Source organism: Coregonus clupeaformis, chromosome 14 (genome assembly GCF_020615455.1).
Source record: "Coregonus clupeaformis isolate EN_2021a chromosome 14, ASM2061545v1, whole genome shotgun sequence".
Classification (NCBI taxonomy): domain Eukaryota; kingdom Metazoa; phylum Chordata; class Actinopteri; order Salmoniformes; family Salmonidae; genus Coregonus; species Coregonus clupeaformis.
The window spans coordinates 14,528,027-14,671,964 of NC_059205.1; the positions used below are offsets into that span (position 1 = coordinate 14,528,027).

At 43.3% G+C, this 143,938-nt stretch overlaps 6 protein-coding genes across 15 annotated transcripts; 3 read left to right on the forward strand and 3 right to left on the reverse strand.

Moving 5' to 3' along the window:
- The first annotated feature begins 26,432 nt into the window (after positions 1–26,432).
- Positions 26,433–30,531, forward strand: LOC121581153 (protocadherin-8). Its single transcript, XM_041896558.2, has 3 exons — positions 26,433–29,017; positions 29,152–29,386; positions 29,679–30,531. The coding sequence occupies exons 1-3, from the start codon at positions 26,600–26,602 to the stop codon at positions 30,044–30,046; spliced, it is 3,021 nt and encodes a 1,006-aa protein (XP_041752492.1). The 5' UTR covers positions 26,433–26,599; the 3' UTR covers positions 30,047–30,531.
- A 331-nt stretch (positions 30,532–30,862) lies between these two features.
- On the forward strand, positions 30,863–36,200 carry LOC123492351. 3 transcript variants are annotated; one of them, XM_045224709.1, is made up of 5 exons: positions 30,871–31,068; positions 32,439–32,579; positions 32,659–32,744; positions 33,025–33,152; positions 33,310–36,200. In XM_045224709.1, the coding sequence occupies exon 5, from the start codon at positions 34,458–34,460 to the stop codon at positions 35,610–35,612; it is 1,155 nt and encodes a 384-aa protein (XP_045080644.1). In that variant the 5' UTR covers positions 30,871–31,068; positions 32,439–32,579; positions 32,659–32,744; positions 33,025–33,152; positions 33,310–34,457; the 3' UTR covers positions 35,613–36,200. The 3 variants fall into 3 exon arrangements, with proteins under 3 accessions (XP_045080645.1, XP_045080644.1, XP_045080643.1); XM_045224708.1 differs by lacking the exon at positions 30,871–31,068 and adding an exon at positions 32,005–32,093; XM_045224710.1 differs by lacking the exon at positions 32,439–32,579 and having other exon boundaries at positions 30,863–31,068; positions 32,637–32,744.
- Positions 36,201–37,807: 1,607 nt separating this feature from the next.
- Positions 37,808–46,377, forward strand: LOC121581156 (leukocyte cell-derived chemotaxin 1-like). The gene is made up of 7 exons (XM_041896560.2): positions 37,808–37,991; positions 38,252–38,392; positions 39,052–39,192; positions 39,308–39,421; positions 43,508–43,661; positions 44,442–44,542; positions 45,274–46,377. Exons 1-7 carry the CDS (start codon positions 37,920–37,922, stop codon positions 45,496–45,498), a joined length of 948 nt encoding a protein of 315 aa, XP_041752494.1. The 5' UTR covers positions 37,808–37,919; the 3' UTR covers positions 45,499–46,377.
- A 792-nt stretch (positions 46,378–47,169) lies between these two features.
- LOC121581155 (protein SGT1 homolog) lies at positions 47,170–71,367 on the reverse strand. Of its 3 annotated transcripts, none has more exons than XM_045224712.1 (13): positions 71,200–71,367; positions 71,062–71,107; positions 70,354–70,444; positions 70,007–70,076; positions 65,936–66,006; positions 61,575–61,628; positions 59,616–59,644; positions 57,255–57,277; positions 56,972–57,068; positions 54,351–54,458; positions 48,473–48,563; positions 48,071–48,243; positions 47,170–47,983 (listed from the first exon to the last, which is right to left on the reverse strand). In XM_045224712.1, the coding sequence occupies exons 1-13, from the start codon at positions 71,211–71,213 to the stop codon at positions 47,882–47,884; spliced, it is 969 nt and encodes a 322-aa protein (XP_045080647.1). In that variant the 5' UTR covers positions 71,214–71,367; the 3' UTR covers positions 47,170–47,881. The 3 variants fall into 3 exon arrangements, with proteins under 3 accessions (XP_045080647.1, XP_041752493.1, XP_045080646.1); XM_041896559.2 differs by having other exon boundaries at positions 71,062–71,110; positions 71,200–71,366; XM_045224711.1 differs by having other exon boundaries at positions 57,255–57,274; positions 71,062–71,110; positions 71,200–71,365.
- Positions 71,368–74,730: 3,363 nt separating this feature from the next.
- On the reverse strand, positions 74,731–82,064 carry LOC121581157 (ETS-related transcription factor Elf-1). Of its 4 annotated transcripts, XM_041896565.2 has the most exons (8): positions 81,106–81,203; positions 80,205–80,832; positions 79,552–79,672; positions 78,158–78,268; positions 77,736–77,873; positions 77,449–77,517; positions 77,187–77,379; positions 74,731–77,090 (listed from the first exon to the last, which is right to left on the reverse strand). In XM_041896565.2, the coding sequence occupies exons 2-8, from the start codon at positions 80,274–80,276 to the stop codon at positions 76,529–76,531; spliced, it is 1,266 nt and encodes a 421-aa protein (XP_041752499.1). In that variant the 5' UTR covers positions 80,277–80,832; positions 81,106–81,203; the 3' UTR covers positions 74,731–76,528. The 4 variants fall into 4 exon arrangements, with proteins under 4 accessions (XP_041752499.1, XP_041752497.1, XP_041752495.1 ...); XM_041896563.2 differs by lacking the exon at positions 81,106–81,203 and adding an exon at positions 81,971–82,064 and having other exon boundaries at positions 77,187–77,517; XM_041896561.2 differs by having other exon boundaries at positions 77,187–77,517.
- Positions 82,065–110,705: 28,641 nt separating this feature from the next.
- On the reverse strand, positions 110,706–122,321 carry LOC121581158 (endothelin receptor type B-like). Of its 3 annotated transcripts, none has more exons than XM_041896569.2 (8): positions 122,253–122,321; positions 119,883–120,361; positions 112,973–113,085; positions 112,676–112,880; positions 111,909–112,058; positions 111,634–111,767; positions 111,435–111,543; positions 110,706–111,322 (listed from the first exon to the last, which is right to left on the reverse strand). In XM_041896569.2, the coding sequence occupies exons 2-8, from the start codon at positions 120,324–120,326 to the stop codon at positions 111,188–111,190; spliced, it is 1,290 nt and encodes a 429-aa protein (XP_041752503.1). In that variant the 5' UTR covers positions 120,327–120,361; positions 122,253–122,321; the 3' UTR covers positions 110,706–111,187. The 3 variants fall into 3 exon arrangements, with proteins under 3 accessions (XP_041752503.1, XP_041752502.1, XP_041752501.1); XM_041896568.2 differs by lacking the exon at positions 122,253–122,321 and adding an exon at positions 120,522–121,048 and having other exon boundaries at positions 119,883–120,356; XM_041896567.2 differs by lacking the exon at positions 122,253–122,321 and adding an exon at positions 120,522–121,048.
- Between the last annotated feature and the right edge of the window lie 21,617 nt (positions 122,322–143,938).

The following is a 143,938-nucleotide window of genomic DNA, read 5'->3' on the forward strand; positions in this document are numbered from 1 at the left end:
CCGCAATCTGTGCCTCTCTACCCCGCCAGATTTCTAATGATTTTCCAATGGTGATTTAGGTGTGTGTGTGTGTGTGTGTGTGTGTGTGTGTGTGTGTGTGTGTGTGTGTGTGTGTGTGTGTGTGTGTGCATTCAGCCACCTCTTCTTTCTCCTGCTCCTCCATTCTTCATGCTGGCGGTTTTGTGTTCTCTTCCTGAGAATGTCTCCATCTGACCCTTACCCGAGCTTTGTGGGTGTCTGTGCGTGTGTAATTATGTGTGCAAATGTGTGTCTTTAAATTGTTTTACTGTTTGCAGGTGTGTTTTGAATTTGGTGTGCCTGTGAGTGTGAGAGAGGGATTTTGTTTCTCTGTATATGAGTGAGGAAATTGTGTGTTTGTGAATGTTTTGGATTAAGTATGTGTGTGTGTATGTGTGTGTGTGTGTGTGTGTGCATCACAGGGACTCCCACCTCTTGTGACCCAGACCCCATGATCTGTGTGTCTCACCATAAATATTTCTATTGTCATTCCATACAGGAATTTACACACTACAAATCATTTACCTACAGACACGCCTATATTTCTGCTAGCTGTATAATTAGCCCATTATATACTGCTACATTACCAACAGTACTGTTACCTGTATAATACTGCCATATTATACTGCTATATTACCAACAGTACTGTTACCTGTATAATACTGCTATATTACTGCCATATTTCTCCTACAATAGTGTCACCTGTATATTACTGCAATATTACCACCACATTATTGTCAGCATGTAAATAACATCACCTCTCAACACAGAAATACACACACACACACACATGCACCCACACGCACGCATGCACATACACACACAAACCCTCACACACACACACACGCACAAACACACGCACAAACACACAGACACAGACACAGACATCCACACACACACACACACAGGTGTTTGTGGAGGCAGAGTGATAGTCAGAGGGGGATCTCTCCTTTAGTCCTCATGAATATAGGATGATGAGGGAGAACATGATTCACTCTGCCGCTAAACAATAACGTTAATGTTTTATAACCATATGTTTATGCAGGCGTCAGGTGTATCTGTGGGCGTGTTCAAAGAAGAGAGCGAGAGAAAGTGAATACTCTCTCTCTCTCTCTCTGTGTGTGTGTGAGTGTGTTTTAATGTTTCATGACCATACGTTTATGGGAGGTTTTGGGTGGTTGTTTCTGCCTGATTGACTCTTATGGGCTTTCTGTGTTTTGGCACGAGGGGAACCCAAGAGTATGACGTGTGAGTTCAATGTGTTGTTGATGTATGTGTGTGTGTGTGTGTGTGTGTGTCTGTGTGTGTTTGTGTGGGCCCATGAAAGATTTAGGGACATGCCTGCTCTGTTGTGGTGATAACAAAAGCTTTCCGTTTAGTGTTTGTGCATGAGTAATTACTCCTAGGACTGAGAACGGATCTGGAGTGTGTGTGATTTTGTGAATCCTGGTGAGTTTGTATCCTCTTGAGTTTGGAAATATATGTAACAAGATGACTCAAGATTGACTTAGAAATTGGATTTCTGTCGATGTCCTGAGGACATCGGGAAATGCCTTCAAAACTGGCCACTAGGGGCAACAGTGAGCGCAATTACCATCAAGTGGATTTAGGTTTTGCTAGGGTGTTGTGGACGGAGGTGGTGGATAGACATAATCCCATGACTCCAGATCCGAAGGTAATCCCATAACTCCGGATCTGAAGGTCAAGTGTTCAATCCCAGTGGTAGACACTTTTGTTTTATTTATTTTTAACCCTTAATTTAACCATTCGGAATGAATGCTTAAACTTAAAGTGGCACTCCTTTTTTAGATGGCGCCGGAGGAGATGGCTGCCGTTTTACAGCCCTCTAAACAATTGTGCTATTATGTGTGTTTTTTTGCGTTATTTGTAATTTATTCTCTACATAATGTTTCTGCCACCGTCTCTTATGACCAAAAAGAGCTTCTGGATATCAGGACAGCGATTACTCACCTCGTATTGGACTAAGATTTTTTCTTCAACGTACATACAGTTGAAGTCGGAAGTTTACATACACTTAGGTTGGAGTCATTAAAACTCGTTTTTCAACCACTCCACAAATTTCTTTTTAACAAACTATAGTTTTGGCAAGTCGGTTAGGAAATCTACTTTGTGCATGACACAAGTAATCTTTCCAAGAATTGTTTACAGACAGATTATTTCACTGATAATTCACTGTATCACAATTCCAGTGGGTCAGAAGTTTACATACACTTAAGTTGACTGTGCCTTTAAACAGCTTGGAAAATTCCAGAAAATGATGTCATGGCTTTAGAAGCTTCTGATAGGCTAATTGACATCATTTGAGTCAATTGGAGGTGTACCTGTGGATGTATTTCAAGGCCTACCTTCAAACTCAGTGCCTCTTTGCTTGACATCATGGGAAAATCAAAAGAAATCAGCCAAGACCTCAGAAAAAAAATTGGTTCATCCTTGGGAGCAATTTCCAAACGCCTGAAGGTACCAAGTTCATCTGTACAAACAATAGTACGCAAGTATAAACACCATGGGACCACGCAGCCGTCATACCGCTCAGGAAGGAGATGCGTTCTGTCTCCTAGAGATTAACGTACTTTGGTGTGAAAAGTTCAAATCAATCCCAGAACAACAGCAAAGGACCTTGTGAAGATGCTGGAGGAAACAGGTACAAAAGTATCTATATCCACAGTAAAACGAGTCCTATATCGACATAACCTGAAAGGCCGCTCAGCAAGGAAGAAGCCACTGCTCCAAAACCGCCATAAAAAAGCCAGACTACGGTTTGCAACTGCACATGGGGACAAAGATCGTACTTTTTGGAGAAATGTCCTCTGGTCTGATGAAACAAAAATATAACTGTTTGGCCATAATGAACATCGTTATGTTTGGAGGAAAAAGGGGGATTGCTTGCAAGCCGAAGAACACCATCCCAACCGTGAAGCACGGGGGTGGTAGCATCATGCTGTGGGGGTGCTTTGCTGCAGGAGGGACTAGTGCACTTCACAAAATAGATGTCATCATGAGGAAGGAAAATTATGTGGATAGATTGAAGCAACATCTCAAGACATCAGTCAGGAAGTTAAAGCTTGGTCGCAAATGGGTCTTCCAAATGGACAATGACCCCAAGCATACTTCCAAAGTTGTGGCAAAATGGCTTAAGGACAACAAAGTCAAGATATTTGAGTGGCCATCACAAAACCCTGACCTCAATACTATAGAAAATGTGTGGGCAGAACTGAAAAAGTGTGTGCGAGCAAGGAGGCCTACAAACCTGACTCAGTTACACCAGCTCTGTCAGGAGGAATGGGTCGAAATTCACCCAACCTATTGTGGGAAGCTTGTGGAAGTCTACCCGAAATGTTTGACCAAAGTTAAACAATTTAAAGGCAATGCTACCAAATACTAATTGAGTGTATGTAAACTTCTGACCCACTGGGAATGTGATGAAAGAAATAAAAGCTGAAATACATCATTCTCTCTACTATTATTCTGACAATTCACATTCTTAAAATAAAGTGGTGACCCTAACTGACCCAAGACAGGGAATTTTTACGGGGATTAAATGTCAGGAATTGTGAAAAACTGAGTTTAAATGTATTTGGCTAAGGTGTATGTAAACCTCCGACTTCAAGTGTACCCCAACCAGAAGCCATGGATAACAGGCAACATCCGCACTGAGCTAAAGGGTAGAGCTGCCGCTTTCAAGGAGCGGGACTCTAACCCGGACGCTTATAAGAAATCCCGCTATGCCCTCTGACGAAACATCAAACTGGCAAAGAGTCAATACAGGACTAAGATTGAATCATACTACACTGGCTCCGACGCTCGTCGGATGTGGCAGGACTTGCAAACTATTACAGACTACAAAGGGAAGCACAGCCGCGAGTTGCCCAGTGACACAAGCCTACCAGACTAGCTAAATCACTTCTATGCTCGCTTCGAAGCAAGCAACACTGAAGCATGCATGAGAGCACCAGCTGTTCCGGATGACTATGTGATCATGCTGTCCGTAGCCGATGTGAGTAAGACTTTTAAGCAGGTCAACATTCACAAGGCCGCAGGGCCAGATGGATTACCAGGACGTGTACTCCGAGCATGCGCTGACCAACTGGCAAGTGTCTTCACTGACATTTTCAACGTCCCTGACTGAGTCTTTAATACCAACATGTTTCAAGTAGACCACCATAGTCCCTGTGCCACCCTAGTCATAGACTGTTCTCTCTGCTACCGCACGGCAAGCGGTACCGGAGCGCCGAGTCTAGGTCCAAAAGGCTTCTTAACAGCTTCTACCCCCAAACCATAAGACTCCTGAACAGCTAATCATGGCTACCCGGACTATTTGCATTGTTCCCCCCCACCCCACCCCACCCCACCCCACCCCACCCCCTCTTTTACGCTGCTGCTACTCTGTTTATTATCTATGCATAGTCACTTTAACTCTACCCACATGTACATATTACCTCAATTACCTCGACTAACCCGTGCCCCCGCACATTGACTCTGTACTGGTACACCCTGTACAGTGGGGGAAAAAAGTATTTAGTCAGCCACCAATTGTGCAAGTTCTCCCACTTAAAAAGATGAGAGAGGCCTGTAATTTTCATCATAGGTACACGTCAACTATGACAGACAAAATTAGGAAAAAATATCCAGAAAATCACATTGTAGGATTTTTAATGAATTTATTTGCAAATTATGGTGGAAAATAAGTATTTGGTCAATAACAAAAGTTTCTCAATACTTTGTTATATACCCTTTGTTGGCAATGACACAGGTCAAACGTTTTCTGTAAGTCTTCACAAGGTTTTCACACACTGTTGCTGGTATTTTGGCCCATTCCTCCATGCAGATCTCCTCTAGAGCAGTGATGTTTTGGGGCTGTCGCTGGGCAACACGGACTTTCAACTCCCTCCAAAGATTTTCTATGGGGTTGAGATCTGGAGACTGGCTAGGCCACTCCAGGACCTTGAAATGCTTCTTACGAAGCCACTCCTTCGTTGCCCGGGCGGTGTGTTTGGGATCATTGTCATGCTGAAAGACCCAGCCACGTTTCATCTTCAATGCCCTTGCTGATGGAAGGAGGTTTTCACTCAAAATCTCACGATACATGGCCCCATTCATTCTTTCCTTTACACGGATCAGTCGTCCTGGTCCCTTTGCAGAAAAACAGCCCCAAAGCATGATGTTTCCACCCCCATGCTTCACAATAGGTATGGTGTTCTTTGGATGCAACTCAGCATTCTTTGTCCTCCAAACACGACGAGTTGAGTTTTTACCAAAAAGTTCTATTTTGGTTTCATCTGACCATATGACATTCTCCCAATCCTCTTCTGGATCATCCAAATGCACTCTAGCAAACTTCAGACGGGCCTGGACATGTACTGGCTTAAGCAGGGGGACACGTCTGGCACTGCAGGATTTGAGTCCCTGGCGGCATAGTGTGTTACTGATGGTAGGCTTTGTTACTTTGGTCCCAGCTCTCTGCAGGTCATTCACTAGGTCCCCCCGTGTGGTTCTGGGATTTTTGCTCACCGTTCTTGTGATCATTTTGACCCCACAGGGTGAGATCTTGCGTGGAGCCCCAGATCGAGGGAGATTATCAGTGGTCTTGTATGTCTTCCATTTCCTAATAATTGCTCCCACAGTTGATTTCTTCAAACCAAGCTGCTTACCTATTGCAGATTCAGTCTTCCCAGCCTGGTGCAGGTCTACAATTTTGTTTCTGGTGTTCTTTGAAAGCTCTTTGGTCTTGGCCATAGTGGAGTTTGGAGTGTGACTGTTTGAGGTTGTGGACAGGTGTCTTTTATACTGATAACAAGTTCAAACAGGTGCCATTAATACAGGTAACGAGTGGAGGACAGAGGAGCCTCTTAAAGAAGAAGTTACAGGTCTGTGAGAGCCAGAAATCTTGCTTGTTTGTAGGTGACCAAATACTTATTTTCCACCATAATTTGCAAATAAATTCATTAAAAATCCTACAATGTGATTTTCTGGAATTTGTTTTCTCAATTTGTCTGTCATAGTTGACGTGTACCTATGATGAAAATTACAGGCCTCTCTCATCTTTTTAAGTGGGAGAACTTGCACAATTGGTGGCTGACTAAATACTTTTTTCCCCATAAAATAGCCTCCCTACTGTTATTTTATTTTACTGCTGCTCTTTAATTATTTTGTATTTCTATTTTTTACTTATCTATTTTTTACTTAACACTTTTTCTTAAAACTGCATTGTCGGTTGTATTCGGCGCATGTGGCAAATAAAAATTGGATTTGATTTGATTTCACCTCATTTAAGACCTGATTGACTTAACAAAAGGCACATCTCAATAGGTGGTCCAGGTAAATCATGACATAGCACAAGTGGGGGGGTGGACCTTTCATCTTTTGTTCTCTATTGCTCCTCTATTGTTCCTCAAGGGGGAGGCCGATGACGTCACGGATTCCCATCAGACCAACTCCTTGAATGCCCTACTCCTTGAAGTTTGCAATTGTGACTAAAAAGCTATATTTTACTTAAAAAAAAAAAAATTTACACTTTAGTGTGTGTACTTTACTGTATTTATACTTGGGATATCGCTTTTCAACAGTAAAAGTAAAACAAATCGCTGGAGGACGTCTTTAATGTTTTAACCCTATCCAAAACCATTCGAGCAACTTCGAAATTTGAAGAGAGAGAGAGAGAGAGAGAGAGAGAGAGAGAGAGAGAGAGAGAGAGAGAGAGAGAGAGAGAGAGAGAGAGAGAGAGAGAGAGAGAGAGAGAGAGAGAGAGAGAGAGAGAGAGAGAGAGAGAGAGACTTGACCTCTGGGGTGTCGAAGATGTTGGTGATGTGCCAGGTGTACTTGGAGAAGGAGCCATGTGATAGATCATCATTCCTCACAAACGCTGACCAAAGAAAAATAAAAAGATAAAATAACAAATCGTTTTTACCTTGTAACTTAACCTAAAAGTTGAGGTTGCATTAGGGTTAGGGTTGTGGTTTGTGTCTGGGTTGTGTTAAGGTTTACCTGTAGTTGTGTTAGGGTTAAATGGATGTGCTGGCAGTTAACGCTCACATTTGATTGGCTCTGACTGGCTCTCTCAGGAGAGGCATTTCCTTGTGAGTGTCTTTTCTCTTCGTGTGTGTGTATCCTTATGCGATTGTGCCTTCATTGCACTTGTGTACACCCGTGTTTCTGTGTTTGTCTGTCCTTTCACTGAAGTTGGAGACTTAATACCAAAATATATCATATTTCCACTAAAACGATGAGTTGACTGGGCCTTTAACTGTTCTAGAGTAGAACAGTCAAAACCTCACTGGAAGGGTTAACAGCTAGCAGTTCCCTGAGCTGCAGTCTAACCCACTGTCAGATCATAGCGCTGTACATAATGCAGGACGTATAACTCCCTCTACACACACATGCATGCACACACACACAGAGACACACTGCTCCATAATGTAGGAGCCCTAACGCTCTCCTAGTCGTGATCAAAAACATGAAACTATACGAACAGAAGGAGAACAGTTAAATATTCAACCTCACAGAGAGGAGAAAGGGCTTACTGACAAAATGCCTAAATGTGAGAAACTGTTTCTTCACTAGTTCAAAGGCCTTTGTAATAGAGAGAGAGAGAGAAAAGAGAGAGAGAGAGAGAGAGAGAGAGAGAGAGAGAGAGAGAGAGAGAGAGAGAGAGAGAGAGAGAGAGAGAGAGAGAGAGAGGAGAGAGAGGGGAGAGAGAGGGAGAGGGAGGGAGAGAGAGAGAGAGAGAGAGAGAGAGAGAGAGAGAGAGTGTGTGTGAGGGGATAAACCCCTGAATGCATAAAACCAAGAACCAAGGGCCCCTAATCAGCCCCCCACGGCCCTCCCACTCAAAATCTTTCTCAAACTTCCTCTATTTCTCTCTCCCTCTACCTCTTCCCCTCCCTCCAGCATATACCAAGGACTCCTTCTCTCCCCTTATTTTTCTCATTCTCTTTCTGCCTCCCACACAAATCCAGAACTCGAACTCTGTATTCTCCCCCCTCTCCCTTTCTGTTCCTTTCTGTCAACCTCTGCTTCTCCCTCTCCTTCCTTCCTCTCTAACCCTCCCCCTTCCTAGTTTTCTCCCTCTCTTTCTCTCTCCCTCCTTTTCTTTCGACCCCCACCCCTTTTAAATTCAGTTGCTCCCTTCACTCGCTCAGTTCCCCTTTAAAACGATGATGAACATGTGAACGTGATTTGAGTGACAGCTATTTGAAGGGGTGTGTACAAAGTGGAGGGAATTGTGAGGGAGAGTCTACAGAGAACACTATAGGTAGATGAGAGGAGAGAAGAGGGGAGGGGGATGGAGAGGAGGAGAGGAGAGAAGAGAAGAGGAGTAGAGGGGGAAGGAGAGGAGGAGAGGAGATAGACATGTTGATATTATCAGTCAGACTGGAATCCCTTAGAAGCCAATCAATATAAACACACAGCAACTTCAAGCCAACACACACACGCACACACACACACACACACACACACATAGCGGCTTCAAACCATCACACATATCGCCCGAAGCACAACACAGCTTGCTATTGCTACATGCCCAAAATGAGTCCTCTCTCTCTGAAATAACTGGCAGTATCATTATTTTAAAATGACTACACCGCACATATAACCATGACATGGTACCACAGAGAACATATAGAGAGGAGCTCATATATAACTGAACTTTATGTTTGATGAGGAAAAACATGCAATTATGTATAGAATGGAATCATTTGTGTGTGCCTGTGTGCATGTGCGTGTGTGTGCGTGCCTACGCTTGTGTATGTGTGTGATCTTTCATTAGAGTGTTAGTGTGTGTGTAATCTTTGATTAGAGAGAGTGTGAGTATGTGTGCCTGTGTGTTAGCGAAATACCCACAGCCATGCGCTGGAGATGAAAATGCGCATGTTGGAATCACTGCGCCTCCTAACTGCTTGTGGGCATTCGGTTAAATTATGAATTTCATTTATTTTTTACTTACACAGTCAACTCTCTTCCCCCCTCCTCTTTCCATCTCCCCCTCTCTCCATCTCCCCCTCTCTTTTTCCTTTTCGAACCCCTCTCTTCCTCTCTCTCTTCAGCCACCGCCCCCCCCCACCCCCACTCTCTCTCACCATTTCTCTCCCTCAATTCAGAAAGTGGGTGTATCAGTATAATTGCTGGTAGATATAGACAGAGTGGGTTTTATCACCAAGGCTGCTTGTTAATTAAAATCAGACAGGCGTTAGCACGAAATCACTTCAACTCATATATATTCTCAATAAGAGCAGAAAGTAGGCCAATCTTTGTGTTCCAGTCACTTCTCCGCCATACTTGCACTAGAACGACTTAAATCTGAATCCAAGGGACAGGAGGAGAGGAGAAGATGAGAGGAAAGCGGAAGAAAGGAAGAGAGGAAAGGGGAGGAGAGGAGAGGAGAGGAGAGGAGAGGAGAGGAGAGGAGAGGAGAGGAGAGGAGAGGAGAGGAGAGGAGAGGAGAGGAGAGGAGAGGAGAGGAGAGGAGAGGAGAGGAGAGGAGAGGAGATGACAAGTAATTGCCAATGTATCACATGTCATCAGACCATGCTAGAGAGGACATGAGCCTTACTTAACCTCACCTTATACTGAACTCTACCTGCACTCCTACATGAAGTACAAATAGCTTGTTGTGTGTCAGCTGGCGTTGGTTGAGTAAGAGAGATATAAATAATGGTCACAGGTTCTGATGGAACAGATTGCACTTATGTGGTCGCGCAAGCACGAATGTGGTACATTAAACTCTGCATGAGGTACTGTCATCTTCCTCGAGTCTGTCACACAAGCTCATTTGCATAATCTCCTGTCTCCTTTTCAAGATGGGTACACAGTACAGTACACACACACACACACACACAATGTTAACAGCACACTCCTTTGCATGCCTCAGATGCACACACTCGTTCCAATTAGAATAATGTAGCCAATTAACACACGTTAACCCCTGGGGTGCGTGACAGACCCGGAGGTGAGAGCGTGCTCTTATCCCATCTGTTCCTGTAGGGCATTTCCATTTAAAAATTCCCATGAGCACTAACATGTGAAGTTCATAGCAGCACATCACATTTGATGTCAAATGAAAGCTAAGAGTCTATTATTTTTATTGTATAGTCTATCTTTACTTCAACATTATTGTGTTTTTATGTATTACCTGCTAGATGTTTTCTAAGACCCATTTTCCATATGTTTGACCGGAAATAAAACCCTTTGCTTATTCCAAATGTTTAGGATGAAAAATGGTTGAATATAATATATATATATATTATTATTATTATTTTTTTTTTTCAACCATTTTCCATCCTAAACATTTGGAATAAGCAAAGGTTTTTTTTCCGGTCAAACAGATGGAAAATGGGTCTTAGAAAACATCTAGCAGGTAAATACATAAAAACACAATAATGTTGAAGTAAAGACCCCTGCCGCCTAATATCAACATTTATATTTAGTTTTACAGAAATGATTTCCCTTCTGTAAGTTTAAGAAATATTGCCTAATGTCTTGTCATTCTGTTACCAAAAACTAACATATCTTTAAGATATTTTCACATTTCTCTCCCTCATGAGGAGGGAGGATAATGAAAGTTCACAGAAGTAACAAGTAAAGTTAGACTTACCAATTAGGTATAGTGTTTTTACTGATAACAATTTGGTTTATGAATTATTAAGCGATTAAAACACGTAATTCTCTTACCAAATCGGTAACAGAATGCCCACAAAATCTGTAACAGAATGACTGCAACTGAATTGGCTACAATGGGAATTTATTGTAGTCACAAACCACAGTTGGGCCACCTGCTACTGTCCTCCCTTCCACTGGCATACTGTTTTGTTCAGCCTATAAATGTTTTCTTTCCCTTTCTGTCACATGGTGGTCAAAGCATGAGAGTGAAACCAGTCTGGACAACCCCTCCCTCTCTCTCTCCGTCTCCCTTCTCTCTCTCTCTCCAGTTAATTTCACCTCTTACTGATACCTACCCATGAGCCCCCTCTCTTTCCATTTACTGTAACCGGCCCTCTCATCCACTGAGCACCGGCCGACACCAGACGTCCTACTTCGAAAAGTCATTGAAATTTGGTCAGTCCAAATCTGAACCAATCATAGACGTCTGTTTCACAAGTTTGAACAGCACACTATAGTGGAGCACAGTACAGTACAGTATAATACAGTAAAGAAAAGTAGAGTAGAGTATAAATAATAATAATATGCCATTTAGCAGACGCTTTTATCCAAAGCGACTTACAGTCGTGCGTGCATACATTTTTGTGTATGGGTGGTCCCGGGGATCGAACCCACTACCTTGGCGTTACAAGCGCCGTGCTCTACCAGCTGAGCTACAGTATAGGTCAGTACAATAGAGTACAGTACTGTACTGTACAGTAGAGTTTAGTACATTACAGTACAGTACAGCACACTAGAGTAGAGTACAGTATAATTTACTGTATTGTACTGTACTGTACTTGACTCTACTTAACTCTACTCAACTCTGCAGTACTATACTTTACTGTACTGAACTCTACTCTGCTGTTACATTCATAATTATGCATTTATGTATAGTACAGATCAGGGACCCATGATGTCATTCTGTTACCATCACTCTGTTACCTTCACTCTGTTACCGGGTGTTAATACAATTCACTTACTGTAGTTCAATAACCAAAATAGATTTTTCAAACTCAAGGTATCATATCATAGCTGACACCCCATTATTTTTGCAGACATCATTGAATCTTAATTTGGAGTAGATATTTAACCAAGTTTTTGGAAAACATGGTCACAAAAAAATGGAGGGAGATTTTACCGTCATTCTGTTACCAAACTTTACATCTGCACTGTTCTTTGAGTAAATGTGTCTTTGTAAAATTTTCTGTGGAAATTGTTCAAAGTAGTCCTTCTCTCAGAGCACCATCCTTATGACAGACAGGACATAGTCACACAGTGTTACAAATGGAATGGCTCTTCTGTTTCTGCCCAGGCTAAGCTATAATTTACCCTTGTATACACAGATCATCTTTCACCACTTGGCCAATCTGAGATGATATGAGTTTCATTCAGTGGGTCCCTCTCTTATCCAGTCATTGCATGAAGCTGAGTCCCTGAACCACTTGAAATGAAAACGTGTAATGCACTGCATGTAACTCTTCAAAAAGTGCTATAGAACTGTCTATCCAATATGTATTGGCTGCTGCAGGCCTATTTGATGATATATTGTGATACTGGATTGGTATTTCGTGTGCCACTGCTTTAAAAATAAGGCCTATATAGTGGCCTATCATTCACTTTACTTACCACTGCTGGTCTATCCTGTTTGTCTCAATCCTATGGGAGTCCAGTGTCTGAAAGCACACGCCTGATAGCAGCTTCGTGGCACCCACACTCTTTGTTGTCTGTTCTACAGAATATTATTAATACAGGCTGTTCTATATAAGGGTCTTGTTTACCATATATAGATAGCCACTAGCCTCTGTTGGTTAAACAGTAGCAGTTGCTATCAACAGGGGGTTGGAGCAACAATATAACTCCCGCCGCGTGCGCCCATTCACTACCGTTTAGCGAGGAAAACACTCTCTGATGGCTTTTGTCTAGTAAGGACTAACTATACTAGGAGAATGGCGCACTGCACGGAGCGCCTTTTGATGAATTTAGACGCGCCTCATTAACAGTTTAAAAGGTACACCTGCCTCACGTATTCCGCTCCTCGCGGGGGAGAACAGGGACCCTGCAGTGTTCTAACTAGGCCTTCTGACGCGCGAGGACAATGACATCCTGTCTAAAAAGAGCCTTTTCGCTTCAAACCAAGCGAGATGCATTTATAAAGTAGCTATAAAGCCATTGATTTGTGATAGGATATTTGAATGACTATGAAGTTGGTTAGTTTAAATTCAACATGGCTATTTCTGGAGAGGCTATAGACAGTGGGGATTCCCCTAATGGCATTGCGCATGCAATAGGCCTACACTTCATTACACTGAACTGGCTAATATAGAATTGAGTTGATAGACTGTATAAATAATCTATGTGAGAAGAGACCATGAAGCAGCCTATAATGCAACCAAACGACCCTTCTCCCGTGCATAAAAAAAATAAATAGGCTTAGGCCTATGGAAAAATAACATTAGGCCTGGATATTATAGCCTACTAGATTACTCTAAGAGACAGATTTTAATTCGTAGAAGAATCTGGACAAACTTCAACTGTGTTCCTTTACTGTTTCATTAAGAAATTAAACAGAAATAGCCTAAAACATCGATTGCAGGAATATAGGCCTGCCTCTTGGTCTTACTTTGCAATCGTGTATCTTTGATGGCTCACTTAAACTGCATAATATATGTATGACCACCAGATTCCTACTCATTGAGTCTCCATCCGTCAACCAGGCCTGCACATATTTCACGCAGTAATGAGCGCTGAAGCGCAGCGAGAGTTCGCCCTCAAACGCGTTTAATTGTCCTCGTTATTGACAATTCGGTTCCGGTTTATTACCGATTTTCCGCTACTTCTTGGAGGGTTTGGTTTGGTCGGGCCATCTGCAGGGGGTCATGAGAGAGGGTAACCCCCAGAGTTCTGTCCATCTGCCCCACAAATACACGTTTCTCCATCATGCATGGGCTCTCAGGTCAAATTCATTGGTAGGCCGAACACTTTTATATTGCACTATAATGCGGTCAAATTGGTCAATGCATTGTAAGACTTGTCATACGCATGAACCACTTATGTATTTATCATCTCATAATGATCCTGAGTTATATCGGCCATTGACACCATTGGAAGCTTACCACACATACCAGACATACCATGACATTATGAGTTGATGATAAAAAGGCATCAGCCATGTTTTTAGATTTAGCTGAATATGCAGGTTTTAGGTGTTACCACATTTCGCCTTATCAATGGATAGGAAAAGAGACAGCCATGCATGGCAGGATATGAATAGATGAACAGACACCAAGACATGATGGACTAGTGATAGCTGTGTTTTCTGACTGTATGTTTTATCCTGAAAGGTACCGTATGTGTGTATAATGTTGGGTCCAATAGCCAGGCCTACTGTTCTAAACAGCTTGAGGCTATGGATCTGAGTGAGTCTATTGAGATGGGTCTTTGAATGAATGGACATAGCCTAGGGCTCTGGCCTGAAATCTATAGCCTGTAGGCTAGGCCTAACAGTAGTCACCAAACGTGGAGCGCTACAGGGTGTGTAAGCTTTCCTTCCAGCCCAGCACAACACATTAGATAAAACGAATCAAGGTGATTGTGATTATTTGATTAGCAGAAAGTGTGTTAGTGCTGGGACAGAACGAAAGCCTGCAACCTCCAGTACCAGGATTGATGACCATGCACTGCTAGAGCTCATAGCAGGGATGGGCAACCCACCCTCAGAGGACCCAGCCGGTGTGGGTGAAGGCTTTAACTCCAGCCAACACATCTGAATCAACTAATTATAATATTCAATCAAGGCTTTGATGAGAAGCCTTGAATTAGGTGTGTTAGGCCTACTGTTTGGCTAAAGCAAAAGCCTGCATCCACATGGGCCCTTACAGGGTAAGATTCCTAACCACTCCTTCAGGCTTATAGACTCATATAGAACACTGCATATCAGAGGAGGCTGGTTGGAGGAGATATAGGAGGACGGGCTCATTGTAATGGCTCATATGTTTGATACGTTTCATTTATTCCATTCCAGCCATTACCATGAGCCTATCCTCCTATAGCTCCTCCCACCAGCCTCCTCTGCTGTATAGACTACCCTGGGCCCCAAAGCACTTGTCCTGGGATAACGTACTCACTTTAGTCCAGTCACTGCCTCTCTACTAGACCCCAGAGACCTTGAATATAGAGCAGGCATTCTTTCTAATGAGGCAGAACTTCATGGTTCCTCTTGAATAAAACTTTGTCTGGCTCCACTTTTTCAGCAACAAAGCCAGAATTTTAAAATATTTCCCCTGTTTTTTTTTGTTTTTTTTGCTGTGACACACAAACGGTTCAGATGAATCGAACGCTGCCTCCTTCTCCCCCTCACGCTGATACAGTGACGCCAGCATGTGTGACTGCGTTCCAGAGATGCTCATCCAGAGAAATAGGCCGCTTTGGCGGGAAACGCGAGCATCAGAACAGAGGCTCCTCAGGGGAAAGCTTTGATGGTGCCGGTTTGTAGTTAAATAATCTATATTTCAATTTGTGTCTAGAAGTCTGTTTGGAATTGAGGTTAAGGATTTTTTCTTCCTTTTTGTATTTTGTATTATTCTTCCCAGCCCCTATCCTAATTTAGCTTATTTATTGTATGCAGGGCTGGGTGGGGTAACTGTGTGTGTGTGTGTGTGTGTGCGTGTTTGTGTTTGTGTGTGTGTGTGAGAGAGAGAGAATCGCATAGAGGCCTACAGGTTTACTGTCCCCTAGCCAAAGTAGACTAATCACAGCTACATTGTGTCAGATTATTCAAATTGTTTGTTTTCCACCCTCAACAGAGAGGGGTTAATAAAAGATGGAGAATGGGTGGTCTATCTGCATGCCTCTGGAGTGGAGGTGGCTCATTGAACCACAAGATACCTAAACTTGTGTTCGCCCCCACAAATGCCAAGGCGTTAGCTCAGTGGGCTAACACAGTATTGAGTCTAGTGCACAACCTGTGATCAGTTGTACAGTTGACCCATACCAGTCGGCCAAACCTCTCACATTTAGAGACAAACACCTTGATGAATGATGTTCATCCTCTCTGAGTCCAACCATCGAACATTCACAGGATTTCACACAGTGTGGAATCTTAAAGATCCAGTCCAATCACAATCACTCATTGTGTGTCTTTGGGGGCTCTAAAGAGTTAGAACAAGTATATTTTGTTTTTTAAAGAGTTAAACAGAGTATACTTTGGTAAGTGCCAAGAACCCAGCCTCGCCTCAGTACTGTCTCAGGGCCCTTTTGAACAAGAACAATCAAGGCTAAGTGTTGAAATATTAATTAGAGAATATTGTGCTCGGTGTTGTTTCAGAGTTCTCATGTGAGGCTTTGCTGCATATATAAGTGAATCTTTTTTTTAAACAGCGGTTGTTTTCTCCCTCAGGAAAACGGGGCCCTTTCTTCAAACTCTCCCTGGCGCATGAGGAGGGAGGACAGTGTATGTGACGCGTTGATAATGCGCTACCGTGTGTGTGTGTCTGTTAAAATTGCTTTTTAAGAAGTGTGTGTTCTAACATTTAAAGGGAATCGTATATGAAAGATGTTGCATGTGGCCCCTAAACATGGGCCTTTCCTGTGTGCTCTGCAAGTGCCAACTTCCTCTCCAATGACACCTTCTGATGATAGGCTTAGCGTGTTTGTCACATCAACAGCCCACCAGGAAACTGTACCCACAGTCAAAGGTTCCATAACCAGACTGGTACAACAGCAGCCTAATCCAAATAACCTTAACTGAACAGGGAAGGTTGTCATTTTCCAAGCCTAAATAGGCTATCCTAACACTACCAAAATGTCAATATGTGACCAAAAAACATGAGATCACGCCATCAACAGATATGACATAGGGATTTGGCACAAATTCTCCTTAGTTCATTAGTAGGCATTCTTTAACTAAAATTCCTTTCTCTTTCTCTCTCCCACCCCCCTCTCTCTCTCTCTCTCTCTCTCACTCCATCCCCCTCTTTCCCTCCACTCTCTCTTCTGTCTCTCTTTCCCTCCATTCTTCCTCTTTCTCCACTCTCTCCCTCTCTCTTCATTATCCCATCTCTCCATTCTCTCGCCTCTCCCCTTCTCTCTCTTTCTCCCCCCTCTTTCTCTCTCTCTCGCTCCCTTTACTCTTTCTCCATTCTACCTCACCATCTCTCTCTCAAGTGTGGGCAGGTATCAGCTTTACATACTGATCCACTGATCCTACTGTGGGCTGATGAGACCACCATAGTTATTGGCTGATTAATTACAAATGCATGCAGACAGAGAAGGGGGGATAGAGAAGGGGATAGGGATGGTGGGGCGGGGGTAGCGATGCGACAGAGAAATGGGGAGAGGGGGAGTGAGAGGGATGGGTGGGGGGGGGGGGCGAGATGTGAGCGGGAGAGAGAGCGGGAGTGTGGGAGAAAGATGAGAGAGAGGAATTGTAAAGTGAGTGGTGGGAGGAAAAGAGAAGATTTCTGTATCGTTGTTTACTTTAAAGACCCGTTTCCACCTCGGCCGTTAATGCAGTCAGTAATTATTGTGTGTGACTCATCGGCTCTTTTTAAAGTAGGTCAGTAGGTTTTTTTGCTCAAAGTTCTAATAAGACTTGCAGAGTTCTAAAAGCCCCCAAGTTTTGATGTTCTGGTGGGAATCACACAGAGATTCAAGGCTCCCACGCTCACCTCTACAGTATCATGCCAAAAATTGTGAAATAGATCATTCTACCCAAAACATGTCTTACAAAATGTCAATGGTTATCCTTTTCATTCTGTTGTAGTAACTAGTCCTACATGGTATATATGCCTAAGATGATCCAATGTCTGTCTCAAGGCAGGTAGCCTAGTGGTTAAGAGAGTTGGGCCAGTAACTGAACAGTTGCTGGTTCGAATTCCCGAGCCGACAAGGTGAAAATTCTGCCGATGTGCCCTTGACCAAGGCACTTAACCCTAAATGCTCCTGTAAGTTGCTCTGGATAAGAGCATCTGCTAAATGACTAAAATGTTTTTTTTTATTAGCACGAGTCAGGATCAGCTTTGGCCTACCCCTTCCCTAAATATTTATGGGGTGAATTTCAATTCTGACTTATGATCAGTGTTGGCAACAGCATGTTTGTGGGGACAACAGCAGACATCTTCACATGAGTGATACCCGGCGTCTGCCGCTCCCCCTTTTAACAGCTTTCTTAACTCATCCTCCCCATCTGTCCATCTGCAACTCACCCAATCTGGCTGGCCCCTGCCAGCAAGTATGTGTGCTCGCAAGTGTGTGTGTGTGCTCAAGCACATTCATAGCTTTTCCTTTGATTATTCTCCCAATTAAACTCCTAAACTCTCTTATTTTCTTTTGAAGAATCCTGAAAAAACTCAAATATTTGTCCTTCCACAGACCTCCTGAATTCTTTAGCTACAGCCTCAACTTATGTTCTTCCCTCCAACTGAAACACTCACTAGTGTATTTTTTTATTTAACCAGGCAAGTCAGTTAAGAACAAATTCTTATTTACAATGAACGCCTACCCCGGCCAAACCCTAACCTGGACGACAACACAGGGTCTGTAGTAACGCCTCTAGCACTGAGATGCAGTGCCTTAGACCGCTGCGCCACTCGGGAGCCCAGATGTATGGACCAAGGTTGTTCTTCCTCAGACAATAACTTACTGCCATTCCTTTTATCCGACTCTAATGTGAGAATCTTTATGTGCGTGTTCCTTTGACCTCCTGCTTCTCTTTCACTGAAACAGCGCAGTGATGGAGGACAGGGGCAACAAGGCGAGAAACAGCCACACAAAAGCTGATGAGATTCAAAAGCTCCAAAAGGAGTGAAAGAGACAAGGAACGGAGGAGGAGGGAGAATGAGGGAGGAGAGGGAGGAACCCTTTAAATCATCATTTTAAAGTAATTAGAAACCTGGCAGGGCCGGGCCGGGATGGCCGCACAGATTGCCTGCTCCCGAACACAAAACCAGTAATGAAGTGGAAAGCAGAAGGGAGTGGCGGGAGACAGATTTCTTTGGGTTAGCTATACTGGCCCTAAAGTTCCCCTCAGTCTGTGCTTGTGTAAAGAAAGCTGTATTCATGAGGTGTTAACCATTTTGTTTATCTGATGGCGGAATTTATTCAAAGTGTTGCAACTATCAGTGACAGATGGCTGCGATGTGGCCGATCTGAGCAGAAGTTAACTAACACATCGGTAAAAACAGGATAATAGGAGAGAAAAGAGAACCCAGTTTAATGTGTTGCCCTGCCTCAGTATCTGTGCGTTAGAGATGTTGATGATGAGTAGGCCTATTACATGTCTCCTCTCTAACGCCCAGGAAGCTCAGATTTAAACTCCCATTAGACAGCTCTGATAGCGTTATAATGTCAAAATATGTTTATTACTCACCAAATATGCAGTTTCGCTGAACAACTATCTTCATTTACTCCCGTTATAGCCGGTTCCAAAAAAAGGTCTAAATAAACATGTCAAAACAACCAAAAAAAGGCCTATTCGGCACCTCCACTCATTAGCCTACTGCCATGCACAGGTCAGAAGTCTACAACAGCTCAATACATTGGAGGTGTTGAAGAGACATTTTTTTGGGTTGCTAGTAAATTTGTATTTAGACATTTTTTGGAAGTACATACTGGCGGTAATGGGAGTAAGTGAAGATAGCTGATCAGCTAAACTCCATATTTGGTGAGTAACTCATGTATTTTGACATGATAACGCTTGCAGAGCTGTCTAATGGGAGTTTGAATCGGCGCTTACTGGGCGTTAAAGAGACGTCATCGTTGACATCTCTAACGCACAGACACTGGGGCAGTGTTGACAATTCTATTTCGATGTTACCAATCTGGTGGTAATTAGAGGCTATCTGAGTTCACCTCTCTCCAACTGTCTCCCGGATCATATGCCTATAGGAAATTGATTGGAAAATAGCTGTGGTAAACAATGATAATACCGTTTTCATTCGAACACGTTGCGATTTTATCATTGTTTCGACCTACATAAAGGATGGCCTGGAATAGCCTGTAAACGGTACATGATGTTGCCTAGGCCTAAAACTATTCCATGCTAATGTTGTTCGTGATGACATTAGAACTCACAACCTTTGGGTTGCTAGACATTTGCATTATACGCCCACACACCCTACTTTCGTTTTTGCCCAAAGTAACCATCTGTCTAATGTAAGTGTACCAAACATATCATACTAATTCGAGTGTCCCGGATTTACATTTACTATGCTAAGTCTAGTCTATGAGACCAGGCTGGCCACCCATGGAGGATAATGTTCAAAATGTCCCTTTTGATTAATAAAATCTAACACTTTAAAAGCCTTCAACAAGGTGCCTGAAACAGTCTCATTTCCATGTTTTATTCTCTCATTCTGTGTCCTGATTCCTCAATTCATAGGACATCTGGAGCCTAAATACTGTCAATTAGAAGACATGACTCAATACTCTCTAAAGTGCCCCTCAATTTATCCTGATTAAGTCGACTGCTAACTGTTGAGCTTGATGGTGCATTCACACATTTATATCTATCAATGGTGGGGAGGTATTATTCCAAAATGGGCCCTTTGAGTCTCCTCTCTCCATTGGAGAGGTGATAATTGGATAATTAGTGGTGAATCGCATTATGAACTAATTAGGATATGTGCGTGTGATGGCACGTGAGTTAAGCAAAGGTTAGCCGGGTTGAAGGGGCGCGAGAGAGGGGCTCGCCTGCCTGCCTCAACAGCTCGAGGTTCGATTATCTTGGACAGCCCTCTTGTACCCCTCCATCTCTAACCCTCTCACCCCTCCTTTCCTCCTCTGCCTCGATTATCTCGGACAGCCCTCTTTACCCCACCATCCATAACCCTCTCACCCATCCTTTCCTCCTCTGCCTCCATTCCCTACCGCTTATCTGACGGACAATAGATCCTAAATCGCCTCGTTTCCATCTCAATGAGTTAAACCCAACAAGAGGCGAGGATCAGGCGACCAACTCCACACCACAAATGTCGGGCGATCACTAGAGCAAATGGGACGTCAATGATAGGAAAAGAGGGAGGAGAGAGAGAGGGAGGGTGCGGGTCTGCTAAAATATTTTTAAAGAAAATGCTAATACGTCTCGTGAAGAATAGAAGGGATTTGCGAGGCTCGCTCTAATTCTGCTATTGTTGAACTCGCGTGCAGACGGGCGAGATTGACACACCAATCACGTGAGGGAATGAGTTGTGTGTGTGAGTGTGTGTCAGAGCTAGAGTAGTGAAAGCAAGCTCACACAATAGCCAGCTTCGGGTTTGCCTAAAGTCTGGCCAGCAGTTTAAAGAGAATCTAAAGAGGTTTTAAGAGCAAACCTCTCTCTCTTATCCCCCCCTCTCTTACACACACACACACGCACACAGCCAGATCTCTCTCACACACAATCCGTAAAGTGAGACTCGACACAGTGTAATTTGCCTTTGATTGCTGACTCTCTCTCTGTGAGAACACTGAGCTGTATTAGAATATACAGGCCTGTGTATTCGCAGCCTATTACAGAATAAACAGAGCAATTCTCACCACATAGAATAGCCTGCAGTGAACAGGATATATAGGCCTAATACAGCTATATAATCAGTCTATAAAATGTATTGAATTACATTAGAATTGATTTCAAGAGGTATTAAACCGTTTTATTAAAGAATGTTTGGATTAAGGCTGTTTCCACAATAGCAGCCTATTTGATGTTGATTGTTGCAAACACTTTGCCCAAGTGTATTTTCTCACAGGCTGTTCCTTCTCTGGTAGGCCCCTACTATAGCCAACAGATCGTGTTCACAGGTATAACCTAGTTCATAGGTCTCAGAATATTTGACATTCTGCGGCAGATGGGTCTTTAGAAGGTGCCAACTAATATTAGTTCCTTCTGGAAAGGCAAGTGTTGCCTACGAGTTGTGTGTGTGTGTGTGTGTTACTTTCGGAAAGAAAGAGAAAATCTCTTAAAGAGCCGTGACGGGGCCCAGGAAGGGCTGTGTGAGAGCAATGGGGGTTAGGGTCCCTACAGGCCGGCTCACAGGCACAATACACCAGGCACTGCCTCCAAAGGGAGGCCCTGCCATGCCATTATACTGCCTTTGCTAACGAGCGCTTCATATGCCTTTGATATAATATCACCATTGAAATCCGGATAAATCTCCTCGCGCTAACAGCCAAATCCCATTTGATACGGGTGTGTGTATGTGACTGTGTGTGACTGTGGGGGTGAGTGTGTTGTCTCTGTTCTGGTAGACGAGGTTATGGAGGAGCACGAGGCGATGACACGCATGTTAAAACGGCTCCGGTACACCGGATTTCATTAACGAATCCCCACTCCCTCTCACATGACATCTCGTGAGCCGATCTGAGCTGAGTCGGAATTAGAATAAAATCAATGTTTAAGTAGATAAAGTGGATATAGCCATTTCTATTTAGTCAAATCTGATCTGATAGCAGTTATTGGATTAGGCTACAAGAGACATTAATCAAAATATCTACACGGGTCTTGATGAATAGAGTTATGGAATTATGAATGACAATGAAATAGCCACATTGGAGGAGCATCATAGGAAACTGGTGCACTTTTTTGGTTTCTATTCCAATATCTCATACATTTGTGAAGCGTGACTATAGGCCTACACAAGATTTGGATAGACGTTTCAAGTTTCATGTTTTTATTGTCACATGCTCAAGTTTGGGCGACAGGAAGCCTATTGGTAAAGAGCGTTGGGCCAGTAACCAAAAGGCCGGTGATTCGAATCTCCGAGCCGGCAAGGTAGAAAAAATCTGACGTTCTGCCCTTACCCCCAACAACTACTCCCCTGGCGCGGATGAAGTGTATGTCGATTCAGAGTGGTTGGGTTGAATGCGAAGACACATTTCGGTTGGAAGCATTCAGTTGTGCAGCTGCCTTTCTTTCCCAACAGTGCTGTAATCATTATCAGTAATACTATATATATATATATTTTTTTAAAGTAAAGGAGAACAAAAACACACAAGAAATAGAAATAAGAAGAACATGAGATAGTAAAGATTTAAACTACAGTTGCGCTGGGGTTGCTGTTGAGTAAGTTTGAGGGGTGAATGTAGCACATGGGGATGTGTGAAACTTACTCCTCAGACTGAAATATCCCCACTTGCGCCGACTGCTAAGATGCTTCAGGAGGGCGGTCACGTGTGCCAGCATAGGTCCCGAGTTCGCGCCAGGTATGGGCGTCCTCAGAGCATGCGCAGACCAGCTGGCTGGTGTGTTTACGGACATATTCAATCTCTCCCTATCCCAGTCTGCTACAAGATGGCCACCATTGTTCCTGTACCCAATAATGCAAAGGTAACTGAGCTAAATGACTATCACCCTGTAGCACTCACTTATGTCATCATGAAGTGCTTTGAGAGACTAGTCAAGGATCATATCACCTCCACCTTACCTGTCACCCTAGACCCACTTCATTTGCTTACCGCCCCAATAGGTCCACAGACGATGCAATCGCCATCACACTGCACACTGCCCTATCCCATCTGGACAAGATAAATACCTATTTAAGAATGCAGTTCATTGACTATAGCTCAGCATTCAACACCATAGTACCCTCCAAGCTCATCATTAAGCTTGAGGCCTTGGGTCTGAACCCCGCCCTGTGCAATTGGGTCCTGGACCCCAGGTGGTGAAGGTAGGAAACAACATCTCCACTTCGCTAATGCTCAACACTGGGGCCCCACAAGGGTGTGTGCTCAGCCCCCTCCTGTACTCCCTGTTCACCCATGACTGCGTAACAATGCACGCCTCCAACGCAATCATAAAGTTTGCAGACGACACAACAGTAATAGGCTTGATTACCAACAACGATTAGACAGCCTACATGGAGGAGGTGAGGGCTCTCGGAGTGTGGTGTCAGGGAAATAACGTCTCACTCAACGTCAACAAAACAAAGGAGATGATTGTGGACTTCAGGAAACAGCAGAGGGAGTACCCCCATATCCACATCGACAGGACAGCAGTGGAGAAGGTGGAACGTTTTAAGTTCCTCTGCGTACATATCACTGACAAACTGAAATGGTCCACCCACACAGACAGTGTGGTGAAGAAGGCTCAACAGCGTCTCTTCAACCTCAGGAGGCTGAAGAAGTTTGGCCTGCCACCTAAAACCCTCACAAACTTTTACAGATGCACAATTGAGAGCATCCTGTCGGGCTATATCACCGCCTGGTACGGCAACTGCACCGCCCACAACTGCAGGGCTCTCCAGAGGGTGGTGCGGTCTGCACAACGCATCACCAGGGCCAAACTATCTGCCCTCCAGGACACCTACAGCACCCGATGTCACAGGAAGGCCAAAAAGATAATCAAGGACAACTACCACCCGAGCCACTGCCTGTTCATCCGCTATCATCCATGACGTCCTTTACACATAGAGACAGTGCAACAAAAAAAAATAGAAGGGTCAATGCAGATAGTCTGTGTAGTCTTATGGCTTGGTGATAGAAATTGTTCAGGAGCCTGTTGGTGTCAGACTTGATGCTCCGGTACCGCTTGCTGTGCACAAGCAGCGAGAACAGTCTATGGCTTGGGTGGCTGGAGTCTTAAAAACATTTCAAGCCCTTCCTTTCACACTGCCTGATATGATATAGAGGTCCTGGATGGCAGGGAGCTCGGCCCCAGTAATGTACTGGGCTGTCCACACCACCCTCTGTAGCGCCATGCGATCGAGGGCGTTGCAGTTGCCATACCAAGCAGGGCTGCGGCCAGTCAAGGTGCTCTCAATGGTGCAGCTGTAGAACTTGTTGAGGATTTGAGGGCCCATGCCAAAATGTTAAACAACCTGAGGGGGAAGAGGCGCTGTCGCTCCTTCTTCACAACTGTTTTTTGCGTGTGTGTGGATCATTTTAAGTCCTTAGTGATTTGTACACTAAGGAACTTGAAGCTCTAGAGCCGCTCCACTGCAGCCCCATCAATGTGGTTGGGGGCTTCCTTGCCCCCCGTTTCCTGTAGTCCTCGATCAGCTCCTTGACGTTGAGGGAGAGGTTGTTGTCCTGGCACCACACTGCAAGGTCACTGATATCCTCTCTGTAGGCTGTCTCATCGTCACCAGTGATCAGGCCTACGAACTTTGTGTCTTCAGCAAACTTGATGTTGGTGTTGGAGTTGTGCATGGCCATGCAGTCGTGGGTGAACAGGGAGTACAGGAGGGGACTAAGCACACACCCCTGTGGGGCCCCCTTGTTGAGGGTCAGCGTGGCGGCAGTAATGTTGCATACCCTCACGACATGGGGTCGGCCCGTCAGGTAGTCCAGGATCTATTTTCAGAGGGAGGTGTTCAGTCCCAGGGTCCAAAGCATTTTCACTTTTGTTAGCAAAATTTGAATGTATATTACACATTTTCATTTACAGGATAGCTAGGATAGGCCCACAGTGGTAGGCCTACCCGTTCTTCAGGGGTTGGGTTATTGGGGGAGAGAGATGCTGCTCTGTCAAGGACAAACAAATGTGCCCTCTAAAAGGGTTGAGGGGCTCTTTGGGTTGGGACAGGGCTACGGAATACAATTTCCCCTCATAATTGGTCCTTTATAAAAAGGGATGGATAGGTGTCTGTTCAAAGCTTCCCAACCAAACATATCAGCCTGGTCTCATAGACTAGACGTAACATGGTCAATGTAAATCTGCGAAATTCAATTTAGTATGACATATTACGTTTGGTATAGTTGGTATTACATGAGACAGAAGGCTACTTAAGGCAAAAATGAAAGGAGGGTGGTTGGTCGAGGTGGATGGGTATGCATATAACGCAAATGTCTAGCAGCCCAAAGGTTGCATGTTTGAATCTCTTCACGGACAACTTTAACATTTTAGCTAATTAGCAACTTTTCAACTACTTACTACTTTTGAGTTACTTAGCATGTTAGCTAAACCTTTCCCTAACCCTAACCCTAACCTTAACCCTTTAACCTAACTCCTAACCTTAACCCTAAACTTAACCCTAAACCCTAGCCTAGCTAATGTTCGCCAGATAGCAAAAGTTAGACACCTAGCTAAGGTTAGCCACAATAAATTGGAATTCGTAACATATAATACGTTTTGCAAATTCGTAACATATTGCACATTTGCAAATTCGAAACATGTTCTACGGTTGGCAAATTCATTACATATCATACGAATTGTAATTTGTAACATATCATACGCAATGGATGGTGGACATCCACAAATTAACATATACCATACGAAACTTAACATATCATACTAATTGGAAGGATTTTTTTTATGTACAGAATAATACAAAATACTCTGAGACCAGGTTGAACATATCAATATTCTGGTGAAGACACTGATATGACCCAGGGGATAATGCATCAATAACCTAACGATCCAGTAAATTGTAGGCTGCCTGGCATACAGTAGAGAACAATAGAAGTCCCATAGCCTGTGCATTGTCCATAATTACCTATATTTGTCTTTATAGGCGACTGTAGCTATACTATCTGTTACCGGAGCGCTTTGTCCTCTAGCTCAGGGGCACTGCGCATCTCTGTGCCCCTTGTGTGTTTGTGCGCAGACTCATTTAACAGACCGACGCACATAAATAAGCAACGGAAACTAAACATATTAAATCAAGCCTTGCCTTTAGACCACATATCTGTGCCAAGTTTTTCCGCACAGTCTAGGAATCTCTAAACAGGCTTAGAGGTCTTTTAGAAGTCCCCTTTTCGTTTTCAAAGCGCGGATTGGTCACAGTGTAGCTCATTTGCATGCGCCGCGGTATAAACCCTCCCGCCACTGCAGCCCTCTCGCGCTGGGAGAGCACACCTCGGAGCGAGCACTAAAACCAAGGGCTTATTACCTCAGCATTCTAAAAAGAACACTGTCGTAACCAACGAGAGAGAGAGAAAATTTGCTTTTGTTTTAATAAATAGTTGAGCTAAGTGCAGCCAGTTTAGTGGATTTTTGTTTTGTTCAATTGGCAGGATGGGTATGAGAGGGTGGAATTGGTGGGTGCTGGTGTGCATCTCACTGGCTGTCCTGCCCGCTCTCATGCAGGGAAAGACAGTGAAGTATGAGACATTTGAGGAGGACGCCCCTGCGACTGTCATCGGAAACTTGGCCAAGGACATTTCATCCAGCCCCTCCTCGGGCTCCAAGACAAATTTCAGGATGATGAAGCAGTTCAACTCGTCTTTCATCCGTTTGAGGGAGAGCGACGGACAGCTGACTATCGGAGAGAGAATTGATAGAGAGAGAATCTGCAAACACACCCTTCACTGCCTCATCGCATTTGATGTGGTCAGCTTCTCCAAAGAGCAGTTCAAACTCATCCACGTCGAGGTGGAGGTCAAGGACATAAACGACAATTCCCCCGAGTTCCCCCGGAAAGAGTCGAGTCTGGAGATCTCCGAAAACACAGCTGTGGGCACGCGGATCCCGTTAGACTTCGCTGTGGATGAGGATGTGGGTTTGAATTACATCCAGAGCTATCAGATATCCGTTAACAGTCACTTCACCATAGACGTGCTCAGCAGAGCCGACGGGGTTAAATATGCGGAGCTTGTGCTCATGAAGGAGCTGGACCGTGAGACGCAGGCTTCCTATGCGCTCGAGCTGCTTGCTATGGACGGTGGCAACCCGTCCCGCTCGGGAATGACTCGCATCAACGTCAAGGTGAAAGACTACAATGACAACAGCCCCGTGTTCGACAGGAACAATTTCTCAGTGGACCTCTCTGAGGACGCACCGGTAGGGTTTCTCTTACTGGACCTGAACGCAGAAGACCCGGATGAGGGGCTGAATGGGGAGGTGGTGTATGGGTTCGGTAACCAGGTGCCATCAGAGATTCGACAACTTTTCAGAGTGGACCGCAAAACGGGAAGCCTCACCCTCGAGAGCCCCATTGACTTTGAGAGCAAGAAAACGTACGAATTCGACGTCCAGGCAACGGACCTCGGTCCAAACCCAAGCCCGGCTATCTGTAAGATAGTGGTGCAGGTGCAGGACGTTAACGACAACGCGCCAGAGATCTCCATCACGCCTATGACCTCCATCACGGCGGGAATCGCCTATATCACGGAGTCTGCGGCACGCGAGAGTTTTGTTGCATTGGTTAGCACCTCGGACAGGGACTCTGGTGCTAACGGACAGGTGCACTGCACGCTCTACGGCCATGACCACTTCAGGTTGCAGCAGGCGTACGAGGACAGCTTCATGATCGTGAGCACGAGCCCGTTGGACCGGGAGAAAATCCCTGAGTATAATCTAACAGTGGTGGCAGAGGATTTGGGTTCCCCACCATTCAGAACCATCACCCAGTACACCATCCGGTTAACGGACGAGAATGACAATGCCCCTGTGTTCAGTAAGCCGGTGTATGAAGTGGCTGTGGTGGAGAATAACGCACCGGGTGCTTACATCACCACGGTGGTCGCCAGGGACATGGACTTGGGCCACAACGGTAAGGTGAGCTACAAGCTCGCTGACACCTACGTCATGGGCTCTCCGGTGTCCACGTTTGTCTCACTGGACCCCGCGAGTGGCTCCCTTTACGCACTCAGGAGCTTCAACTATGAAGTCATGAAACAGCTCGAGCTCCACATCACAGCCTGCGACGGTGTGTCCCCGCCCCTCACCGGAACCGCGACCGTTAACATTAGGATAGTGGACCAGAACGACAATTCACCTGTCATCAACCAGCCCGCGCTCAATAATGGGTCCGCGGAGGTTCTGCTGCCCCGGGACGCGCCCTCAGGCTACGTCATCACCCAGGTGGAGGCGCAAGATGCTGATGAGGGCTTGAATGCAGAGCTGTCCTACAGACTGGCCTCTGGAGAGGCATCCGTGTTCTCTGTTAACAAAGCCACCGGAGAGGTCTACCTCAACCGCATGCTCAGCCACGACGTGGACGAGACCCTGCGCGTGACCGTCACGGTGAGTGACAACGGGAGACCTGCGCTCACCGCCACCGCCACGCTTCACTTCCTCATCATTGCGGGCGCCCCTCCGAGCGACAGGACCGTGTATCGGGCAGGCAGTGGGGAGGCGGGGGAGCACGCACAGTGGGACCTGTCGGTGGTGATTATTGTCGTCCTGGCGGGGAGCTGCACTCTCCTGCTGTTAGCCATTATCCTCATCGCCACCACCTGCAACCGGCGGAAACGGGACAAGACTGGAGATGACACCGACTCGTATGGGGAGAAGGAGACTCTGGAAAGAGGCAAAAACAACAGCGACAACCCGCTGCTGCCGCTCCATGGAACCGTGGGAGGGTTTGAAGCCCACACCTTCTCTAGCCAGCCCGGTTTTACCGGGGAACACACTGGTAGCAGTGACCTGTGCTCCGCCTCAGAAGATGGGAGCGAGGCTCCGTGCGTCTATGAACCGGACAGCAAACCCAAGGTGAGATGCTGTTTTTAATCCCCCTCTCCCTCACTCTCTTTCTCTGTATGTGCCCTCAGCCTCATACAGTGCTATTGTAATGTGTCGCTGTTCATGGTGCTGAACTCTGCGCTGTTTCTCTTTCCGCTCCGCAGGGCTACTCCACTCTGCCTGGCTACTGTAACGGCTACAATAACGGTAAAGAGGCGGTCAGACCAATCACCATCTGGAAGGGCAACTCCTACACCACCATCTCCGCAAGAGACCCTGCGTTCAGCGGGAAGGACAGTGGGAAAGGTGACAGTGACTTTAACGACAGCGATAGTGACATCAGTGGCACCGACCTGAAGAAGGAGGGAGTACCGGTACCCCCCATGGGCGGCCAGAGTGGTAAGAGATACTTCTATTTCTTTATCATAACCATTACAGTCATTTGTATGGGGTTTTGCTTTTGTGTTTGGTCGCACAAGAAGCCTAACCCCCCCCCTCCTCTCTCTCTCTCTCTCTCTCTCTCTCTCTCTCTCTCTCTCTCTCTCTCTCTCTCTCTCTCTCTCTCTCTCTCTCTCTCTCTCTCTCTCTCTCTCTCTCTCTCTCTCTCTCTCTCTCTCTCTCTCTCTCTCTCTCTCTCTCTCTCTCTCTCTCTCTCTCTCTCTCTCTCTCTCTCTCTCTCTCTCTCTCTCAGGTCTATGGGCATGTACCAGTGAGTGTAAGATTCTGGGTCACTCTGACCGCTGCTGGAGCCCTTCCACTGTCCACGCCAACAACAGTCGCTCGCCCGTCCCCACCCCTACTGGCCAGACCCTCTCCTCCTTCAACAGTCTCTCCAAGACTGCCTCGCTGCCCCGAGACTCGCTCCGTAGGGACAACTATTACCAGGCGCACATCCCCAAAACAACCGGCCTGCAGAGTGTGTATGAGAAGGTTCTGCATAGAGAATATGACTATGTCCTGGTCACTCCTCCCAGACCCATGACAGTTCAGGAGATTAGTGAAATCACTATCCCAGTCTACGGTCCGACCACGACACGGTGTCCCAGCAATGAAGTCTAAAGAAGAACTTAATTAACAGTGTTCAAAAAATGTGTTTAATTTATAAAACCATGACAATGAGAATGACATGTTGCTTACAAATGTATGAGATTATTTGTCATGTAAATGAGTTTATATATCTTAAAAGAATATTTGTGTATTTTGCATTTTTAAGTGTTTCAATGTAAAAGTCACATTTGGAGTCTATATCCAATCACTTTTAAGACTTTGTTGGACATATACTGTGTAATTTATGCAAGGATTTGTACATAAAGAGAGTTTATTTTTTATAAAAAGCATAATTAAACACCGAAGATGTGTGCATATGAATTGTAATTGTACTGATTCTAAGGCATGCCTACTATTTAAATGGCCCAGAAACCACGGTTTGAGGCCGGAGACCCAATGTATCAAGTTGATAACTATGTATGAATTTATTTAAATGCAATAATGTAATAATTGTTTAGATTTTTTATCACCATATTCTAAAGAAAATAAATGTTGAAATACCGTTTTGAAATCTTAATCTTGTCCCTGACTTATTTATGTTCACTCACTCCTACATTCACCTATTTAAGACATGCTACTCTTAGTCCTGGAGGAATAAGGGAGCAATAAAAAGTGCTTCTATGTTATTAAACAGTGGCATAATCCTTAATCAAGGCACTTTGCCCCTTTGACAATGAAATAATAGCCGTTTAGGAGTGAAGGATGACATCGCATCTACAAATGAACATAAAAAATGAACCTCCTTGTCTCGTCTACATTTGATTGATGATTTAGTTTGACTATTGGCAACAAAATAATCTTGCCCTCTACACAGTAAATTCCATAGTGTTAAATATGCAGTGTCAAAGTACATTGACTCTTACAGAGTTATTACTACAACAGTTGGAGTAAGATACCGCCCAGTGTTGGTGAAAAAGTACGTTGTTAAAAGACGCAGTGTCAGACGTACTCTGGAAAGCTCCGCCCACCTACGACTCGTCTCAAACGGACCACACATTTTCACGGCGCCATTTTCTTCATGTGGAATGACTGCGGTAAGTTTCTCCCTAAGCGACTATACACACATTATTTGTCATTTTAACAGAAGCAGCATTTAAGAATTACTTTATATCGTTGCTAACAGTGCACTCTAGTTGGTTTTAGGTCTTAAAATGTCGAATTTTAAAAAGGCTAACGTTAACATGTTGTGACTGACTTCTGTCCAGTCCATGTGCCAGCAGTATTAAGCTAACGTTAATTAACATTAACTGACGAACATAACGTTCAAACTAGACAATGTCAGCCCGATTTATTGTAAGTTATGTTAATACAACGTGGAGGGGGGATTGTGTACTTCTTGTTAACGTTCAGATATTACAGGAACATAGCAAAGGGGAGTTGGCTAAACTAGCTACAGTTAGCTACGTTAGCTTGACTGGCTAACTATGTGCGGGTGGCATGGATTTATTATGTTAACGGCGGGTAGACATTAACCTTGGACACTGCTTAAGCGGTGTGCCTTTATTTTTTTCCTGGATATTATACAAAATGACTTTCGGGTTTCAAAGCAGCAGCAGTACTGTTAAAATACTTAAGCACTATCTTAGCACACACTTATGGTGTAACGTTTAGCTAACATTATTCAATTCAATGTTATTTATATTGTCAAATCATAACAAGAGTTATCTCAAGACACTTTACAGACAGAGTAGGTCTAGACCACACTCTATAATATACCAAGACCCAACAATTGCAGTAATTGTGCGGGCAAGGCGGTAACATTAATGTTACAAGGATGAAAATCAGACGTTATCCTTTTTAATGTGTTTGACAGTAACTTCAATTTAACTGGCCATTTCTGCAAAAGTGCTGATCATTTCTCAGCACTTTGGTGGCTTGAAACAATATTTTTTCTTATATTTGAGGAAATACTGCTAAAATAAGACCATCAACTTTTTTAACTGTGAGAAATTGTACTGATACTATTTGCAGGGGAGCATGCTGCTTAAAGCTAAACTTGGAGATGTCCAAAAATTTGTCAGAATAACTGAGCCAAATCTGAAAGACTTTTTGATTGCAGGTAAGAATTTGACAATGTTAGTAATAACTGTCTGAATTTAGCTGTTTAAAATTGATATACTGGAATATTCCTAAAATGATGGGACATGTTAAGTTCTCAGGTTTTTTGGAACTGGTCCATTTTTGTACGTCTAAATTTCTTCTGTTTTGCCCTTGGTAACTACACTTTAATTGTGGATGCATTGCTTAAGGTATAGTTATGATGCTACAAAAAAAACATTTTAATCACTTAATAGTGTTTGTTTAAAACCTATTTTATAGGGTAAGGTAGGTGTACACAGTGAAATTATTATATAAATAATGATTTACTTTTGTTTACACAAGCTTTTATCCCTGTTTTTTCTAGCATTTGCAAAGTTTGGTGTCCCAGCTGTAACAGAAGGTGTGAAAATTGTTGACAGTTCAGGGACTGAATTGGATGATGATGTTTTTGAGGATATTATAAAGGATCCCTCAACTGGGGTGCTAACCATCAAATATGACTCAGGTTTGTTTCAGTTAATTAGACTAATTAATGAATACGTTATTTCTTTGTTTTATGAAGTTCATGGTGTCTATTATTGCAGAAAGCTTCCATCCACAAGTGAGCTTGAAGAACTCTTGCTGGCAGCTGATCCTCCTGAGGATGGCACTGAATTGGATGTTGACTTTGGTAAGATGCTTGTAAGCCTACCTTTTGTGTTGTATTGCAATATCAACATTATGTGTAAACATTTAAATATCAACATAATACTAAGAAGCTGGATCTGTGAAAGATTTACGAGTACGTTCTGTAGCAGTATATTGAACAAAACTTTTGAGATTTGACTCAGCCCTGTGGATGTTTTAGTTAGAGAACTTCTTGTGATGTAGAACTGCTGTCTGTCTGGGGGTCTTTTGTAAAGAAAACAACGTAACTGAAGTGTGTTAACATTGAACTTGTGTTGTTACAGGTTGGGACAGTGATCTGTCATCGGTTTTACTGCTTATACACCTGATTCCACCCTCCGCTCAGGGTCGGAAGAGACCAGGAAAGGTTTCCGCATCCCAAGCAGAGAAACATCTTGTGGTATTCAAGAAGGTTTGTATTTTTTCTAATTTGTGGTATGAACACCTAATATTAGGCTACAAGTATTCATTCAATATTCATATTCAATAAGAGTAGTGTATTGGCTCTTTCTGCATATTCTACAACTACTTGGCCATTAACTACAGTTTTCCCTCATTTGTCTTCGCAGACCGGAACAAACATTCAAGAGCATCTCGATGCCATCACTACTAGCGCTCAGCCCTATCTCCTAGCTGTTGGAGTTAAGAAGAATGCAATCCACCAGTTCTTCATCATTATCGACAAGAATGCCATACCTTGCAGGTCAACCTCTTCTCTTGTTGCTTTTGACGAACTATTTAAGTTACATTTTGTGTTTGGCACATCCTACAACACCATGCTCCACAACATGTACACTTTCATCCAAACTACAGTGTACAGCATCGATGCTGGCAAGGTCAAAGAGAGCCCTCGTGTTGCTGAAATCAGGGCGAGGTTACTTCATTAGTGCTTGAAGTTTCTCCTCGAACATGAAGTGTTTTGTTTGTCAGGCTGAGTTATCGAGTTCAAATATGCTTGTTAGGCATTTACGATTAGTTCACGGTTACTTGCCTGGAAAAAATCTCCGGCTTAAATGTGCTCAGACTGGATGTGGCTGTGCGTTTGGTACGTTTTCTGGTTTTAGGAAACATTTAAACACAAAACACACTGAGTATATTGACCAACAGGTTGACCCTGATGTTTATTTAAGCAGCATTGGAGAGGCAGTGACCACTAATGTAGAGGAGACAGCTACAACGTCACGGACAGTTAATGAACACGAGGTAGCCACATCTACTCTGTTGAAAAAGTCCAACAGGAGCACTCTAGATATGTGTGCCTCTGCTGTTACACAACTAAAAGCAGCTGGATTAAGTCAATCTACTGTAAATAGTTTTGTTTCCTCCATGGAAGAAGTGTTTTTTGAGATTCAAAGTCAAGCTACAGATGCAGCTTTGCAGTGCTTATCTCCACAGGAAACTGAAAATAAGAACAGAATAGAACAATCTTTGCAAAAGTTGGAAAACCCTTTCACACCCTTAAATTCAGAAGCTAAACGAAATAAACACTTCAAAGAGAAATGGGGAATCGTAGAACCTGTTGAAAAGGTGCTTGGCACAAGATTTGACAGCAGAAGAAACAAAACAACTGGGACATACGATCAGGTCGTTGTAACTGACAAGTTTGCATATATTCCTATTTTAGAAACACTAAAGGCCATTTTTCAAAACCCAGAACTTGCAGACATGTTCAAGCCCAGGCACATGCCCAAGGAAGGTGTGTATGCAGACTTGAGAGATGCCGCCTATTTTAAAAAAAAGTCCCTTATTCTCTATAGAAAAAGATGCCATACAGATCCAGCTATTTTATGACGACTTTGAAACAGCAAACCCCTTGGGGTCTAAAAAGGGTATACACAAATTAGGTGCTATATACTTTACATTAAGGAATTTTCCCCCAATCTTTAATTCATCATTGATAAATATTCATTTGGGTGCTCTTTTCCATGCGCAGGACATCAAGCGTTATGGTTTTAATTTGATACTTGAGCCACTTGTCAGTGATCTTAAAGTACTCGAGACAGAGGGACTTAAAGTTCCCAGATTGAAAGATGTGATTCACGGTACCATAGTTCAGGTCACTGGTGATAATCTTGGGTTGCATGGTTTATTTGGCTTTGTGGAGTCATTTGGGGCAAGGTATTGTTGTCGTTTCTGTCTCCTTGAGAAAGATTGTTTTCAAACTGTGTTCTGTGAAGATGATCCAAAAGTTGTACTACGAACTATCGAGATGCACAAACTGCACTGTCAAACTTTACAAACAGATCCTACACTACCTCATATCTATGGTGTCAAACGCATTTGTCTGCTGAATTCACTACAGTATTTTAATACAGCCAACAATTTTTCTGTAGATATAATGCACGATATTTTAGAAGGAGTTGCTCAGTTTGAAGTCAAACTTGTCCTGCAGTACATTAAGGAAAACTTCCTAAATGCTGAACAACTGGCTGGTAGAATACATGCTTTTGACTATGGATACAATCAGCAGCGAAACCGTCCACCTAGAGTAAAGTTGTTTGATGGAAGTAATGATTTGGGGTTGAATGCTATACAGTCTTGGTGCTTATTACGTAATATGCCTTTGCTATTTGGTGATTTAATACAGTCAGATGACCAGCACTGGCATCTTCTACTTTTGCTTCTACACATTGTTAACATTGTATTTTCCCCAGTCCTTACAGAAGGCATGACCATTTACCTCAAACATTTAATCATTGATCATCATCAGCTCTTCAAGCAGTTGTTTCCTGCAATCAATCTCTTACCAAAGCATCACTTCATGATTCATTACCCTCGTAATATAAAAAACATCGGCCCAGTTCTGCACATGTGGTGCATGCGTTATGAAGCTAAACATAATTTTTTTAAGAAGCAATTAAAAAAGCTTTAAAAATGTAACAAAAACATTAGCCAAAAAGCACCAAAGTTGTATGGCAATGTATCGAGAGTCCTTTAGCAAGGAAAGATTAACTTTAGGTTCGGGGAAGATGGTAACACTTAGTGAGCTCAAAGAAGGTCCCGAGATTGCTTTAAAATGTGGGTCTGTATTGTCTACCAGTGTGTTTTCTGCCAAGTGGATCAAACATCATGGTACAGAGTACCGCCGTGACTTCATTATCTGTACTGAGGTAGCATTTGAGATGCCTGTATTTTGTAAAATCAAAATTATTGCTGTGAAAGATGACTGTGTATTGCTCTGTGGAAAACTGATGGAAACAGTGTGTTTTGATTACCATTACTATGCCTTTAAGGTCAGGATGCATCCAGACAGGGTTCAAAAGGTGATCAACATTACTGAACTGTGTTACTTTAAACCTTTTGATGTTCAAATGAAGTATGGAACGACAGATTCCTCCTTGTATGTTGTTCCCTATTGCCATTTTATGGAAACCTAAGGTCAATGTTTTAAAAAGGGATTTGTATTCTTAATATATTTTAGCCTGACATAGTTGAGCTGTTAATAAAAATTTGAAATGCATTATTTTGTGGTAAGTTGTGATTTTTACTCACTTAATGGAGTATTTGGTGTAATTTGACACTAAAAAAGTGTAAAATGAATAATGCTGAGATTTATTTCCGTGACACTATACGGTGTTAGAATTTGACTCTATTTGAGCTTGTTTTTCACTGCAAGATAGTCAATTATCAACACAATAGTGTGTAACATCAACACTTATCAGAGTTATTTTAACCTTGAGTGTCAACTCCATGCAGTGTTAAACTGGACTGGAATCAAACTCAATCAGAGTTGATTTGTTATTTTAGAAGAGTAAATGATTAACTCTTCCAAGGGTAATATTTACACTCTCCAGTGTTATTTAACCTTTAGTGTAAAATTAAAATAACACTATTCAGTGTAAGCGAGTGTTAAATTTTTACTCTATTTAGAGTTAATTTAACTCTAAAATGTTAACACTATGAAAAGAGTCAAATTAACACTATTTCAGGGTGGGACCATATACACTCAGAAATAGTGTTAAATTTAACTCTTTAAGTGTTACTTTAACACTTCAAAATTTACTGTGTAGCCATGCTCGCTAGAGGCAGCAGTCGGAGCCAATCAAACTCATCAATAAGATTAACATACTCATCCGTGTATATTCTAATCTGCAGGGATTTCTGTCTGCCTAAAGGGTATAATACAGTCTGTAGACCGACCTCCTCAAGGGATAGAATCATAATCAGTTGCGCACACCACTCAATTAAAACGCATGGTGCCAAATGCGCGCCTATGCGTAAAAGCACGCCTGGTACATTTGGATAGAGAACTGTTTACGCAGCGATTGACTATCGCCTTTAACCACACGATGTAATTAATGTGTTTGGTAATAAAACATGTAATAATGACTCAATCAGCACACATACAGCTGGGTACTCGATACCCCGCGTCTCCATTGAGATAAGCATTTTGGATGGGGATTTGTTCCCATGGGTCTTCACTGAGTGGCCCATACTGTATCGTCAGCTCGAGATAGGATGCCACATTCCACAGGATCCACCTCTGACCTTAGGCCCGTTAGAACTGAGAGAGAGAGAGAGAGACTATAGTAAGAGCAGCTCAATCTCCTCTGACTGAGAACATTGTATGTTCAAGGGGGATTTAAGGAAAGGCTTCCCTTCTGCCTCTGCATCAGCTGTGCGCGTTCACATTTGTGTTCCACCTACTGAACAATGCGCGTTCCCGTTCGAATAGGACTCCCAAAGAAATGTTGGAGAAATACATTAATATAAACAAGACTTTCCCATTGCGCATCATATATGCCTGTCAAATGTAAACACACACATTTCGACAAAGGCTTTCTTAGGTTGTGTAGGCCTACGCTGTCTGGACGTGTTTCGCACAGAAGGTAGCGCACTTGCCCTGTTGTTGGTTCAAGATCCGAACAGCCTGTTCTCTCTCAGTCTTCCAAAGCCATAACATCGTCCTACTCTGCATTCCTTGATGAACTCCTGAGGCAGGGCGCCAAGCCAGCAGGTAATATAACAATCATCGCGCATGAATAGGCAGTTTGGTTAGTCCTGCCCTGTCCGAGAGAGAGAGAGAGAGAGAAGAGAGAGAGAGAGAGAGAGAGAGAGAGAGAGAGAGAGAGAGAGAGAGAGAGAGAGAGAGAGAGAGAAGATTTAGAGGGAGAGAAGATTTAGAGAGAGAGAAGATTAGTGGACACCTTTGCTCAGGCTCTCAGACCCATTCGCAGCCATGGCCGGGAGTTCAGAAAAAGTTCCCATCGCCTTAGCGGGACCCGAGGACCTGCAACAGTTTATGCCACCGGTAAGTAGCCTAACATATATCGATGCTTTAGTTTCTAAATTATATACGTGTGCCAGATATCCTAGTCTAGGGTCAGGAACTTTGTGTGGACATTCCACGAAGACACCTGCTAATTCTTATGGAGGTGTTGATGTTGAGTTGGACTTTATGAAGGCAACGCATTATAAATGCTTTATAAACACTTTTTACAAACAAACAAACAAACAAAATTGAACCCGTATAGGTGGCATTCATGTAAATGATTGATGTGTTCATCTCAGGCATACACTGCCGTGGCGGTTAAACCGGCGGCCACCGGCCGCCTGCTGAAGACCGGGATTGTGGTCTTGATCGCCGGGGCAATTCTGCTGCTGTTCGGGGCAATCGGAGCTTTTTACTTCTGGAATAATAACGACAAACATGTAAGAGTTTTAACATACGTTTAAACATCAGTCCTTCTGTATCAATGGACTATAGCGAATTCAAGAGTCATTGGGCCTTCAACCAGCGACTCTTGTCGCTCAAGGGTAGGCCTAATAAACTATGTTAAAAGCTGATAAATCATATCATTATGTTAAGCTATGCCGTTAGGCGCTGGAGTGCTTGGTAGAAGTCAAGAGAGTATAGTGAATGGAAGCCTTGTGTTTCTGAGACTGAGGGGTGGGCTCATAGGGTCCTGCTGATGTCCCAGGAACGAGAGGTGTAATCGAGGTAAGCCTAGGCTACTGTCGAATAATACAAAAATTATGTATATGATTTTAATAAATTTGGTAGCTATAGGCCTGCATGAGTTTAAATGCATTGCCTGAGCGAGAATAGGATAATATATATATATTATTTTTTTCGCTGATTCTATGATGGAGATGGGGGAGGGGGGTGTAAACAAAGCCCACCCATTATGAAGAAAAAAAAACACTCCTGCCCCTGAGCCATATAGAGAATCTACCCCCCCACCCTCTCTCGCTCACACGCACGCACACACACGCACGCACGCACGCACACACCACACTCCTTCTTACAGGTGTGACAACATTGTCTGCGTGTTTTACCGTGTGTGTGTGTGTGTGTGTGTGTGTGGCAGGTCTACAACGTCCACTACAGCATGAGTATTAACGGTAAGGTGGAGGAGGGCTCTATGGAGATTGATGCTACAAACAACATGGAGAGGTTCCGCACCGGGAGCGGAAATGACGAGGCAGTAGAGGTCCACGACTTCCAGATTGTAAGTTTGAAACAACAACAAAAATAATTAAAATTCCAATGGTACCTTGAAGACAAAAGTAATTTTGTAACATGTTAGATGCACATTATTCATTAAAATTCTCTCTTCACTCCAGGGTATAACTGGTATCCGTTTTGCTGGAGGAGAGAAGTGTTATATTAAGACTCAGGTCAAAGCTCTTCTGCCTGACGTGGAAACACTCAACAAAGACTCACTTCTGTTCGACCTGGTAGGGATTATATATATATATATATATATATATATATATATATATATATATATATATATATATATATATATATATATATATCTCAAAGTATTTCTGGGTTACCTATGACCATGACACACACCTATCTACTGTCAGACACGGTTAACATTGGTTGTGTGTTGTGGGGGGTTGGGGTAGATATAGGGACTGAGCTAATTTAAGCGATTTCAGGAGAGATGTAAGATGAACTGAGTGGTTTATTGGCTGGGTTGGCTGTGTGTTTGTGTGTGTCTGTGATTAGTTGACCTGGATGTACCATTTAGCCTGAGGGTAAGGTAAAGGAAGAGATTGTAGCAGATTGGCATCCAGACCCAAACATGAGCTCTCTCTCGCTCTGATCTGGAGGATCTCTTCTGCCACAAACTATCCCCAAACAAGACCTGTGATCTGGGCTCACCTGACACATAACTCCTCCAGCCCCCAAGTAATGTGTGATAACCCTGACTGTCATGTTGTCCATTTCTCTCAAAGTGAAGTCAGTTTAGAAGTATTTCATGTGAACTATCTATTCATTTACCTCTATACTGGCATTTTTTTTCTTAATGTAGCAACTGAAGGGGAACAACTAGTGTCAGGATGGGGTGCCACTAGTCTCCCCCCCCCCGGTGGACTGTGAGCCGAGGGGACACCCTCTTCTCTTGGTGTGAACACACACACACACACACACACACACACATATACACTGGCACGTGCTGCTCAGAGAGAGGGATTGCTTTCACTCGTGAATCATGTTTTCACACTCGCTGTCTGGCCAAACTGGAATGAGGCGGGTTGGATCGACACACTGATCTTAACAACATCTGAACAAGCCTGTCAAGCTGTCACAGTGCTGCAAGATGTGTGTGTTTATGTGCATGTGTTTGTGAGTGTGTGTAAGCTGTCCCAGTGCCGAAATGAGGCTGTCTGATTATTTAAATCAATTAGCGTTGTGTATGCTCCATGCACACATCATTAAACATCACGCAGGCCATCGTATGCCATCGCAGGCCATCACGCGCATGCACACACACACACGCCTCTCTGCATCGTCAACGGCCGTTTATTTATTCCACTGTGTGTGCTAGACAGTGTGTGTTTATGTGTATGTTGGGCTCAGATAGTGAGATGTGGTTATAATAGTAGCTGAAAGCTGGTCATCCAACAAGATCTCACAGTCTCACTTCAGTATTCAACTTTTGTCCAGGGGGGCCATAAACGTCTATGGGTGAAGTGAAAGTACACTACATGACCAAAAGTATGTGGACACCTGCTTGTCGAACATCTCATTCCAAAATCATGGTCATTAATGTGGAGTTGGTCCCCCCTTTGCTGCTATAACAGCCTCCAATCTTCTGGGAAGGCTTTCCACTAGATGTTGGAACATTGCTGCGGGGACTTGCTTCCATTCAGCCACAAGATAATTAGTGGGGTCGAGCACTGATGTTGGGTGATTAGGCCTGGTTCACAGTCGGCATTCCCATTCATCCAAAAAAGTGTTAGATGGGGTTGAGGTCAGAGCTCTGTGCAGGCCAGTCAAGTTCTTCCACACCGATCTCGACAAACCATTTCTGTATGGACCTCGTTTTGTGCACGGGGGCATTGTCATGCTGAAACAGGAAAGGGCCTTCCCCAAACTGTTGCCACAAAGTTGGAAGTTCAGAATCGTCTAGAATGTCATTGTATGCTGTAGCATTAAGGTTTCCCTTCACAGGAACTAAGGGGCCTGGCCCGAACCATGAAAAACAGCCCCAGACCATTATTCCTCCTCCACCTAACTTTACAGTTGGCACTATGCAGTCGGGCGTTCTCCTGGCATCCGCCAAACCCAGATGAAGCGTGATTCATCACTTCAGAGAACGCGTTTCCACTGCTCCAGAGTCCAATGACGGCGAGCTTTACACCTCTACAGCCGACGCTTGGCATTGCGCATGGTGATCTTAGGCTTGTGTGCGGCTGCTCGGCCATGGAAACCCATTTCATGAAGCTCCCGATGAACAGTTCTTGTGCTGACGTTGCTTCCAGAGGCAGTTTGGAACTCGGTAGTGAGTGTTGCAACCAAGGTCAGACAATTTTTACGTGCTACGCGCTTCAGCACTCTGCGGTCCCTTTCTGTGAGCTCGTGTGGCCTACCACTTTGCGGTCCTAGACGTTTCCACTTCACAATAACAACACTTACAGTTGACCGGGGCAGCTCTAGCAGGGCAGAAATTTGGTGAACTGACTTGTTGGAATGGTGGCATCCTATGACGGTGCCACGTTGAAAGTCACTGAGCTCTTCAGTAAGGCCATTCTACTGCCAATGTTTGTCTATGGAGATTGCATGGTTGTGTGATCGATATTATACACCTGTTAGTAACGGGTGTGGCTGAAATAGCTAAATCCACAAATTTGAAGGGGTGTCCACATACTTTTGTATTTATAGTGTAAATAAAGGTTAAGGTTGGTAAAATAGAAAAAACTTGACAGTTAAGCATAAAAAACTTGACAATAATTCCAACTGGTTAAGGTAAGGGTTAAGGTTTGTAATAGGGTGAAAACAGAAACAACTAAAATGATTGCCTAGCACTAGTATTGAACCCGCGATCCTCAGAGCCAAAGTGTGCAGTTTAAGCCCTTCCTCTATCGCCATCCACAACACCCTAGCAAGCCGCTAGATGGTAATATGTGCTCACGTTGCCCCTAGTGGACGGTATTGAAGACATCACCCAACGTCCTCGGGATTTTTTTACAGATATTTAGCAGATGCTTTTATCCAGAGCGACTTACAGTTAGTGAGTGCATACATTTTCATACTGGTCCCCCGTGGGAATCGAACCCACAACCCTGGCGTTGCAAGCGCCATGCTCTACCAACTGAGCTACACGGGACATGGACAAACATTGAATACTGAAGTCTATCTAGTGTGATCTCACTGGGTCATCTGCTGTAATTTAGTGATGGAAAATATGGGTAAGGTAAACTCTTATCAGTCTCGCAGTGGCAACACACACACACACACACACACACACACACACACACACACACACACACACACACACACACACACACACACACACACACACACACACACAGAGAATGGGTCTGATAAACTCTTATCAGTCCTGCACTGGAGAACGCTTGCTGTTGCTAATAATTTAAAATGAAAAATAAAAGTGTGTCTGGTAGGTTAGACAGTAACATTCCCCAAACTGTTTAGTAACTAGTAACACAGGTATATTACTCTAGTAATACAATGCCATTATTAGTGCTAGCAGTGTGTGTGCATGCGTGTCTGTTTGATCCACACATCGGAAGAGAGACTTTATAAAATGTAGGCAATCATGCTTTTCCGTCAGCTTGTTGACTTGATGTGAATGATTCCTGACGTTGTTTAAGCGCCTAAACGCTGGAGAGAATTTGAGGGCTTCTCATTGAAAGGAGAGCTACTGTCTTCTACTGAATTTACCCTTGGGGATTAATAAAGTATGTCTCTAACCCAGATCCAGTCTATCTGTTTAACATCTAACGAACACTAGGTCAGGAACTGTATATTTACAGAAGGCTTGAGGGATATCACAATGTGCTATGTTCTTTGTTTGGTTTCATTAAGAAAACATGCAAAGGATTAAAACATAAGGATGAACGAGACAGGAAACCACATCAAAACAGACAAGGGGTCAAAAGAGTCTGAAGAATATTGCCTTTATACAGGAAAATAATTACAATGTCAGTCAGACACAGTGTAAGCCCAGGGGCATTCCTTAAGAGCTTGTCTGTCTGTCTGCCAACTTTGTATAGTCGAGAGCTACTTTTTTGTTTATATTGTCGCATACACCGGTGCAGTGAAATGTGTTGTTTTAATTAGGCTAGATTCAATCCGTAGTGCTGAAGATCTGCGCGGTTGAAATCTAAACGCAATGTTCCTGCGTTTAGACTGCATTCACGCCACAGTAAACTGCATATGTCGGTTCAATCGCGCTACAGCGCAGATCTTCAGCGCTATGGATTGAATATAGGCCTTATAGGATACACATTTTAATCTTCATCCTGTAATTATCAACCCACCCCCCTCCCTATCTCTCTCTCCAGGAGGATGAGGTGATGCCTGCTAAATTTGAGGAGGACTCTCTGATCTGGGTGGCGGCTGACATGCCCCTCTCTGACCCCACCTTCCTCAGCTCCAAGATCCGCGATTTGTGTGGAGACCTGCCAATCTTCTGGCTCCGCCCTACCTACCCCAACGGTACCCAATCAGCACCTTTATATTTTCACACACAACTCCTTATATGGGAGTAGTAAAGTGTGTATTTGAAGGACAACAATAAGTTGTGAAAGTGACTGGTCATTTCCAAACAATGCACATAGCAACATGATGCACTGGAGATAAGCAAAACAGTAACATTAGTATTAGTATTTTCTTTTTACAACTAGTGTATAAAACATTAAGAACACCTTCCTAATATTGAGTTGCACCCCCCTTTGCCCTCAGAACAGCCTCAATTCGTCGGGGCATGGACTCTACAAGGTGTCGAAAGCGTTCCACAGGGATGCTGGCCCATGTTGACTCCAATGATTCCTACAGTTGTGTCAAGTTGGCTGGATGTCCTTTGGGTGGTGGACCATTCTTGATACACACGGGAAACTGTTGAGTGTGAAAAACACAGCAGCATTGCAGTTCTTGACACAAACCGGTGCGCCTGGCACCTACAACCATACTCTGTTCAAATGCACTTAAATATTTTGTCTTGCCCATTCACCCTCTGAATGGCACACATACACAATCCCTGTCTCAAAAATCCTTCTTTAACCTGTCTCCTCCCCTTCATCTACACTGATTGAAGTGGATTTAACAAGTGACATCAATAAGGGATCATTGCTTTCACCTGGATTCACCTGGTCAGTCTATGTCATGGAAAGAGCAGGTGTTCTTAATGTTTTGTACACACAGTGTAGGTGTGGTGCTTCCAAGGGTGGCTCCAATAATGCCTAGTTAGCATATTGACTGTCTCTGTACTCTCCCCAGGCGGGCAGAGGAAGGCGGCCCCTCGGCAGCGCCGCCAGGCACCCGGGACAGAGGAGGAAGTAGACCCGGAAGCAGAATTTAACCCTGAGAACCCCTATCATGTGAGTGCCGTCGCCCACTCAATCAACGTGCTGTGTAACTTCAAATTCCAGCAACACAGCTCTAATGTTTGGCCTTCATAGACAGTGTTTGTTGTGTCACCACAGGCCTATTCTAACAACCAGACTACATATCCTCTTAGAGATACAGTATAATGTTATGCTCTCACGCCCATGTCAACAGTTGAGCGTCTGACAACAGGTCAAATGGTTCCTGTCCAGTCTCTCTCCCAGCAAGCACAGCTGTGTGAGCAGGAGCAGATGTTGGGGTCACGGTATCACCCTGAGCGGCCATGCTTGTCACACCAACTGTGTGTGGGTGTGTGTGTGTGCGCCTGTCACTCAGAGCATGTGTGTGTGTGTGTGTGTGTGAGATCGCTGTCACCCTGAGTCTGTCTGCGCCTCAGAGACTCCTTTAGAATACCAAACTAAAGTTCCATTGAGCCTCTCAGACAGTGTGAATAGCTCCACTATGAATCTCCCCACGCCCTGTTCCCCCTCCATGTATAGGCCTTTAGACTCTCCCTAATCCCAACTGCTCCTCCTCCAGACATCCCCAGACATAGAACCAGACTCAGTGTTTGCGTTTGAGATAAATCATTGAATAAGAAATATATGTCTTAGTTCTTCAGAGATGCATTTCTACATAGGCATTTCTACTTTAAGCTTGTTTTACAAATGATGCTATTACCAGTATTTAACCTGACCTCTCCCCCTTCTCACTCAACATGTAGCGTGGTCTGGAGGGCGATGAGGGCACCATGACCTTTGACCCCATGCTGGACCACCAGGGCGTGTGCTGTACGGAGTGCCGGAGGAGCCACACCCAGTGCCAGAGGATCTGTGAGCCCTTGGGCGGGTTCCACCCCTGGCCCTACCACTACCGCGGGTGCAGGGTGGCCTGCAGAGTCATCATGCCCTGCCGCTGGTGGGTGGGACGCATCCTGGGCATCCTCTAAACACACCCTGTCCAGACCTGGAGTGGTAGTCCAGAGAAAAACAGGGGGTGGAGAGAGAGAGAGGGAAGAAAAAGAGAGAAGGGGAGAGGGGGTGAGAAGGGGGTAGGGAGGGGAGGGGAGGGGGGAAGAAAAAGGGGGAGAAGGAGAGATACGTCAACACCAAATTGAGTAAGTAGCTTGGCTAGGTATAGTGCAGTTCATTTTGGATTTGGGCAAGGGAGAAAGAGAGACAAAGATAAGGGGGAGAGAGTGTTAACAATCAAACCATCAATCAAGGATATTCAGTTTTCAACCATAACAGAGATATATATATGCTGTAACACATATGTAAGCTACAATACCATATGACACAAGTTGTATATCATTATTCATACCATACTCTTAAGAGTACTCTTGCATACTACATACCCTGTAATGACATCAACTTGTCTGATCTTGTCACCTGCAACCAAACATACCAAAGTAACATTAAAGATTATATATCAATAGTTATGATCTTTTTAGTGACAGTGACTGATATGGCAGATAGTGATTTGTGTAAACTTATTTCAGTTTTTCTTTTGCCTTTTGATGTAAATAAATGTAAGAAATAACAAGTATTCTGTAGGCAGAAGCTAAAGAAGTATATGAGTTAGACTAGACTGTCAGCTGTGTGTGTCTGTAGGTATTCATCATGCTAGTGAGAAATGTTTCTGTCCTCCAGACCGTTGTTAGTCTTTCCCAACTGTTTCTCCAGAAGTAGGACCTGCTAACAACATCTACTGTACGCTTTGTCTGGTATTCTCCTTAAAACACAGTTATTTAATGCTAATAGGAAATACACTATTTCAAAGTGCAATTTCAATGAATAAACATTTTAAGTAAACATATAATACATCATTTTTGCCATTCTTATTGCGTCACTACACCATATTAACACATTAGTTCAGTAATGTACTGTCCTCAATAGATAAGATAATTCATACTGTACATTGCAAATTAGTCTGTACTGTATAATATGGGTCAACTGCAGAGATCAATGCTACTATACATACAGTACAGTATGTATGCAGGCAGACTTACAAACAGACGTACGTACATGCAAACACACTGTGATTTATATGTCAAATACAGTAGTTGATCCATAAGGTAAAAAACTTTGAGCGTAGCAGAGTTTGAGAGGTCTGGAAGGCTTTAATGAGACTAAAGACTCTGCAGCCTTCATGCTCTGAGATCTTACCCACGATGCAAAGTGCTTAGCTCCTTTTGATGTCAGGAGAGCAGCTTCAGGCAGGGGTATGGGAGGGGCCGGCATGTGTGTGTGATGCAGTTAGAGTTCTAACCGAAGCCACAAACTGAGTGTTTGATTGTCACGAGAGATGAAATGATGTGCCATGAATTTAACGCTTAACTCCGTGAGGAAGGGGTGTGTGAGTGAGCATGAATTTAAAACTTAACTAGGTGTGAGGGCTGATGATGCGGATAACAGGCAGGCAGATCCATATTAATGCTCCCGTGCTTCTTTACGCAACGCCCACTCATAGCAGAGAGCAGCGGAGCGTGTGTGTGAGGATGAGGTCTACTCCTTCTCTAATACAGTAGATCAAAACAGTACAGTAAGCGTGTTGGGGATTGGAGATGCTAGCTTTCTTCAGGTCTCTTTACACTAAAAACACAGTAAAACCCAAAAAATGGTGATCCAGAAAATAAATCATTTATTTACATTGAAGTTTGAATCACATTGAGGAAAACAAAATTAAGATTCCAGACTTCCATTTCATGACTGTATTGCTGCTGATGTGGAAAATGATTTTTTTCTAATACCAGTGTACAGGAAAAAAATAGTTTAGAATTTTTCATAAAAGGGAGGTCCCATAAAAGACAGGCTTTGAAAACAAGAACCGGCCATTACTGACACAGGAAGAGGTGGAAAGGGTTTCTCGACCCCTTCAGTCCAGGGATCTGTTTCAACCCATCACTCCCTTTAACCAGGTTAACCATCAAATAGACAGAAACTGACCATTCAGATGATTCCTACTGTTTCTATGATATCTAGGAAAGACAGATACATATCTATGACACTCTTCATAGAGTGTGAGAATGGTTTAATGAGAGATGGTAAATAGTGGTTCCTGGACTGCTGCTGAGAATCACCAAAGCTCTAAAAAACTATATTGACAGACGGACTGGAAGGGGGAGGCGTTGGAGGAGGAAGAGGTTGGTTTTGGCTAATAGGTTGGACATGTCCATCGGAGGCAAAGAGAACGAGAGACTTGGCCGGGAGAAAGCAAAATATTGACAGGAGGGGAAGTTGGAGGAGAGGAGATATGGGGCGGTCCAATTGAGGCAGAGAGGGGGAGTGTAGGACAGTGTAGTACAGAGAGAGAGACACCCCTCTGGTTCTTCAGTATTTCTTAAACTCCACGTCGTCTGGGGGGCTCATCTCCACCGTTCTCTTCCCCACGTCCGTCCAGTTGGTGCTCAGGACTGTACCACCTGACTCCATCTACAGGGGGAGGAGAGTAAGTCAGTGATACTGCCCAAAAAATTATGTTTTCTCAGTTTCTCTCTGTGTGTGAATATATACACTCACAAAGGACTTGTTCATGGCCCGTTTGACCTCGTCGGTGCCGTCACAGTAGATCTGTTGGAAGAGGTTGTTGAGCGCTGCGTCTCCCTCCAGCTTCTCCTTCTTCTCCTCCTCACTAATGTCGCCCACCACCTTGTCCCAGTTACGGCTGGAGTGGGACGATGATGGGTACTGGTCTGAACAGGAACACACGTTTAGAGGGAGAGAGGGTTACCATGGGTACTGGTCAACACAGGAGAGAGGGCTTTCAGTAGTAAAAACCAATGCTGTAAAAAATATTGTTAAATGTATTTAGTGGTATGAAATGTATCAGTACTGACTGGTATATGTGTAAAGGAGAGAGAGCAGAGGAAACTGTGTGTGTGTGTGTGTGTGTGTGTGTGTGAGAGATAGAGAAGTACTCACTGGGGGTGAAGTGTTTGACGTTGGGCTCCTGACCTTCACCCTCCAGTTTCTCCCACCTGATCCCCTCAGTCTTCTTCATTTTGATCTCCACCTGAGAAAAAGAGGGGGAACAGAGCGAGGAGAGAGAAAGAGAGGGGGATGAGGAAGTGTGGTTGAGAAAGAGAGAAAGAGGGGGGAAGAGAGAGAGGGGGGAGAGAGTGAGGAAGAGCGAGAGAGAGGAGGAAGAGAGGGCGTGGAGAGCAAGGAGAGAGAGAGCGAAGCCAATATGTCTTTAGTTATCGTTACTTCTATATAGGGCTCAACACATAAGATCAGAAGACGGTAGCTCAGAACTCTCTTTTAGTGGTGTGATCAGCTCACAGCAGAGAGAGACAGTGATATGCGGGGGCACAGCTCACTCCCACATCTTCCTGACAGACAGAGTGCTAACGAGACATCTGTCAGCTTGAGGGGCCGGATAGTGTGTGATCAGATCAGCGTACGCGTGTATGTGTGGGTGAGAGCTGTCTGTCTGTCGACCAGTGGCAGGAACACACATTTCTGGACAGATCATTACATCGGAGGAGAGGAGACGAGCAGAGCGAAGACAGCCGCCACCACACGCACGTGAGCTGCAGTGACAGGCCCCATACCAGTGGGACACGCAAGCTGCCCAGTGCTCCAGTACCCCCGTCATCTTGGGTGTGTGTGTGTAAGTTTGTATGTATTTAAGTGTGTGAGTGCGCATGTGAGCAGAGTGTGTATGTATTTTTTATTTTATTTAACTAGGCAAGTCAGTTAAGAACAAATTCTTATGTACAATGACGGCCTTACCGGCCAAACCCGGACGACGCTGGGCCAATTGCGCGCCGCCCTATGGGACTCCCAATCACGGCCGGTTGTGATACAGCCTGGAATCAAACCAGGGGGTCTGTAGTGATGCCTCAAGCACTGAGATGCAGTGCCTTAGACCACTGCACCACTCGGGAGCCCACGTATGTGTTTAGAGACAAAGTTTGATAGAGTTATAGCGTGGGGGATGCGCAGGCATGTCGACACAATTAAAGAAAAATTCTGCTCCGCTGAGCGAAGGAATGTTTCATTCATGAAGGTGTCAGGAGCAGACGCCAGAGCATCAAGAGACGCTTGCACACACTCACACACAAGCACAGATTACAGGGGCTAATAGATGAGCTCTAAACTAACCCAAGACTAAACAGCTCAAATCTTAGGACTGAATGCTCAACCATGGGCCCCTGCTCAACTGATGTTCACATGGAACCCCTCTTCACATTGACCTTCAATATTCTTCATTGTATATTTACAACCATCACCAACATCTGTCTGCAGACACCGACCTAGTCAACCTTAGAGTACAGTGTAGGGGAATGGGCTGGGTGAAAAGGCAGAGACACAGACCCCTTGCAGTGGCGGGGAGGGTTTTAAGCTCTTATGTGCACTGTGAGTGTGTGTGTGGTGATAACTGGTGCAGTCTGTGCCCATGCAGTGTGTGCGCTGGGGGGGCTATACAACATTAATCTGCTGCCACATCTGTGTCTCTGCGTGTTAAAGGGATGTGGCAGGCGAGGTGCTGAGTCTTAAAGGGATGTGACAGCACAGTCACATACAGGACCACCACCCACAGCTCCCAGGGGCCATACTGAGCAACACACACACGCCTGTCAGTCTCTCAAGAGGGGGAGTTGAGTCCCATGTCACCAGTCCCACGTGCTCTTACCCCTACCGAAGTCCCCCCTGCCCTACACACACACCCGTCCCGGTCTTACACAAGTACACGTACGCACACACACACACACACACAAATCCACATACAAAGAGTCTCCCATCTCAGCCCTTCACAAAATAGCCCCTACTTTAGATTACAGCGGAGAAGATTTTAAAAAGCAACTTAACAGACAAATAAATAAATAAAAATAGGAACAGTCTGGCGAGGGAGGCTGACAGGCATGGAAATTACAGAGGGAGGCTGTATGTTATCTATTCACAGAGACGAGATGAGTTTGGAGCTGAGCATGTGCATGTGTACGTGTGTTTACCCTTCCGTTCTGATCAAACACTCTGGTGTGTAATTGGCTCCCTGTTGTCATGACGACCCCACGGGTTAGAATCTCTCATAGCCGACGACGGGAGGTGGTCAGCGAGGGTTGCACTGATGAGTGTGTGTGCGCGAGACACACATACACACACTAATAACCCGTACACTTATAATGCACACACATACAGGACCAAGCTTTACCAAGATGATGTGAAGACAGCAACTGTGCATAGTGTAGCCTAGTATCCCTTCCTAAGCCTCCTCTAAAGAAAGCAGTGAAAGTAAACCATTGGGAAAGGAAAAACACAGTGAGTACTGCAGTTGGTGTCATTAATTTGACTACAGCAAAGCCCTTGGACTCACACAGAGAGCACTTAGTTAGGGACAGGTTTACGCTGGGTCTCTTCTGTGTACACACACAGACACAGTTCACCTGTTCAGAGATCAGCCAAAGTTTCTCAGTGTGCCTAGCAGAAAGGAATGCAACCATCGCATGTTGTGTGTTTGCGCGCGAATGCATTTGTCCTTTCTTATACTGTGTATAAGAAACAGTGTATATACAGTACCAGTCAAAAGTTTGGACACCTACTAATTCAAGGGTTTTTCTTTATATTTACTATTTTCTACATTGTAGAATAATAGTGAAGACATCAAAACTATGAAATAACACATATGGAATCATGTAGTAACCAAAAAAAAAAAAGTGTTAAACAAATCAAAATATTATATATTTGAGATTGTTCAAATAGCCACCCTTTGCCTTGATGACAGCTTTGCACACTCTTGGCATTCTCTCAACCAGCTTCATGAGGTAGTGACCTGGATTGCATTTCAATTAAACAGGTGTGCCTTGTTAAAAGTTAATTTGTGGAATTAACTTTTAGGGGGGATATACAGAAGATAGCCCTATTTGGTAAAATACCAAGTCCATATTATGGCAAGAACAGCTAAAAAACATAAAAATAAATAATGACCAGCTCAAATAAGCAAAGAGAAATGACAGTCCATCATTACTTTAAGAAATGAAGGTCAGTCAATCCGGAAAGTTTCTTCAAGTGCAGTCACAAAAACCATCAAGCGCTATGATGGAACTGGCTCTCATGAGGACCGCGACAGGAATAAAGACAGAGTTACCTCTGCTGCAGAGGATAAGTTCATTAGAGTTATCAGCCTCAGAAATTGCAGCCCAAATAAATGCTTCAGAGTTCAAGTAGTGAACACATCAACATCAACTGTTCAGAGGGGACTGTGTGAATCAGGCCTTCACGGACAAATTGTTGCAAAGCAACCACTACTAAAGGACACCAATAAGAAGAGACGTGCTTGGGCCAAGAAACACGAGCAATGGACATGAGACCGGTGGAAATTTGGAGTCCAAATTGGAGATCTTTGGTTCCAACCGCTGTGTTTTTGTGAGACGCGTGTGGGTGAATGGATTATCTCTGCATGTGTATTTCACGCCGTAAAGCATGGAGGTGGTGGTGTTATGGTGCTTTGCTGGTGACACGGTCTGTGATTTATTTAGAATTCAAGGTACACTTAACCAGCATGGCTACCTCAGCATTCTACAGCGATACGCCATCCCATCTGGTTTGGGCTTAGTGGGACTATCATTTGTTTTTCAACAGGACAATGACCCAACACACCTCCAGGCTGTGTAAGGGCTATTTGACCAAGAAGGAGTGTGATGGAATGCTGCATCAGATGACCTGGCCTCCACAATCCCCCGACCACAACCCAATTGAGATGGTTTGGGATGAGTCGGACGGCAGAGTGAAGGAAAAGCAGCCAACAAGTGCTCAGCATATGTGGGAACTCCTTCAAGACTGTTGGAAAATCATTCCAGGTGAAGCTGGTTGAGAGAATGCCAAGAGTGTGCAAAGCTGTCATCAAGGCAAAGGGTGGCTATTCGAATAATCTCAAATATAACATTGATTTGTTTAACACGTTTTCATATGTGTTATTTCATAGTTTTGATGTCTTCACTATTATTCTACAATGTAGAAAACTGTAAAAATAAATAAAAACCCTTGAATGAGTAGGTGTCCAAACTTTTGACTGGTACTGTACATATACAGTAAGTGACAGTGTGTTTTACATGTGTTCGTTTCCCACGGGGGGCCAGTATGAAAATGTATGCACTCACTAACTGTAAGTCGCTCTGGATAAGAGCGTCTGCTAAATGACTAAAATGTAAAATGTAAATGTAAATTCCCCATCTTTGTGTGTTGGTTTGTGTTTTGTATGTATGTGTGTGTAGGGCCATGAGAGCCTTTGGAGCCCTGTGGACCAGGGAACAAACAGGGCTTTGTGTGAGTGGAGGGGGCCTAAACTCTCCTCTCTCCATCCCCCTCTTAACCCCCTCCTCTCTCCCCCCCCCCCCCCCTTCTCTTCCTTTAAGACTGACTCCTTGTGTGAGTGTGTGGATTATGCTACATTACGTTTGTGTGCATGTACGCAGTGCGTATGACAAACTTTTGAAAAGACAAGTAGTTGAATATTGGAATGTATTTGCAAAGAATTTTAAAATGCTCAAATACACTCCCATGCATATAACCCAGGCATTTGAAAAAAGTATTTGAAAATACTTTCAAACAGTAGGCTATGTATAGGAAATTATTTTAAAATACTTCCAATAGAAGTAGTTGAGTCGGGCCACATTATCTGAATATACTCAAATACACAAGTATTTAAATAACAAATAAACATGTATTTGAACCCAGGTCTGATGACAACATGTGTGTGCGTGTGTGTATCCAAGACAGTAATCTCCCCCTCTTTGCCCCTCCTCTTCCTATTCTAAGACTGGGTCCTTGTTTGAGCTTCAACACACGTACACCTCTGGTATGCAGTGCCTGATGTTGCCATGGGGAACTGTGAGTGAGAGTGTATGCGAGTATGGAGAGGGGCTACGTTCTCCCTCTAGGGTGGAAACTTGTTTTGGCATTGGCTGGCAGGAACTCTCCGGAATAAGCTCTCTTCTCAACCTTACTTTCTATATTATATCCCTCTTCTCCCTCTCGGTGTCCCTCCATCTCTTTTCCTCTCTGCTACCAAATCATCCCCTCTTCACTCGGTCTCTGTCAACCTCCCCCTGTTGTGCCGTGAGTGTGGCGTGTCCCGCTGTCTCGTTAGACTGAGCACCATCTAATGCCCTAAACAAGCCCCATCAGCCTGCACCCATCCCCAGATTCCCCACACACACTAGACGGATTAGCGGAGCTTGGTGCCTCTCTCACATGTACACGCACAGGATGACTCACACACACACACACACACACACACACACACACACACACACTTAATTTCAAGCTTGTCATTTGTCATCAATAAACTAACTATATTCCATTTTCACATTCAGAAGGATTGACCACAGGCTTCTCTGTCAGTTCCAACATTATAAAGTGGAAGTGAGTAAGAATGCGCATGGAAATGCCTACACACCAATTACTATACACTACATACTCACTAACTTGTGAACAATAAGAAGTGCCCTTCCCACTCATTATCAGCCATAATTACTTACAACTCCAGAGCTTGTTAATTCTCACAGGGCAGAGCTCTATTGTGTGTGTTGACCCAGTCAGCTCTGAATTAAAGAGGATTCTCCTCCTCCCAGTCTTTCTGCTCCACTAATGGTTAATTATCACATTCCAGTCTGGTCATTCTCTGGTTAACCTGCTGTGTTTAATCACGTTTCTAAGGGTTCCTGGGCCCAGGCTGCATAATGCCTTGAGGACTGTGGTTTTATACACGTTTCACCTGTGGGAACATTTTCTCAGTTCTTGAGGCAAATGATATGAGAGTTCTGATAGGCTGAGGAGTATGGAGTGTGTGTGTCACCTTGGTGGAGAGGACCTTGAAGGTGCTGTGTTGGGGGACAATGGGATGCAGCAGGTTCATGTTCAGGCTGAAGTCCTCCCCCGATGGAAATTTCAGCACCGCCGACATCTACAGATAGAACACACATTATACACACACACACCCTCCACTGCAGACCATCTCATAGAGCGGTGGGGAGAGGGGGCTGTTTCTTCAAATTCACGCTGAGGGGTTTAGTGCTGGTCTTAGATCAGTTGGGCTTTCTTCGATTGGGGATTTAGACTTGGGGAGGGTAAACTGTTCCTAGATCTGAGCTTACAGGCACCCCTGGGGGCATAGCTGTGCCCAAAGGGAGTGTGTGTGTGTGTGTGTGTGAGAGAGATACCCCTGACAGCATCCCTGCCATAGCTCCTCTGGAGGAAAAGCCCCCTAGCTATCTCATTACCCCTAATAACACCCTTACTATTCTCAGAACAACAGAAAGAGTGGGCGAGGGCAGAGGAAGGGAACGAGATGTGGAATTGGAATCAGGCATCTCTCTGTGTGTATCAGAGAGAGCTGCTTTCCTGTAGGGGGGCCTCAGCGGAGAGAACAACTAAAGCCACAGGATGGTTTTTCAATACCGTCAAAACTATTTATTATGTTTCTCAATACATTTTCATATTTGGAGCTACTTTTTAAGTTAATACCTGCAGTCAACTTGTGCAATACGTTAGGAGATAAAGCAGATTGCGTTCATTTCACCGGTCACATTATGGAGCTTAACGTAGTTCCCCAGAACAGTTGAACCAGTCACGTGTTTGTTTGTAAATAGCATAACGGGAGAAAGCGTCCATAGCGTTCTATATCTATCATCAAGTCTCTGTTGTGCATTGCACATGAGGTGATGTAGTTACACTTGTATTTAATTCACTACTAAAATGTTTGCCATCGTATCTTATAAATGGCTTTCTGCCAGAAGTCAACGAGCTCTGGACGAGATATCTGTACAGTTGCAATTTTTTCCCTGTGCTTCCTACTAGCGTTTTTTCCCCCTCCTCCATTCTTCTCTGTGTACACATGCTGCACTTCCTTCAGAAAAGCACGCATCACAACTTCGTTCATTTGCACAATTTCTCTCGATCACTTTCGCTTGTAAATGTCCACTCATCGAAAATGACATTCACTAGCTTCGCTTGTATAACTTATGAGCCGATTTGCCTGTCTTTGCAATTAGTTTACGTTAGTTTTCGCTTGTTAGCATTTAGCGTCTACGTGATTTCGCTTTTAGTTTGTGCTAATATTGTTAGCATTCTGGTAATATAGGGTTTTCTTGCGTTTTTAGCGTGTACACTGTCGTACACGTCAAACCAGAGCATCCAAAACATGCCCAATGGGAGACATGTCTGGTGAGTGTGCAGGCCATGGAACTGGGACATTAAGCTTTCAGGAATTGTGTACAGTTCCGTGCGACATGGGGCTGCGCATTATCGCTGCTGAAACATTTACATTTTAGTCATTTAGCAGACGCTCTTATCCAGAGCGACTTACAGTTAGTGCATACATTATATATTTTTTCATACCCCCTGTGGGAATCGAACCCACAACCCTGGCGTTGCAAACGCCATGCTCTATCAACTGAGCTACATCCCTGCCGGCCATTCCCTCCCCTACCCTGGACGACGCTGGGCCAATTGCACGCCGCCCCATGGGTCTCCCGGTCGCGGCCGGCTACGACAGAGCCTGGATTCGAACCAGGATCTCTAGTGGCACAGCTAGCACTGCGATGCAGTGCCTTAGACCACTGCGCCACTCGGGAAACATGAGGTGATGGCAGCGGCTGAATGGCATGACAATGGGCCTCAGGATCTCATCACGGTATCTCTGTGCATTCAAATTGCCATCGATAAAATGCAATTGTGTTTGTTGTCCGTAGCTTATGCCTGCCCATACTTAACCCCACCGCCACCATGGGGCACTCTGTTGTTGTGAGTCCGGCTGGACGTACTGCCAAATTCTCTAAAACGACGTTGGAGGCGGTTTAGGGTAGAGATATTAACATAAAATTATCTGGCAACAGCTCTGGTGGACATTCCAGCAGTCAGCATGCTAATTGCACGCTCCCTCAAAACTTGAGACATCTGTAGCATTGTGTTGTGATAAAACTGCACATTTTAGAGTGGCCTTTTATTGTCGCCAGCACAAGGTGCACCTGTGTGTAATGATCATGCTGTTTAATCAGCTTCTTGATATGCCACACCTGTCAGTCAGATGGATTATCTTGGCAAAGGAGAAATGCTCACTAACAGGGATGTAAACTCATATTTGCACACAATATGAGCGAAATAAGCTTTTTGTGCGTATGAAACATTTCTGGGACCTTTTAATTCAGCTCATGAAACATGGGACCAACACTTTACATGTTGCGTTTATATTTTTGTTCAGTGTAAATAAGATGAGAAATACAGACATGTCTAGAGATAGCTTCCTCAGTGACTACAGTACTGGGCAGCTGATACTCTGGCAGCACTTCTGACAGTTTAGAGAGAACTGTAATTCTCTCTCCTCAAGAGCTTCTTACACTGACCTGTGTGTGTGTGTGTGTGTGTGTGTGTGTGTGTGTGTGTGGTGAGAGAGAAAGAGAGAGGTGTGCGTGCGTGTACCTGTCTCTCGTCGAAGTTGATGTTGACCCCATCCTTAGGCGCATTTTTCACCATGATGGTAACGATGACCTGAGACTCTGTCTGGTACCAGTCATGCCTGAGGACATACACAATTAGTACAGGTTGCCCCTGAAGTGTAGGAACAAGTTATCCACCTTCCTGCACACATAGTATGCATCCCAAATGACCCCCTATTCCCAATATAGTACACTACTTTTGACCAGGGCCATAGGTATTCCAAAAGTAGTGAACTATGTAGGGCCACAGCATGAACTGTACTTACTTAATGCGTGGCGTTGGTTTCTGCTGGGGCATCCAGTCATCCCAGGAAGAGAGAGAAAGTTTAAAAACAAAACAAGAGAAAAAAAAGAGAGGGTTTATGATTAGCTCTAGCCTTTAGACCAGACATAATAAATAAGGTCTGAAATACTGAGAGCAACACTGCCCCCATGAGGCAGAGGGTGGAACTGAAAGCCAGAAAAACCTGTATACAGTCTAAGGCAGGAGTGTCAAACTCTTTCCATGGAGGGCCTAGTGTCTGCGGGTCTTTCCTTTCAATTAAGACAGACAACCAGGTGAGGAGTTCCTTACTAATTAGTGACCATATTTCAATCAATCAAGTACAAGGGAGGAGCAAAAACCCGCAGATGCTCAGCCCCCAATGGAATGAGTTTGGCACATGTGGTCTAAGGTATGTGGACATCAGAGAATGATAGAGGCCTCTAGTGACCAAACGGCTGTTTTGGCATTGGGCAGCGCCTTTGAGGGCTTCCACCATTTTAATGTAGTGAATTAGGTGGGACTTCAACTTAATTGGCCGATCCCTCCTGGTGACCCTGTTGGAGTCATGTGCAACGGGTCATCAGGAGGGATCAGCCAATCGTGAAGAAAATGTACTACCTCAAAATGGGGATAGCTTGGGCAGCGCCATCGAGGCCGTCACAGATGCCATAATGGCCCGGATATAAAGATGAGGCCTCTTTCCATCTTCTCTACGGTGGACATACAGTGGGGAGAACAAGTATTTGATACACTGCCGATTTTGCAGGTTTTCCTACTTACAGAGCATGTAGAGGTCTGTAATTTTTACCACTTCAACTGTGAGAGACGGAATCTAAAACAAAAATCCAGAAAATTTCATTGTATGATTTTTAAGTAATTCATTTGTATTTTATTGCATGACATAAGTATTTGATCACCTACCAACCAGTAAGAATTCCGGCTCTCACAGACCTGTTAGTTTTTCTTTAAGAAGCCCTCCTGTTCTCCACTCATTACCTGTATTAACTGCACCTGTTTGAACTCGTTACCTGTATAAAAGACACCTGTCCACACACTCAATCAAACAGACTCCAACCTCTCCACAATGGCCAAGACCAGAGAGCTGTGTAAGGACATCATGGATAAAATTGTAGACCTGCCCAAGGCTGGGATGGGCAACAGGACAATAGGCAAGCAGCTTGGTGAGAAGGCAACAACTGTTGGTGCAATTATTAGAAAATGGAAGAAGTTCAAGATGACGGTCAATCACCCTTGGTCTGGGGCTCCATGCAAGATCTCACCTCGTGGGGCATCAATGATCATGAGGAAGGTGAGGGATCAGCCCAGAACTACACGGCAGGACCTGGTCAATGACCTGAAGAGAGCTGGGACCACAGTCTCAAAGAAAACCATTAATAACACACTACGCCGTCATGGATTAAAATCCTGCAGCTCACGCAAGGTCCCCCTGCTCAAGCCAGCGCATGTCCAGGCCCGTCTGAAGTTTGCCAATGACCATCTGGATGATCCAGAGGAGGAATGGGAGAAGGTCATGTGGTCTGATGGGACAAAAATATAGCTTTTTGGTCTAAACTCCACTCGCCGTGTTTGGAGGAAGAAGAAGGATGAGTACAACCCCAAGAACACCATCCCAACCGTGAAGCATGGAGATGGAAACATCATTCTTTGGGGATGCTTTTCTGCAAAGGGGACAGGACGACTGCACCGTATTGAGGGGGAGGATGGATGGGGCCATGTATCGCGAGATCTTGGCCAACAACCTCCTTCCCTCAGTAAGAGCATTGAAGATGGGTCGTGGCTGGGTCTTCCAGCATGACAACGACCCGAAACACACAGCCAGGGCAACTAAGGAGTGGCTCCGTAAGAAGCATCTAAAGGTCCTGGAGTGGCCTAGCCAGTCTCCAGACCTGAACCCAATAGAAAGAGAGCTGAAAGTCCGTATTGCCCAGCGACAGCCCCAAAACCTGAAGGATCTGGAGAAAGTCTGTATGGAGGAGTGGGCCAAAATCCCTGCTGCAGTGTGTGCAAACCTGGTCAAGACCTACAGGAAACGTATGATCTCTGTAATTGCAAACAAAGGTTTCTGTACCAAATATTAAGTTCTGCTTTTCTGATGTATCAAATACTTATGTCATGCAATAAAATGCAAATTAATTACTTAAAAATCATACAATGCGATTTTCTGGATTTTTGTTTTAGATTCCGTCTCTCACAGTTGAAGTGTACCTATGATAAAAATTACAGAACTCTACATGCTTTGTAAGTAGGAAAACCTGCAAAATCAGCAGTGTATCAAATAATTGTTCTCCCCACTGTAGATAGAATAACGATAGGAACATCCAAAGTGGTCATCAGCACTCACCTTGTTCTCCTTTCCATTCTGATTGGCCACTGCAAGGGAGAGGAAACGGTATACTACAGTCAGCCAGTTTCCACTTACTCATACATTAACAGGCCAGAAAAACACAAAAACACACCTCCCTGTGAGATCTCAGAGGCAGTTTGTTTACCCACTGAGGCTAAACAGGCCTGATCTGTATTTACCAGTTCTGTCTGTTACATTATTCACTGCTTTCATTAGAGGGAGGTGGCGGCAGAGGGAGGGCAGGAGAGGGAGAAAATAAATAGCGAGAGAGAGGGAGAAGGAGGGAAAAGGAGAGAGGAGATAAAAGGGGAAGAGGCCAGGGATGAGACGGAAGATTAACGTTGTCTAAATGAGGTCGCGTTTGAAAAGGGAAACGGGGGGGCTGGCGTGAAGAGAAGGATGTGTGAGATCACCATATGCACACCCTGTTTTGATGTGTGGGGGCGTCAGGCAGAAGCGCCTAGCGGTAAACACTGTCACTTCACATATGAAAGAGACGGGAGGGAACTCACAGGGTAAGGCCAGGGCATGGCAAAGGACGACTGAGGTGTGTGTTGGTGTGCTTGTGCAACAGTGTGTGTGCATTTAATGTGGTTTTGAAGCTGTTTGAAGATGTACTATACATCTGTGTGTGTCTGCATTTTGGTATGCATGAGAGGGGGGTGTCACATGGGCTGTTTAGAATGCGAGCCCAACACGCAATGGATGTGTATCTGTGTGGATGTTTACTGGGGTTGATCCGAGGCCTACCCCCCACCCCAGAGAGACATACATTATTAATGTGATCAATTTAAACCCCTCAGACGATGACAACCACACACACAAACATATTCTCTAATTAAGAATTTAGCTAGTATAGGGTTAGAGTTTAGATCGAGGTTGGAGATGCACTCCACTCCGTATTTATTTGGACAATAACAGGGGAGGTTAGCATTTTTGGAGGGGTATGATCTCTAACTTTCTCACTCATCATTATTCACAATTAATTCATGATTATCCATAATCATGGTAGCATCCACATGAATGAAGAAGTGTTCAGAAACTTCTATTCTTATTTACAATAAAAGTGACTCCAAAATGACAATACATTATTCAGTTCCAATTGGGCAAAACATAATCTAAAACACAACAAAAACAACCTGCAAATGCATCCAACAAGTTTAGAGTCACAAGCTTGATGTAGACATTGCGTGCTACGAATATGGGCCCAAATACTAAACTTTTGACTACTTTAAAGCTGCAATATGTAACTTTTTGGGCGACCAGACCAAATTCATATAGAAATGTGAGTTATAGATTGTCATTCTCATTGAAAGCACGTCTAAGAGGCAGTAGATCTGTTCTATGTGCACTATTTCTATACATCACGTCCTTAAGTTTCGTTTTTGATTTGTACTTTTGGTATACTAACTTCAAACAGCTGAAAACAATATTTTTGGTTATGGAAAATATATTTCACAGCGGTTTAGATGGTACAATGATTCTCTACACTATACTTGTTTGTTTTGTCAAACTGAAATCAGGCATACTATTAGAATTTTACCAACTGGGAAATGGCTGAGCAATTTCTGCATAGTGCACCTTTACGACACCAAGTGAATTTGTCAAAATTTAATAAAAAAGACAGTATTCAAAACAGGGGGGACTAGATACATAAAGTCCTTTCATTTCTAAACGCTATAACATACGTTTGACAATACCCTCAAATAAAAGGTGACATTCTGTACTGTCGCCTCATGAAACATCTGATCTCAAATCCAAAATGCTGGAGTATAGAGCCAAATTCACAAAATGTTTGCTTCACTGTCCGATTAATTGATTGACTATATCTGTCAGTTCAGAAAAAATACATATCTACACAGTACATAGACTTTTTTTAAACGTGACCGGGATTGCACAAAATCAGGGACTTATTTTCATTATGGCGATTGAGGTACGAAAACAGCTCCTACTTACTCCCCATCATCTCCTCACAACGTTTGATCCATGTTTGGAAAGTGTTATCTGAGCCTGTGGAGCACGGGGAGAACACACTGTTAGCGTTCAGACAGAATCTCAACCAGTTTCAACACAACTCTACTGAGGAATTACAAACATACCCGTAGCCACAGACTTCAGTAGATTTCAGACAGGAAAGTATAAACAATATGGCTAATATTCCACCTAACCCAGTGGTATTAAAAGTCGGGGTCAATCTAATAAATATTTAAAGAGTACAAATTAAAAGTACAGATTATTGTATGGGACAAGATGTTTGAGAAAGATCATTTGAAAAAATATATATAATTGAGTACCGCCTCGATCACCCCGACAGCGTCATTGCGTTTTGGTACACCAGAAGTACATACATTTCCAATGGAACGCTGCGTTTGCCTTGCAGCATTGCGTTGCAGTACGTTCTGTGTGGTGCATACATTGGATAAATCGAACTTATGCATCAAATTGTATGCATACAGTGAGGGAAAAAAGTATTTGATCCCCTGCTGATTTTGTACGTTTGCCCACTGACAAAGAAATGATCAGTCTATAATTTTAATGGTAGGTTTATTTGAACAGTGAGAGACAGAATAACAACAAAGAAATCCAGAAAAACGCATGTCAAAAATTTTATAAATTGATTTGCATCTTAATGAGGGAAATAAGTATTTGACCCCCTCTCAATCAAAAAGATTTCTGGCTCCCAGGTGTCTTTTATACAGGTAACGAGCTGAGATTAGGAGCACACTCTTAAAGGGAGTGCTCCTAATCTCAGCTTGTTACCTGTATAAAAGACACCTGTCCACAGAAGCAATCAATCAGATTCCAAACTCTCCACCATGGCCAAGACCAAAGAGCTCTCCAAGGATGTCAGGGACAAGATTGTAGACCTACACTAGGCTGGAATGGGCTACAAGACCATCGCCAAGCAGGTTGGTGAGAAGGTGACAACAGTTGGTGCGATTATTCGCAAATGGAAGAAACACAAAAGAACTGTCAATCTCCCTCGGCCTGGGGCTCCATGCAAGATCTCACCTCGTGGAGTTGCAATGATCATGAGTACGGTGAGGAATCAGCCCAGAACTACGCGGGAGGATCTTGTCAATGATCTCAAGGCAGCTGGGACCATAGTCACCAAGAAAACAATTGGTAACACACCACGCCGTGAAGGACTGAAATCCTGCAGCGCCCGCAAGGTCCCCCTGCTCAAGAAAGCACATATACATGCATGTCTGAAGTTTGCCAATTAACATCTGAATGATTCAGAGGAGAACTGGGTGAAAGTGTTGTGGTCAGATGAGACCAAAATGGAGCTCTTTGGCATCAACTCAACTCGCCGTGTTTGGAGGAGGAGGAATGCTGCCTATGACCCCAAGAACACCATCCCCACCGTCAAACATGGAGGTGGAAACATTATGCTTTGGGGGTGTTTTTCTGATAAGGGGACAGGACAACTTCACCGCATCAAAGGGACGATGGACGGGGCCATGTACCGTCAAATCTTGGGTGAGAACCTCCTTCCCTCAGCCAGGGCATTGAAAATGGGTCGTGGATGGGTATTCCAGCATGACAGTGACCCAAAACACACGGCCAAAGCAACAAAGGAGTGGCTCAAGAAGAAGCACATTAAGGTCCTGGAGTGGCCTAGCCAGTATCCAGACCTTAATCCCATAGAAAATCTGTGGACGGAGCTGAAGGTTTGAGTTGCCAAACGTCAGCCTCGAAACCTTAATGACTTGGAGAAGATCTGCAAAGAGGAGTGGGACAAAATCCCTCCTGAGATGTGTGCAAACCTGGTGGCCAACTACAAGAAACGTCTGACCTCTGTGATTGCCAACAAGGGTTTTGCCACCAAGTACTAAGTCATGTTTTGCAGAGGGGTCAAATACTTATTTCCCTAATTAAAATGCAAATCAATTTATAACATTTTTGACATGTGTTTTTCTGGATTTGTTTGTTGTTATTCTGTCTCCCACTGTTCAAATAAACCTACCATTACAATTATAGACTGATAATTTCTTTGTCAGTGGGCAAACGTACAAAATCAGCAGGGGATCAAATACTTTTTTCCCTCATTGTAGATGGCTTGACAGAAATGGTAGCAGAAGGTGAATGTTGAACTTTTGTTGCACACATTTTTTACATTTACGTCATTTAGCAGACGCTTTTATCCAGAGCGACTTACAAATTGGTGCATTCACCTTATAGCCAGTGGGATAACCACTTTATTTATTTATTTATTTTTTTTTGGGAGGGGGGGTAAGGGGGGTAGAAGGATTACTTATCCTATCCCAGGTGTTCCTTAAAGAGGTGGGGTTTCAAATACATTTACAAAAAACATATCCAAAAAAACCTGTAGGTGTGTTTGAGGCGTAAATGTATGTTCTTCATTTTGATAAGATATGAAATGTAATGAATTTAAGGTTGATAAAAAAACAAATGTATCAATTTTTAAGGTTGTGTAATTAGATTTGGGGTGGGGTCGTGAGAAATTGTTGTCGAAAACAAATAGGGTCCCCAAAAATGTTAGTTGAAAAGAAAATTGGGTCCACTCTGAAAAGAAAAGAATACCACTGACTTAACTTAGAGGGCAAGAACTGTTACTATATTTCTAATACAAAATAATACACTGCTCAAAAAAATAAAGGGAACACTTAAACAACACAATGTAACTCCAAGTCAATCACACTTCTGTGAAATCAAACTGTCCACTTAGGAAGCAACACTGATTGACAATAAATTTCACATGCTGTTGTGCAAATGGAATAGACAACAGGTGGAAATTATAGGCATTTAGCAAGACACCCCCCAATAAAGGACTGGTTTTGCAGGTGGTGACCACAGACCACTTCTCAGTTCCTATGCTTCCTGGCTGATGTTTTGGTCACTTTTGAATGCTGGCGGTGCTTTCACTCTCGTGGTAGCATGAGACGGAGTCTACAACCCACACAAGTGGCTCAGGTAGTGCAGCTCATCCAGGATGGCACATCAATGCGAGCTGTGGCAAGAAGGTTTGCTGTGTCTGTCAGCGTAGTGTCCAGAGCATGGAGGCGCTACCAGGAGACAGGCCAGTACATCAGGAGACGTGGAGGAGGCTGTAGGAGGGCAACAACCCAGCAGCAGGACCGCTACCTCCTCATTTGTGCAAGGAGGAGCAGGAGGAGCACTGCCAGAGCCCTGCTAAATGACCTCCAGCAGGCCACAAATGTGCATGTGTCTGCTCAAACGGTCAGAAACAGACTCCATGAGGGTGGTATGAGGGCCCGACGTCCACAGGTGGGGGTTGTGCTTACAGCCCAACACCGTGCAGGACGTTTGGCATTTGCCAGAGAACACCAAGATTGGCAAATTCGCCACTGGCGCCCTGTGCTCTTCACAGATGAAAGCAGGTTCACACTGAGCACATGTGACAGACGTGACAGAGTCTGGAGACGCCGTGGAGAATGTTCTGCTGCCTGCAACATCCTCCAGCATGACCGGTTTGGCAGTGGGTCAGTCATGGTGTGGGGTGGCATTTCTTTGGGGGGCCGCACAGCCCTCCATTTGCTAGCCAGAGGTAGCCTGACTGCCATTAGGTACCGAGATGAGATCCTCAGACCCCTTGTGAGACCATATGCTGGTGCGGTTGGCCCTGGGTTCCTCCTAATGCAAGACAATGCTAGACCTCATGTGGCTGGAGTGTGTCAGCAGTTCCTTCAAGAGGAAGGCATTGATGCTATGGACTGGCCCGCCCGTTCCCCAGACCTGAATCCAATTGAGCACATCTGGGACATCATGTCTCGCTCCATCCACCAACGCCACGTTGCACCACAGACTGTCCAGGAGTTGGCGGATGCTTTAGTCCAGGTCTGGGAGGAGATCCCTCAGGAGACCATCCGCCACCTCATCAGGAGCATGCCCAGGCGTTGTAGGGAGGTCATACAGGCACGTGGAGGCCACACACACTACTGAGCCTCATTTTGACTTGTTTTAAGGACATTACATCAAAGTTGGATCAGCCTGTAGTGTGGTTTTCCACTTTAATTTTGAGGGTGACTCCAAATCCAGACCTCCATGGGTTGATAAATTTGATTTCCATTGATAATTTGTGTGTGATTTTGTTGTCAGCACATTCAACTATGTAAAGAAAAACGTATTTAATAAGATTATTTCATTCATTCAGATCTAGGATGTGTTGTTTAAGTGTTCCCTTTATTTTTTTGAGCAGTGTATATTTTCCTTTTAGATATACATGAAGTGTCTAGGGATATGGGCTAGCAGTCGATTTGGGATTAAGTGGGTAAGGTTAGAGGAGGTGTCGAGGTGGTATGTGCTTCACAGGTCCCCTCAGCAGACCTCACCGTCCAGGCTGTGTCCCTGAGTGAAGGCAGCATGTGCCGACTCGAAGTGGTTCAGGTGGTACTCTGCCATTCTGCAGGGAGGGAGACAGGGGCAGGGATGTTATCAGTAGCAGACAAAAAAATAAAAATAACTCTGGGGAAACTGACAACCAATTTAGGTTTGACATACAGTACCAGTCAAAAGTTTGGACACATCTACTCATTCAAGGGTTTTTCTTTATTTTTACTATTTTCTACATTGTAGCATAATAGTGAAGATATCAAAACTATGAAATAACACATATGGAATCATGTAGTAACCAAAATAAAAGTGTTAAACAAATCAATATTTTATATTTGAGATTCTTCAAATAGCCACCCTTCGCCTTTATGACAGCTTTGCACACTATTGGCATTCTCTCAACCAGCTTCATGAGGTAGTCACCTGGAATGCATTTCGATTAACAGGTGTGCCTTGTTAAAATGTTAATTTGTGGAATTTCTTTCCTTCTTAATGCGTTTGAGCTAGTCAGTTGTGTCGTGACAAGGTAGGGTTGGTATACAGAAGATAGTCCTATTTGATAAAATACCAAGTCCATATTATGGCAAGAACAGCTCAAATAAGCAAAGAGAGACACTCCATCATTACTTTAAGACATGAAGGTCAGTAAATCCGGAAAATTTCAAGAACTTTGAAAGTTTCTTCAAATGCAGTCGCAAAAACCATCAAGCGCTATGATGAAACTAGCTGTCATGAGGACCGCCACAGGAAAGGAAGACCCAGAGTTACCTCTGCTGCAGAGGATAAGTTCATTAGAGTTACCAGCCTCAGATTGCAGCCCAAATAAAATGCTTCACAGAGTTCAAGTAACAGACACATCTCAACATCAACTGTTCAGAGGAGACTGAGTCAGGCGTCATGGTGAAATTGCTGCAAAGAAACCACTACTAAAGGACACCAATAAGAAGAGGAGACTTGCTTGGGCCAAGCAACACGAGCAATGGACATTAGACTGGTGGAAATCTGTCCTTTGGTCTGATGAGTGCAACTTTTAGATTTTTGGTTCTTTGTGAGACGCAGAGTAGGTGAACGGATGATCTCTGCATGTGTGGTTACCACCGTGAAGCATGGAGGTGGTGTGACAGTGCTTTGCTGGTGACACTGTCTGTGATTTATTTAGAATTCAAGGCACAGTTAACCAGCATGGCTACCACAGCATTCTGCAGCGATACACCATCCCATCTGGTTTGGGCTTAGTGGGCCTATTGTTTGTTTTTCAACAGGACAATGACCCAAAACACACCTCCAGGCTGTGTAAGGGCTATCTGACCAAGGAGAGTGATGGAGTGCTGCATCAGATGACCTGGCCTCCAAAATCACCCGACCTCAACCCAATTGAGATGGTTTGGGATGTGTTGGGCAGCAGAGTGAAGGAAAAGCAGACAACAAGTGCTTAGCATATGTGGGAACTCCTTCAAGACTGTTGGAAAAGCATTCCTCATGAAGCTGGTTGAGAGAATGCCAAGAGTGTGCAAAGCTGTCATCAAGGCAAAGGGTGGCTACTTTGAAGAATCTCAAATATATTTTGATTTGTTTAACACTTGTTTAACAACCATGTCTCGGAACTCTACGGACAATTCCTTCGACCTCTGGTTTTTGCTCTGACATCCCCTGTCGACTATGGGACCTTATATAGACAGATGTGTCCCTTTCCAAATCATGTCCAATCAATTGAAATTACCACAGGTGGACTGGTTGTAGAAACATCAAGGATAATCAATGTTAACAGGATGCACCTGAACTCAATTTCAAGTCTCATAGTAAAGGGTATGAATACCTATGTAAATAAGGTTTAAGTTTTTTTTTTTTTTTGAAATACATTTGCAAAAACTTTCTAAAAAACTGTTTTCGCTTTGTCATTATGGGGTATTGTGTGTAGATTGGTGAGGATTAATACATTTTAGAATAAGGCTGTAACGTAACAAAATGTGGAAAGTCAAGGGATCTGAATACTTTCCGAACGCACTGTATAAAGTTACTTTTTTATTTTAATGTTTTTATTAATATCCCTAGCAACAGAAAAAAACATTTGTATAACATACCTAGAGTAAAAAAGAGAATATCGTTCGAATGGGGTGAAATTCATTTCTCAACTATTAATATTGAGCAAATTACATTCATTGTAGCCAACTACACTCACTGGAGTATCTGACACTGGCTTTGAAAAAGCACACACGAATAAGCTACCACTGCGGCAAGTGCCGATGGCTGCTGGTAAGCTTTCTTGACTTTGACACAAATTTTTGCCAACACATGGCTAAACTTTAACAAGGTAAACAGCTGCACTTAGCGAAAATGTGTTTGGAGTTACCTTTCTAGCTAATAGGCTATATTGGGCGGCAGGTAACTTAGTGGTTAAGAGAGTTGTGCCAGTAACCGAAAGGTCGCTGGTTCTAATCCCCGAGCCAACTAGGTGAAAAATCTGTCGATGTGCCCTTGAGCAAGGCACTTAACCCTACTTGCTCCTGGATAAGAGCGTCTGCTAAATGACTAAAATGTAAATGTAATGTATTAGAGTTTACACTTTTTCTTTCAATTATAATGTGGGGATGTCAAAATAACTATCTACCGAATCTATTCATTTTAAAATGTTGATTACTTCTCCTTGTCATTATCATTCATCTGATAAGAAAATACATGAAAAAAGTTTTTCGCTAAAGTATGATGGGGGTCCCTGGGTCGCTGATTTGCCTTGAAGGAGGGGGGGGTCCCTGGTCAAGACAAGTTTGAAGTGCCCTGATATAACGGAGACGTGGAGTTGAGTTTAGCTAAATGGATTTTCTGATTTATTAGTAAAAACACATCACATCTCTGTAAAAGGTTCAACAACAGTGCTTAGTGTTCTGATAACATCTTTAAGCAGTCATCCTCGTAGTCATTTAAAATCAACAGTGACAGAAATAAAGTCAGAGACATTCCCCCCAGAAAACACACAAGCTGCCAAAATAAATACATGTCAATTCAGATCAATTGACATTGACCGATGTCATGGGCTAGACTTTGGGTTGGGTGATATATCAAATTAATTAGATTAATTTGAATTCATGTTTTAGCGCGATGTTCCAAATGCCTGTATCGCAAGAATCAAGGTTTTAATATTTTTTGGTTTCTATGAGCGTTTGTCTTTTTGGTCTCATCTACTTTGCTCCTTCTGTGCTGTGTGCACTGTGCACCTCCCCCTGCCACTCACAATAATAATGTCTGCTACCAGAAGTAAGTCGTTATTAGTGGATGTGCATTATGCATGGTTCTGGTTAAATTTGTAACCAAAAAGGGCATTTTCATAGACTTGAAAGACAGGTCAGTGATTATTGCAAAAAAGCAGGTTAAACCATTTTGAGATATATACATATATGCTTTATTGTCACATACACTGAATAGGTGCAGCGATTATTATTTTTTACTGGGTCAGCCATAGTAGTACGGCTCCCCTGGAGCAAATGAGGGTTAAATGCCTTGCTCGAGGACACAGATTTTTCACCTTGCCGGCTCGGGTATTCGAACCAGCAACCTTTCGGTTATGGCCCAACACTAACCGTTAGGCTACCTAGCAGCCTGGTAGAGGGTCTTATGGTTAGCCTAGGTATAGTTTTACAAGCCCCGAATTCATTAGATTATTCCTGACTGTTTGAAATGCAGCATATTGACATTTAATTGTGCAACAAGGCTTATTTAGAAAAAAAGAAAAAAACAATTTTGGAAATATATATTGTGAATCGCCCATAAGTTTTAAAAAAAAAGTAGACATTTTTAGGCAATATCACCATGTCCTAGGTAGACTCAATCTGTACACATACCCTGCTCTCATGAAGGCAAGGGGAATGGCTACATGGACAGTAGAGGCTGCTGAGGGGAGGACGGCTCATTATAATGTCTGGAACGGCGCAAATGGAATGGCATCAAATACATAGAAACCATACCACCTATTCCGCTCCAGCCATTACCACGAGCCTGTCCTCCCCAATTAAGGTGCCACCAACCTCCTGTGATGGACACACACACACACAGAGAGAGAGAGTAGGTGAGTCTACCCTGTTCTCATGAAGGCAAGAGGAAGACTGGGGTTGAGCTGCTGGGCTCTCTTGGCATCATCGACAGCACCTGTAGAGACAGAAACAGACATACTCAGATGAGAAACATAGCTCAAGTTTCTGTAGCAAAGACAAAAAAAGGGAACTAACATGAGTCACTTCAATTAAAATAATTATACAAATCACCCATTCTGAACATCAGTAAAGCTAGGTAGGAGGTTAGTCAAGGGTTAGAGCTGTAGTTTGTCAATGGAGGATCAAGGTTAGGGTCTGGCTGATAGCAGTTTTTCAGGTAGAGGGTTAGGATTGTTTGGGTAAGATGTTGGGGGTTAGGATAAGAGACTTACAGCTGTAGTTTTTCAGTTGGAGGTGGGCATAGGCTCGTTGGCAGAACCATTCTGAATTGTCAGAGTTTACTTCCAATGCTTCATTAAGTTCCTGGGGGGAAATGACGGTGACATCAAATGGGCAAACTTGGGGTCAATTGAATTGACAAGACATTGAAAAAATATGTTTATGACCACTAGCTAAGGTTAACTATTGTTTCGATACATTTTCATGTTCCCAACTATTTAACTTGGCTTTCTGCACAAAATCTTATCTTACATTAGTAAGGTGGTTAGTTAGGTATCTACAATCAAGACATGTTTGATGTATGGCAGGTGGTTAGCCAGTTAGCTTAACTAGCTAGCTAGTACAACAACAAGATACAACCAAGAAGCTAACTAATTACTGTGACGGTACACATATAGCTAGCTATCACTACTGCTGGAGTTGAGCAACAACTGAGAGTAAGTCCTTTCAGACCAAAATAGTTTGGTAGTAGTGTGGCTAACTTAACTAGCTATCTCGTTAGGTTAGTTTCTAAAGTTAGCCCAACACTAGCTAGTTAGCCAGCTCCGAAAAGTTTATAGTTAGCTATCTAGCTAGTTAGCGTTATTGAAAACATTTCAACCCCCCTGACAATTTTAGCTAGCGAGAATAATGTAATTGACTTTCAATAAAACGAGTTCATATTTTCTTTCTAATTTGACAGCCAGCTAGCCGTTGTTTACCTCGATAGCTTTCTGTGGGTTCTCGTCTATGACGCTATCCGGGAAACTGCTAAAACGACAAAAACAAAGCTAACGTTAGCCTCTTGAACAAGGAAATATTTCCGACAAAATACTCGAAAATGTAGTTTATATACTTGCCGTTCGGTTGCCATGGGGCTAGAAGTGTTGTCAGTGAGAGAAAGAGCAGAGGCTAGCTAGCTAGCTGGAAAGTTCTAGATGGGAATCAGAAAACGAAAGTATGCTGGAGAATGGAGCCTAAACTCTTGTGCTATAGTTCAGTCAAAGATGTTTATAACTAAGCCAAGATAGACCACAGTCTGTCGTTTCCAATTGGAACAAATGAGCCATAGTGGGCAGAACAAGCAAGGAGGTGGGCAGAGCCAAGCACGAGCTAGCGATCCTATTGGCACTTTCTAGCATCATCTGCATATTTCCGTTAGGGAACGCCTACTCTGACGTGCGCAATAACTAAATTCCCCATTGCACGCCTTCTAAACAACGCAATTTTTAAAACTTTTGCAAAGAGTAAAGTTTGCAAAGTCCACTCTCTTCATAACATATTCTAGTTTTGGGAACAGATACCTGTATTGAGATCAAATGTTTAATCCATGAGAATATTTGCAGAATATCGGCCAAAATCCATCTCGTTCCATCTTCTCCCACTGCCCGCCAGTGGGCTTCCTGTCACTACCATATTTGGTAGTGAGTGGAAACGCTAAGCGGATGCTTCACATTTAAACATGCAGTGAAATATCTGTCTCATTGTTCCGTCGTTCAGTGAGTGGATTGGAGCACAGTGCGGAGGCGTGCGCTGTACGGGCCTGTCAACGGTCAGCTGGGTAGGCGCATCTTCTTCTTTGGTATCATGGCATTCGCACATTTTGTTTGTGCATGCCGCCACCTATTGTACGGTAAATCAAATTACATTTTGTGATAACATAAAAAAGGAAAGGGGAAAAGAAACAAAAATGCACCACCAACTACACCTATATACGCCACTATTTCATAAAAATACAAATCACCACCCCATTCCACTACTTGACCCTAACTGATCCTACACCAGGTTGATGGCTGGTAAGGACCCCACTTCAACACACCGTGTAACTCTGCAGTAAAACCTGGTACACCCAAGTGCTTCTCTGCAGCTGCCACCACATCTATTTTCTGTCCCGGGACCCCAATGGTGGAACAAGCTTCCCCCTGAAGCTAGGACAGCAGAGTCCCTGCCCATCTTCCAAAAGCACTTGAAACCCTACCTCTTCAAAGAGTATCTTAAATAATCCCTCTCCTCGACCCCTCTCTGACTTTGCTGATAGCTACTTTATTGAGGAAAAGTGTACTTACTATGCATGTGATGTGGTTGTCCCACCTAGCTATCTTAAGATTAATGCACTAACTAAGTCGCTCGGGATGAGAGTGTCTGCTAAATGACTAAAATATACAGTGCCTTCGGAAAGTATTCAGACCCATTAACTTTTTCCACATTTTGTTACAGCCTTATTCTAAAATTGATGAAATACTTCCCCCCTCATCAATCTACACACAATACCCCATAATGACAGAACAAAAACAGGTTTTTATACATTTTTGTAAATTTATAAAAAATAAAACACTGAAATATAACATTTACATATTTAGACCCTTTACTCAGTACTTTGTTGAAGCACCTTTGGCAGCAAATACAGCCTCAAGTTCTCTTGGGTGTGACACACACCTGTATTTGGGGAGTTTCTTCTCTGCAGATCCTCTTGCGCTCTGTCAGGTTGGATGGGGAGCGTCACTGCACAGCAATTTTCAGGTCTCTCCAGAGATATTAGATCAGGTTCAAGTCCGGGCTCTGGCTGGGCGACTCAAGGACATTCAGAGACTTGTCCCGAAGCCACTCCTGTGTTGTCTTGGCTGTGTGCTTAAGGTCGTTGTCCTGTTGGAAGGTGAACGTTGGCCCCAGTCTGAGGTCCTGAGCGCTCTGGAGCAGGTTTTCATCAAGGATCGCTCTGTACTTTGCTCCGTTCATCTTTGCCTTGATCCTGACAAGTCTTCCAGTCCCTGCCGCTGAAAACCACCCCCACAGCATGATGCTGCCACCATCACGCTTCACCGTAGGGATGGTGTCAGGTTTTTCCCCCAGACGTGACGCTTGGTATTCAGGCCAAAGAGTTGAATCTTGGTTTCATCAGACCAGAGAATCGTGTTTCTCATGGTCTGAGAGTCTTTAGGTGCCTTTTGGCAAACTCTAAGCTGGCTGTCTTGTGCCTTTTACTGAGGAGTGGCTTCCGTCTAGCCACTCTACCATAAAGGCCTGATTGGTGGAGTGCTGCAGAGATGGTTGTGCTTCTGGAAGGTTCTCCCATCTCCACAGAGGAACTCTAGAGCTCTGTCAGAGTGACCATCGTGTTCTTGGTCACCTCCCTGACCAAGGCCCTTCTCCCCCGATTGCTCAGATTGGCCAGGCGGCCAGCTCTAGCAGGAGTCTTGGTGGCTCCAAACGTCTTCCATTTAAGAATGATGGATGCCACTGTGTTCTTGGGGACCTTTAATGCTGCAGAAGTTTGTTGGTACCCTTCCCAAGATCTGTGCCTCTACACAATCCTGTCTCAGCGCTCTACAGACAATTCATTGCTTGGTTTTTGCTCTGACATGCACTGTCAACTGTGGGACCTTATATAGACTGGTGTGTGCCTTTCTAAATCATGTCCAATCAATTGAATTTACAATCAAGTTGTAGAAACACCTCAAGGATGATCAATGGAAACAGGATGCACCTGAGCTCAATTTTGAGTCTCATAGCAAAGGGTCTGAATACCTATGTAAATAAATTAGAAAAAAAATCTGTTTTCGCTTTGTCATTATGCGGTATTGTGTGCAGATTGCTGAGGATCTGTATTTATTTAATCCATTTTAGAATAAGGCTGTAATGTAACAAAATGTGGAAAAAGTCTTGGGGTCTGAATACTTTCCAAAGGCATTGTAAATTGACGTTCTATTTCTGCAGTGGTTTATAACCATGGCAATGAATGCTAAGAAGTCAACCTCACTGAAGCACAAATACGTAATACTCTGTATTGGCATAGGCCTACTACTCACACTTGACCCATCATCCTCTACTCTCTTCACTGCCTCAGCATACGACACCTTCTGTTCTACATTACATTTTAGTCATTTAGCAGACGCTCTTATCCAGAGCGATTTACAGGAGCAATTAGGGTTAAGTGCCTTGCTTAAGGGCACAGACAGATTTTTCACCTAGTCGGCTCGGGGATTAGAACCAGCGACCTGCCGCCCCATTCTACTCTGACCCTGGCAACCTCAACCTGTCTCTCTCGCACTGGGCACTTCTGATCCCCAGCAACATGGGCACCCCCACAATTGACACACACATTTCTTTGTCCCATGCCATCCTGCACACTTCTCGGAATCGCCCTCCTACACACTGTTGCAACATGACCATAAGCTTGGCATCTGAAACGCCTTAGTGGGTTCGGCACAAACGCTCTCACTGGATAACATGACTATCAGGTAAAGACTCTGCTTCAAAACTCAAAAGGACAGAATGTCTTCTCAGTTTCACCACGCTCGCATCGCACCAAACGGCAGGCGTCACAGACACAGGGAATTTTGTGCGGGTGAGGAACATTTTCTCAAGGTTTGCCAAAACACTGTCAGGATTCATTCAAAATGAAAACTTTTATTTCATGAAAACAATAATTCCTCTTTCATCAACTACTCCTGTATAATACATTTCATGAAAACGTCAGCATGAACATCAATAAATTGAATAATAGTATAAAAGCATGGTACAGTATCTCCACAATTACATTATAACTAATTTCCTCACACAATATAACAATAACAAATATATCAGAGCCTTCCAGCTAAAGCAAAGAAGCATAAGGCAATATTATGAAAGGAAAAGATTGCATGTGAAAAACATGCTTTTTATTAGGAGCCTAGGTCTTATGGCTTTGCAAGGCATTAGGTAGAGGATCCTCATAGGATCAGCAAAACTAACCATAGATCAGAGTCTAGGCCAAATGGGCAACATCATCTTACTTCTTTGCATAGATGAGTTAGAACATTTTGGAACTGGGACCATATATATATATATACACTGTGTGTGTGTGCAGAAATAAAAAGGCATACAAACCTGAGCGACAACTGACAGAAAAGCATAAATATATACATATACACACACATAAAAAAAATCAAGGCATATATGGTCCATGAAAGCACAGTCATAGCTACTACAGCTTATCAGGAATGCTAACAGGACCATCTGGCAGAAGGGCACTGGGTAGAAGGGCATAGGGGCACATTTAGGATCAGTTTACCATCCCCAAATCATTACCAGGGAACACCACAAAACTGACTTTAGATCAGTGTCAATAGAAAATGACTGACTCCGGCAGAAGTACTTTCACGCTCTCCAAAAAGCCTGAGAGAAGTTATCATCAGCCACCCTGTCAACATTGAGATTAAGCAGTAAAGCCAACAGTACTGCTGTAAAATTTAAACAGAAAATCCTTTTTGATTTAGATTTGCATTATTTTCTTAATCATGAACTTAACCGAAAGCCTGTAACCGTTATTGTAAAGTCATAATAATCTCTATGGAATGTATTTCCTGAACATATCAGCTACGACATGTTTACCTCAAGCACTTATGGTGTGTCTTCTACTGTTGTGGGTGACAGTGTGAGAGTGTGTGTTTGCGTTGAAGATCAACAAGTGACACACACATAAAACAATGTTTAGGAGCAATATGCAGTAGCTAGCGTGCTACAGATTAAGACTGTCTTTGTTGAAAGCTGGAACAGAATTGTTTGAATATTTGAGGCACTTTGGTAGGTGAGAGTAAGAGTGGGGACAAAGAAATGGTACATGAAAAGTTAACAATAGTACAAAGCTTTGATCATGGCAGAGGAAAAAACATAGAAAGAGAACAGTGTGCAAGCTCCCATGCATACAGTGGAGCTGAAGTGCAAACAGAGAGAGCAGTGCAGGATGTTCTGCAGAGTGGCTGTGGATTCCAGTGCATGTCTTTGGTAGAGAATTCGAATGGCCACCACGTTGGTACCAAGAGTTGTAAGACAATGACATTCTACTTAGAATGCCTATTAGAATGTTATCGACATTGAGTGTTTGGTGCCAACACGGAGGACAGTTTGGTTAACTCTCTGTAAAAATGGCTCTGGTGCATAAGGGAATGTAAGAGTGAGAGACAAAGACCATCCAGATCTGTCACATCTGTAAAATATATCACATTTACATCACAACTGTCCATCATCGTTCTCTGAGGTCTCCCTTTTCAATCACTGTCCTCTATAGTTGTCTTGACTATGAGGAGATGACAGCGACCAGATGTCTTGGGGCATTCTAGTCCGCGGTCAGTCCTGAGTCTGGGTCCTCCTCCGTCTTAACCTCTAGCTTCCCCTGCTTGACAGGGTAGGTCAGGGGCTGTAACTGCAAAGTTACTGACTGGTGGTCTGTCCTCCACTAGCAGCCTGTCTCTCACACAGACTCCCCAACAGCTGAGCGGTTCTGAAGACCGACCCGTGGTGACCAGGCTGCAGAGACTGCACGTTCTGCAGGGTCCGCAGCATCTCAGCTGAGACTATAGGCAGGTGCTGCTGCTGGATCAGACTGCCTCCTGGTGGTCGAATGACTGTTTTGCACTGGGCCGGGGAAGGGGCTGGGGATCGGGAATTGGATTTTGGGCTGGGTTGGCGCCGCTGGGCTGTTGCTGGACTACTGCTGGTCTGTCTGGACCTCTGGTAGCCTGGTCTAGAGGAGGGGGGAGGGGGAGGGAAAGAATGCTCGTAGGACCCTAAATCGTCCAGGGATTGGTCGCTGGAGGGCGGGCTTTCCTCTGGGTCATCTGGGACGCCTTCCTCATCATTGTCCTCATGATTGGCTTGGTCCTCCTGGTCTTCATCATCACTGATGAAGACTATGTCCTTGGGCAGGGAAGCAAACTGGTACACCAGCCTCTGGCCCTCCACCTTGTTCAGGATCCCACGCTGGTAGTAGTACCTGTCAGGGTCAGAGAGAGGTCAGCTTTGATACACACACACCTGCAGGGCCACAGATATGTTATTATTATTGTTATGTAAGGTAACTACAGCGTACCTGAGAGCTCGGCCCATGGTCTCATAGTTCATGTCTGGTTTGTTTTTGTGTTTGCCCCAGAGTCGGGCTACGGCCTTAGAGTTGACCAGCTTAAAGATCCCTGCATGCCGATTGGTCCATTTGATGTAGCGGGGGCAGGCCTGTCGGTCTTGAAGAAGCTCAATCAGGAACTGCCACAGATACATTGTATTACCTGAAACACAGGCGAAGGAGAGGTGAGATTGAGTGTTCTGTTGTGTGTGTATGCTGTGTGTGTGTGTACCTTTGCTGTATTTTCCCCTCTTGAATATGATGTCCGGCGTGGGGGATTCAGGCCTTTTGGATTTCTTAACTGAAACACAAAACAGAGTCATTGTTATTTTACTGTTACAATGACATGCTTGACATTGTAAATTACAGTAGTCCAGAAATTGCAATGTGAGAAAGCACAAAATAAGTAATATTGTCTGAACTGATGAGCAGGCATATGAGCTAAGGTTGTGGTTATGACTACAATTTATAGTTTGAAAACATGGCCAGATAATGACATCAGTAAAATTACGGTCTGACCTCTCTTCTTCGGTTGCTCGGCAACAGTCTCCCTCTGCAGCGTGACCCACTGGGGCTGGCCCAGAGCTCCCACAATGCCCTCTACTGACACCGTCAACTGGTGGGTAACAGGCGAAGTGATGACATCACCCAGCTGAGCTAGAGGGGAGGAGACAAACAAACGCTGTTAGGGCTTACAGTGTAACGAATGGGTCTACAAGGAGACCATTAGATTAGGTCAATTAGATTACAGGATGTATACATCTGCTCCAAGTCAGGGCAGAAATATGGATGTTTGTTTGCCCTAGACAAGAAACATGGTGATGGTAGACAACAAGCTCAACGTTCAGTGAGATTTGAGAACTTTATGCAAAGACAGAGTCAAGACAAGTTACTCACTGAGCTACTAGCTAAGACTAGCTGTGTGTGTGTGTGTGTCTCACTGTAGTGCTGTTGGTCCAGAGAGAGGGAGTCGGGGGAGTCCATGTTGAGGAGAGTCTCAGCTGCCACCAGTGTTTCCATGGTTTCCTCATCTCCACTCTCACTGCCCTCCACTGGAGAGAGAGAGGGGGGGGGGAGAAGGATAGGTGAGGATAAAGGGAAGAGATGGAGAGACAAGGGGATGGGTGATCAATATCGAGAGAAACGGGGTGATGCGTCAGCATGACATCATGGCTCTGTTTGTGGGCCAAAATGATCAAAGCTTGATGATTAGTTGATTATATGAATCAGCTGTGTAGTGTTATGGCAAAAACGTGCACAGAGTTTGGGAAACCCTGTACTACACTGTTAGTAAGCCTATCTTTCTTTCTACCACAAAAGTCTAACTGTATATTCACGAGCTTGCAAATCGAGCTTAAACAGAGATGGTCAGAATGTTGAAACAGGCCACGGTAAACGATTGACAGTGAGCTATCTAAAAGTATAAAATAAAAAAGAAGCTAGCCTTGTTAGTTGCTAAATTAGGTTGTTCAACGCTAGGTTAGCTAACTAGCTAGAAAGTTACAGGAGTGGACATGTTACAAAACCAATTTGCCACAAACTTACTTGCATAGACTAAGATCCTCGCTACTAAATAATTACTTCCACGAACTGTTTTACTCCAGAGAGCTACAGAAACTTTACCAAAGCTGCAGCGGCCACAAGAAGACGTGTTTTGTTTCACTTCCTGGATTTCAGAACTTCTCTGATTGGCCCAAATGCGAAGGCCATAGTACGCATGTGCACAGCCAGTTTACGATCCCCTCACCAAAATGAGTAGAGATAGCTAGCTAGGGTATTTTTTATTTATGCTTTGTTAGAAACAAGTTAAGTTAGCCACTGTACTAAGCTATTTTGGTTTGAAACTGCTCTGTTGTTAAATTCCAGTAGTGATACATGTGCTATAAACACAGCAGCTAGCTTCATAGCTATCTGTTTGTAGCGTGCTAGCTAAACCATCTACCATAGATCTACCACCTTCCATACATCACACTGAATGTACTGACTGTACAAAGTCTTCATCAGCTATTATTTTTTTTGCCCAGCACCAGTACTTATGTGCATACCCTGCTGTTTTACACTGACAGTTTCTCTCAGGAGCTGAATGAAGCCGTGGAGCCTAAACCCACCTCCTAAAAAACGATATCTGTACGCCAGACCCATTACCCTAAAACTAACCACCAACATCTTACCTGAACATAGACCCCCTAAAGTACTACAAAACTATGTCTAAGTCCTCTGTGCCTGTTTCTGTCACTGCAGGTGCTGTTGATGATGCCAAGAAAGCCCAGCAGCTCGACCCCAGCCCTTCCCTTGCCTTCATGAGAACAGGGTAAGTGTGTGCATGTGTTGTTACCTGTTGTTAGTAGGTGGTTGTCTGTGTGTGTCTGCTCACAGGCCAGGCCTGAGTAGGAGAGCAGGTGGGAGTGTGGGACCTGCTCCACTATCACTGCAGGAGAGGCCAAGTGCTCATCCAGCTGCAACACAGAGGGACAAATGATCTGTCATTCACTTCAATTCCGTTCTAATCCATTCCAATATCTTCAAAGTGTTTGATATTGTAAATCAATTCAGGAGTATTGGGTAGGGCTTGAACCAGCAAGTCTGCAGTTAAATGGAAAGTGTACTAACATCTGTGCCGTAAGGTTCCAACCTCTAGGCAGAGGTTGTAGTACACAGACATACAGTGAAACGAGACTAAATGTTATGGTGATAGAGAAGTGTAAGACTACTTTTGCTATTCCTTTTTTTAAATAGGTCAGTATATTCCTAATGTACATTAGTGCGGATGCTTCAATAACTATGGCTGACGTCATCATCATGTCATCCTTGGCTACTGTATGTCTTGACTCTATCTCTGCATTCAATACAGCTCGTCTGCACTTTGATATTTGATTTCCCAAGTGGTTCTACATTGACGTGTGATTCCAGAGGAGTCTTTGATGCTTTATCTGTTGGCGTGCACACACACTCATGCACGCACGCACACACACACACGGTCGTTCCCACCTGTAGTCCATTGTTCACGCGGTCGCTGGCAAACTCAAAGATGAGTTCCGTCTGTTGCAGCATGGCAGACATCCCAGAAGACTCTGATAGCAGCTCTACGATGTCATCATCCTAGCATTCCACGTTAGATGTCCAACAGTTTCACACCACACGTTCTAAGTTTTAGGTTCCAGAGCACCAGATATAAGTTATAGGTGTCAAATCACAGGTCCTGTGTTTCATAAGTTCCAGAGCAGAGTGAGTTGTATCCAAACCTTTCCCCCCCCTCTGTCCTTTTCTGTGTCCGTGGTCTTTCACAGGTCCTTCTGAGGATGACTGACTTTTAACCGCATGGCTGAATGACAGCACAGTGACTAAACTGGCTAAATTAAATAGCTGGCTAGCTAACTAGTTGCTCACTCCAGCGCAGTGGCTAGACCTCTCAGAAGAGTGTTGGCTTGGCTTGGCTAGTTGGTAAAATTGCTGAGATAAAATCCTGCAGGCCTCCTCAGTAGACGGTCCGTAGATGAAATACTGAACAGGAGCATATGTAGACCGATACGATGCAGGAGACAGTTACTTGTTTTCTCTTGTTCACGGTTTTTACTCTCGATGAGGAAGTGTAGGCCAACGGTCCTGTGGTCTCAACCTGTGAAAAGGGAACAGAGAGACGGTGGGGGGGGAAATAGAAAAATACATAAATAACATAGAGAAGGTTCTTCTGGTCATGATAACGCTACATGTAGCACACTCTTTCTGATCAAACGCACACCTTGAGCAAAGTGCAGACAATGAACAGAATCACATGATCAGGGCTCTCTAAACTCCGCTGGTCTAACAACAGTCTGTTAGGAAGACCCAGGGTAAAAACAATGTCTGCCAAGCTGAGCCAAGGCCTCTTACAACTATTTATATTCCTTACTCTTATCACGTTCTTTATTCTGTTCTTTCTTGTGTTCTCTCTCTCTCACGCGCTGCTTTCTTATCTCCCCTTCTAAAGAAGCCAAACCAGCAACAGGAAAGAAGCTTCCGGAGTGAGTCATGAGTGTGTGTTGCATGAGTGTACTGTATGTGTGGGAGGGAGGTAGGGGAGGCAAAAATGAGCAGCTGTGTCTGCTCAGAGGTCCTAATGCTCAGGTCACACAATGGACATCTGCATTAGGGTGTGTCTGTGTCGTGTGTCTGTGAAAGGAAACTCCTAATTTGAAGATATAGTGCTTTTCCTCTGGTTTGGTATGCCAGGAATGTGTTTGGAATAGTTCATATGAGAGATAAGCACAGAACTAACAGACAGACACACAGGGTTACATTACTACAGAGAGAAGGGTGGGGGAATCACAAAAGGTGCTAGGTAATGATTGACTGTGTATTTCACGTCTGTTTAATCTCATTAGGATTTCTTCCACATCTTCACATCCCCCCACATACGGGATTAGTTGTGTTAAACAACAAACAAGTTTGACAAACCTACATCTGACAAATTTGCATCTTCGTCCTACATCATTAGGTTACATTAGATTAGATATGCTTTGTCTGTTGTTCACAGAAATGTGCTTGTACAACCATCATCACTGTGTCTGAAAGACACAACCCCCAACCATAACCCAGCCCTGGCCTGTCCTCTCTGCATTCAAGCCAGGCATTGTCCATGATGTCAGTCAGATAGGATAACACACACACACACTCCTGTATGCCTCTGGTTTCTTTCTCGCTCTCCTCCACTCATTCACCTCCCTATTTGTTCACTCACTCAGTCACTCACTAATTTTCTCCACTAATTTACTCACCTGTCCTCTTCTCTTCAGGCAGTTACTGACTGCTGTTAGCACCAGAAAATCCTGTTTCTGCTGTAGCTGGTCAACCACAACCCCTCTCTCTCCTCCTCTCTCTCCCTCCCTCTGTCCCTCTTTCCCTGTCTCTCTCCCTCTATCCTTCTCTCTCGCTCTTTCGCTCTCTCTCTCTCTCTCAGGTGTCAGGTTGCAGTAGGTAAGCAAGCACGGTGACAGGCACCATGACGACAGTTGTTATGCTACACACCTGTGTTGACCTGATCTTCTCCCATTCTACCCTTAACCCCTTAGAGAAAGAACGAGAGAGGAGACTTCCCTTGAGAGACAGAGACCTGCTCACAGGTCAGACATGCATGCAATATTCATGCCTATGCATTTTGAATGGCAATAGTTTCACAGGAGACTTCTGGGAATGCCAGACAAAACATTTCTGTTCATTTGCTGTTCTGTTTTGCTTGTGTTCAGCAGATATTATTATTATTTTTTTTAAAATCTTTTTTTTATTTATTTATTTTTTAGGGGGTAGATCAGCTTTAATATTTCAGATAGATTGTAACTTCCTTCAATGTAATTGTCTGTATCACTTCCAATCCCCCTTATGTTTTTTCTCTCGCAAATATATATATATACATACATACATACAGTGAGGGAAAAAAGTATTTGATCCCCTGCTGATTTTGTACGTTTGCCCACTGACAAAGATATGATCAGTCTATAATTTTAATGGTAGGTTTATTTGAACAGTGAGAGACAGAATAACAACAAAAAAATCCAGAAAAACGCATGTCAAAAATGTTATAAATTGATTTGCATTTTAATGAGTGAAATAAGTATTTGACCCCCTCTCAATCAGAAAGATTTCTGGCTCCCAGGTGTCTTTTATACAGGTAACGAGCTGAGATTAGGAGCACACTCTTAAAGGGAGTGCTCCTAATCTCAGTTTGTTACCTGTACAGTGGGGGAAAAAAATATTTAGTCAGCCACCAATTGTGCAAGTTCTCCCACTTAAAAAGAGGAGAGAGGCCTGTAATTTTCATCATAGGTACACGTCAACTATGACAGACAAAATGAGATTTTTTTTTTCAGAAAATCACATTGTAGGATTTTTTTTGAATTTATTTGCAAATTATGGTGGAAAATAAGTATTTGGTCAATAACAAAAGTTTCTCAATACTTTGTTATATACCCTTTGTTGGCAATGACACAGGTCAAACGTTTTCTGTAAGTCTTCACAAGGTTTTCACACACTGTTGCTGGTATTTTGGCCCATTCCTCCATGCAGATCTCCTCTAGAGCAGTGATGTTTTGGGGCTGTCGCTGGGCAACACAGACTTTCAACTCCCTCCAAAGATGTTCTATGGGGTTGAGATCTGGAGACTGGCTAGGCCACTCCAGGACCTTGAAATGCTTCTTACGAAGCCACTCCTTCGTTGCCCAGGCGGTGTGTTTGGGATCATTGTCATGCTGAAAGACCCAGCCACGTTTCATCTTCAATGCCCTTGCTGATGGAAGGAGGTTTTCACTCAAAATCTCACGATACATGGCCCCATTCATTCTTTCCTTTACACGGATCAGTCGTCCTGGTTTCTTTGCAGAAAAACAGCCCCAAAGCATGATGTTTCCACCCCCATGCTTCACAGTAGGTATGGTGTTCTTTGGATGCAACTCAGCATTCTTTGTCCTCCAAACACGACGAGTTGAGTTTTTACCAAAAAGTTATATTTTGGTTTCATCTGACCATATGACATTCTCCCAATCCTCTTCTGGATCATCCAAATTCACTCTAGCAAACTTCAGACGGGCCTGGACATGTACTGGCTTAAGCAGGGGGACACGTCTGGCACTGCAGGATTTGAGTCCCTGGCGGCGTAGTGTGTTACTGATGGTAGGCTTTGTTACTTTGGTCCCAGCTCTCTGCAGGTCATTCACTAGGTCCCCCCGTGTGGTTCTGGGATTTTTGCTCACCGTTCTTGTGATCATTTTGACCCCACGGGGTGAGATCTTCGCGTGGAGCCCCAGATTGAGGGAGATTATCAGTGGTCTTGTATGTCTTCCATTTCCTAATAATTGCTCCCACAGTTGATTTCTTCAAACCAAGCTGCTTACCTATTGCAGATGCAGTCTTCCCAGCCTGGTGCAGGTATACAATTTTGTTTCTGTTGTCCTTTGACAGCTCTTTGGTCTTGGCCATAGTGGAGTTTGGAGTGTGACTGTTTGAGGTTGTGGACAGGTGTCTTTTATACTGATAACAAGTTCAAACAGGTGCCATTAATACAGGTAACGAGTGGAGGACAGAGGAGCCTCTTAAAGAAGAATTTACAGGTCTGTGAGAGCCAGAAATCTTGCTTGTTTGTAGGTGACCAAATACTTATTTTCCACCATAATTTGCAAATAAATTCATAAAAAATCCTACAATGTGATTTTCTGGATATTTCTTTCTCAATTTGTCTGTCATAGTTGACGTTTACCTATGATGAAAATTACAGGCCTCTCTCATCTTTTTAAGTGGGAGAACATGCACAATTGGTGGCTGACTAAATACTTTTTTCCCCCACTGTATAAAAGACTCCTTTCCACAGAAGCAATCAATCAATCAGATTCCAAACTCTCCACCATGGCCAAGACCAAAGAGCTCTCCAAGGATGTCAGGGACAAGATTGTAGACCTACACAAGGCTGGAATGGGCTACAAGACCATTGCCAAGCAGCTTGGTGAGAAGGTGACAACAGTTGGTGTGATTATTCGCAAATGGAAGAAACACAAAATAACTGTCAATCTCCCTCGGCCTGGGGCTCCATGCAAGATCTCACCTCGTTTATAAAAAATAAAAAATCATGAGAACGGTGAGGAATCAGCCCAGATCTTGTCAATGATCTCAAGGCAGCTGGGACCATAGTCATCAAGAAAACAATTGGTAACACACTATGCCGTGAAGGACTGAAATCCTGCAGCGCCCGCAAGGTCCCCCTGCTCAAGAAAGCACATATACAGGCCCGTCTGAAGATTGCCAATGAACATCTGAATGATTCAGAGGAGAACTGGGTAAAAGTGTTGTGGTCAGATGAGACCAAAATGGAGCTCTTTGGCATCAACTCAACTCGCCGTGTTTGGAGGAGGAGGATTGCTGCCTATGACCCCAAGAACACCATCCCCACCGTCAAACATGGAAGTGGAAACATTATGCTTTGGGGGTGTTTTTCTGCTAAGGGGACAGGACAACTTCACCGCATCAAAGGGACGATGGACGGGGCCATGTACCGTCAAATCTTGGGTGAGAACCTCCTTCCCTCAGCCAGGGCATTGAAAATGGGTCGTGGATGGGTATTCCAGCATGACAGTGACCCAAAACACACGGCCAAGGCAACAAAGGAGTGGCTCAAGAAGAAGCCATTAAGGTCCTGGAGTGGCCTAGCCAGTCTCCAGACCTTAATCCCATAGAAAATCTGTGGAGGGGAGCTGAAGGTTTGAGTTGCCAAACGTCAGCCTCGAAACCTTAATGACTTGGAGAAGATCTGCAAAGAGGAGTGGGACAAAATCCCTCCTGAGATGTGTGCAAACCTGGTGGCCAACTACAAGAAACGTCTGACCTCTGTGATTGCCAACAAGGGTTTTGCCACCAAGTACTAAGTCATGTTTTGTCAAATACTTATTTCCCTCATTAAAATGCAAATCAATTTATAAAAATTTTTACATGCGTTTTTCTGGATTTTGTTGTTGTTATTCTGTCTCTCACTGTTCAAATAAACCTACCATTACAATTATAGACTGATCATGTATTTGTCAGTGGGCAAACGTACAAAATCAGCAGGGGATCAAATACTTTTTTCCCTCACTGTATATAGCTATTTAAAAATATATATCCATTCAAATATCTTGCATATCTTATTTTCCATCATTATCGATTAATATGCGTAATAATGTCGGCAGTTCATGCGTAGGATTTTAACCTATAACCCGGATTGCCATTGTATTTCATTACATTTTTGACAAGCAATTATTATTTTAGCAAACAATTATTGTGGTTCATCCTATATTCTCCCTAACATCCTTACCCCCTTGCAACAGATGCGGGATAAACATACACGCACATACTCTAACACACTCAACCCCTTTCCTCCACAATCAACCATAAGATCAGATGCTCAACGGTTGTTACATCCCAGAGCCCAACTCAAGAAAGGACCTGATTTACGAATGCATATACAGTTACAGCTGTTTGAGAAAGCATGCAAGATTGAGCAAAAATGGACAACAATGTGAGATTTGATTAATCTATTTAATCTATGTCAAGTCCTAGGTGATGGAGATCAGATCCACCCTCTTCACCTGAGACACCAACACTCTGGTACCCCGTTGTAACCATTTCTCCCAAGCATCTCCGTGCCGTCAGACCTTTGATTATTTTGTGCCACTTGGGCCACAATAATAAGCCCCCTCTCTGATTGTCAGAGTGTGACCCCCTCCCCATGGGTTACTGCAGCCAGTGTTTCCAGCACTGCCACTACCTGGGTGGGGGTACCCCACCGGAATCCCCACTGGTTAGGTACAAGGTCGTCAAGGTTCGCATTAGCAGCTTTGAGAATTTCCTTGTATATTATGCTCTCCCATCAGGGGGCTCTGGCTTTGTAGGACCAACCCTGCCAGGCAGGCTCAGAATCTTGAGGGGGCGGTGCTGCTCAAGTAGGTCCCCTGACCGCATTTACTTTTCTGTTTAGGCTGCTCTTTGGTGTATGGGTCACTCAGGTGGGTGTCTAGGATATAGGGTTGGGGATCGTTCCATCATGATAGGACAATAAAAAAATAGATTAGATGTATACTATATTTTAAAATGTATATCCCTCATCTGCACAAAATTGAAAGCCCTCTCTCACAACCCCTGCTCACAGACACACGTTGGTTCTGGGATATGCAACCATTTCCTTTCTCACTCACTTAACGCCACACTTATTCAAACACAAAAATGGACTCCACCTTCCATCACAATACATCCACACATACCCACATACTGTGCCTTCTATGTCTTCTGTTCGCTATGTTTTTATCTCCACTATGTTGATTGAGTACATGTGTTCTAATTAGTTGTATTTGAATATGTATTATTTTGCTTGTTATCTTTTCTTGTAATACCGTTTTATCCTTTTATAAAATACTATTCATACTATAAATGTTCTTTATTATTACAATCCCTACCATGGCTAGTATTGGGTGCTCCATTATTCGACTCCTCTATTAGAACTTTCAGAATAGCCATGGAGTAGTCTTTGTGTCGCGGTACATTTGGTTGTCAATATACAGTTTATTGACAACGAGAGCAACACGCTTCCCTTTTAATCTATTTTCCTTGAAGATTGGGTACAGAACTTTGCGCCGTTCTGCAATCTCCCTCGGGAACTGATCATTCCTATTTTGGTGCCAGCAAGTCTTTCACCTAGGCTTTTAACCATAACTTTATCCTTAAAAAAAGCAAATTTGGCAACGATTGGACGCTCATATCTCTGTCCTCTTTGTCCGAAACAGTGTACACGTTCGAGTTGGATTTTATCGACAGCCTTGAGTGGGATTTTAAGCGCTGTTAGAAAGAAGTCTTTCACAATAGTCTCAGTTACCTCTCCCTCTTTTTCCTGGATACCCGTAAGTACTAGACTTTCTCTCATCGATCTAGTTTGCATGTCTAGTAAGGCTTCTCTCAGAAAGTTGTTCTCCTTTTTAAGTTCCTTAACGTCCGTTTCTATCTTAGTGAATGTCTCTTTTAGTTTTTTTGTATCTTTCTCAATTATCGCAGCTTTTCCGTCACTCATTTCAAGACTCGCCTTCAACTCTTTTACATCATTACTGACCAACTCTATTATGCCCAGTTTGTCATTTATCGACTTCAACAGGTCGCTTTCCACACTTACCAGTGCCAGTGGTGAAAAGCATAAATGATCTGTATCAGTCGACGAGTCGCGTTTTCTCTTGGAGATTGATTCTCCTCGTTTATCTTCCGTCATGTTTGGGTGTTGCGTGTTGTTGTAATATTTTTTTTTGTTTTTTTTTGTTTGGGGGTAGATCAGCTTAATATTGCAGATAGATTGTAACTTCCATCAATGTAATTGTCTGCATCACTTCCAATCCCCCATGTTTATATATATATATACACACACACACACAGTGGGGAGAACAAGTATTTGATACACTGCCGATTTTGCAGGTTTTCCTACTTACAAAGCATGTAGAGGCCTGTACATTTTATCATAGGTACACTTCAACTGTGAGAGACGGAATCTAAAACAAAAATCCAGAAAATCACATTGTATGATTTTTAAGTAATTCATTTGCATTTTATTGCATGACATAAGTATTTGATACATCAGAAAAGCAGAACTTAATATTTGGTACAGAAACCTTTGTTTGCAATTACAGAGATCATACGTTTCCTGTAGGTCTTGACCAGGTTTGCATACACTGCAGCAGGGATTTTGGCCCACTCCTCCATACAGACCTTCTCCAGATCCTTCAGGTTTCGGGGCTGTCGCTGGGCAATACAGACTTTCAGCTCCCTCCAAAGATTTTCTATTGGGTTCAGGTCTGGAGACTGGCTAGGCCACTCCAGGACCTTGAGATGCTTCTTACGGAGCCACTCCTTAGTTGCCCTGGCTGTGTGTTTCGGGTCATTGTCATGCTGAAAGACCCAGCCACGACCCATCTTCAATGCTCTTACTGAGGGAAGGAGGTTGTTGGCCAAGATCTCGCGATACATGGCCCCATCCATCCTCCCCTCAATACGGTGCAGTCGTCCTGTCCCCTTTGCAGAAAAGCATCCCCAAAGAATGATGTTTCCACCTCCATGCTTCACGGTTGGGATGGTGTTCTTGGGGTTGTACTCATCCTTCTTCTTCCTCCAAACACGGCGAGTGGAGTTTAGACCAAAAAGCTCTATTTTTGTCTCATCAGACCACATGACCTTCTCCCATTCCTCCTCTGGATCATCCAGATGGTCATTGGCAAACTTCAGATGGGCCTGGACATGCGCTGGCTTTAGCAGGGGGACCTTGCGTGCGCTGCAGGATTTTAATCCATGACGGCGTAGTGTGTTACTAATGGTTTTCTTTGAGACTGTGGTTCCAGCTCTCTTCAGGTCATTGACCAGGTCCTGCCATGTAGTTCTGGGCTGATCCCTCACCTTCCTCATGATCATTGATGCCCCACGAGGTGAGATCTTGCATGGAGCCCCAGACCGAAAGTGATTGACCATCATTTTGAACTTCTTCCATTTTCTAATAATTGCGCCAACAGTTGTTGCCTTCTCACCAAGCTGCTTGCCTATTGTCCTGTAGCCCATCCCAGCCTTGTGCAGGTCTACAATTTTATCCCTGATGTCCTTACACAGCTCTCTGGTCTTGGCCATTGTGGAGAGGTTGGAGTCTGTTTGATTGAGTGTGTGGACAGGTGTCTTTTATACAGGTAATGAGTTCAAACAGGTGCAGTTAATACAGGTAATGAGTGGAGAACAGGAGAGCTTCTTAAAGAAAAACTAACAGGTCTGTGAGAGCCAGAATTCTTACTGGTTGGTAGGTGATCAAATACTTATGTCATGCAATAAAATGCAAATTAATTACTTAAAAATCATACAATGTGATTTTCTGGATTTTTGTTTTAGATTCCGTCTCTCACAGTTGAAGTGTACCTATGATAAAAATTACAGACCTCTACATGCTTTGTAAGTAGGAAAACCTGCAAAATCATCAGTGTATCAAATACTTGTTCTCCCCACTGTATATACATATACATACACATATACACATATACATATATATACATACATACATACATACATACACACATATACAGTGGGGGAAAAAAGTATTTAGTCAGCCACCAATTGTGCAAGTTCTCTCACTTAAAAAGATGAGAGAGGCCTGTAATTTTCATCATAGGTACACGTCAACTATGACAGACAAATTGAGAAAAAAATATCCAGAAAATCACATTGTAGGATTTTTAATGAATTTATTTGCAAATTATGGTGGAAAATAAGTATTTGGTCACCTATAAACAAGCAAGATTTCTGGCTCTCACAGACCTGTAACTTCTTCTTTAAGAGGCTCCTCTGTCCTCCACTCGTTACCTGTATTAATGGCACCTGTTTGAACTTGTTATCAGTATAAAAGACACCTGTCCACAACCTCAAACAGTCACACTCCAAACTCCACTATGGCCAAGACCAAAGAGCTGTCAAAGGACACCAGAAACAAAATTGTAGACCTGCACCAGGTTGGGAAGACTGCATCTGCAATAGGTAAGCAGCTTGGTTTGAAGAAATCAACTGTGGGAGCAATTATTAGGAAATGGAAGACATACAAGACCTCTGATAATCTCCCTCGATCTGGGGCTCCACGCAAGATCTCACCCCGTGGGGTCAAAATGATCACAAGAACGGTGAGCAAAAATCCCAGAACCACACAGGGGGACCTAGTGAATGATCTGCAGAGAGCTGGGACCAAAGTAACAAAGCCTACCATCAGTAACACACTACGCCGCCAGGGACTCAAATCCTGCAGTGCCAGACGTGTCCCCCTGCTTAAGCCAGTACATGTCCAAGCCCATCTGAAGTTTGCTAGAGTGCATTTGGATGATCCAGAAGAGGATTGGGAGAATGTCATATGGTCAGATGAAACCAAAATATAACTTTTTGGTAAAAACTCAACTCGTCGTGTTTGGAGGACAAAAGAATGCTGAGTTGCATCCAAAGAACACCATACCTACTGTGAAGCATGGGGGGTGGAAACATCATGCTTTGGGGCTGTTTTTCTGCAAAGGGACCAGGACGACTGATCTGTGTAAAGGAAAGAATGAATGGGGCCATGTATCATGAGATTTTGAGTGAAAACCTCCTTCCATCAGCAAGGGCATTGAAGATGAAACGTGGCTGGGTCTTTCAGCATGACAATGATCCCAAACACACCGCCCGGGCAACGAAGGAGTGGCTTCGTAAGAAGAATGTCAAGGTCCTGGAGTGGCCTAGCCAGTCTCCAGATCTCAACCCCATAGAAAATCTTTGGAGGGAGTTGAAAGTCTGTGTTGCCCAGCGACAGCCCCAAAACATCACTGCTCTAGAGGAGATCTGCATGGAGGAATGGGCCAAAATACCAGCAACAGTGTGTGAAAACCTTGTGAAGACTTACAGAAAACGTTTGACCTGTGTCATTGCCAACAAAGTATTGAGAAACTTTTGTTATTGACCAAATACTTATTTTCCACCTTAATTTGCAAATAAATTCATAAAAAATCCTACAATGTGATTTTCTGGATTTCTTTTCCTCATTTTGTCTGTCATAGTTGACTTGTACCTATGATGAAAATTATAGGCCTCTCTCATCTTTTTAAGTGGGAGAACTTTCACAATTGGTGGCTGACTAAACACTTTTTTCCCCCACTGTATATATACATACACATACATACACACATACACACACACATACATACATACATACATACATACACATACATATCCTTAAAAAAATATATATATATTCCCCTTTATTACTTTCCAACCCCGCCACCCTTTCCCCACTTGGAGTAAACTAGTGAACAACAACGCCTAGGCCTCTACTTCCAGCCCATACCCACTATCTACATTTTATGAACACAGTAATTACATTTTGTTTGTTCTTTCTCCTGAACTTCTTCTACTCTCAACCTCGCCGATCATTTTCATGATGTCCATCCTTTTTGCTTCTATATGCCATATCTTTCTAACTGTGCTCCTTCACAAAAGCTCCCAACCTACAACCCATACACTTATTATGGACACAGCGTGCCTACATTATTAGTTATCTTGTTATTGTTTGTTGTTATTAGTTCCATCTTTCAATTCCCTTCAACACCTCCCATCTATCTTTTAACACCATCCATATAGGATTTCTATTTGCCATATATATTTCAACTGTACTGTGATGTCTTACAAAAGTTCTGAACCTTTCTATTCTCATTGTTTCTACAGATTGTGAATTGAAAATAAAAAAATTTGCGAATAGTATTATTATGTTATTGATCGATTGACTATGACTTTTCAGATCACCCAGTAGTGCTATCTGCAGGGTTAGCTCCAGGTAAATATTGCAATCCTTTAGCCATTCCTGGACCTGTGTCCAAAAACAAGCTACAAATGGACAGTACCAAAACAAATGATCTAATGATTCTGTCTCTTTGCAGCAAAATCTGCAGAGCTGGGAAGATTGTATCCCCCATATAAATAACATTCTATTGGTAGCAAGAATTGTATATAATAATTTAAATTGAAAGATTCTAAGTTTTGAATCCGGTGTCGTTTTGCGTATCAGTTCATAAACACTATGCCATGGGATCGGTACGTCAAAAATCTCTTCCCAACTATTTTGCAATCTATATGGGACGGCTGTCGATCCTTTGGTCCTTAAATGAAACTGATATACCTTTTTATTTATCACAGTTTTCCTTAACCAATTATGTTCTTTAATGCAAGGCCGACAGACAAGTTCCTTACTTTCTCCTCCTTCCACTTTCCTCTTCCATTTTTGCAGTAAGGCTGCAATTATTTGGTTGTAATTTTAGGTAGAGCAGACATTTCCATATGATTTTGTTAGCTGTATGTGCGACATAACTCCACCAGTCCTACCGAATATATAATTTACAAAGATTATACCTTTTTTAAAACATTTTGTCAAAAAAAAAGTTTTTTTGTCAATTAGTATATTTGAGTTTAACCAGAATATTTGTTGCATTATTTGTTCTGTCGTTTCTGGAGGATTAAATTGAATTTGCAGCCAACTTTCTATGGCTTGTTTTAGAAATTGTGATATATGGGAGATGATTTCCTTTTCAAATAACTGAAAGTGAGTGGTTGTAATCTGAATAAAGGGAAAAAGGCCATTCTTGAACATTGGGTGAGACAATCTTACTAATTTGCTAGAGAACCAGTTCGGATTTAAGTATAACTTTTGTATGACTGAAGCTTTTAGTGATAGGTCTAATGCTTTAATATTTAATAATTTCTGTCCTCCGAATTCATATTCATTATATAAATAGGCCCGTTTAATTTTGTCTGGCTTGCCGTTCCAAATAAAATGGAATCTTTTTTTCTCATATAATTTCAAAAACTGTTTGCTAGGCGTAGGCAAGACCATAAGCAAATAGGTAAACTGGGATAATACTAAAGAGTTAATCAGGGTGATTTTTCCACAAATTGACAGGCACCCACCTTTCCATGGTAGCAAGATCTTATCTATTTTTGCTAACTTTCTATTATAATTTATTGAAGTGAGATCATTTATTTCCTGTGGGATATGTATTCCGAGTATATCCACATCACCATCAGACCATTTTATTGGTAAACTACATGGCAATGTAAAAATTGTATTTTTTATTGATCCAATACGTAATATAGTACATTTGTCATAATTTGGTTGTAATCCAGAGAGGTTAGAAAATGTATCTAGATCCTCTTTGAGACTGTGGAGTGATTCTAGTTGTGGATTTAAAAGAAAACATGAATCATCAGCGTACAATGACACCTTTGTTTTTAAGCCCTGGATTTCTAATCCCCTGATATTATTGTTGGATCTGATTTTAATAGCTAACATCTCGATGGCCACAATAAATAGATATGCCGATAGTGGACAACCTTGTTTCACTCCTCTTGACAGTTTAAAACTTTCTGAGAAATAGCTATTATTTACTATTTTACACCTAGGGTTACTATACATGATTTTGACCCATTTTATAGGAGATTCACCAAAATTGAAATGCTCCAGGCATTTATATATAAACCCCAATCGTACTTTATCAAATGCCTTTTCGAAGTCTGCTATGAATAGCAGGCCTGGTTTCTCAGATTTTCCATAATGTTCTATTGTTTCCAATACTTGCCTTATATTATCTCCAATGTATCTTCCTTGTAAAAAACCTGTCTGATTAGAATGAAGAATGTCCGACAATACCTTTTTAATTCTATGCGCTATACATTTTGCTAGAATTTTAGCATCACAACACTGAAGTGTAAGGGGCCTCCAATTTTTAAAATGTTGTTGTAATATTTGTCGATAAACTTCTCTAGCCTTATAATTTGTTTTGTGTTATTATCCAGATTGAATGTTATTACCCTCGAATATATGAAGTGCTAATATTTAGTCTAATTTACTGAAATTGAATATTATGTTTTTATCGTGAGGTGATTTTTACCGCTGTGTATTCAATACGCCATCTTGTCTACCAGAAGCCTGCAGATATTGTTGCTACAGTGGGGAGAATAAGTATTTGATACACTACTGATTTTGCAGGTTTTCCTACTTACAAAGCATGTAGACGTCTGTAATTTTTATCATAGGTTCACTTCAACTGTGAGAGACGGAATCTAAAACAAAAATCCAGAAAATCACATTGTATGATTTCTAAGTAATTAATTTGCATTTTATTGCATGACATAAGTATTTGATCACCTACCAACCAGTAAGAATTCCGGCTATCACAGACCTGTTAGTTTTTCTTTAAGAAGCCCTCCTGTTCTCCACTCATTACCTGTATTAACTGCACCTGTTTGAACTCGTTACCTGTATAAAAGATACCTGTCCACACACTCAATCAAACAGACTCTAACCTTTCCACAATGACCAAGACCAGAGAGCTGTGTAAGGACATCAGGGATACAATTGTAGACCTGCACAAGGCTGGGATGGGCTACAGGACAATAGGCAAGCAGCTTGGTGAGAAGGCAACAACTGTTGGCGCAATTATTAGAAAATGGAAGAAGTTCAAGATGACGGTCAATCACCCTCGGTCTGGGGCTCTATGCAAGATCTCACCTCGTGGTGCATCAATGATCATGAGGAAGGTGAGAGATCAGCCCAGAACTACACGGCAGGACCTGGTCAATGACCTGAAGAGAGCTGGGACCACAGTCTCAAAGAAAACCATTAGTAACACACTACGCCGTCATGGATTAAAATCCTGCAGCGCACGCAAGGTCCCCCTCATCAAGCCAGCGCATGTTCAGGCCCGTCTGAAGTTTGCCAATGACCATCTGGATGATCCAGAGGAGGAATGAGAGAAGGTCATGTGGTCTGATGAGACAAAAATAGAGCTTTTTGGTCTAAACTCCACTCGCCGTGTTTGGAGGAAGAAGAAGGATGAGTACAACCCCAAGAACACCATCCCAACCGTGAAGCATGGAGGTGGAAACATCATTCTTTGGGGATGCTTTTCTGCAAAGGGGACAGGACGACTGCACCGTATTGAGGGGAGGATGGATGGGGCCATGTATCGTGAGATCTTGGCCAACAACCTCCTTCCCTCAGTAAGAGCATTGAAGATGGGTCGTGGCTGGGTCTTCCAGCATGACAACGACCCGAAACACACAGCCAGGGCAACTAAGGAGTGGCTCTGTAAGAAGCATCTCAAGGTCCTGGAGTGGCCTAGCCAGTCTCCAGACCTGAACCCAATAGAACATCTTTGGAGGGAGCTGAAAGTCCGTATTGCCCAGCGACAGCCCTGAAACCTGAAGGATCTGGAGAAGGTCTGTATGGAGGAGTGGGCCAAAATCCCTGCTGCAGTGTATGCAAACCTGGTCAAGACCTACAGGAAATGTATGATCTCTGTAATTGCAAACAAAGGTTTCTGTACAAAATATTAAGTTCTGCTTTTCTGATGTATCAAATACTTATGTCATGCAATAAAATGCAAATGAATTACTTAAAAATCATACAATGTGATTTTCTAGATTTTTGTTTTAGATTCCGTCTCTCACAGTTGAAGTGTACCTATGATAAAAATTACAGACCTCTACATGCTTTGTAAGTAGGAAAACCTGCAAAATCGGCAGTATATCAAATACTTGTTCTCTCCACTGTATATGTGACCGTACATACATACCCCAACCAGAAGCCATGGATAACAGGCAACATCCGCACTGAGCTAAAGGGTAGCGCTGCTGCTTTCAAGGAGCGGGACTCTAACCCGGACGCTTATAAGAAATCCCGCTATGCCCTCCGACGAACCATCAAACAGGCAAAGAGTCAATACAGGATTAAGATTGAATCGTACTACACCGGCTCTGACACTCGTCGGATGTGGCAGGGCTTGAAAACTATTACAGACTACAAAGGGAAGCACAGCCGCGAGTTGCCCAGTGACACAAGCCTACCAGACGAGCTAAACCACTTCTATGCTCGCTTCGAGGCAAGCAACACTGAAGCATGCATGAGAGCACCAGCTGTTCCGGATGACTATGTGATCACGCTCTCCGTAGCCGATGTGAGTAAGACTTTTAAGCAGGTCAACGTTCACAAGGCCGCAGGGTCAGACGGATTACCAGGACGTGTACTCCGAGCATGTGCTGACCAACTGGCAAGTGTCTTCACTGACATTTTCAACATGTCCCTGACTGAGTCTGTAATACCAACATGTTTCAAGCAGACCACCATAGTCCCCGTGCCCAAGGACACTAAGATAACCTGCCTAAATGACTACCGACCCGTAGCACTGACGTCTGTAGCCATGAAGTGCTTTGAAAGGCTGGTCATGGCTCACATCAACACCATTATCCCAGAAACCCTAGACCCACTCCAATTTGCATACTGCCCCAACAGATCCACAAATGATGCAATCTCTATTGCACTCCACACCACCCTATCCCACCTGGACAAGAGGAACACCTACGTGAGAATGCTATTCATTGACTACAGCTCAGCGTTCAACACCATAGTGCCCTCAAAGCTCATCACTAAGCTAAGGATCCTGGGACTAAACACCTCCCTCTGCAACTGGATCCTGGACTTCCTGACGGGCCGCCCCCAGGTGGTAAGGGTAGGTAACAACACATCTGCCACGCTGATCCTCAACACGGGGGCCCCTCAGGGGTACGTGCTGTCCCCTCCTGTACTCCCTGTTCACCCATGACTGCATGGCCAGGCACGACTCCAACACCATCATTAAGTTTGCCGACGACACAACAGTGGTAGGCCTGATCACCGACAACGATGAGACAGCCTATAGGGAGGAGGTCAGAGACCTGGCAGTGTGGTGCCAGGATAACAACCTCTCCCTCAACGTGACCAAGACAAAGGAGATGATTGTGGACTACAGGAAAAAAAAGAGGACTGAGCACGCCCCCATTCTCATCGACGGGGCTGTAGTGGAACAGGTTGAGAGCTTCAAGTTCCTTGGTGTCCACATCACAAACAAACTATCATGGTCTAACCACACCAAGACAGTCGTGAAGAGGGCACGACAAAGCCTTTTCCCCCTCAGGAGACTGAAAAGATTTGGCATGGGTCCTCAGATCCTCAAAAAGTTCTACAGCTGCACCATCGAGAGCATCCTGACTGGTTGCATCACCGCCTGGTATGGCAACTGCTCGGCCTCCGACCGCAAGGCACTACAGAGGGTAGTGCGTACGGCCCAGTACATCACTGGGGCCAAGCTTCCTGCCATCCAGGACCTCTATACCAGGCGGTGTCAGAGGAAGGCCCTAAAAATTGTCAAAGACTCCAGCCACCCTAGTCATAGACTGTTCTCTCTGCTACCGCACGGCAAGCGGTACCGGAGCGCCAAGTCTAGGTCCAAAAGGCTTCTCAACAGCTTCTACCCCCAAGCCATAAGACTCCTGAACAGCTAATCATGGCTACCTGGACTATATGCACTGCCCCCCCACCCCCAATTTGCACTGCCCCCCCGCCCCCACCCCACCTTTTTACGCTGCTTCTACTCTGTTAATTATTTATGCATAGTCACTTTAACCCACATGTACATATTACCTCAACTACCTCAACTAGTCGGTGCCCCCGCACATTGACTCTGCACCGGTACCCCCTGTATATAGCCTCCCTACTGTTATTTTATTTTACTTCTGCTCTTTTTTTCTCAACACTTTTTTGTTGTTGTTTTATTTTACTTTTTTATAAAAAAATAAATGCATTGTTGGTTAAGGGCTGTAAGTAAGCATTTCACGGTAATGTCTACACCTGTTGTATTCGGCAAATGTAGCAAATAAAATTTGATTTGATTTGATTATGTGTTGTTGCTTCCATAGCAGAGGGTAGATTGTGATATTTGACACTTATGGCAGCACTGGTCACAGTGGAATGGAGTCAAGGAGAGGACATTTTGAATTTTAATGGGCCAAGGAAAGGACAGGAGGTTAGTTAAGACTGTTGGTACTCAACCTGGTTTCAACCTCCTCCTCCATACTTCCCAATGTGGGTTTCCTGTTCTAAGCTGACTGCGTGTATGCATGTATGCGCATGTGTGTGCGTTGCATTCATTTTTGTGACGGCTAAGAGAGCAAGATGCAACTGAGGCTGTTATCGCACAGGAAGCACAGCCCTTTCTGTGGGCTCCACTTCCTCCTGAGAGAAAGGGAGGGTGCAGAGGAGGCCTATTATAACGCTGGAACAGCTGTCACCACGGAGACCAATGTTCCATTGTATGTCTGCCAGGCTGCCGTCTTGTATTATGGTTGTTTAGAATGTTGCGTTACCGGTAACGCTTCTCCATGTTATCTGTGTCTCTCTCTATGTCCCAATATTGTTAAATGGCTCCTTCACTTGTCTCCTCCCCTACACAATGGTGACGAGGAGGTTTTTAAGACTATTTGGGACATGACACAGTCCATCCCGAGGTTCCTCGATTACACACACGTCTGTGTCTGTGGCTTCAGTCATATCTGTGCCTGTGAAGTCGCTGCCAGGCCCTTAGGGACAGTGATAAGCTGATAGCAGATACTGATAGACTTCCAGTCATTGCGCTAACGCTAGTAAGCATTGGCTTGCGAAACCACCTCTAACCTCCTTCATACTGGACACAGAGACATAAAAAGGGTATCCACAAGTTAATTTGACTCTAGGGAAGTAGATTAAGGGCCTCATTGCCAAAATCCTGAAGTATCCCTTTAACCCCCTTGTTTTGTGTGTGTGTGTGTGCATGTTGGAATATTTATCTTTATCATCTGCCTGGATACTTTATGTAAATACTCTAAAGCCCTAAACGAACAGACATGCACACAGATACAACACTAAGAGATAAGACCTCTAACATACAACACATATAGAACCCTAAGCCTCCTTGAATTGGGTTTTCTCACACGGATGCCAAACTCACAACCTCAGTTCTAGGGTTGCTGCGATGTTCAACTGCAAAGCACAAAACACATTCACTTTCAATTCAACCTGGAGCTCCTACACAGACCCACCCACCTCCTTATGATCAAAATACCATTCCCTTTGTAAAGTAAATCATCAACAGTCACACTGCTGTTTGGAGGGCTTTTGAATTTATGCCCAATGTAAGTCTTATGATACAAAAAGTGTTTTAAAACAGAATAGAAGTACTCTGAAACACCCAAAGTGGTTCTTCAATCTGAATATTGGTGTTTTTAAGAGAGTGTTGTGAAAACACTGTTTGGGGTTTCAGTTCATGTAAAAGCCAAGATCAAAACACACACAAAAATATGTTTTTGCAGACTGTCTCTCTCATACAATCAAGTGGTTAAGAAATGCAAATAGATTTCATGATAAGGGCCTGTGGAGAATATATTTTTTGTGGAATTCCACCTTCATTTTTTCAATGCTTTATTTAGACAGATTAAAAACAGGAGGAGACAGAGAAGGAGTGAAAGTGGGACAGGTGGAAGTGGGAATTGAATCCCTGACTTCTGAGGCAGTAAGATGGTACATTTCATTAACATTTTATTGGAATTGTACACACATTCACACTGTAAAACATTATTATTGAATTCAAATTGACTCACAAAAAACCCAACATACTTAATAAAAATGAATGTAAGTCATTTCAATGATTTGTTCATTTAATTTGACCATTAAAAAAAAATAAAAAATCCAACTTAATATGTTGCTCAAAATGTAAGTATACTATGAGGATAACCAAAGATAGAGAGAACTGGGTGATTGAACCCATTGGAAGTCTGGTTTTAATCTCCTTGCACTTCCTAGCTTGCCACTTGGCTCTGTTTTTAGAGGATTGTGAGTAATTTTACACAATGTTGTATGCACCTTTGAAAAAAGAAAAGTATACTTCTATATTAGTATTAATGAACCCTTTACACTCGTGGGAATTGGCCTATATGGATAGGGCTAAATTGAAATGTTTCTTACAAAATAAATATGAAATACATAAGCATTACCTCTGTAGCTCAGCTGGTAGAGCACGGCGCTGGTAACGCCAGGGTAGTGGGTTCGATCCCCGGGACCACCCATACACAAAAATTTATGCACGCATGACTGTAAGTCGCTTTGGATAAAAGCGTCTGCTAAATGGCATATTATTATTATTATTATGGTAGCAGTTGAAAGGGAACAGTTTGGAGATAATGGGAAAATGATTAGCCCAAAGTTGAGGACACACCTGACCGACACAAGACTGAATCCAAACATTACACTGTTTATTTTATGTGCGTTTTCCATTTACTGTACTCTTTGCCACATTTGTCGATAATGAAATCTGAAAATACTCTGGATACATTCAGTAATATAATACGAATATTCCTGGAAAATGTGGGGTAGGTGCAACATAAGGCAAAAAAAGGCAAGAGTTTGAGTGAGAGGACTAACTGGTGTCTCAAAGTGGCCACACCTCTCCAAAATGTGCTCAGTTCCTCAGTAATTTCATTGCACTTTTATGAGTCAAAGAAGATTCTTCAACAATAAGGTGCTTTGAGCTCTCCTAGCTGTGCCGTTGAGGAACTAGAGCAAGCACACTTGGAGTTGTTTTGTTTGGAACACAAGCCTGCATCCCCGCCTTCACACAATTACTGTTGTAGTTTACGCAATCCAAAAACGGCCCATTAGACATCGCAATCTGTGTCAGGTGGGCATCATTTGAAAGCTTGTTCTATTGCCAACATGACTAGCTAAGTTATAAAATATGATCTTACCAGTGGAGGCTGCTGAGGGGAGGACGGCTCATAATAATGGCTGGAATGGAGCAAATGGAATGCATTTGATACCCTTCCACCTATTCCGCTCCAGCCATTACCATGAGCCCGTCCTCCCAAATTAAGGTGCCACCAACCTCCTGTGGATCTTAGTGTTAGGCTTTGACAAGGCAATTCAGAGAAACAGATTGTAATTTTGGTGCGTATAGAAAGGAGTCATGAGTGCATTCAGGTGCTTGTTCTGCGGTCAATTTTCTTCACAATAGACAAACATAAGCTATGTTCTGTTCAGAACAACACATGGTATGAGGCCATGTAATCTTGTAACTGTACATTAAACATAGTGATACAAAACTTTAACACTGTATATGACATTCATTTTATGATATGGAAATGTGGAGTGCAAATTTGGACTCACGGGTGTTTGGCTTGCTTGTATGACATCGAAGCAGTCCCACTGGGCACAGACGTCAATTCAGCATCTATATCACGTTGGTTCAAGGTAATGTCATTGAAATTATGTGGAAACAACATTGATTCAATCAGTGTGTGCCCAGTGGGGTATTTATTATAATCCTCAACGTCTCATCTTTCAAAATACATTTAGTCCTCTTAATTTACAGCATTTCCCTCACTCCGACAACAAAACATTTGCAAAAGTTACCCAATTAGCAGGAGGGATGATGTCAAATTCTTGTCACCTGCGGTGCTAAAGTTCAGAAAGGCTGTGAGTCAAAACCTATAGCGTAGAGCCTGAGCTCTGATGTAATTTATATCATGTTACTGTACAGCCAAAATAAATGTTCAACCCGTATATGGGTATGAGTGTAAAGGGCTAAGCAGCTTGCCATGAGTTGTAATGGATCATGATGAACGGATATCAATACCGTCAGGCAAAATGACGTTCGATGATGAGACGACCCATTCCCACATTCTCAACGTAAAACTTTAGAGGCAGATACAGTGTCCTGCAATGCCTGCCAAAATGGGTTAAACTGGCAAATGATCAGATACATAAGTCAATGTTAAATATTAAAATACTCCAGAAGAAGTGATCTAATTCTGCACTAGATAGGATTTGAAACACCAAAATACTGGATGCAGAGACATAAAAATAGTATCCATGAGTTCATCGGACTCTGGGGAAGTAGATAAAGGTCTTCATTGCCAAAATCCTGAAGAATCCCTATAAAGGTTAGGGTTTAGGGTAGGGATGTCCCAAGGATCCCAAAAAGCGCTGACCCTACGGGCCATTCCCACCGTGAATTCTGTCCTGTGGTAGGTAACTCCTGGCGAAGACCATTGTCAGCAAGGAGCAAAGGTAAACACAGGTATATTTGCAATGCAAAGCTACAGAGGGTAGAGCAAGCAATACTGTACATGCAAAGTACACACACACAAACACCACTCAGGGGCAAGTATGTGAGATGAACACGGTTTCTCAATTACATAGTCACTAGCACTCGCTAGTGGCCAGCGTGTGCAGGACACATGTTTATTCCAGGGAGTGTAGAACTGTAGGCCCTCTGCTAATACATTAATGCATAATTCAATATAGGCCTATCCTTCCTTCCTCCTGTTTTTAAAGACATTACTAATCTGACATGACTGGAACTAGGTTAACTGCAATGTACAGAAACAGAGTTTGCACTTATCCAATATGCTCATGTCAGGCTTCAAGCAGGTCCCTAATCTCTCAAAAGGGAACACCACCACATGCTAAAACATCTATTCCCTCTGGCCTGTATGGGGCATTCTTCTCTCCTAAGTCGTATGTCTGCTGTTGTGTGTGTGTGTGTGTGTGTGTGTGTGTGTGTGTGTGGTAGCATAGTGCCACCATGCCACATAGAAAAGAGAATGTGATGCCAGTTTGTTTAAATTGAACTCTTATCGAGAAATATGAAAATAATACTGTGTGTGGTAGCTGTTTTCGATGCCAGTAAAGGCAATATTCTGCTTTTATCACTCTTTCTTTTTACCCCCATATTTCTCTCTCTCCCCCTCTGCCTTTATCTGTTGAGCACAGGGGTTGATGGCACCTTAATTGGGGAGGACGTGCTCGTGTTAATGGCTGGAGCGGTATGAGTGGAACGGTATCAATAATATATTTTCCATGTGTTTGATGCCATTCCATTTACTTCTTTCCAGCCATTATAATGAGCCGTCCTCCCCGCAGCAGCCTCCACTGCTGCTGAGTATAAACTGGGGTCCAATAATTAGTTGGTTTGGCCCATTGAGATAGGTACACTCCCCTACTGTAAATATATAGTAGCAGAGGACATACTGTAGTCTGATTGTGTGTGTGCGCGCTTACCTTCTGTAGATATTCTCCCTTTCCATGGAGCCACTCCTGTTCCACCCTCTGAAATTACACACTTCAGAACTTTGTCAGGTCCTTTTTTCCAGACTTAGGAAACACATGCAGGTATAGATATACACAGATATAGATCATCTGAGGAGCTCATTCAAAGAGACAGATCCTAGTGAAGATATCTTTATTTCAGTCATTACATAGATATGTCAAATTTGGGTTATTTGCATATTGTGTTGTATTTTATGGCAACATTTTATATCACATCCTATGACAATTACATTTGAGTCATTTTATCCAGAGCGACTTACAGGAACAATTAGGGTTAAGTGCCTTGCTCAAGGGCACAGTGACAGATTTGTCACCTGGGATTCAAACTAGCAACCTTTCGGTTACTGCCCCAACGCTTTTAACCACCAGGCTACCTCCCACCTCCAATAAAATGGTGTAAATGGAAATCACAGGTTTCTGGACATAGAAAGACGGAAACTGTCAGAGGTGTCTGACCATTACTCGTATAATGGAGAATAGAGTGAGAAAACCAAGAAGGAATTTTCAATAAAGCATCAAACCAAACTGATCAATCCCCTCTGTTGGCATGAACACTCGACTTGACCCTCTACTAGTTCTTTAGAATTCAGCCAGGGTCTGTTTTCCTGGATTTACCGTATGTATCCACATAAGGCTTGGTGTGCCCAGCTTGTTGTCCATATGTCCATGAGTTAGTTATAACGCATTGGATCAAAGTTGTGGCAATGTTGTTCTACTTCTCTGTTCTACTCTTCTCTGTTTCTCCTCGCTATGTATTTGAAACTTCATACACACGTGTGCACGAGACACACACACACACACACGCACACACACACACACACTCCGGCCCCACAACTTTATTTGGCATTCTCTTGGGTGAGTAAGGATCTTGGCTTTGGGTAATTTCAAAATGTTTGCCTTGAAGTGATTTTACTGCGGAGCCAGGAGAGTGAGAGTATGTTTTCTCTGTTACTTCAAAACACACACACTCTGCATGCCTATTTTCTTTGTTCTGTGTAAATATTAATGTATACTCGGCCAGATGGACAAACTCTCCCCTTCACACTGTTAGCACAGTGTGTGTGTGTGCACGCGCATACGTGTGTCCTGATCTTACTATAGATTAATATAAACCTGACTTTTCTTAATCTAAAAAAGCCTCCGTGTTACATGATAAACCAGCTTTAGGCTGGATCAGTGACATGGGCTCAATAGTCTGACAGTGTGAGACATTACAGTGTGGATGTCTTGTGGGAAGACAGAGAGAACGACAGAGACAGAGAGAACGACAGAGACAGAGAGAACGACAGAGACAGAGAGAACGACAGAGACAGAGAGAACGACAGAGACAGAGAGAACGACAGAGACAGAGAGAACGACAGAGAGAACGACAGAGACAGAGAGAACGACAGAGACAGAGAGAACGACAGAGACAGAGGGAACGACAGAGACAGAGAGAACGACAGACAGAGAGAACAACAGAGACAGAGAGAACGACAGAGACAGAGAGAGGGACAGATCAGAATGTGGCGATTGAGGCTAAGGGAGAGACACATAAAATCTCTCTTTTCTTTATCAACAGGACAGTAAACTGAAGGGCAGCACAGGGGCAGAATGCAGCCAGGGCCTGCTGTGTGTGTAATGAGAAACAGAAGGGCTGAGATGGGCTTGACTGATACTAGGGACGTTTGGTTCAAACTCTCTCTACTGTGATCTACAGAGTCAAGATTAACATGTATTCATCTAACAGAGCCAAGTATGTGTGTTCTTTGCCCACCCATTATCCTATCCCACAACGTGACCCTACACAGACACCCACATACACACAAACACGGCTAGTCTGTTGATCTCCTAATGCTGCCATTAATGCAGGGTTCATGGCTGGGCACTGATTCGGCAAGGAGCTGTGATAGCACACTGTTTTCCAAACATCAGAACTCATCACTGGCACCGTTGTTAATAATTACAGCAGAGAGGGGAGAGGGAGGAATAGAGGGAGAGAAAGAGAGAGAGAGACGGGGAGATAGGGGTGAAGGGACAGTGGGTATCTTTCATGGGTAATGTGACATGCGTTACACTGCATTAGCCCGAAGGGATATTCCCAGGTCAAAGCAGCGCTCAGGTCTCACATGATGGTCACACTCGGTACTGAGAGAGGGAAACAGCTCTGGAGAAAAGGGTTGTAGAGTAAACAATCATTGAAAATTCTTCCCCCGAAGGGTTTGGGGTGGTGAGATTCAAGTTTACGTTACAGTAGTTTGTCTTTAGGGAGATTTGACTCATTGACTTCAATGAAGTACAATCAACTCCTGATGAGTGCACGCTGTCGTACACCAGTCCTAATTCAAGTACTGTACATTATTTGTACTGGCTCAGGATTTGGTTTAGTGCAGTTTTGTATCAGGAGTCAATTGTAGTGATAGGTTGATGTCCAGGATGTCTAAAAAAAAGAACATTTAAACTGATATCTTTCTCTTTCGTAATTTATACAGTGAGGGAAAAAAGTATTTGATCCCCTGCTGATTTTGTACGTTTGCCCACTGACAAAGAAATGATCAGTCTATAATTTTAATGGTAGGTTTATTTGAACAGTGAGAGACAGAATAACAAAAAAAATACCCAGAGAAAACGCATGTGAAAAATGTTATAAATTGATTTGCATTTTAATGAGGGAAATAAGTATTTCACCCCCTCTCAATCAGAAAGATTTCTGGCTCCCAGGTGTCTTTTATACAGGTAACGAGCTGAGATTAGGAGCCCACTCTTAAAGGGAGTGCTCCTAATCTCAGCTTGTTACCTGTATAAAAGACACCTGTCCACAGAAGCAATCAATCAATCAGATTCCAAACTCTCCACCATGGCCAAAGCCAAAGAGCTCTCCAAAGATGTCAGGGACAAGATTGTAGACCTACACAAGGCTGGAATGGGCTACAAGACCATCGCCAAGCAGCTTGGTGAGAAGGTGACAACAGTTGGTGTGATTATTCGCAAACGGAAGAAACACAAAAGAACTGTCAACATCCCTCGGCCTGGGGCTCCATGCAAGATCTCACCTCGTGGAGTTGCAATGATCATGAGAACGGTGAGGAATCAGCCCAGAACTACACGGGAGGATCTTGTCAATGATCTCAAGGCAGCTGGGACCATAGTCACCAAGAAAACTATTGGTAACACACCACGCCGTGAAGGACTGAAATCCTGCAGCGCCCGCAAGGTCCCCCTGCTCAAGAAAGCACATATACATGCCCGTCTGAAGTTTGCCAATGAACATCTGAATGATTCAGAGGAGAACTGGGTGAAAGTGTTGTGGTCAGATGAGACCAAAATCGAGCTCTTTGGCATCAACTCAACTCGCCGTGTTTGGAGGAGGAGGAATGCTGCCTATGACCCCAAGAACACCATCCCCACCGTCAAACATGGAGGTGGAAACATTATGCTTTGGGGGTGTTTTTCTGCTAAGGGGACAGGACAACTTCACCGCATCAAAGGGACGATGGACGGGGCCATGTACCGTCAAATCTTGGGTGAGAACCTCCTTCCCTCAGCCAGGGCATTGAAAATGGGTCGTGGATGGGTATTCCAGCATGACAATGACCCAAAACACATGGCCAAGGCAACAAAGGAGTGGCTCAAGAAGAAGCACATTAGGGTCCTGGAGTGGCCTAGCCAGTCTCCAGACCTTAATCCCATAGAAAATCTGTGGAGGGAGCTGAAGGTTTGAGTTGCCAAACGTCAGCCTCGAAACCTTAATGACTTGGAGAAGATCTGCAAAGAGGAGTGGGACAAAATCCCTCCTGAGATGTGTGCAAACCTGGTGGCCAACTACAAGAAACGTCTGACCTCTGTGATTGCCAACAAGGGTTTTGCCACCAAGTACTAAGTCATGTTTTGCAGAGGGGTCAAATACTTATTTCCCTCATTAAAAATGCAAATCAATTCATAACATTTTTGACATGCGTTTTTCTGGATTTTGTTGTTGTTATTCTGTATCTCACTGTTCAAATAAACCTACCATTAAAATTATAGACTGATAATTTCTTTGTCAGTGGGCAAATGTACAAAATTAGCAGGGGATCAAATACTGTTTTCCCTCACTGTACACTGTGTAAAAACATTAGGAACACCTTCCTAATATTGAGTTGCCCCTCAGAACAGCCTTAATTCGTCGGGGCATGGACTCTACAAGTTGTCGAAAGCATTCCACAGGGATGCTGGCCCATGTTGACTCCAATGCTTCCCACAGTGTCAAGTTGGCTGGACGTCCTTAGGGTGGTGGACAATTCTTGATACATACTCAAAACTGTTGAGCGTGAAAAACCCTGCAGCGTTGCAGTCTTTGACACACTCAAACCGGTGCGCCTGGCACCTACTACCATACCCCGTTCAAAGGCACTTCAATCTTTTGTCTTGCCCATTCACCCTCTGAATGGCACACATACACTATCCATGTCTCAATTGTCTCAAGGCTAAAAAATCCTTCTTTAACCTGTCTCCTCCCCTTCATCTACACTGATTGAAGTGGATTTAACAAGTGACATCAATAAGGGATCATAGCTTTCACCTGGATTAACTTGGTCAGTCTGTGTCATGGAAAGAGCAGGTGTTCTTAATGTTTTGTACACTCAGTGTACAACAGCATCAATAGAGCGCTCCATGTTCAATAACACAGCAACAGATCCCTTACTATTTAAGGAAGAAAAACACAAAACTACAAGGCATATGAAGACAAAAACAACTTCAAATGTATCCTTTCCCCTCCCTCTCACCCAACTCCCCAATAACCGTCTCTTGGCTTGTCATGCTCGCCATTAAAGCATAAGAAATCAATCTGTTTTTACAATTGGGTGGCAGTCCACAAAGCTACAGAATACTAAAAGAATCCTACGTGAGAGAATCTCTGAACTGTTTTTGCCATAAACCTATTGTGATAATGTTTGGAATGTGTTGCCATTTATGATTGCCTCACATGAAGTCAGACCCAATTAGATCAGTAGTTTAAGGAGAAACAGCTACATTTTACATTTACATTTTAGTCATTTAGCAGACGCTCTTATCCAGAGCGACTTACAGTTAGTGAGTGCATAAATGTTTCATACTGGCCCCCCGTGGGAAACGAACCCACAACCCTGGCGTTGCAAGCGCCATGCTCTACCAACTGAGCTACAGGAGGCCCTACAGTTGAAGTCGGAAGTTTACATACACCTTAGCCAAATACATTTAAACTCAGTTTTTCACAATTCCTGACATTTAATCCTAGTAAAAATTCCCTGTTTTAGGTCAGTTAGGATCACCACTTTATTTGAAGAATGTGAAATGTCAGAATAATAGTAAAGAGAATGATTTATTTAAGCTTGTATTTCTTTCATCACATTCCCAGTGGGTCAGAAGTTTACATACACTCAATTAGTATTTGGTAGCATTGCCTTTCAATTGTTAAACTTGGGTCAAATGTTTTGGGTAGCCTTCCACAAGCTTCCCACAATAAGTTGGGTGAATGTTGGCCCATTCCTCTTGACAGAGCTGGTGTAACTGAGTCAGGTTTGTAGGCCTCCTTGCTCGCACACGCTTTTTCAGTTCTGCCCACAAATGTTCTATAGGATTGAGGTCAGGGCTTTGTGATGGCCACTCCAATACCTTGACTTTGTTGTCCTTAAGCCATTTTGCCACAACTTTGGAAGTATGCTTGGGTCATTGTCCATTTGGAAGACCCATTTGCGACCAAGCTTTAACTTCCTGACTGATGTCTTGAGATGTTGCTTCCATATATCCACATAATTTTCCTTCCATGATGCCATCTATTTTGTGAAGTGCACTAGTCCCTCCTGCAGCAAAGCACCCCCACAGCATGATGCTGCCACCTCCGTGCTTCACGGTTGGGATGGTGTTCTTCGGCTTGCAAGGTCCCCCTTTTTCCTCCAAACATACGATGGTCATTATGGCCATACAGTTCTATTTTTGTTTCATCAGACCAGAGGACATTTCTCCAAAAAGTACGATCTTTGTCCTCATGTGCAGTTGCAAACCGTAGTCTGGCTTTTTTATGGCCGTTTTGGAGCAGTGGCTTCTTCCTTGCTGAGCGGCCTTTCAGGTAATGTCGATATAGGACTCATTTTACTGTGGATATAGATACTTTTGTACCTGTTTCCTCCAGCATCTTCACAACGTCATTTGCTGTTGTTCTGGGGTTTATTTTGAACTTTTCGCACCAAAGTACGTTCATCTCGAGGAGAGAGAACGTGTCTCCTTCCTGAGCTGTATGACGGCTGCGTGGTCCCATGGTGTTTATACTTGCGTACTATTGTTTGTACAGATGAACGTGGTACCTTCAGGCGTTTGGAAATTGCTCCCAATGATGAACCAGACTTGTGGAGGTCTACAATTTTATTTCTGAGGTCTTGGCTGATTTCTTTTAATTTTCCCATGATGTCAAGCAAAGAGGCACTGAGTTTGAAGGTCTTGAAATACATCCACAGGTACACCTCCAATTGACTCAAATGATGTCAATTAGCCTATCAGAAGCTTCTAAAGCCATGGCATCATTTTCTGGAAATTTCCAAGCTGTTTAAAGGCACAGTCAACGTTGTGTATGTAAACTTCTGACCCACTGGAATTGTGATACAGTGAATTATAAGTTAAATAATTTGTCTGTAAACAATTGTTGGAAAAATTACTTGTGTCATGCACAAAGTAGATGTCCTAACCGACTTACCAAAACTATCGTTTGTTAACAGGAAATTTGTGGAGTGGTTGAAAAACTAGTTTTAATGACTCCAACCTAAGTGTATGTAAACTTCCGACTTCAACTGTAAATCCTAGTAGCAATACAGAACATGAAATCAAACATTCAAAGATGCTATAGCAAACTATCCAAGTAAAATCCTATCAAGATAAATATCAGTATCAAACAGTGTAAAAGCAATTCAGCAAATCTATGAAAAATGAATTCATTCTTAAGTCCTTGAATTCAGAGTGGTATATGGGATATGTTAAAAAAGCAGCCCATATATTATACAGTACAATTAACAACCTTCTTGCAATGTTCATATAATGTTCCCTATGGCTCAACTCAGTCATTTTCACTATGACGCCTCTGCTACAGCCCCTTTGGATTTGCCTTATGTCATGTATCTTATGAACATTCATATAGATGTTATAACCAGGAGCAGCCACACCCGGCAGTGTCATTTCTGAACAATATAACCACCCTATGTTGTGTCATTCATCATCAATAATACTAATATCCGATTGTATGCGTTGAACCTCTATCTCCCCACTCATCTTTCCCCAAATGATCCTCTTCTCCATCAACACTCTTCCAGCTACACATCCTAGACCAGGTGTAGGCAATTAGATTCAGCCACGGGACGATTTTTGTCGGAGCGGATGGTTGGGGGGCAGGAACATAATTATAATAATTTGTACACTGCAAACTGACCACAACTAAGCCCAAAAAGAGATTTGGAAAAAAAAACAATCATTTCATACCTTGATTACATTGAGACACGATCACGTCTCTTTTTTTATTTGTGGGAATACTTGGGAACAGATTTCCTAAATTAACAGATTTTCATAAATTCAACTCATTTCTAGCTGAAGTTCTGGCGATTTAACAGTTTATTCTGACCAAAAACTTTGAGGGGCCCAATTTATATTATTTGCGGGCCGGTTTTTGGCCAACTGGCCGCCTGTTGCCGACCCCTGTCCTAGACCATTAACTTTCATAAGCAACACTCAAAGTGCACTTGTGGGTTTAAGAACACTTGAGTACTCCAGTCAGAGGAGGCTTCGCTGGATCAGTCCTTTAGGGCACTGATTTTCTCCTAGTGGTTTAAAACTACATCAACTTAATAAGGGTACATCTTAGGACACATCTTATGGCCGTCTCATAATGGTTTAAGTCAGGATCAGGTTATATAACTGATCTTCAGTTAGTCCTTTAGAGCTCATCATACGGTACTTCATTGAGTACTTCTCATGCTGAAGTGTACTTGTTAGTAGCACGTGAGTTGCTCTGGTCGGAGGCCCGGTCTGTGACTTTGAGCTTCATACAGGACTGCTTCTCATCCATCAACATCTCCGCTGGCAGACACCAGCAACACAGGCATGACTAGAGAGAGAGGGAGAGAGAGAGAGAATTAATTAGTTATTGTACATACATATAAGCCCATTAGGGTTAACCCTATTTAGCACGCTGTAAAGATGCTGTGTGTGTGTCCTACCCTGAAGCAGCTCTTGAAACGCTTGCTGACCATGTAGAGAGCGATGGGGTTGATGCAGGAGTTAACAGATGCCATGTTGATCCCTATGTAGTCTAGAACCAGGAAGAAACTGGAGAAGCACACACAACATCCTTTTTAACCTCCTATTTACAATATTAAGGTCAGTGTAGCGGGGGTGAGGCACAAAGATATTCCTCACCTGAGCAGTTCACAGCGGTTGGGGTCCTTCTCGTCATAGATAGTGAGCTTGAGGATGCGGCTGAGATGGAGAGGCAGCCAGCATAGAGCAAACACCAGCACCAGGCAGAACACTGTCTTAGCCACCTCACGCCTCTACACACACAGACAGAGAGAGGGATCAATCAATCAGCCAACTAATCAATTAATCACACTCTCTGGCTACAGTGCCCTTCATAAGTAAAGATACATTCTAAATGATTTAGGCTGAAAATAAAGGGTGAAGAGGGAGGTTACCTGTTTGAGATGGTCACTCAGGGTGATCTGAACTCCGTTCTTCTTCCTCAGCATCTCACAAGTCATCAGGGTGTAGAAGACGGCGGTTACGACCAGAGGGAGGCAGAAATACACACTGAACAGCCACCAGTCCTTAGCTGACTTATAGAACTGGAAGAACACAATGAAAACACCAATAAATACAGGGCACACCGGATAAATGGATACTCTGTTTAAGTCTATTGCGGTTCACAATGCAAAATACCCATTAGAAAGAGACATGGACTGTAGAGGAAATCTGACTCTGACTCGTTCTATAGCCTTGGAAGTTAGTTGGGAGCCAAACCCTAATGCTGAAGTATGATGGAAGTGAAGAAGCGTGAGGAGTAACCTCAAGCAGACCAAAAGGGTCTATGAGTTCACTTCTGGGAACACATCAACTATCACTTCATCTAAAACTTATTTGGGACGACAACTACACAAGTTCAACCTATCATCTATTGGTCTCTCTGAGATGCACATGCACTTGTGACAACACACATAAACACACTCAAACCACCTTATCCAGACAAACAGGGGCCTCAAAAGTCATATGATTTATTTTGATCAGAGTGAGCACAAGGTGCGAGTCAACACACAACTGCAGCTTTCCCACACCAGACCCCAGCCAGGGACACTCCCTATAGCCTACTGTTGTTTGTGTGCATGTGTGCGTTCAATGTGCATGTGTGCAGTTCTTTCTTGTGTGCGTACTGTATGTGTGTGTATTCATGTGTGTGTCTATGTACACTCATGAAGTCTGATTTCTGCATCGGGTGTAGCAGACAGATGCGGAGGTGTTCTCCCTTGTAGTCCATGGCAATCATGTCGAAGGCTATAGCCTCGGGCACAGCCAGCAGGATGGACAGCAGCCAGATGAGTGCGATCTCTATAGCCGTCCACTTCGGAACACCGATCCCCTTTATACGGTTCCACGACGCTACTGCCCGGTACCTGGGGTAGGAGTGGAGGGGGAGGAACATTAGGGCAACTTTCTCTGTGTAGTCAATAAATACAATTGTGTGTGTGTGTGTGCGTTAGCATACCTGTCAATGCTCAGAGCACACAGGCTCAGCACAGTAATACCCACTGAAGCTTTCTGGACAAACGGCACTAGTTTACACAGACCTACACCAAACGGCCAATCCTCGGCTAGGAGCTAGGGGAGAGACGGGGATAGAGAGATCAGGGTTATTCCTAATGATCTGTAATGTAATTATATTAACCAAATGGTATTTAATGATTACCATGTCATTTCTATGTAAATATTTAGTAAATAGTCTAGCGGACCATAAAATAAAGCACAACATTGAATTTCGCACTATGCATTTCACGCTATGAATTTACTTCATGATATATAGTTGAAGTTGGAAGTTTACATACACCTTAGCCAAATACATTTAAACTCAGTTTTTCACAATTCCTGACATTTAATCCTAGTAAAAATGTGCACTTTTCGCACCTAAGTACGTTCATCTCTAGGAGACAGAACGCGTTTCCTTCCTGAGTGGTATGACGGCTGTGTGATCCCATGGTGTTTATAGTTGTGTACTATTGTTTGTACAGATGAACGTGGAACCTTCAGGCATTTGGAAATTGCTCCCAAGGATGAACCAGACTTGTGGAGGTCTACCATTTTTTTCTGAGGTCTTGGCTGATTTCTTTTGATTTCCCCATGATGTCAAGCAAAGAGGCACTGAGTTTGAAGGTAGGCCTTGAAATGCATCCACAGGTACAACTCCAATTGACTCAAATGATGTCAATTAGCCTATCAGAATTTTCCAAGCTGTTTAAAGGCACCGTCAACTTAGTGTATGTAAACTTCTGACCCACTGGAATTGTGATACAGTGAATTATAAGTGAAATAATCTGTCTGTAAAACAATTGTTGGAAAAATTACTTGTGTCATGCACAAAGTAGATGTCCTAACCGACTTGCCAAAACTATGGTTTGTTAACAAGAAATTTGTGGAGTGGTTGAAAAACGAGTTTCAATGACTCCAACCTAAGTGTATGTAAACTTCCGACTTCAACTGTAACTAATGAAAGTTTAGTTGCTTTCACCAGTCAGAACCCTGTCGAACCAGTTTGGGGTTTTGGGTTATTTATAATGCCTGCTTATGAGGCCTATTGGAATCACATGTGGAGGTTAATACCAAACTGACCCTAGATCAGCATTGAGGGGCAATCTCACCCTACTGTATTGGAATCATATCTGGTGGCCGTATCTCCACAGCACACAGATAGATTATTCTGGTATGCATTTAATAATTTAAAGTTTGGCCTCCCATTACCCAAATATCTGTAACACTCGCTCTCGGATCGTTCCACCTCAAAAAGCACAAGAAAGAGGATTTCGACACCCACCATCTCAGATTGTTCTGAAATTGTTTATGTTGTTAGAAACATATAAGATTAGCATTCCTGCAACATTAATTTGTTGAAATATAATTTGATCTCTGAGCAATTAAGCTAATTGATTGCACCCAAATTGGCCATTTTATTTTTGATTAATATAATATTCAATAAATATAATACTTAACATCCGATTTGAACCATTATTATTTTTATTTTTTACAATGAGTAAGACATGAGAAATCCAAAGTCACCCACGGATCCCCACATCCCACACCAACAACGAGTATACAAAACATTAAGAAAACCTGCTCTTTCCATGACATACAGTCGTGGTCAAAAGTTTTGAGAATGACACAAGTATTGGTCTTCACAAAGTTCGCTGCTTCAGTGTTATGAGATATTTTTGTCAGATGTTACTATGGTATACTGACGTATAATTACAAGCATTCCATAAGTGTCAAAGGCTTTTATTGACAATTACATTAAGTTTATGCAATGAGTCAATATTTGCAGTGTTGACCCTTCTTTTTCAAGACCTCTGCAATCCGCCCTGCATGCTGTCAATTAACTTCTGGGCCACATCCTGACTGATGGCAGCCCATTCTTGCATAATCAATGCTTGGAGTTTGTCAGAATGTGTGGGTTTTTGTTTGTCCACCCGCCTCTTGAGGATCGACCACAAGTTCTCAATGGGATTAAGGTCTGGGGAGTTTCCTGGCCATGGACTCAAAATATCGATGTTTTGTTCCCCGAGCCACTTAGTTATCACTTTTGCCTTATGGCAAGGTGCTCCATCATGCTGGAAAAGGCATTAGTCGTCACCAAACTGTTATTGGATGGTTGGGAGAAGTTGCTCTCGGAGGATGTGTTGGTACCATTCTTTATTCATGGCTGTGTTCTTAGGCAAAAATGTGAGTGAGCCCACTCCCTTGGCTGAGAAGCAACCCCACACATGAATGGTCTCAGGATGCTTTACTGTTGGCATGACACAGGACTGATGGTAGCGCTCACCTTGTCTTCTCCGGACAAGGTGTTTTCCGAATGCCCCAGAAAATGACTTTACCCCAGTCCTCAGCAGTCCAATCCCTGTACCTTTTGCAGAATATCAGTCTATCCCTGATGTTTTTCCTGGAGAGAAGTGGCTTCTTTGCTGCCCTTCTTGACACCAGGCCATCCTCCAAAAGTCTTCACCTCACTGTGCGTGCAGATGCACTCACACCTGCCTGCTGCCATTCCTGAGCAAGCTCTGCACTGGTGGTACCCCGATCCCGCAGCTGAATCAACTTTAGGAGACGGTCCTGGTGCTTGCTGGACTTTCTTGGGCGCCCTGACACCTTCTTCACAACAATTGAACCTCTCTCCTTGAAGTTCTTGATGATCCGATAAATGGTTGATTTAGGTGCAATCTTACTAGCAGCAATATCCTTGCCTGTGAAGCCCTTTTTGTGCAAAGCAATGATGACGGCACGTGTTTCCTTGCAGGTAACCATGGTTAACAGAGGAAGAACAATGATTTCAAGCACCACCCTCCTTTTAAAGCTTCCATTATGTTATTCTAACTTAATCAGCATGACAGAGTGATCTCCAGCCTTGTCCTCGTCAACACTCTCACCTGTGTTAACGAGAGAATCACTGACATGATGGCAGCTGGTCCTTTTGTGGCAGGGCTGAAATGCAGTGGAAATGTTTTTTTGGGATTAACTTCATTTTCATGGCAAAGAGGGACTTTGCAATTAATTGCAATTCATCTGATCACTCTTCATGACAATCTGGAGTATATGCAAATTGCCATCATCAAAACTGAGGCAGCAGACTTTGTGAAAATGTGTATTTGTGTCATTCTCAAAACGTATTGATGTCACTTGTTAAATCCACTTCAATCAGTGTAGATGAAAGGAAGGAAGGAGACAGGTTGAAGAATGATTTTCAAGCGATTTTCAATGATTTTCAATGATGTTGTGTGCCATTCAGAGGGTGAATGGGCAAGACAAAATATTTAAGTGCCTTTGAACGGGGTATGGTAGTAGGTGCCAGGCGCACCGGTTTGTGCTTTTCACGCTCAACAGTTTCCCGTGTGTACTAAGAATGGTCTACCACTTGAAAGTCATCCAGGGGTGATGTTTTTTTCCCCCCTGTTCAGAGAAATTAGTCAGTAGCAAGGTTTCTATCCAATTAGCGACAGATTTTCATGCGAATATTCCAAAATCCACCAGTGGTGTGTTTCCACCAAACGGACTTGTTGTGGATAAAAAAATCAGTGCGTGATCTGCACCATTATGTTTCTCTCCGTCGGTGCAGTTTGAGTGCAGTTTCTTTCTAAATGTTGCAGTTTGAGGCCAGGTGGCAGAGAGTAGTGCGGGGTCTGGAGATGGGGGGGAGCAGGTGGGTCTGGGCAAGTGTGATGTCGTTGTTTGTTTGTGTGTTTCTTTTAAATCCCCCCTCCCCCTCAATGTTTAAGGGATAGTTCACCCGATTTACAAAATGACATATTGGTTTCCTACCCTTTAAGCAGTCTATGGACAAGGTATGACAGTAATCCATGCTTTGGTTTTGTTGTCCACTGTTTCAAATGTGAACTTTTTATCATTTGTGGCACAAATCCAATGCAAGTCAATGGTACCTATATAAGCATTTTCACGCTTCATACGTTGGGTGTTGGGGGTCCGTGGGTGGCTTTTGACAATTTCTTTGCATTCCTCATGTCTTACTCATTGTTAGTTGTGTCCGAATCGGATGTTAGATACTATATTTATTGAATATTATATGAATCCCATAAATTAAATTGGCCAATTTGGGTGCAATCAGTTAGCTTAATATCTCAGAGATCAAATTATATTTCAACAAAATAATGTTTCAGGAATGCTCATCTTATCTGTTTCTAACTACAGAAACGATTTCAGAACAATCTGAGATGGTGGGTGTAATGGCTTGCTGAAATGACATGGAATGCGTCTCTCGCTCACTCGCTCACACACACACACACACACACACACACACACACACACACACACACACCTACCAACCATAGCCAAATATACTTATACTGAACAAAAATGTAAACGCAACAATTTCAAAGGTTTTGCTGAGTTACAGTTGATATAAGGAAATCAGTTCATTTAAATAAATTCATTAAGCCCTAATCTATGGATTTCACATGACTGGGCAGGGGTGCAGCCATGGGTGGGCCTGGGAGGGCCACCCACCAGGGAGCCAGGCCCAGCCAATCAGAATGAGTTTTTCCCCACGAAAGGGGCTTTATTACAGACAAACATTATCCTAGAACACACAGCCATGCAATCTCTATAGGAAACATTGGAAGTAGAATGGCCCGTACTGAAGAGCTCAGTGACTTTCAACGTGCCACGGTCATAGGATGCCACCTTTCCAACAAGTCAGTTCATCAAATTTCTGCCCTGCTAGAGCTGCCCCGGTCAACTGTAAGTGCTGTTATTGTGAAGTGGAAACGTCTAGGAGCAACAACAGCTCAGCCGCGAAGTGGTAGGCCACACAAGCTCACAGAACAGGGCCGCCGAGTGCTGAAGCGTGTAGCACGTAAAATTAGGCTGTCCTCGGTTGCAACACTCACTACCGAGTTCCAAACTGCCTCTGGAAGCAGCGTCGTCAGGAGTTTCATGAAATGGGTTTCCATGGCCGAGCAGCCATCGATCACAAGCCTAAGATCACCATGCACAATGTCAAGCGTCGGCTGGAGTGGTGTAAAGCTCGCCGCCATTGGACTCTGGAGCAGTATAAACGTGTTCTCTGGAGTGATGAATCACGCTTCACTATCTGGCAGTCCGACGGACGAATCTGGGTTTGGCAGATGCCATGAGAACGCTACCTGCCCCAATGCATAGTGCCAACTGTAAAGTTTGGTGGAGGAGGAATAATGGTCTGGGGCTGTTTTTCATGGTTCTGGCTCATTAGTTCCAGTGAAGGGAAATCTTAACGCTACAGCATGCAATGACATTCTAGATGATTCTGTGCTTCCAACTTTGTGGCAACAGTTTGGGGAAGGCCCTTCCCTGTTTCAGCATGACAATGCACCGGTGCACAAAGCGAGGTCCATACAGAAATGGTTTGTCGAGATCGGTGTGGAAGAACTTGACTGGCCTGCAGAGAGCCCTGACCTCAACCCCAAGAAACACCTTTGGGATGAATTGGAACGCCGACTGCGAGCCAGGCCTAATCCCCCAACATCAGTGTCCGACCTCACTAATGCTCTTGTGACTGAATGGAAGCAAGTCCCCGTAGCAATGTTCCAACATCTAGTGGAAAGCCTTCCCAGAAGGATGGAGGCTATTACAGCAGCAAAGGGGGGACCAACTCCATATTAATGCCCATGATTTTGGAATTAGATGTTCAACGAACAGGTGTCCACACACCTTTGGCCATGTAGTGTAGGTACTGAGATACAGATACCTAGCTACTGTGATACAGCGACCTAGCTACTGTGATACAGCGACCTAGCTACTGTGATACAGCGTCCTAGCTACTGTGATACAGCGACCTAGCTACTGTGATACAGCGACCTAGCTACTGTGATACAGCGACCTAGCTACTGTGATACAGTGTCCTAGCTACTGTGATACAGCGACCTAGCTACTGTGATACAGCGACCTAGCTACTGTGATACAGCGACCTAGCTACTGTGATACAGCGACCTAGCTACTGTGATACAGCGACCTAGCTACTGTGATACAGCGACCTAGCTACTGTGATACAGCGACATAGCCACCTTTGGGTGGTGGACCATTCTTGATACACACGGGACACTGTTGAGTGTGAAAACCCAGCAGCGTTGCAGTTCTTGACACAAACCGTTGTGCCTGGCACCTACTACCATACCTCTTTCAAAGGCACTTAAATCTTTTGTCTTGCCCATTCACCTTCTGAATGGCACACATACACAATCCATCTCTCAATTGTCTCAAGGCTTAAAAATCCTTTAACCTGTCTCCTCCCCTTCATCTACACTGATTGAAGTGCATTTAACAAGTGACATCAATAAAGGATCATAGCTTTCACCTGGATTGACCTGGTCAGTCTATGTCATGGAAAGAGCAGGTGTCCTTAATGTTTTGTATACTCAGTGTATGATACAGAAACGAAAGTAGGGAGGATGGGTGAGCGTAATCCGCGACAGTCTAGCAATCCAAAGGTTGCATGTTCGAGTCGCATCGGGGACAACTGTAGCATTTTAGCTAACTCTTCCCCTAACCCTTATTCTAAACTAAACCCAATTCACCTAACCTGCTACGTAAATTCACCTAACCTTTGTCGTTTAGTTCCCCTAACCACCAACGTCAATTCTCCCTGTCATAATTCTCCTTTGTTGTTATAGCGCAACAAGCAACCCGGTCTCAGATAAAGACGTGGAATACTATACGTCCTCAAAGTAGTTGGATAAGTTACATCATTCAATTTGTATTGCTATTGTACGACCGGGTAAGATGTATGTGGACAGAGAAAATATCTTTGGCCCAATATTACACTACAGCCTATTTCTCACTTGACCAGACTGTGTGTGCGTGTGGATGTGTGCGCATGGTGCATGCGTGTGTGTATCTTATGTTGGTGTGTGCTTGATTGTTCTCACCTTGTACACATTGATGGGAATATCGATCACAATGTGCAGCAGGTCTCCCAGCGCCAGGCTGGCGATGAGAATATTGGGGCCATTGCGCATGCACTTGTTATTGTAGATGATTCTGAGGAGCGTGAAGTTCCCGATAATACCGACGATGAACACGAGACACGATACTACAGTGTTGATGTACTTAAATGTGTCTCTGATCTCGGTAGGTCCCGAGCACATTGGAGGTAAAGGGCGCATGTGCCGAGGAGCGGAGACATTGCCGTTGAACCTCACCAGACTCTCTCTACCAGAGACTACTGGTTTCTGTGTGGCGGACAGCAGGACTTCTGGCAGCACGTCATGGGAAACCGACGGTTGGTTGGGCTCATTGGCTTGTCCGATAACCACGAGGAGGTGTCCCGCCAGGAGAACCAGCGGGAAACAGATGAATAAGGTCTTTGTCATAATCAATCCCGATGTCTCAGGAGTCCTTGGCTGCTCTGAAACATGAAAACTTTAGGCTATCATTTTAAAACTAAACATTTTCCAATAGCCCTGAATTTGAAGAATCAGGTAGCCTAAAATATCCCCCCAATTGCAGCTAAGAGTTCAATGTAACGAGACATGAGCAGGTGAATGTCAGTAAAACGCTTTTCTTACCTGCAAGATGGAAAAATGCTTCTCTAAAGATACCTTGAGTAACAGTTTGCTTTGGTAGGCCTACTCTCCTAGTTAAGAATAAAATGTTTGAAAATGACTTCTCCAACTTATATAGAGGGGCAGTAGTGGTTACAGAAAACAACTGAAGATAATTATTCCAATTTATGTCATGGTCATCTTGTCCAAACTCTCCTCATTAATTCTCTTCCCACTTTCACATGATGTTTTGATGTTGATCCTTGTCTGGTAATTGTTGGCATGTGTGCTCTGCTAGGTTTAAAGTTGAAATAGATTTTATATCTCAGTGAGACAAAAACAGGTAAAATAGCCCAAAAAGTTATAGAAAATGAATCAAAATGTCCTTGGTCATTGCTCCAATTTGATGGTACAGACTTCTATCCTTTTCTGGTCCTGTTACCCTACTGGCTCCGTGCGCAGACCACAGTCTAACAACTCTAAATCCTTGAGCACGGTCATTCGTTACAGTGATTACTGCCTCCGCTTGAGCCCTCCCTTCTTCCGAGAGAGAGAATGAACAATGCAGTGGATAGAATTTAGTGTATGCCAGCGGGATAGCTGCTTAAAACGTATTTATTGTTCAATAAAGTGAACAAGAACATATTTTATGACCGTGGAACAATATGCCCTGTTACGACTGTGGCTGGGGTGTATCTTGTCACCATGGGACAGGAGTCAGGGCAAGACCTCCCAGATTATAGCTTTCAGCCATTTTACAGTAATTCCTCTATCCAACTAAAAACCGGCTGAAAGGTTAGGTTTACCTGGATTTTTCCTGAATAGAGTTATGGAGTTCAAAATCCTGTATTTTTCATCTTAACCATGGTTTGGGAGATAATAATATATTAGATTCTGTAGGAGCTATATTCTCTCCACACCTGTGGCTATTTTACAAGAACTGTACTGTTGGTTGCCATAATACCGTCAGTACCAGATGGGTTTACGCCTGTGATTGATCACCGTCCCAGAGGTAGAGAGAGAGAGCGAGAGATAGGGAGGGATGGAGGTAGAGAGAGGGAGAGCATTGCATTCGTCCTAATCGTCGAAATTAGTTAGAATAAGTGGTCCCCTGCTCATATCCGCTCTCTCACCTCTCTGCAAGAGATGCACAAACCTTCTAGTAACTCACAGGAGTCCCACCACAGGGACATGGTATGAGTGTGTTTGTGTGTTTTTCTAGAGAGAATAGAGCGCATTCCAGTCTTCAGACTGAGTCCATAAACCCTAGACCATGTTTATACAGTTATGCTTCACTTATCCAGTCTCTTTCACCAAGATGAGTGAGTGTAACATTGTGGTTTTGTGTGCGTGCATGCGTTCAGTAATGTCGCCTGCGCTGTAAACAAAGTGTCCTTTCTTACCAAACTGTATGGAGAGGAGAGGAGATAATGCTCTGGTGTTTGTCTGTCTGTCTGGGCAGAGACATACAGGCTGTTATCAACCAAAGGAGCTAATAACATTACTGCCATCCTATGAAGGAGTGACTGTTTCCCAATCACTCTCTCACACCCTAAATCTTCTTCCTCAGTCCTCCTCCTCCCCAGCTCCATAACTCATGTTCTCCCTTCTACTTCCTCCTTTCTATCACCCCTTATTAGAAAATATTAGCAGTTGTAAAACATAAGAATACATAGGCAATATACTGCGGGCATGTAAGTATATCGTTGGTTTATTTGTAAGAAAAATAATAAAGGAAAATAAAGCAAAAAATACCTTTAGTTGACAAAGTTTTTCTTCCCGCCAACTGCAGCCCTCCTGACGTTTGCCTTTAAAGAAATGTCCCCATTGGCAAAAAGACTTTGATACCCATGCTTTAGGACAATGGTGTTGTAAGTATGTTGTCTGAAACAAGTGATGATTCTTCATCCTAGTGAATACAGTCTCAACTAGGACCCCTCCTTGGGCATCCAACAGAGAGTCTGATCTTTCACCCCAATAGCCCTAAGCCATGTTCCCAGTCCTACCGAATCATGTCGTGTGACCTAGGCCACACACACATAGCTTAGTAATGTCTAGTGTGCCCCTGCCACCTAGCCCTGGGTCCTAACTCCAGCCCAAGGCTGCCCAAGGGACTAACCTTTGACCCCTGGCCTTTGAACAGAAAAATAGACTATTAGAATCAAATTAAAAGAGGTTTAAGCTCCTGACAGAGACACAGAATGACACACCACCCCTACAGAGTGGCAATGGGAAGTCCTGGGGCTCTGTCTTCACACAGACACAAGCACACATACCCAAGCACACACAAGCACACACTCAGGGCTCGCTACAGGGAAGCTGGATGCCCCTTGTTGAAAACGGAGCAACAGAAGCATCACTTGTTTCACACAACACCCTTCTTTGTCTTCAGAGAGTGTTTTTGTATATTGTTTGGCGCTTGGACCAAATAACATTTGGAGGGTAAACATGAGTTACTGTAGGTTACATTGGGAGAATAGGAACTTAAGACCCAAAATGAAAATCCTTCTCAGATATTGTACACCACAAAAGCACCAATAGGCAGAGGTGTGGGAATGTACCTTTTTTATACTCTTTTGAACAACTTCTTATAAGTATACTTTTTTTTGCAAACTGCATTTCAACAGTCTCAAATCAAACTTCAAGAGTGAGATGGAGAGAGATGCACATGCAGATCGAGAGCGAGAGAAGGGCGAATTGGGACAATGGAGAATATATATATATATATATATATATATATATATATATATATATATATATATATATGCCAAGAGTGTGCAAAGCTGTCATCAAAGCAAAGGGTGGCTATTTGAAGAATCTCAAATATAAAATATATTTTGATTTGTTTAACACTTTTTTTGGTTACTACATGATTCCATATGTGTTATTTTATAGTTTTGATGTCTTCACTATTATTCTACAATGTAGCAAATAGTAAAAATAAAGAAAGACCCTTGAATGAGTAGGTGTATATATATATATAGAGAGAGAAAGCGATGGATAGATCGATACAATAGATTAAGAGGTGGACTGAGGATGTGTTGACATACAGTACACAGAGTAGGGTTTAGAGATATGGCCAGAGGGTGGATCATTATACAAGAGTTTCATGTGGATACGATGAATGCGTGGAGTGAACAACCTCCCTTTGTCCCCGAGAAAAACATTCACCCCTGAAGAAAAGAGAGAGCGAGAAAAAGAGAGAGTCTGGAGGGAACTTTTGCCCCAGGCGCTAGTGTTTTTAGTCGTGGATACAAATGTACATTGAGGGAAAAAAGTATTTGATCCCCTGCTGATTTTGTACGTTTGCCCACTGACAAAGACATGATCAGTCTATAATTTTAATGGTAGGTTTATTTGAACAGTGAGAGACAGAAATACAACAAAAAAATCCAGAAATACGCATGTCAAAAATTTTATAAATTGATTTGCATTTTAATGAGGGAAATAAGTATTTGACCCCTCTGCAAAACATGACTTAGTACTTGGTGGCAAAACCCTTGTTGGCAATCACAGAGGTCAGACATTTCTTGTAGTTGGCCACCAGGTTTGTACACATCTCAGGAGGGATTTTGTCCCACTCCTCTTTGCAGATCTTCTCCAAGTCATTAAGATTTCGAGGCCGACGTTTGGCAACTCGAACCTTCAGCTCCCTCCACAGATTTTCTATGGGATTAAGGTCTGGAGACCGGCTAGGCCACTCCAGGACCTTAATGTGCTTCTTCTTGAGCCACTCCTTTGTTGCCTTGGCCGTGTGTTTTGGGTCATTGTCATGCTGGAATACCCATACACGACCCATTTTCAACGCCCTGGCTGAGGGAAGGAGGTTCTCACCCAAGATTTGACGGTACATGGCCCCGTCCATCGTCCCTTTGATGCGGTGAAGTTGTCCTGTCCCCTTAGCAGAAAAACACCCCCAAAGCATAATGTTTCCACCTCCATGTTTGACGGTGGGGATGGTGTTCTTGGGGTCATAGGCAGCATTCCTCCTCCTCCAAACACGGGGAGTTGAGTTGATGCCAAAGAGCTTGATTTTGGTCTCATCTGACCACAACACTTTCAACCAGTTCTCCTCTGAATCATTCAGATGTTCATTGGTAAACTTCAGACAGGCCTGTATATGTGCTTTCTTGAGCAGGGGGACCTTGCGGGCGCTGCAGGATTTCAGTCCTTCACGGCGTAGTGTGTTACCAATAGTTTTCTTGGTGACTATGGTCCCAGCTGCCTTGAGATCATTGACAAGATCCTCCCGTGTAGTTCTGGGCTGATTCCTCACCGTTCTCATGATCATTGCAACTCCACGAGGTCTTGCATGGAGCCCCAGGCCGAGGGAGATTGACAGGTATTTTGTGTTTCTTCCATTTGCGAATAATCGCACCAACTGTTGTCACCTTCTCACCAAGCTGCTTGGCGATGGTCTTGTAGCCCATTCCAGCCTTGTGTAGGTCTACAATCTTGTCCCTGACATGCTTGGAGAGCTCTTTGGTCTTGGCCATGGTGGAGAGTTTGGAATCTGATTGATTGATTGCTTCTGTGGACAGGTGTCTTTTATACAGGTAACAAACTGAGATTAGGAGCACTCCCTTTAAGAGTGTGCTCCTAATCTCAGCTCGTTACCTGTATAAAAGACACCTAGGAGCCAGAAATCTTTCTGATCGAGAGGGGGTCAAATACTTATTTCCCTAATTAAAATGCAAATCAATTCATAACATTTTTGACATGCGTTTTTTGTTGTTTTTCTGTTTCTCACTGTTCAAATAAACCTACCTTTAACATTATTAACTGATCATGTCTTTGTCAGTGGGCAAACGTACAAAATCAGCAGCGGATCAAATACTTTTTTCCCTCACTGTAACTCAGACAGACAGACCGCTCACCTGCCTGTTGTTGTTGTGTCCATACAGTTGTGTGTGTGTGAGGATACACACCTTAACCAGAAGATATGGGACGATACATTTCCCTGTATTGAACATTTCCCAAATTGGCAGAGCTCATTAAAATAATAGCCAGTGTGTAGAATAATACCCAAATGTGTCATGGAAAGAGCAGTGTTCCAAATGTTTTGTACACTCAGTGTAGATCCCCTTCATACTGGTATTGACGAGCAGAAAAAAAACTGTCTGGGGAGGTTCTCTTCTGCACTGTTAAACCAATCCAGTAAATTTGGGGGAGGAGTTAAAGATGGAGTGTCACCTTGTTAACGTCCAAAAGCAGAAGTCGCATCACAGGCTCTCTTTCCATTTCCCATGAAAACCGGAACATCCGGTTGTTGGGGACTCGGTAGAGGCTATGTCATAGCCGACACCCCATTCTCTCTGCAGACATCTTTGAATATTAATTAGGAGCAGATAGTTCAGAGTTTTTGGAAACGGCCACAAAACACTGAGGGAGGTTTTACAGAAATTACCAAACTTTGCATCTGCACAGTTCTTCCAGTAAATGTGTTTTAGTAAAGTGTTCATTGTAAATTGTTAAAAGTAGTCCTTGTGCATACAGTAGAGTTGTATGGTTTGTTAAACTTTGAAATAAATGTTTTTTGTTTAGCATACATTTAAATGAAACGTTTGAGTGTCAGCGCAATTCTGTTCCCATGGAATTGCCCATTACTGAACCAGGCTTGCTTTATACATGCATTTATGTGAACACTGTCATTAGAAAGGCCAGAACACTTCTATGGTGGGAAGGCTAACTCAACTTTTCCCATGAAATTTGAAGAGGAACTGACGTGATGTTGTATGTCAATCGATTACTGAACTTTAACCCTCATTAGAAAACCAATCAATCTCCAATCAGATAAGGGTAACACAGCCCTGACTCCTCAAACTAACCATCATCACGCTATGGCAATATGATGGATGCCTATCAGGGAGCTTTGCTTTTTTTTTATTTACTTGTCCTGCTCTTTCACATCAGAGCAGATTGAACCAGAGGGAATTGTCATGGAGTGTGACAGTCCCACTGTACTACTGTAACAGAAATGGGCTACATTTTTGCCTAACACATCTGAAATGTGCAAAGATTACTTTGTTAGTCATATTGTTTAACTGGGTTTATCATACAGAAGGGAGTGATAATTTATGTAGATTTGAAGTGATCATCACACGCGACCCATGCACATAGCATAAAGACAAACTTACCAGCTGCAACACCACAGAAAAACAGCTACCACACACACACACATGCATGTACCTACACTCACACAGTGTGTCGCAGATGGGTCCAGATGTATGAAGGTCAGTAATGACATTAGGAAGCAGTGGTTGGACTTATTACGTTTTCCACCCGTTCACTCTCTCTCTCTTCCACTATCTTGTCTTGGACCCCATATCTCCACACACACACACACACACACACACACACACACACACACACACACACACACACACACACACACACACACACACACACACACACACACACACACACACACACACACACACACACACACACACACACGAGCGACAGAGGCCCCTCTTGTCTTGTCCCCACAGAGGCCCTTGATGGTTCGCATGTATCATCAATCTCTGTGCATTAAGTCTTCATTCCTGCCCTGACCTACTTACACTAATCTACAGAGTTATGCCTCTTCCCTCCTCTTTGCTCTCTTTGATGTTGGCAGTAGAGGCAGATATGAATGTGTTGTTTTGACAGTACTGCATACCAGTGGAGGCTGCTGAGGGGAGGACGACTCATAATAATGGCTGGAATGGAGCAAATGGAATGGCATCAAACACATGGAAACCATGTGTTCAATGTATTTGATACCATTCCACTATTCCGCTCCAGCAATTACCACGAGCCCATCCTCCCCAATTAAAGTGCCACCAACCTCCTGTGCTGCATACAGTCTGTGTCTGGGCGGCAGGTGGCCTTGTTGGAAAGGTCATGGGATGCTGGAGAGGTTATGGAACCTAAGATGGAGGACAGTGAAAAAGCCACAGTGTCAAAATCAAATCAAATTGTATTTGTCACATGCGCTGAATACAGCAGGTGTAGACCTTACCGTGAAATGCTTACTTACAAGCCCTTAACCAACAAAGCAGTTCAAGAAATAGAGTTAAGAAATTATTCACTAAATAAAAATAAAAAGTAACAAAATAAAATTACATAACAATAACGAGGCTATATACAGGGGGTACCGGTACCGAGTCAATGTGCGGGGGTACAGGTTAGTCGAGGTAGTTTGTACATGTAGGTAGGGGTAAAGTGACTGAGGGACACTGATGCCCACTCTCGACCTCTGTCTCACCGTGGCCCAGTCTTAATCTCTTTCTTACTCACTGATACACAGAGGGGCAGTGGGATAGGGAGGGAGATGATAAAAAGGAGAGGGAAGTGAGAGAGAGATGGACACACTGCATTTGGTTATTGAATTTAATACACTTTCTATGACAGAGGGCAAATAGTTAGCAGTCTGTCCACTAATGATGAATATGCGCCCCAGGCTGTCTGTCTGTTCTAACTCAATAAAACCATGCATCCCTGTTCTCCAAGCTTTTCTTTTCCTTTTCACTGTAGTCATTTCACAGAATTGACCCCCGTTCCCCTGGGGTCATGTGTAGTGTCCCTTTGTCCTGTCACACACTGACCCATGCTATTACTGGTAAGCTCTAAATATAGACATACACATTTTGAATACTTTATTAGGGTTCAATGTTGAGCAATATAATACGAAGGACCCAAATTGTCAAAGGTCATACAGATGCCTGGACTTATGAGCCCGCACGTACACACACACACACACACACACACACACACACCCACACAGTAGTTACTGTACAATAATTGCCTGAGGCAGGGGTTTCTGGGGTAATTAAGGTCTTAATCGAAGTTGTATGGCGGCCTTCCAAATATGGGCGTGTTACGTACATACAACACATACATGCTGTGTTTAGTATGTTGTCTGCAGAATGTCCGCGTTTGGCACCATGAAAGAACACACACACAGTGCATACCGCCTGTTGTAATGGACTTTTTCCTACTTGTTATTGGCTGTATAATAATATAATATGCCATTTAGCAGACGCTTTTATCCAAAGCGACTTACAGTCATGCGTGCATACATTTTTTTGTGTATGGGTGGTCCCGGGGATCGAACCCACTACCTTGGCGTTACAAGCGCCGTGCTCTACCAGCTGAGCTACAGAGGACCACGTATGGTCGTAGGGTCAGCTTGTTCAATTCTCTGAGGCCACATTGAATGAGATGGGGTCCCCATAACACAGTTAACACTATTATTTACAGTAATAGGCTATTAGTCATCTGATGCGTGGGTGGATACAGTGGGGGAAAAAAGTATTTAGTCAGCCACCAATTGTGCAAGTTCTCCCACTTAAAAAGATGAGAGAGGCCTGTAATTTTCATCATAGGTACACGTCAACTATGACAGACAAATTGAGAGAAAAAAATGCAGAAAATCACATTGTAGGATTTTTTATGAATTTATTTGCAAATTATGGTGGAAAATAAGTATTTGGTCACCTACAAACAAGCAAGATTTCTGGCTCTCACAGACCTGTAACTTCTTCATTAAGAGGCTCCTCTGTCCTCCACTCGTTACCTGTATTAATGGCACCTGTTTGAACTTGTTATCAGTATAAAAGACACCTGTCCACAACCTTAAACAGTCACACTCCAAACTCCACTATGGCCAAGACCAAAGAGCTGTCAAAGGACACCAGAAACAAAATTGTAGACTGCACCAGGCTGGGAAGACTGAATCTGCAATAGGTAAGCAGCTTGGTTTGAAGAAATCAACGGTGGGAGCAATTATTAGGAAATGGAAGACATACAACATTTTACATTTTAGTCATTTAGCAGACACTCTTATCCAGAGCGACTTACAGGAGCAATTAGGGTTAAGTGCCTTGTTCAAGGGCACAGATAATCTCCCTCGATCTGGGGCTCCACGCAAGATCTCACCCCGTGGGGTCAAAATGATCACAAGAACGGTGAGCAAAAATCCCAGAACCACACGGGGGGACCTAGTGAATGACCTGCAGAGAGCTGGGACCAAAGTAACAACGCTTACCATCAGTAACACACTACGCCGCCAGGGACTCAAATCCTGCAGTGCCAGACGTGTCCCCCTGCTTAAGCCAGTACATGTCCAGGCCCGTCTGAAGTTTGCTAGAGTGCATTTGGATGATCCAGAAGAGGATTGGGAGAATGTCATATGGTCAGATGAAACCAAAATATAACTTTTTGGTAAAAACTCAACTCGTTGTGTTTGGAGGACGAAGAATGCTGAGTTGCATCCAAAGAACACCATACCTACTGTGAAGCATTGGGGTGGAAACATCATGCTTTGGGGCTGTTTTTCTGCAAAGGGACCAGGACGACTGATCCGTGTAAAGGAAAGAATGAATGGGGCCATGTATCGTGAGATTTTGAGTGAAAACCTCCTTCCATCAGCAAGGGCATTGAAGATGAAACGTGGCTGGGTCTTTCAGCATGACAATGATCCCAAACACACCGCCCGGGCAACGAAGGAGTGGCTTCGTAAGAAGCATTTCAAGGTCCTGGAGTGGCCTAGCCAGTCTCCAGATCTCAACCCCATAGAACATCTTTGGAGGGAGTTGAAAGTCTGTGTTGCCCAGCGACAGCCCCAAAACAACACTGCTCTAGAGGAGATCTGGAGGAATGGTCCAAAATACCAGCAACAGTGTGTGAAAACCTTGTGAAGACTTACAGAAAACATTTGACCTGTGTCATTGCCAACAAAGGGTATATAACAAAGTATTGAGAAACAGTAACAGCATTGTGTAGCTGTAGAGAAGATGATGAAGTGATACGAAGTCTTATGCCTTCACGCATGTGACATTCATCTTGTGGATTACTTACACTCATCCTTTTTGTCAATTTTTCTCTTTCCATTTGTGATGGCTCAGTTTAGCGTTCCACATACTGTACTTGTGGGAGACAGTGAGTCAACTAACCCAGGTCCTCTCTGTGTGTGTCTGTGTCTATTTTCGCTGCATGGAGACCAGTTGTCCGCTTAGGAGAAAATAAGGAAAGTGAGGGTATTGCAGGGGTTTTCACCCCTATGAGGTCCGAAGCCTGCTGGTTTTCTGTTCTACCTGATAATTAATTGCACCCACCTGGTGTCTCAGGTCTAAATCAGTCCCTGATTAGAGGGTAACAATGGAAAAAACGCAGTGGAACTGGCTTCGTGGTCCAGAGTTTAGTTTGAGGGATGTATTGAATTGAGTAAATGTAATACAGTATATACTGAGTGTACAAAACATTAGGAACACCTTTCTAATATTGTTGCACACCCCTTTGCCCTCAGAACAGCCTCAATTCGTCGGGGGATGGACTCTACAAGCTGTCAAGTGTACCACAGGGATGCTGGCCAATGTTGACTCCAATGCTTCCCACATTTGTGTCAAGTTGGCTGGATGTCCTTTGGGTTGTGGACCATTCTTGATACACACAGGACACTGTTGAGCATGAAAAACCCAGCAGCGTTGCAGTTCGACACAAACCAGTGCGCCTGGCACCTACTACCATACCCCGTTCAAAGGCACTTAAATATTTTGTTTTGCGCATTCACCCTCTGAATGGCACACATACACAATCCATGTCTCAATTGTCTCAAGGCTTAGAAATCCTTCTTTAATCATGTCTCCTCCCCTTCATCTACACTGATTTGAAGTGGATTTAACAAGTGATATCAATAAAGGATCATAGCTTTCACCTGGATTCACCTGGTCAGTGTATGTCATGGAAAGAGCAGGAGTTCCTATTGTTTTGTACACTCAGTGTATGTGAGCTGAGTTGAGGCTGTAGCTTCCATCAGATTCAGGCCCAGACAGTCCCAGTAACCAGAAGCTGAGCTATCCCGAGGGCCCTGTTCCTGCAGATGATTACAAAAACATTTTTTTAATCTACCAAAAACCCCAAAAGAAACATTTAAAAAAGCATGGCAAAATTGATATATAAGGTGATACATAATATGATTTCATTAAATCCTGGAATTGATCTGAGCTGGTGTTGCTTATTTTATAAAGCAATGTACAGCTGTGTCTGTCACTATATCCCGTTGAGGGATCCCCTGGCCTGGGACTGTCGGTTGTGCTGCTGTTTGGCTGCTGGTGATTATGGCCTTGATCGTTAATTTAGCAGAACATTTACTGAACAAAAATATAAGAGCAACATGTAAAGTGTTGGTCCCATGTTTCATGAGCTGAAATAAAAGATGCACAAAAAGCTCTCAAATGTTGTGCATTTGTTTACATCCTTGTTAGTCAGCATTTCTCCTTTGCCAAGATAATCCATCCACCTGACAGGTGTGGAATATCAAGAAGCTGATTAAACAGCATGATCATTACACAGGTGCACCTTGTGCTGGGGACAATAAAAGGCCACTCTAAAATGTGCAGTTTTGTCACACAACACAATGCCACAGATGTCTCAAGTTTTGAGGGAGCGTGCAATTGGAATGCTTCCTGCATGAATGTCCACCAGAGCTGTTGCCAGAGAATGTAATGTTAATTTCCGTACCATAAGCTGCCAACGTCATTTTAGAGAATTTGGCATTACATCCAACCGGCCTCACAACCGTAGACCACGTGTAACCACGCCAGCCCAGGACCTCTACATCTGGCTTCTTCACCTGCGGGATCGTCTGAGACCAGCCACCCGGACAACTGATGAAACTAGGTTTGCACAACTGAAAATTCTCTGCCGTCTCAGGGAAGCTCCTCTGCATTCTCGTCGTCCTCACAAGGGTCTTGATCTGACAGCAGTTCGGCGTCGTAACCGACTTCAGTGGGTAAATGCTCACCTTTGATGGCCACTGGCACGCTGGAGAAGTGTGCTCTTCACGGATGAATCCCGGTTTCAACTGTACCGGGCAGATTGTGTTGTGTGGGCGAGCAGTTTGCTGACGTTAACGTTGTGAACAGAGTGCCCCATGGTGGCAGTGTGGTTATGATATGGCCAGGCATAAGCTACAGACAACGAACACAATTGCATTTTATCGATGGCAATTTGAATGCACAGAGATACCGTGACGAGATCCTGAGGCCCTTTGTCGTGCAATTCATCCGCTGCCATCACCTCATGTTTCAGCATGATAATGCACGGCCCCATGTCGCAAGGATCTGTACACAATTCCTGGAAACTGAAAATGTCCCAGTTCTTCCATGGCCTGCATACTCTGGATCGACGTGTACGATGGCGTGTTCCAGTTCCCGCCAATATCCAGCAACTTCGCACAGCCATTGAAGAGGAGTGGGACAACATTCCACAGGTCACAATCAACAGCCTGATCAACTCTAGGCGAAGGAGATGTGTCACGCTGCATGACGCAAATGGTGGTGACACCAGATACTGACTGGTTTTCTGTTTTAAAGTATCTGTGACCAACAGATGCATATCTGAATTCCCACTCTTGTGGAATCCATAGATTAGGGCCTAATGAATTTATTTCAATTGACTGATTTCCTTATATGAACTGTAACTCAGTAAAATCTTTGAAATTGTTGCATGTTGCGTTTATATTTTTGTTCAGTGTACATTATTAAATTCCCTAGCCCTTATCACAGTCAAGTATGGTGAAGACACCTATTTTATAGTAAGAATATAATCAAGCAATAAGGCCCGAGGAGGTGTGGTATATGGCCAATATACCACGGCTAAGAGCTGTTCTTAGGCATGACGCAACGCCTAGTATAAACTGCTATTATAAACTGGTTACCAACATAACAAGTAATTTTGCATTATACCCGTGGTATATTGCCTGATGTACCACAGCTTTCAGCCAATCAGCATCCAGGACCCAAATACCCGGTTTATAATGGAATATACTGTATAACACAATAAATAGAAAATAAATCTCCCCCCGTGGTGAAACCCTAGCTCCGTGGCGTCCGCGCCTGCCAGTAACCACAAACACCAATATCTCTAGCAAGAAGACATAATTTACATCAAACTCACAGTAGGTAAGTGAGTAGGACAGTGAATCCAGACTACATTAGCTCACTGACCTACAGAACTTGCCTTCGTGTGGCATGCATATCTGTCTGTCTGTTTAAGGACAGCCTAGTTGTCCTTCCGATCCACAGACCACCTCTGTCTCTCTGTCTGTCCCAATCACCAGTCTACTCTCATATCCTCAGTGACAACCATGTCTGAGAGCACTGCTGAAATGACCTTATTTTCTCTCTCTCTCTCTCCCCTCACCCCCTCTGCGTGTGTGTTCTATGTCCCAGGGCAGGGCATTTTTAATCAGGCGTCCGAGGGAAACTGATATCGCTATATTTAAAAAATATTTATTCCTTATCTGGAGCAGCAATACAGAGTGGAAGCCATGACTGATAGGTTTAGAGAGAGGGAGAGAAAGAAATAGGTTTTAGGGACTTGTTCAGAGAGGACCAACCCCACTAATAGGACATACAGTACCAAGGCCAGAGCTCCAGCTAGTGTTCATTCTAGGTAACTACACTGACCTCCTCAATCATCTAAACAGGGGTTCCCACATTTTTTCGCTCGGGCCCCCCTTCCAGCATTATTTCTATGGGCAAAAGCACTGTTCATGACACAAACTGTTCACACCCCTCTTGTTGTCGGAGAGAATATATATATATATATACTGAACAAAAATATAAACGCAACATGCAACAATTTCAAATATTTTACTGAGTTACAGTTCATATAAGGAAATCAGTCAATTTAAATAAATTCATTAGGCCCTAATCTATGGATTTCACATGACTGGGAATACAGAATGCATCTGTTGGTCACAGACACCTTTAAAAAAAATGGGCCTCACAATTGGCCTCAGGATCTCATCACGGTATCTCTATGCATTCAAATTGCCATCGATAAAATGCAATTGTGTTCATTGTCCGTAGCTTATGCCTGCCCATACCATAACCCCACCATCACCATGGGGCACTCTGTTCAGAACGTTGACATCAGCAAACCGCTCGCCCACACAACACCATACACGTGGTCTGAGGTTGTGAGGCCAGTTGGACCTACTGTCAAATTCTCTAAAACAACGTTGGAGGCAGCTTATGGTATAGAAATGAACATTACATTCTCTGGCAACAGCTCTGGTGGACATTCCTGCAGTCAGCATGCCAATTACACGCTCCCTCAACACTTGAGACATCTGTGGCATTGTGTTGTGTGACAAAACTTGTATTGTCCCCAGCACAAGGTTCAACTGTGTAATGATCATGCTGTTTAATCAACTTCTTGATATGCTACACCTGTCATGTGGATGGATTATCTTGGCAAAGGAGAAATGCTCACTAACAAGGATGTAAACAAATTTGTGCACAAAGTTTGAGAGAAATAAGCTTTTTGTGCGTCTGGATTTTTTTGGGAATCTTTTATTTCAGCTCATGAAACATGGGACCAACACTTTAGATGTTGCGTTTATATTTTTGTTAAGAATATATATGTTTCTTTGGGGAAGCCCTGCGCCCCCACCTGCTGACCCCTCGCCCCACAGTTTGGGAACCACTGATCTAACAGACCATAGACACCAACTCTGTGATCTGAGTCACGGCACCAATGCAACCCACCCTGTATTGAACCCGGGTCGTCCACGCTCTTTCAGACCATGTTAGCCCACAGAATGTGAAACAAGTTACTTGGAACCGATGATGTATGTGTTAGCGTTTTACAAGCTTATCCACAGGATCCTCCATCCCCTGTGTCCCATGCTCTACTCAAATGATCAAATGTAGGTCATGAGCGCTGTTAATTTGGGGGTTTTGTGTTTGTTTGGCTCGTTGCGGAGTGTAAGTTTTAGATCCGCTCTGGTGTAACCGTCAGATAATTTACCTAGCAGGCTGTTGGCCCACTAACGGATGTAACTGTCAAACATATGAGAATCTTCCTCTAAAATATCCTCTTATCTTCATAAAAGCATTGTGTGCGTTTTTCTGTGTATATCAGCTCTTTCTCTCAGGCGTTACTATGATTCATTTTAATTGATCCAATCAAAAAAGTCTACATCAAATAATGTTGAGGAATGAATCCCAAAAGCCCAGGATCTGTAAATATGCTAATTGACTGGTTTGATTCTAAGCTACATACTATAGGGCGACAGGTAGCCTAGCGCTTAAAGCATTGGGCAAGCATACAGGAGCACTTTAACACTAATTGCTCCTGTATGTCACTCTGGATAAGAGTGTCTGCTAAATGACTAAAATGTCTGCTAAATGACTAAAATATCAACGTTATCTGATAAAGCATTCCTAAATAAAGTTAGGCAAAATTAGTTTTAGAAAATAGTATTTTTGTTTGAATAATATACTTTTGTTAATGTGTCTCCTTTGAGTTAATGTGCTCATTGAATGATGATTCACAAAATGCAAGTATATCCCTATCAGTCAGAGAGCATATGGCATAGTAAGGTACAGTATATTGAGAGATACAGGGGAGGGCATACATGTCTCAAGAGAGAATAACAAAACAGAAGCAGTAGTTTGGACTGAGACCTGTGCTCAGCTCAGGAGGTCCATAGGGCCTGGTTCCATTTCTGGCAAGAGGTCCTCACATCTGCTCTTGTTCTCCTCCCACATGGTCACATTCCAAACCAAACAGTTATTGCCTTCGCTTTGCCCTTGATGAAATCTGAATTCTGAAAGAGTTGGCTTACAGTAGGTAAGAGCAAGTGATGGTCCGAAAATACTGAATGGAGCTTCTACCATGTCTGTCTTTCAGTCCTATCAAATTATTGAGGGAGCAAATCATCAAGGATACTTTTGAATGGACCCCAGACCCTTATTCCTCTAACACACACTCTGATCCCTCCAACACAATGAGCCAACCCCTTTACCCCAGGTGCAGAATGGGGAAGAATACTACCCACAATGCCCGCCACCCCCCCACCCCCCATGGCCATTGGCTCTCTGGGTGCGTGTGTGTGTTTAGTTGGTAAGCTTGGATTCACACATTCTGTGGACTGTTATTGGTCAATATTGCCTTTATTTGTGTTTCTGAATGAGCCTTCTCCACTGTGAAATGACTGAAAACTCCAGAATTGTTTGAGTAGTGAAGCTTTGCATACCAATGATAACAGAGTAAAAATACACCATAATGGTTCAGATTCAGCAGAGTTAGAATAACAGGCATCCATACACGTCTAATAAGGCCCATGGTGTCTTTTCGTAAATAAAAGAACTAGGCACAGCCATTTACACACACACAAAGTCGAGGTTCATGGCAATCCTTCCCCAGCGGTCCCCTGAGTTCCCATCATCTTCTCACAAACACTCTGATGAGGAAAACTGGGAATTTATCTACCAAAATAAAATAACAATTACATCTAAGAGCCTTTCAATTATTCATGAGTCATTGTCTGAGAGATGCTGTGTGTGTGGATGTGTGTGTTTTTAGAGAGATTGTTTCATTTTAAAACAAGTCTGTGCTAGATTTAGGGTCCTGGAGGAGAGTAAAAGTGTGTGTGTGTGTGTGTGTGTGTGTGTGTGTGTGTGTGTGTGTGTGTGTGTGTAAGAGAGCTCATGCATACACATGGTGCACAGTGCCACCCTGTGGAGGAATGTGTAACTGGCTGCTTTGAGGAAATGACAGGTATGAAACATCCATAGCTGATTTGAAAGGATTGGACAGTAAGCATATTGTAGTAACTTCATATTGCCTTGGTAGTCTAAGTGGAATTTTACCATGTTGATTATATGATTGATTGACATACATACCTACATACACATTTGCATTCCTAATGAAATGAAAACAATTGAAACAAAAACCTTTCAGTTATACAACTTGTCGTGATTTGCAACCAGGAACACTTATTTTCTGAATAGCCATTATAGTGTTCCTTAATTACTACTCCAGAATAGTTCTGGTTTCTGTTGTTGCATTTCTTCATACAAGGTTACTCTTACTCCAATCATCACTCTTTTGCCCTCCTAAGAAAAAGTGCCCTCGCACCTTGGTGGATTTTTAAAACATGATCAATTACTTAAAAATGTTATTTTGAGTCTCTTTTTAAATGTAACGGAGTGCACATCAAAGTAGTTAATTTAATAAACTTGAATCTCTGAAAATGTCCCCTCCCCCACCCTTCAGCCCCATGCGCACGCTTATCTGACTTCTGCATGCAGTGGCCACTGGCTACGGGCGGAGAGTTTGGATACTGGTACTAGTGGAGGCTTCTCCGAGGAGGAAGGGGAGGACCATCCTACTCAGTTCATTTTTTACATTATTTTTTGATAGTGAAACATTAAAAAAGTGATCCTTTTTAGATACAATTATACTAAATATATTCACGCCACCAAATAACTGATTAAAACACATTGTTTTGCAATTAAGGTCTACAGTAGCCTCAACGGTAGCACCAAGGTGTAGCTGGAGGACAGCTATTTTCCATTCTCCTCTGGGTACATTGACTTCAGTACAAAACCTAGGAGGCTCATGGTTCTCACCCCTTCCATAGACTTACACAGTAATTATGAAGACTTCAGGAGGACGTCCTCAACTTATCAGAGCTCTTGTAGTATGAACTAACATCCTGTCCATCAAATCAAAGGATCAGAGAATTAATCTAGTACTGAAAGCATAAACTACAGCTAGCTTGCAGTGCATAAAATGTGGTGAGTAGTTGTCAAAGAGAGAGAAAGACAATAGTTGAACAGTTGAACAAATTCATTTCTTAAATAATTAAGGAATAGTAGCAGAGAGAGATTTTTTCTTAGTTTACCTTTCACTTACTTAGATAATGCAGCTAATTTAGCCTACTCAACAACCTGACTCAAACAGAAAGGAATACAATTATGCTAGCTAGCTGGCTAAGGCTATCCAACACTGCAACTTTTCCAAGTCAAGGTAAGGTTTCGGTTTTATTAATGTATTGCCACCGGGGCCCGCCGGTGTAACTGCTAAACTGCTTGCTGTACACTGTACTGCATGATTGTACACATGGATTGGATTGTGGCTTTACTAACACGTTAAAATCGAATCAAATCTAATTTTATTGGTCGCATACGCATGTTTAGCAGATGTTTTTGCGGGTGTAGTTAAATGCTTGTGTTCCTAGTTCCAACAGAAACATAAGCATATCACTACAGTTCTAGTTTGTTGACCATAATGTTAATATAGTGACAACGATGTAGTCTGTGTAGCGGTTAGTGGTTATGGTATGAAGGTTTGGCTTCATACCTGAAGTCCACAAGCGAAGGGAAAAGGTGAGAGGAGGAGAATGTGTAGATTCATGAAGGAATTATACAACGAGCAAAGTAATGATGCTGTTTGTGGCTGCTATGAAATGTAACTGTGTGTGCTGGTGATCAGGGGTGTATTCTTTCAGCTGATTCTGTTGCAAAACGTTTCTTAAACGGAAGCAAACGTAACGAAATGGGGAAGGACCTACATTAATTTGTCCAACAGAAACTCTCATTTTGTTTGGACTAATGATTACACCCCCTCATCTAGATGCAGGCAAGAGTGTGCAAGACGGTATTGAATGTGTCACTGTCTGTTTCCTTGATTACTCCAATTTGTCTCTCGACCTGTGCACCTATGTTATTAGTCTGATTAATCAGGCTGTAATACACAATGAATTGGTACATGCAGCCTGAAATTAATGCCTGCCAAATCATGTAAATGTTCCTTACAAGCAAGAGTGTTGAATAAAATTACATTTAAACTTACTCTACCAGTTGTCGTCCTTCAGCTGCGTGAATTTGAGACAAAAGTGTTGTTTACCCACATTTTTAGAGAGCCAGTATGGTTCGGTACCGGGGTAAAGTAATTTTTATATTGGATATTCGATTTTCTATCGTCAATAGCTATTGAACCAAGCATGCCATGACAATGAATAGTGTATATTCTGAATCAGGGGAAGACAGAGAACAAGCTGACGGACAACCCACACAGACAACCAGTAGAGGAAGTTTCAATCTAATTTTATTCAACATTCTGTAAGGAAAATGTACATGATTTTGCTCTCTGCCATCCAGGACCTTTATACCAGGCGGTGTCTAATGAAAGCCCAGAAAATTACCAAAGACTACAGCCACCCAAGCCATGGACTGTTCTCTGTGCTACCGTCACGCCAGCGGTACCGGAGCATCAGGCCTCGGAGCAACAGGCTCTGAGACTGTTGAATAGCTAATCAATGGCTAACCAGACTATCTGTATGGACTATCTGCATTGACTCTACCTGCGCTGGCTATATGCACACTAACAGGTTTCTATCCACACACAAACACACACACACACACCCATAACTAGGCCCCACGCTCTTCTCAATTTACATCAACTACATAGCTCAGGCAGTAGGAAGCGCTCTCATCCCTTTATATGCAGATGATACAGTCTTATATTCAGCTGGCCCCTCCCCGGATTTTGTGTTAAACGCTCTACAACAACGCTTTCTTAGTGTCCAATAAGCTTTCTCTGCCCTTAACTTTGTTCTGAACACCTCCAAAACAAAGGTAATGTGGTTTGGTAAGAAGAATGCCCCTCTCCCCACCGGTGTGATTACTACCTCTGAGGCTTTAAAGCTTGTACAAGTACTTGGGAGTTTGGCTAGATGGTACACTGTCTTTCTCTCAGCACATATCAAAGCTGCAGGCTAAGGTTAAAACTAGACTTGGTTTCCTCTATTGTAATCGCTCCTCTTTCACCCCAGCTGCCAAACTAACCCTGATTCAGATGACCATCCTACCCATGCTAGATTACGGAGACGTAATTTATAGATCAGCAGGTAAGGGTGCTCTCGAGCGGCTAGATGTTCTTTATCATTCGGCCATCAGATTTGCCACCAATGCTCCTTAAAGGACACATCACTGCACTCTATACTCCTCTGTAAACTGGTCATCTCTGTATACTCGTCGTAATACCCACTGGTTGATGCTTATTTATAAAACCCTCTTAGGCCTCACTCCCCCCTATCTGAGATGCCTACTGCAGCCCTCATCCTCCACATACAACACCCGTTCTGCCAGTCACATTCTGTTAAAGGTCCCCAAAGCACACACATCCCTGGGTCGCTCCTCTTTTCAGTTTGCTGCAGCTAGCGACTGGAACGAGCTGTAAAAAACACTTAAACTGGACAGTTTTATCTCCATCTCTTCATTCAAAGACTCAATCATGGACACTCCTACTGAGAGTTGTGGCTGCTTTGCGTGATGTATTGTTGACTCTACCTTCTTGCCCTTTGTGCTGTTGTCTGTGCTCCATAATGTTTGTACCATGTTTTGTGCTGCTACCATGTTGTTGTTGTGTTGGTATCATGCTGTGTTGTCATGTGTTGCTGCCATGCTATGTTGTTGTCTTAGATCTCTTTATGTAGTGTTGTGGTGTCTCTCTTGTCATGATGTGTGTTTTGTCCTATATTTTGATTTTAATCCCAGACCCCATCCCCCTTTTGCCTTTTGGTAGGCCGTTATTGTAAATAAGAATTTGTTCTTAACTGACTTGCCTAGTTAAATAAAGGTTAAATAAATAAATACAATAAAAAACTCACTCACATGTACTGACGCCACACACATACACACACACACACACATTATCACACACCATATACACTGCTGCTTCTTTTTTTTAAACTCTTAGTATTATATATCCTGATGCCTAGTAACTTTACCTCTGCCTACATGTACATACAGTGCCTAGTGTGGTGGCAGCATCATGTAATGGGTAAGAAGTTAGAGGAAAACCTGCCTCAGTCTTGTGAATACCTAACCCCGGGATAGTTTTATTTTTCAGTGGGACAATTACACACATTTTAATGCCAAAGACTTCCAAGAGGTGCTGAGTGTTCCTGAGGGGTCCAGTTACAAAAATATAATGATTTATCTTTCGTCTCTCTGTGTTTCATAATTTTCCTTCAATTTGCAAGAGGCTGAATGTATCACAGCAAAAAGCATCCGAGCGAGCGAAACAGTGCCCCTCTGTCTCTCTACGTGTAGGCCATCTATCTGATGCTGTATGGTCCAAACGAGTATGACATTGTTGCCGTCCATAACATTGAAGGCAAGGGAAGCCAGCGAGCATCTGGCCTCCTTTGACAAGTATAAACAATTTGCCAATCACCATTGAGGTAAACTAAGCGAGCTGAACTGTGAATTTTCCTGGCGCACCAAAAAAAAGTGTCAAGGGAAGCCAGCTTGGATTTGGTGTCACTCCTATCAAATCCCATTGAGAGCATACGTCATTGACAGAAAAACTTTTTTTTTTTTTGCATCTCGTAGTGTTGTTGTCCTCCGGTGGCTAGCTTGCCAGCTAGCTAAAATTGGCCCTTTTCTAAATTAGTCATTGATGGAGATAGGGATTTGGACTTGTGGTTTTACTTAATTCTCCGTACTGGCCAATGATTATAACGGCGATTCTGATTCAACCAATAATTCATACATTGTTGTGCCCCTGACCTGAGAGGATGGAAGTTCAATATGTAGTTAGATGTAGAAGGCTAACGGTAACTAGCTAACGCTGCCCATGAATGGAAGTTAGACTAGCAAGCAAGCATTTTAGCCAGGAAGCCTAGGACAACAAAAAATGTAATCATGTACTGTATGACAGAGTGATAGACCGTTTCATCAACATGAAAGAGAGGAGGATGGCATTGGCGTTTCTCTACAAGAAGGGTGAGTCAACATGTTTTTCTACTTGCACGAACGCACACACACACACACGCACACAGAAATCAGAACCATGGACAGCCACATCAAATTTAGCTTACATTGATTGGACTAAATTGTTTTTGGTATCTTTTAGTTGTCACTGTATTAGACTAAGCAGAGGTAATTTGATGATGTTGAAGTTGAAATGGTGCTGGAATAGTGGAGGCAGCTCCTGTTTTCATTGTGACTTGCGGTAACTCTCTATGGTTCTAAATCAATAGTTGTTTAGTGGTCCGAAAATGTCGGAAACATGAACTTGCTTGACCATGCTGTAGGTCATGTAACTGTCTGTTACTGTACATGCAATATGCTCTGTGGACTTCACTGGACAGAGGTTGCTACTGTGTCTTCTTATTATCTCGGCCTTTAGGCCTACAGTGGGCTCCAAAATGACTGGCACCCCTGACTGGCAATGCACAAACAATACTTTAAAAAATATAAACAATATAATTATAGAGAGAAACTCAAAATACCAATGTGAGAAATACTGTACTATGTTAATGTTCCAATGGAACCCACCAAAATCATTTATTGATTTAATTAAAAATCAATGTCCTCCAAATCAAGGTTTCACAATTAATGGCACCCTTAAAGATTATTGTAAATAACATCTACCAAAATTAAACCAGGAATTAAATTCCACTTAATTAAGTGTATCTAAGTCTTAAGGAACTATATTGAGCCATTACATCACTTCCTGTTTCACTAGGGTATAAAAATGAGGTAACACGCATGCAATATTCCTTTGTCATCCAACACCATGAAGAAAACAAAAGAACTGGCAGTTCAAAAGAGACAGATGGTTGTAGACCTTCATAAATCTGGTAATGGCTACAAGAAGATCCACAAACGATTGAATATACCACTGAGCACTGTCAGGGCAATTATAAAAAAATCCAAAAGATGTGGAACAGTTGAAAATCTCACGGGTAGAGGACACAAATGCATTTTGCCCCCCAGGATAGGGAGGAGGATGGTGAGAGAAGCAACAAAATCCCCAAGAATCACTGTGAAAGAATTGCAGGCCTTGGTGGCGTCTTGGGGTCACCAGGTTTCAAAAAGCACCATCAGACGCCACCTCCACAACCACAGGCTCTTTGGAAGGGTTGCCAGAAGAAAGCCCTTTCTGACACCAAGACACAGACGCAAGCGCTTGGAGTTTGCCAAACGTCATTTAAATTATGACTGGAAGAAGGTGCTCTGGTAAGATGAGACCAAAATTGAATTTTAGTCAGATACAGCATCGGCATGTTTGGCGTCGAAACAGAGATGCATACAAGGAGAGGCACCTCATACCCACAGTGAAATATGGTGGTGGGTCAGTGATGTTTTGGGGCTGTTTTAATTCCAGAGGTCCAGGGGCACTGGTTAAGATTGATGGCATAATTAATTCCATGATGTATCAGGCAATTTTGGCTGACAATCTGGTTGCCTCTGCCAGAAGGCTGGGACTTGGCCGTAGGTGGACTTTCCAACAAGACAATGACCCAAAACATACCTCAAGATCCACACAGAAATGGTTCTGTGACAACAAAATCAATGTTCTGCCATGGTCATCTCAGTCGCTGGACCTCAATCCAATCGAAAATCTGTGGGCTGAAGAGTTGAAGAGTTGAAGAGGGCAGTTGATAAGCGCAAACCCAAGAATGTGAAGGATCTTGAAAGGATCTGCATAGAGGAATGGTCCAAAATGTTCCTTAACCTTGTCAAACATTACAGGAAAAGACTCCATGCCAGAGGTGGTTGCACGAAGTAATAAATGAGGAGTGCCAATAATTATGAAACCTTGATTTTGGTGACATTTATTTTGTATTAAATAATTGTATGATT

Excerpts from the sequence above, each read along its gene's own strand:
- LOC121581153 (XM_041896558.2), top strand. The coding sequence starts at position 26,600 with ATGGGTATGAGAGGGTGGAATTGGTGGGTGCTGGTGTGCATCTCACTG. Across the intron at positions 29,018-29,151 it reads AACCGGACAGCAAACCCAAG|GGCTACTCCACTCTGCCTGG; the intron begins GTGAGATGCTGT and ends TCCGCTCCGCAG. Across the intron at positions 29,387-29,678 it reads CCCCATGGGCGGCCAGAGTG|GTCTATGGGCATGTACCAGT; the intron begins GTAAGAGATACT and ends TCTCTCTCTCAG.
- LOC123492351 (XM_045224709.1), top strand. The coding sequence starts at position 34,458 with ATGCCGCCTATTTTAAAAAAAAGTCCCTTATTCTCTATAGAAAAAGAT.
- LOC121581156 (XM_041896560.2), top strand. The coding sequence starts at position 37,920 with ATGGCCGGGAGTTCAGAAAAAGTTCCCATCGCCTTAGCGGGACCCGAG. Across the intron at positions 38,393-39,051 it reads GGAATAATAACGACAAACAT|GTCTACAACGTCCACTACAG; the intron begins GTAAGAGTTTTA and ends TGTGTGTGGCAG. Across the intron at positions 39,193-39,307 it reads AGGTCCACGACTTCCAGATT|GGTATAACTGGTATCCGTTT; the intron begins GTAAGTTTGAAA and ends TCTTCACTCCAG.
- LOC121581155 (XM_041896559.2), bottom strand. Across the intron at positions 61,629-65,935 it reads TCAGGGACACAGCCTGGACG|GCTCAGATAACACTTTCCAA; the intron begins GTGAGGTCTGCT and ends CGTGCTCCACAG. Across the intron at positions 59,645-61,574 it reads TTGTGAGGAGATGATGGGGA|TGGCCAATCAGAATGGAAAG; the intron begins GTAAGTAGGAGC and ends TCTCCCTTGCAG.
- LOC121581157 (XM_041896563.2), bottom strand. The coding sequence starts at position 80,276 with ATGTCTGCCATGCTGCAACAGACGGAACTCATCTTTGAGTTTGCCAGC. Across the intron at positions 78,269-79,551 it reads CAACCACCTACTAACAACAG|TGGAGGGCAGTGAGAGTGGA; the intron begins GTAACAACACAT and ends CTCTCTCTCCAG. Across the intron at positions 77,874-78,157 it reads TCTGGACCAACAGCACTACA|CTCAGCTGGGTGATGTCATC; the intron begins GTGAGACACACA and ends CCTCCCCTCTAG.
- LOC121581158 (XM_041896569.2), bottom strand. The coding sequence starts at position 120,326 with ATGACAAAGACCTTATTCATCTGTTTCCCGCTGGTTCTCCTGGCGGGA. Across the intron at positions 113,086-119,882 it reads TTCCCATCAATGTGTACAAG|CTCCTAGCCGAGGATTGGCC; the intron begins GTGAGAACAATC and ends TCTCTCCCCTAG. Across the intron at positions 111,323-111,434 it reads GTTTCAAGAGCTGCTTCAGG|TCATGCCTGTGTTGCTGGTG; the intron begins GTAGGACACACA and ends CTCTCTCTCTAG.